This window comes from Haliotis rubra, unplaced genomic scaffold (assembly GCF_003918875.1).
Source record: "Haliotis rubra isolate DU_JTF1 unplaced genomic scaffold, ASM391887v1 Scf4, whole genome shotgun sequence".
NCBI lineage: Eukaryota > Metazoa > Mollusca > Gastropoda > Lepetellida > Haliotidae > Haliotis > Haliotis rubra.
Genome location: NW_025767079.1, coordinates 3,248,418 through 3,367,853, shown reverse-complemented (window position 1 = coordinate 3,367,853; position 119,436 = coordinate 3,248,418). Strand labels below are relative to the sequence as shown.

At 40.4% G+C, this 119,436-nt stretch overlaps 3 protein-coding genes and 1 long non-coding RNA gene across 4 annotated transcripts; 2 read left to right on the top strand and 2 right to left on the bottom strand.

Annotated features, from left to right (window-relative positions):
- Positions 1 to 2,114: 2,114 nt before the first annotated feature.
- On the top strand, positions 2,115 to 9,914 carry LOC124287262. Its single transcript, XR_006901239.1, has 3 exons — positions 2,115 to 2,240; positions 8,604 to 8,683; positions 9,661 to 9,914. It is a non-coding gene; the product is annotated as an uncharacterized LOC124287262 (long non-coding RNA).
- Positions 9,915 to 23,036: 13,122 nt separating this feature from the next.
- On the bottom strand, positions 23,037 to 79,962 carry LOC124287164 (kinesin-like protein KIF20B). Its single transcript, XM_046723648.1, is given in 37 exon segments — positions 23,037 to 26,654; positions 29,944 to 30,137; positions 31,584 to 31,689; positions 32,680 to 32,769; positions 34,030 to 34,203; positions 36,452 to 36,583; positions 37,142 to 37,315; positions 38,186 to 38,296; positions 38,576 to 38,680; positions 42,648 to 42,766; positions 43,182 to 43,400; positions 43,832 to 43,957; positions 44,466 to 44,646; positions 45,821 to 45,973; positions 46,636 to 48,741; positions 48,743 to 49,830; positions 57,282 to 57,411; positions 57,790 to 57,915; positions 58,910 to 59,002; positions 60,575 to 60,664; positions 61,483 to 61,572; positions 63,857 to 64,021; positions 64,684 to 64,855; positions 65,452 to 65,591; positions 67,850 to 67,944; positions 68,912 to 69,014; positions 69,436 to 69,601; positions 70,541 to 70,560; positions 70,562 to 70,688; positions 71,035 to 71,106; positions 72,074 to 72,185; positions 72,510 to 72,737; positions 73,305 to 73,416; positions 74,150 to 74,337; positions 76,961 to 77,219; positions 78,069 to 78,298; positions 79,881 to 79,962. Coding segments are annotated over 36 exon segments (7,878 nt in total). The 5' UTR covers positions 78,291 to 78,298; positions 79,881 to 79,962; the 3' UTR covers positions 23,037 to 26,564.
- A 4,873-nt stretch (positions 79,963 to 84,835) lies between these two features.
- Positions 84,836 to 92,858, bottom strand: LOC124287226 (ependymin-related protein 1-like). Its single transcript, XM_046723725.1, has 6 exons — positions 92,552 to 92,858; positions 91,023 to 91,133; positions 89,883 to 89,967; positions 89,025 to 89,198; positions 87,665 to 87,753; positions 84,836 to 84,985 (listed from the first exon to the last, which is right to left on the bottom strand). Exons 1-6 carry the CDS (start codon positions 92,705 to 92,707, stop codon positions 84,929 to 84,931), a joined length of 672 nt encoding a protein of 223 aa, XP_046579681.1. The 5' UTR covers positions 92,708 to 92,858; the 3' UTR covers positions 84,836 to 84,928.
- A 1,843-nt stretch (positions 92,859 to 94,701) lies between these two features.
- Positions 94,702 to 95,370, top strand: LOC124287094 (pre-mRNA-splicing factor cwc25-like). Its single transcript, XM_046723573.1, has one exon. It carries the CDS (start codon positions 94,702 to 94,704, stop codon positions 95,368 to 95,370), a length of 669 nt encoding a protein of 222 aa, XP_046579529.1.
- Positions 95,371 to 119,436: the final 24,066 nt, after the last annotated feature.

Genomic DNA, 119,436 nt, shown 5'->3' with positions numbered 1-119,436 from the left:
TGACTAATGTATTCATCTAACACGATGGCGGCCGAGTTTAAATCTCCACGTACAAGTTCTCACGGAGAAGCATTAATTTAAACAGCAAAATGATTAAATATTCAGGATATTTAAGCCGAGAAACTGTATGGATGACAACGTCTTTGTGACATTATGATGCAGTATAATGTCTTTAATATTATTTATCAGCTTCTAAAATGCAAATCAAAGAGAAATATTTAGAAGGTTTTAAAAAGGTTGTTAAACTCTTTTGCAACTCGTTTCCTTGGCCCATTAACAGGTGTTTCAACTGTGGTGAATAATAATGTCAAACCGCATCCTGTCTTAACACATGTGCCTGAGTTATGAGCCAGTTGAAGTTACAAACTGGGACGCTTACCATTTGTCCTGCTTCTGCAAACCATGCCCTACTAACAGGTTCTGTATGAGGACGTACTTTCAATTACGTAGGTACACGTTCCTATTATATTTAGTAAAGTACAGATTCTAGTACTTCTTTGGTCCCATCCGGGATTCGAACCCACAGTCAGGCACCTAATCGCCAGCACATACAGTCAGCCGCCAATATGTACTTTACTAAGAAAGTGTAATCCCAAATATAACGTATGTTACATTTGACCACTTTCTAAATGGCATTGTGTAATCATAGCTTTCGGTCGTGGGAGCCGTGCCAATTTACACTTATATAGGGGTACACAAAGTCCGCAGTCTTGACTACCAGTTGTCCGTCTTCCATTTTCGTGAAAGTCGCGGTGGCTGAGCGGGTTAGGCGGCTTTGTGTGCTGGCAATTAGGTGCCTGACTCTGAGGGTGTTGGTCCAAATCCCGGATGGGACTCAACCCCCAAACGTACTAGAATTTGTACTTTACTAAGGAAGTGTAATCCCAAATAAAACATATGTTGTTATTGTAGCCTTCACAGTTAATTGTTTTTAACAGCCCAAGGTTCTCAATCGCGGGTGGGATAGAGGACTGCAAGATTACAGTAAGACTACTACAGCCACGACTGGCTGGCTGACTGAGTTTGGTTTTACGCCGCTTTTAGCAATATTCCAGCAACATCACGGCGGGGGACACCAGAAATGGGCCTTACACATTGTACCCATGTGGGGATTCGAACCCGGGTCTTCGGCGTGACGCTTTAACCATTAGGCTACCCCACCGCCCCACTACAGCCACGAGGACTCGGGAAGATGAGTAATGTATCCGGTACAGATGACAGTCGGTATCGTGTCGAGACTTTGTATTTTCAGTTCGATGCATAATCAAACTCGTTATCTGAACTGTATCTACTTGTTGTGTGACCTTCCTGCATTTGGGTAGTTCCGACATTCACTATATGTCAGGTCCTTGTGATATGTTTTCACTGGACCTCGGACCGCCTCCGTGGTGTAGTGGTTAGAGCGTCCGCCCGGAGAGCAGAAGGTCGATGGTTCGATCCCCGACCGCGTCATACCAAAAGACGTTAAAATATGGTACTTGTTGGTCCCTGCCTGACGCTCGGCATTAATGAGTACAACAAGGACTGGTCGGCTCGGAGTCAGTATAATGTGTCTGAGTGGGGTATTCATGCTTCACTGCGGCATGGTATCTCAGTGGGCTAGCACTATACAACCAGCTTAAGTCTGGGCTAGTAAAAGCAGCCGCACATACACATACACACGCATGCACGTCGTCATATGAGCGAAATAATCTCAAGCACGACGTTATACCCAATTTCACCTCACCTCAGCTCATCTCCGAGCTCTGGTATTTATTTTGTCACAAAAACAACACAACAATATACGAGTGCTTCGGTGATATTAGTACCATTGGAATAAAAAATGAAATAGAGTTATCCTTCCTGTTAAAAGTAGTTTTGATGTTAATGCGCCAATATGAAATCCTCCCAGAGGGGCACGAGTCGCTATTCGGCTTGTTCCGGAATAACACGAGTTGGTCACGAATGCTGCAAGTTCTTGAAAGTATTAAATGCACACGAGGGGTTAACAAATGGCTTGACGGGCCCTTACTAAGTACACTGATTCTGGACATGCGCACTGCGCGCTACGTATTTCGAAACAATTTCACGTGCAAAACGTGCAAGTTTGTACCTGCAAGCTTCAGAAACTGTGAAATACACAAAAAGGGCCAAACAAATGGTTTCATAGGCCCTTAATTTGAACATTGAGTGTAGGCATGCGCACTACTCGTTTCAGCTTCTCTTTCTTGGCAGCTGTCCACGAGGAAAGATGCACCTCGGTGAGTGCTTCGAAGATTTTGTAACTGAAGTGCCCGATATTTTGTTGATCGATATAGGTTGATAGCTTAAATTTATCTCAACAATTTATATAGAGGTTTAAAGATCCTGTAAACAGAGAATGTGTACAGAAGTTGGTATTTGGGACTTGCGCTCGCAACACACGTGTATTTACATAAATGTATAGAGAAAAGGAAACGTTTTCATGGTTGTCTGTCAGAACGCAAACGTTGATTTAGTTGAATCAGTGCGAAAATTACAATGTAAACTACGAGTAAACTGTCAGATATGAGGTTTGTGTTTGTGTTTGGTATATATTTTCTGTCTAATACTCAAACAGACATGTACTGTGTTTAATGTGGTCCGTAAAAAAATATATAATTCTCACTTTCGCTGGAAAGTCCACATAACATCAAACGGGTTAAAAGTGTAACGTAGGTGTATGGGCCAGTTTACATGGCAACGAAGGTGTATGGGCCAGTTTACATGGCAACGAAGGTGTATCGGCCAGTCTACATGGCAACGGCCAGTCTTTTCGGCAACGTAGGTGTATCGGCCAGTCTACATTTCAACGAAGGTGTTTTGGCTAGTCTACATGGCAACCTAGTTGTATCTACCAGTCTTCTCGGCAACGTAGGCCAGTCTACATTTCAACGTAGGTATATTGGCCATTCTACATGGCAACATGGCAACGTGGATATTGGCCATTCTACATGGCAACGGCAAGTCCCAATGGCAGCGTAGGTGTATCGGCCAGTCTACATGGCAACGGGCAGTCTACATGGCAACGTAGGTGTATCGGCCAGTCTACATGGCAACGTAGGTGTATCGGCCAGTCTACATGGCAACGTAGGTGTATCGGCCAGTCTACATGGCAACGACCAGTCTACATGGCAACGTAGGTGTATTGGCTATTGTACATGGCAACGTAGGTGTATCGGTCATTCTACATGGCAACGTAGGTGTATCGGCCAGTCTTCATGGCAACGTAACCCGTGACCGTCCGGGTTAGAATATTGATCTTCAGTAACCCATGCTTGTGAGAGCCGACTTGGTTGACAAATGTCATCGGTATCCAATTGCGCAGATCAATGCTCATGCTGTTGATCACTTGATTGTGTGGTCCAGACTTGATTATTTACAGACCGCCGCCATATAGCTGGAATATTGAGTGCGGCGTAAAAGTAAACTCACTCACTCATGGCAACGTAGGTGTGTCGGCCAGTCTACATGACAACGTAGGTGTATCGACCAATCTGCATGGCAACGTAGGTGTATCGGCCAGTCTACATGGCAACGTAGGTGTATCGACCAGTCTACATGGCAACGTAGGTGTATCGACCAGTCTACATGGCAACGTAGGTGCATCGACCAGTCTACATGGCAACGTAGGTGTATCGACCAGTCTACATGGCAACGTAGGTGTATCGACCAGTCTACATGGCAACGTAGGTGTATCGACCAGTCTACATGGAAACGTAGGTGTATCGACAAGTCTACATGACAACGTAGGTGCATCGACCAGTCTTCATGGCAACGTAGGTGCATCGACCAGTCCTCATGGCAACGTAGGTGCATCGACCAGTCCTCATGGCAACGTAGGTGCATCGACCAGTCCTCATGGCAACGTAGGTGCATCGACCAGTCCTCATGGCAACGTAGGTGCATCGACCAGTCAACATGGCAACGTAGGTGCATCGACCTGTCAACATGGCAACAACGTAGGTGTATTGGCTATTGTACATGGCAACGTAGGTGTATCGGCCAGTCTACATTTCAACGTAGGTGTTTTGGCTAGTCTACATGACAACGGCCAGTCTACATGGCAACGTAGGTATATTGGCCATTCTACATGGCAAAGTAGGTGTATCGGCCAGTCTACATGGCAACAAGTCGCAATGGCAGCGTAGGTGTATCGGCCAGTCTACATGGCAGCGGGCAGTCTCAATGGCAACGTAGGTGTATCGGTCATTCTACATGGCAACGTAGGTGTATCGGCCAGTCTTCATGGCAACGTAACCCCGTGAGCGTCCGGGTTAGAATATTGATCTTCAGTAACCCATGCTTGTGAGAGCCGACTTGGTTGACAAATGTCATCGGTTTCCAATTGCGCAGATCAATGCTCATGCTGTTGATCACTTGATTGTGTGGTCCAGACTCGATTATTTACAGACCGCCGCTATATAGCTGGAATATTGAGTGCGGCGTAAAAGTAAACTCACTCACTCATGACAACGTAGGTGTATCGGCCAGTTTACATGGCAACATAGGTGTATCGGCCAGTCTACATTGCAACGTAGGTGTATCGACCAATCTGCATTGCAACGTAGGTGTATCGACCAGTCTACATGGCAACGTAGGTGCATCGACCAGTCTACATGGCAACGTAGGTGCATCGACCAGTCTACATGTCTACATGGACCAGTCTAATGGCAACGTAGGTGCATCGACCAGTCTACATGGCAACGTAGGTGCATCGACCAGTCTACATGGCAACGTAGGTGCATCGACCAGTCTACATGGCAACGTCAGGTGCATAGGTGCATCGACCCGTGTCTACATGGCAACGTAGGTGCATCGACCAGTCTACATGGCAACGTAGGTGCATCGACCAGTCTGTAGGCATCGACCAGTCTACATGGCAACGTAGGTGCATCGGTTTCCAATTGCAGATCAACGTAGGTGCATCGACCTGTCAACATGGCAACGTAGGTGTATCGACCTGTCAACATGGCAACAACGTAGGTGCATCGACCAGTCTACATGACAACGTAGGTGCATAGACCAGTCCTCATGGCAACGTAGGTGCATCGACCAGTCCTCATGGCAACGTAGGTGCATCGACCAGTCCTCTTGGCAACGTAGGTGCATCGACCAGTCCTCATGGCAACGTAGGTGCATCGACCTGTCAACATGGCAACAACGTAGGTGCATCGACCAGTCCTCATGGCAACGTAGGTGCATCGACCAGTCTACATGGCAACGTAGGTGCATCGACCAGTCCTCATGGCAACGTAGGTGCATCGACCAGTCCTCATGGCAACGTAGGTGTATCGGCCAGTCCTCATGGCAACGTAAGTGTATCGACCAGTCCTCATGGCAACGTAGGTGCATCGACCTGTCAACATGGCAACGTAGGTGTATTGGCTATTGCACATGGCAACGTAGGTGTATCGGCCAGTCTGAATGGCAACGTAGGTGTATTGGCCAACATGGCAACGTAGGTGTATTGGCCAACATGGGAACGTAGTTCAGTATATTTCAGTCATGTGACAGAAAAAATGTTTTCTTATTAATTAACTATACCTGAAGGCAAAAGTTATTGTGATTGTGTAGATATGTGAAGTAACAAGAGATATTTTAATGATTAGGCATTTTTAATATCGCAAGAAAATCATTCCACAATAGGTGTTCCGGTTTCAAGCATTCCAGTGGCTTTCATTTTCGGTTAGCCTTAGCATCGAGAAATGCATGCAGATTCTTCCAAATTTGTGTTTTGCGGACCCGTTGACGTCTAAACCACTGGTAGGGAACTTGGTTTCAGGGAGAGAGGAGTCTTTGTGATTTAAGCAACTGCAAGGCGGGTGGATATTTGAAATAAATGTCCTGTAGACGTCTAAAATCAACTTTATAAGGAAATTAATTCCACGTTGACCTCAATGCTATGTTCCTTTCAAAAAAGGATTGAATAAATTATTGTAACATGAAAAGTCAGCTTTCTGATTGGGTTCACCTCCCACTTTAAAGAAGCACGTGCTCTCTTATCAGCGAAAAGACGCATTTTTACAGTACAAGAAGAAATTATTGAGAATTTAAGATTGTAATTTATTTTATTTTTTTCACTCATTACTCACGTATTAAATGTAAATATTAGCAGAACATAACTCCAGAATCAAATCGGACCACCTCTTCTTTCATTTCAGCAATAGTTGTCAGATTTTTCTTATTGACACTTTCCTTCATAAGTCCCCAAACATTTTCTATTGGATTTGGGTCAGGGCTATAGCTTGGCCAATCTAATAATGTCATATTTGGGGTCCGAAACCAGGCCCCACACGTTTACTTTCGGACTGTACTTTGGGCGCTGGTACAAAGGTTTCTCAGTTTGTTTGGTTGGTCCAGAATTTCAGTGTATTAGGAAACAGCCACACAGAACTTTCATCTGAGAAAATCACATTGTCCCAGTTAAAATCTCTATGCTGTAAGCACCAGTTCAACCTTCCCTCTTTTTGTTCAGGTTTCATGATCGGTGATGGAATTCCTCGACATTTCTGCAGCTCAGTTGTCTCTCTTGAATAAAACCAAGCACTTGGTAGCTGGTCAAGGTTGTTTATACTAAAGTACTGTCGGAAATAGAAAAAAACTGTTTTTAGGCTGTTACTCTGGATCCCTAAAATTTACACAATTGCAAATAGCGTATGTCGAAATAACCCACTTCGGCCTAACTGGGCGTTCAGTGGGATGCGTAATAGGATATCCAGAAAAGCATGTTGACTCGTAAAATCGGGAAAAACTAAGAATAGTTGCTGAAAACAATAGATCAGACTATAGATGGCAATTAGGTCGCTCAGCCAGGTATGACGGCGGACCGTCGACTCACCTGGCATGAAATGCACGTGCTGCCTGCAGGCACAAGGGGTCATCTCAAAGATATTTTGTGCTTTTCAATGTGTGTTGACTGTCTTATCTATTGATTAACATCTTACGTGTCTTTCTTTCATATAGTTTATGTTGATATGTAAAAGAGTATGATACCTGAAAACCATAGAAACGCATCGTAGTATATAGGTGGTATGACCACCCGAAGATCGACTGGACTGGATATTATTTGTAAATTGTTATGACGTGCCGTGTACCTCCCCAGTATAATTGCCCTAAAGGATTATCTTATCTTAGCTGATATCTCTATCCCCAAGCCCGACCCCAGGTTTTGCTTTTGAGACAGCCCCTCCTATCTGTTTCTTTTTATAGTGACAGTGAGACTGCATGGTAGCTACATCCTTAATAGTTTCGGCATAAAAGTTATTATTTTTTACGTCAGCTATCGTTTATAACGAATCTACGTCTAATTTCAAATTGGGCATTTAAAAAGTGTCCTTTGTAATACAATATCGTCGCACACTAATTTGTATAAAGCTATGGTCTGTTCCAAATAAGTCTTTTTGGACGTAGAAAAAAACCGCATTGCTCATTTCTGCACTAATTTCCCCTCAGTAAAGTCCTTTTTCTTCACCACCGAGACTGTGGAGATAAATGAGAAAATACAGGTTTTTGTCTATTTCCGACAGTACTATAGGAATCCAATTAAACATATTCCTAAAATTCTCAATTTCTGGTCATACTATAAAAATGAAAGACTGAAATTGATGCAAGGGAAAGGTCACAGATAATTCACAATCACAAAAATGGAATTGACGGGACAATTTGTAAGCTCTTGTTCATGAATCGGAATTGGACGTTTCTATTGATGTATCAGTTGTGTCTAAAGATCATCTGAATGTTTGATATTGACTGAATATATAATGTTCACCTTTCGTCTCAAGTGTTCCATGTCAGGACAATGCTGACTAGAATTGGCCAATTTTCACTGATTTTAATTTACTGAACTCATGACTAATATTTTCAACGTTACGAATTTGTTTTACAATACACCAGTTCATGTGTAAACAGTACCTTTAAACATTATGGCATATGTTGCATTTTAGTTTAGAACAGTTGCCTGAAGTAAGTGGCTATATTTACACTAGTAAATAAATACTTGGACAAATTTAAGAAGTATATTTGTATGTGTTCCACATTGTGAGTTGCAATCACTTGCAGGTACTCATTAAACATGGTATATAGTCATGCTTTCAGAATGTAAAAACTGGAGAACTGTACATGATGCACACCAAATTTCCCTTGACATAATGAAGAAATCATCATGTCTTGTTCATGTGGGCGACTTAAAATTACCTGATGCCACACCATTTATTGGCCAAGTAAATGTTTAAATACAACAACAACTTTCTGCCTTCTCCTGAATGAACACACAATGATAGGAATTCTCCGTTACCATCAACTGTCAATCTCAAATTTTCAGTTGCCAGTGTTAAAGACTGACATTTTTGAAATATAATTTTAGTGAAATTGATGTTGAAATATTGATATAGCAAAGACTCTGTGACAAAGTTTATGTCGCAAAAGTCACAAGACTCCATTCTCACTGTAACCAAGTTCCCTTTCAGTGTAAACAGTGACTTGAGTGACAATGATTCGAGGTTTAGATGGTGTTTCGGCCCATATTTCAGGGAGAGGAATTCGTGAAATAATTGTATTAAATCGTAACAACGCACGCACTCAGCCCGTGTATTGTACTTTAACAGCGGCAAGTTCAAGATCTAGTGCACGGACAAACATCCATTATGGCGGATTCATGAGGACTGTACACTTGCCCTCATATAAAGTAAGGGAGTATTTTCTTTGTCGATGCAATCACAAGGTCAACTCTTTAAGCCGTGCGAGATACGTGAAGTAATGTGGTAATGCTCCACGGCATGAATCCGACACTCTTCTTTCTGACGTTTAGTGACCTCGTTCGTTCCTTTAATGCCCATTTACTTTTTTAATGGCTTTTTTCGTCCCATGAAAACTTAATATTATAAGCGTGATTTTCGAAACATCATACAATACCACTTGCTATTTAACTAACAATTATTCAGACGTTCAAAATGGCTAGAATATCAAATACATTAGGCCATTCTATACGATGGCAGATAATAGTGATTTTACGGGTACGTCGTTTTGTCCTCCACACGGATATTCTTGTACGTGATCGCGGGCATCTTCCCAAAGGAAGAGTGTCCTTCGCCTAATTGTCAGCACAAGGTGCCTTTATTGCGGCAATCGACCCGTGCAGGTTAGGGTTAGAACTGACATGTCATCGTATACCGATTGCGTAGATCGACGATGCTAATGATCACTGGATTGTCTGGTCCAGACCGACGGCACATGCTGAAATATAGCTGAGTGCTGCGTAAAACTGAAACAATTTATTTTTGCGGTAATCTGTCATTCTGTTGGGGATTTGTTTCGAAACTTAAGGAGCGTACGAAAGGACAAACTTGTTTTATGAAGGTCAGGAGATCTCTTAAGGAGTCAGAAAATGGACCGCGAACCTTACAAATCGGCAAGAGGTGAAGGTTGTTTTAAGGCTACTTTATCAATGACATGTTCAACCCAGTGTATTCAACTGTGAGGTCAGTCTTGTGTGTTTTTGTCCCCCGCCTTGATATATTAAATATCGTCTTCGGTTCCCAATTGCGCAGATTGATTACAGATCGCCGCAATATATCTGGAATCTGATCAATAATGAATTATATAGAATTGAAGGAAACGGGTTTCGTGTCGCTTTTTCATCGGAGTTTATTTTTTTCGTTTCAGGGGAATCTTACACCCCCAGTAACGCAAGTCGACCAGTCCAACACCAGATGTCGGCCGGTGTAACATTGGTTCAAGATCTAGTGCAGGCGTGACACTTTCTCAGACAAACATCCGTCATGGCTCATGTCACTCAGATCCAGAACTGGAAAGTAATAATAAAGCCTGATCCGAGAAATTAATGCTACCGGACAGAACCATCTCCAAGGTCACAAATTCCACTGTACTGGATCATTTCAATAAAAGCTGCGAACAGACCTGACTGTTTTTATTTCAGTAAAGCTGCAAAATTACAGAGCTGGCTCGTGTAGGTCGGCAAACCACACAATCAATACCTGAAAATGAGTCCCGTTACACTAGTGAGTATTTTGTATTTTGGAGGGAGCTAAAATAATATGAACTTTTCTACTGGAGATATGAATAATGGTAAATCTCCAGGTTTGGTCGAGCGAGTTTTATTTACTCCAAAACTATTTTAAATTAAACACGTTTCTGGGATCCTTACTTTGCTCCAACGAAACTTTAATGGATTGACCCCTACTGGGTGTATTTGGACCTGTTCAGGGTGACAGAGGCTGATATTGGGCCTTGTCTACAAGGAAGGTCAGTAAATATTCCAAAATTTGAATTCAAAATGTTCCTACATTTTCTCCAGTAACTACTGATGTTATGGTGTCAAATAGCAGAGATGCCAACCCCAAAGTGTTGCAAATAGTAGTTTCAAGGATCAAACTTAGTTGACTACTAATTTTATGGTCAAACTACTAAATAATTAAAATCATGATGGATTCTGAGGAAGATAATGACACTAATCAAGTGTGAAGATAATTTCACATACCTCCAAAAGCAGATTTCCAAACAGTCACTTGCGATGATTCCAGTTCAAATATGTCATTAAATTTGATGTACGGAAGGTAACTGAAGTCCAAAAATGTATTTAATCGACGACAATATGTTTTTGTTTATACACACAATACTGTCACTTTGGAAAGCACAACCCCTGCCCTTGCGATCGTTCAAAAAAATTAAACGGCTATTGAAACGCATAGCATGCCAAGGCTTACGTCTGCACAACGTCATGAGGCCATTGGTATGGTCCGTGGGGGAATGTCTCAACGACAAGTGACTGCACATTTCCACTGCCACCGGAACATCATTTCTGCACTGGTGTGAGGCTACCAGAACACAAATGACGTCATCGATCGGCCACGTTCTGGACCTCCACGTGTAACAACGCCAAGACAGGACAGATGGATAAGGGTGACCCATCTTCGCCACAGGTTTCAGACTGCAGCGATAACTGCCCGAACCATCCCAGGACTTCTTTATATGGCTAGTATATATAAATGAAACTGGCAGTGACGCAACAACACATAAAGGAGGGGTCACGTGCAGTCAATATCGTGTGTCCACCGTGCTTGCAGTCTCCGGGGCATTGAAAGACACAAATTTCTCAGGAACATCTGTGGGATGGTCTGCCAGTGATGTTTAAGGGCCTTGGTCAATTCCGCAACTGTCCTTGGTGGCACAAGTTGATTTCGAACTCGCGGTGCAAGTTCATCCCACACATGCTCGATTGGGTTCATGTCTGGGGACAATGAAAAACAGTCCATCACACGAACATTCTCATTCAAAAAGTCCCTTGTTACCCTGGCTGCATGGGGACATGCATTATGCTGAAACACAAAATGGTTACGACCGCCATGTTGAGTACAGCTGGACGAAGGATATTGTTTACATAACATTGAGCATTCAGATTGCCGATTGCCGTTAACCACTACCATATGGGATTGGAAGATGGCATTGACAGCACGCCAGATCATGACATGACATGACACCACCCCTACCGAAATGGTGATGTTGAAGGACACAGGTTGGCGCAAGTCATTCTCCTCGACGTCGATAAATCCGTTGACGTCCATCTGCAAAGGATACGTTAAACCTGGATTCATCTGAAAAAGGGACATCTTGCCACTGCCAGTTGCCACGATTGGCCCCATTAGTTGCCCATCGCTGTCTGGTAAATCTGTGGCGATGCAATAAGGTTGTCCCACGGTACGGGCGACGACACCGGATGTTGAACGCAGCAAGACGTCCTCGCACCGTTTGGGTGCTGACGTGACGTTGTGTTGTCCTATCAGCAGCTGTTTGGAACCGAGTTGTCCGAGTCGACGACCAGTTGATGGAATGCCTGGCAATCATCACATCTGAAGCACCTTAGCTGACCATACCGATAGCCTTATTCCTTTCGTCTTGTGTCAAGCGTGGTATTTTCACAACGGGCCAGAATAACCCTTTATCCCTACATCCTCTGCATTGCAGGAAAAAATCTTCCAATCGTTCCAGCACAACAAATACCAATTGCGTTCTCAATGGCTTGACAATCTTGCTCGTTGATCTATTATGCATACAAAATGAGAAATATAGAAATGGGTATTAAAATTCTAAAACATTGCAGTACAGCTATACATATATGTTACTGATATATTTCACTGTGGGTGTAAAATAATCTATGCAGGTAGACGGGTAAATGTTATGAATTTTTAAGAAATTGTTTCCTCTTTTCGTTCACGTTTTCATACATAGAAATATGTATATTAATATGTATATGGGCCTGTGGCCTTAGTACGATTTTGATGATATTCGTAAAGAGCGCTCCAAGGGATATAACTATGGGTCTCGCTTGAAATAACGTTCGGCCGGAAGAGGGCACTAAAGTCGATTTAATGCAACGTTGGATTATTTCATTCGAACTTATTTTACTACTGTAACCAGGGCTCCAGATAAGGGCCGTATCGGCGTATGTACGGATAAAAAATATGCACGATACGGTAGGAAATAATTTAGAAAACGTAGCAGATACGCACCACGTACAGCAATGATGTACGGTCTTAGAATCATTTACAGACGTATTTATCTGAAAAAAGTATTGTTTTATTCTTTACACAAGAGTAGCAATGTTGTGGTGCATATATGAAACGAAACACAAGATTACTGATAGACCATTAACTTCCATTCAGTACTCTACATGTACACTTAAGGTTTTCCAGTACTCCGTATTGAACAAATAAGGTATAATTACATGGTATAATATAAGGGTTGATTGTATTGAGAAATGCATAATGTATTTTAAGAGGACATTGTGCCTTTAATGTCTTAGCCTGTTTTACTGTGCGCTTATTACGTCCATAAACCACATTTACCCTATACATGGGACAAACATGTGAAGTTTCTTTTTTTTTGTTTTGCAAACTATTAGAAAAGATCTTTATCCTAGTAAATGTACACTACGGAAGCGCTATATTTCATCAGGTCCCTTCAGCGCTTCCGTAGTATACGTAAAAGGGTTGACATGAAATATTAATTGTTCGCAACTATTCAGTCAAATGTCGGGAAACTGGGGTTATTGATCAGAATGTTATGAATTTCTGAATATGAATGTTGGCAACTGGGCAAATGCTCAAAACATTATAAGCAGCACTGATATTTGCACAAACATTTGTTCAGCTTATACTTGGGTATTCTGTCGGAATCTTACCTCAAACTTTTCCAGTTTTGTCATGCAGGCGGGTTCGCCGACGTGAACAAGTATGGTTCTCCATCTTAAACTCGTAACATACCTATACATTACAATACAGATCTACCCAGCACTTGTCTTTACGAAGGAACACTTGTACCTTATTGAATGGATATAGTTAACATGACCACAAGTGTTTTTGTTTAAGTGCTTATTAAGTTCATTTCTGAACGAATTCGTCGAGGAAATAATCTGATGAACCAATGTTACACAAATACAACTGGTCGAGCTACATTTGCCCTTCTAAACTCAAAATAATTACACCAAGCTTTATAATTTATCCGAGACTTACAAATTGTTTGAATACTCAACTGCCACACAACAGCATTGACAGGTAGCCTCACTGCCTTTGGTTGAACGGAGTCTGGTGAACTGGCCCCACGTGAAGCACGATCCCTGTTTATCGTCAGGAAGACTCTGGTTTCTGATTGGCGGATTGTGTTGAGCTGCACGAGATTCCACGGTCCAAGTGGAAATCCGCCCCGTTCAAGCCATTGAACACGGACCTTGACGATCAGGCTTTTCACAAAACTGTCTGAAAGCCTCCACTTAAGCAAAAGAAAAGTTAATCGTCGCAAAAAATGTCAGCCTTATCATTATTTTCTACCGCTTGTCACTCACCTTTTCTATTCGTATACTATACTATATAAAATGAAAGCATGACATTTCAGAGATAAGGAATATTAATTACAATGATGACAAACTTGCAAAGTGCGTTTTTGGTGACAATATCAATATTACAATGCATAAACATTTTTATGAAATAAAACACGGGTCATAGCACAGGCCCTTTGTGTCAGTGCTTATTTTTTTTCAGGATCAGTGATTTGTCCTCACTTAAACTTGTAAAGCGCTGATATCAAGGTAAATGCTGCTCAAACGCGCTGTTGTGTCTGACCATGCTTGCCACAAAAGACGACTATGCTTGTCGTAAGAGGCGACTAACCGGATCGGGTGGTCAGGCTCGCTGACTTGGTTGACACATGTCTTCGGTTCCCAATTGCGCAGATCGATGCTCATGCTGTTGATCACTGGATTGTCTGGTGCAGTCTCGATTATTTACAGACCGCCGCCATATAGCTGGAATATTGCTGACTGTGGCGTACAACTAAACTCACTCATTCACATACTGTTGTGTCTGAGAAAACGCGATAGAGCTAAGTTGAAAAAGTTTTGATTTGAATCCAGTGTGCGTGTTCTGGGATTTGATATGGACTGGCAGTTCATTCCACAAGCATGGTCCGGCATATTCAAAGGGTCTTTCACCAAAGGTCTTTGTGCGTGATGTAGTTGAAGCCCCACTTTGGATCTGGGTGAGCGATGTGGCTGGTATCTGTGAATAAGACTGGACAGGTAGCACGTAGCTGATCCATTCAGGCACTTGAACACCAATGGAGGTATTGCAGGCTTCGTGGTCATACCTGAGGCGTGTTCAGAACCGCGAGCGCCCGCGCGATTGCCTCCCGCGAGCGTTCGCATCGGCCCTGAACGGACGCGAGCGCTTGGTTACAATAAACCATTCGTGACCAACTCGTGTTGTTCCGGAACAAGCCGAATAGCTTCTTTTATTATATTCTTACTGACTGAATGAGTTTGGTTTTACGCCGCTTTCAGCAATATTCCAGCAACATCACGGCGGGGGACACCAGAAACGGGCTTCACACATTGTACCCATGTGGGGATTTGAACCCGGGTCTTCGGCGTGACGACCCAACGCTTTAACCACTAGACTACCCCACCGCCCCTATTATATTCTTAAGGGTGAAATACTGTAAATATTGGTGAAAAGAAAAATGGTATTTTCATTTTCACCGAGTAGAATATCACTTTTGCCATTGAACTACGGAACGCAAACTACGAAATCGATGTCTCGATCATTTATAAACAATGATCAAAATATAATAAATAGAATATTTTGTTAATGTTGTCAATGGATACGCCACTCGTGAACATATCAACTTTGTCAGACCACTCGATGAAATATACATTTTATTTGACAACATTAACAAAATATCCTCCATGCCTTTTTTGGGGAGGTTACGGAAAGGGGCGAGTGGTGACGAATGACATTAAACATGATCACCTTCTTGGTTCGCTTGACGAGGCAGCTGTGAGAAAGGTTCGCGTGCGTGCGCGGGCGCTCGAACGGGCACAGGCGTTCAGGACCGAGCGCTCGCTAGCGTTCGCGGGCACTCGTGGTTCTGAACACGCCTCAGGTTTTGCTAACAACCCTATCAGCACATTCGTGACCAACTCGTGGTATTCCGTGACAAGCCGAATAGCGACTCGTGCCCCTCTGGAAGGATTTCATATTGGCGCACGAACATCACAACTACTTTAAACAGGAACGATAACTCTATTCCTGTTTGATTCCAATGGTACTTAATATCACCGAAGTAATCTTGCATTGCTGTTTATGTTTTTAAAGAATTAAACCTTTTTGATACAACTAAAAGAAAGAGAAAAACCTATTTATTACAGACTTATTCTGACGTAATTATTACCAGATGTTCACCTTATATTTCCAATTATATTTCTAAATAGGGTTTGATAATCACAAATGGGATTTGTTTTATTAAATATGTAAATAACATTTATTAAAGCTACATTAAATCCCAAAGCAGAAACTCAAAAATGACTTTAAAATATTTCTCAAACTGAACATTCGTGTAACCTTGCTTTCATACCCCAACTGGAATTTTGAATGAATTCGCTGAAAAATATATGAATGACCCCCCAAAAAAGAGTCAGACTAAAATATTCCCAAAGATGTGAAATATATGCCCAATGTTAAAGATTAAAGTTTATTAGTTACATGCAGATATATGTCTAATATTATTGTTTTGAAACTCGTAGCGATGTATAATTACATTTCCTAAAATTGTTGGAAGCGCACGTACAATCTCCATAGCAAGCCCGCAAGATCGTCAGAAATACCCTCAGTTGGAAACATGAGAGCCGTAATGTCAACAAACGCACGTGCGTGTATTTGAATCTCTCACCGTCAATCGCATGATTCTTATCGAAAACTTCATACCAGGCAGCAAAATCCTGTTAGCTAAGTTCTTTGTACTTTCAATATGACGATATATATTTTTCATGATTTTTTAAACAATGACATAATGCCATAAACGATTTAAGTACTTATTTTTACCAAAGCACCGCAGTCATTTACGCGCGTTCTGATTGGTTTGTCGTATTTTCGCAAATAACAAGCATCGAGAGGGGGACGAGTCTTCTTGGAGGTTACGGAAAGGGGCGAGTGGTGACGAATGCCTGTCAGCAGTGTTCTGGACATTTTGTAGTTTCTTCAGTTGTTGGTTTGTGATTCCAAAGAGAAGAGAATTACAATGGTCGAGGCGTGATGTTGCCAGTGCATAGGTCAGTGATGCAGTTGTGTGGTTGTTGATATATAAGTAAACTTAGGCTCAGTATTATTCGTTACACTGCTATACTGGGTCTAACAAACCTAAAAACTTTGTTTTAGTAGAAGGTCGCGTCAGCTAACCTTTGAGCGGCACATGACCGTCCAATCAAACGCGAAACGGCCGAACGGATTTATCCAATCAGACAACAGCTACTTGTTAGTGTTCGGCGGCATTTACATAATGGTTTTCGGATTTTCACTTTCCGGTCGCCGACGCGGATCTCTCAAGAAACGAAATCCGCATACAACACAGATATTTGACCTGCAGTATACATTGTATACGCTCAGGGATTTCTGATGACATCGTGCGGCAAATAGCATTCGGATTCGTCCGAGTTTTCGAGGTAAAGGTTCGAACAGTATGTGCGAATGATAACTTTCGCGATTTGGTAAGCTGTGTTCTGATTGGTCAGTCCAAAAGGTTAGCTGGCGCGACCTTCTACTAGGGTTTGTTAGACTCAGGATAACAGTGTAACGAATAATGCTGAGCTTAAGTTTACTTAGACTGTTGATATGGTGTCAGCCCGATCTGTCGACAAATGAAAAATAGGATGTTGCTAACCGTCGACAAAACAAAAAACCCGGAGTGTCGACATCGCGTGGTCATTAATGAAAGAGAATGTTTGCTTAGCGGTTTGCAAGTGGCTATGGCGGCTACAGCTATGCTCGTATCATGAGTAAATGAATTAAGTTGATTAAAAAGAATGTCTTTTTAACAATTTGCAAGAGAATTAAGGTTGCAAAAACAGACTATTGTTTTACGTTATACGAGTGGAAGGATTACCATTTTGGAGTTTAACATGCAACAACATCCGGAAAGAAACAGAGAGCTTACAAATTATTTTGTGATATTGGGAGTAGAAGGATTATCGAAATGCTGTTGTAAACATTTAGCATTTGGGTATATATAATAGATCATGATTATTTTGTTACCCATGTCAAAATGGCAAACGCTATGGTGCGCGTTACATTGATTGACAAAATTCATAGAGGTCAGAATCTTTACCACAATGGATTCAAGTACAGAGTCCAACAGACGCAGAGCTAAAAAAACATACTGGAGATGTACAGATGCAACCTGTCCATATATAAAGGAGTTTGGGCAAGAAGAAATAATTGGACTCATGTTTTATATATTTATTACTTATACACCTGCAGAAATCACTTGTTTATATAAAACACACACACACAAATATATTGTGTGAGCTTTATGAAATATATATACAAATATGTTATATTGTGTGACATATGATACATGCATGTTGTTATATTGACTGAATAACTATGTTGTCTACTATATATACCACACTCTGTTTTAATTGGTTTGTTAATTTCGATGACACTGGGAGTGAAGTCACTCATGTAGAACATCACCTCCCTTTTCCCGGACTGTCGACAAGTAATTTGGACGGATTATTTCTTGTTGTCGACAGTCCGGGCATAAACCGTTGATATTTAGTCCAAGGTTGCGCATGGTAGACTCGCTGGGAGATAAGGTTAAAATGTGTTAACATTGGTTGTTCGGCTGCACGTGCTGTCATCAAGCGATAAGGTCACACTGTGGGATTAATACGCGCTACAGTGTCACACTTGCAGTTACATGTCTATAACATTATGCAAAACAATGTGAAAACATCATCGAAATTGTTTGCAAGCAAGGGAAAAGTCCGTTCAAGTGACATACATGATAGCCAGTAGCAATCACTGCGACGGAGTATTCTGAACTCATATAAACACGATAAACGTTCCTTCCAGTTTGAGGACCCAAAATACGGCAGTTTTTACGGCCAGATATTCGTAACTACTCGCCTCTTTCCATTACCTACAAGAAGTCTCGTACCTGTATAGTACGCAATTATTGCCAAGAGTCGTGGCAAACCAATCAAATCGCTCTTAATGAATGTGGTGCTTTGATAAAAAATATTCCGGAGTAAATTAAATCGTTTATGGCATTATGTGATTGTTTAAAAAATCATAACAAATATGTATCGTCACATTGAAAGTAAAAAGAACGTAGCTAACTGAATCGTGTTGCCTCACCTGAAGTTTTTAATAAGGATAATGCCATGGACGGTGAGAGATTTAGATAAACGCACGGCCGTCACGGTTGCAATTGAGTGTATTTCTCACGGTCTTGTGGGCTTGTTTTTGGAGATTGTACGTGCGCTTTCCAACATTTTAGGAAATATAATCGTAAATCGCTACGAGTTTCAAAACAATCCTTTCAGTGAAAACTTCATCGGTATTATATGGTGTAAATAGCTTGCAATGCTATCTACTAAGTATGAGTTACGCGTTGATTCCGCAGTGTTTAACGCCGCACTCAGCAAGGTTTCGGGTACTTAACGGCGGTCTAAATAATCGAGTCTGGACCAGACAATCCAGTGATCAACATTATGAGCATCAGTCAGGAGAACAAAACAAGAAACAAAGTGATTTTATGTAATTGACAATTGTACTCTTAACTGTACTAGGTTTATACCTTAATACACATCACTACAAAGATATCATGTGGCAGAACAAATGCAGAGGCAATGCAATGCAAAAGTAGTGATTTTAGCAGTAAGACATCTATGATAATATTCGTTTCACTGCAAAAACGTTGAAGTTTCCCCCAAAATAGCCCAAGGCTGAATGTCCAGAGCAAGAATGATTGCAAGATTGCTGATCTTTCTGTAACTTGGGATGTAATGTAATGAGAGGAAAGAGGTAGCTCGGCTTTTTTACATTAGAAGGAGATTCCAGGAGATTCTCCAACTCCCTTTGTTAGAGCATAGAGGAATGGACTGGGGGAGGTTCATATACTTTTCATTATTTGTCCTGGCTAACCAAATGTAAACATTTGCGCGTGTTTGGATTAATATATCTTACGGTTCATTCTCAGGACGTGGACAACCTGAAATTTTGCATTCGCAGGACGTGGACAGACGGTGTACCTTTGATGTTGTCTGTTGTTTTTGTAAGGGATTAACTGATTGGGAAGTGTTAAAATGTGAACTGTTATCCGGAATTGCGAACGTTTCATGAAGTCTGAAGACGCTGAGTCCAGTGCCGAGTCTGTGTGACGAGGCTGTTGCATTCCTAAAACATGGCCCATGGACAATGGAGAACCGTTCCCTAGTCGCCTCCATGCCCACCTTCCACACCAAGAAAGACGTCTTGTACAGAGCCAGGCGAGCAACAGTCCCACCCCTGCCACCCCACAGACGAGATATTTACATCCCAGACCACTTCAAGCAGCTACCATGTGGAGAAGAATTCTTACTAATCGACGACGGCAGAGACAACATGACCCTCGGCTTCAGCACCACCTCCAATCTTGACCACCTCTGTGTAGTGCTGATATTGGCATACAACCTGCGATACGATACATCACGATACTAAAATTTTAGTCACGACGATATATAGTCACTGAAGCTGCGATACGATACGATACGAATCCCGATATAATGGTCGCGATACGATACGTATCACGATACTAACATCTCTCATTCTAACACCAACTGTAAAACACCTTAAGATCAAAACAAAACCATTTTAAAGTATGTCGTCAAATTCTGCCAGCCTTTTTTTAATGTTCGTTCGGAAACGAGATAATTAAGTTTAATCACGGACTTTGTGAATGTTAAAAACATGCGACCGCTATGTCTGACACAGTTCTTCACGCAAGAATTTCCGAGAAAACGTTTACTTATGAAGGGAAAATAGATATGCATATACTTTAATCATCAAACAAAAGTAAGTCTTTTTTCTCGACGGACATCGCGATTCGGCAATATAAACATCGATGTATCGTGGCCCATTTGAAGTATTGTATTGTTTTCGAGATGATCCTCTTCCTGGCAGAGGAGCAAGTGAAGACTGAATGCATCCTTTTCCAATATAAGGCCGACCACCGTCTTCCTCTCAAGAAGGCGAGATACTACAACATGCAAGAAAGATACGTGGCCCAAGTATTAATCTCCGTCCGTACGAATTGGAATATCTTAAGAACCGTTGACTAGATTCTTTCAAACATGATACCTAGGTTCATCACAGTATGCGAAAGGTCCCAGTCACGTTTGGTGACCTTGGCCTTCATTTCAAAGTCAGATTCGGCAGGGCCCAGTCGATTTGGGTGACTTCAACGTAATTTTCACGTAATTTTCATGGTCACAGCGACACTGAAGATTGCAGCATGTTATCCTGCATGTTAGGCTTATCAGCGAGATATCTCAGGAACCGTTCATTGGATTTTCATCATATTTGATACCAAGCTTCATATGGGGAAATGTGACCTTCACATCATTTTCAAGGTCACACCGACACTTTGAAGATTTCAGTATGTCAGCAAGATATCACAAGAACGGTTCACTGGATTTTTTTCATAGACTTTCAAGACTTCTCTGGAACGTTTTTTGATATGCAATTTCTTTATTACTATTTTTTGCATATTGCATACACCATGACATTCATGTCAAAGTCAAAGTCAGTCTTGAAAATATTACAGAACAAGATATCAAGAAATTTTGATTGGTCATGTTTTTGTTGACATTTAACTTCATCTTAAACTACCACCTTCACTTTCAATACTCTTTAAGTTGGATTTGATAATTTGAGGCGGGGGATTACGTCACCTTGGTGATAACTGCTTGCTAAAATTGTAAAAAATCCCCACTTGTTTCGTTTCCTTATAATTTCACAATCTAGTCTTGCAATCACACACTGTCTATTGTCTGGCGTTAATTAGTTCAGTAACCCATTTGCACGAAGTGGACACTTTTTCTGGACTTCGTTTTTACACGACACGGGGTGTCCACAGAATACCCGGCCATGTGCTTTTTATATCTTTAACGATCTTTATTTTAATGGCGAAATAACGATTCTAAAGTTCTCGTTTCCCCCTATGTGATAACCTATGACCACAACTACATGCGAATCTTTATTATCGATGAACCTCCTCTTGGTTAGCAGGTTTGGCCCACTTTTTAACGTCTTTCTGGCTACGGAAATTGGCCTGTGATGACGAATGGTCGAAGGTGCAGGTTACTTTATAAATTCAGGGGTAGGGATGGGGTTAAGGTTAACCTACAGTAGTTGGCCATAACTGAGTCATCATTAGCGAAATTTCCATAGACTTACATGTTAATTAACTGTTGCAAGAATAATTTTCATAACTTGAGTAGAAGTCATTTTATTTCGATATTTAATCTTTCCGCTGATTAGTTATCAAATGACACCTGATTAAGAACCATATATAAGTACAACTTTTAATCTATCCCATAGACAGCCATGTTAAACCTGATTGGTATGTCTAATAGATGTTGTTTAAATAGCTGGAGTTTTCTTAATATTCATCGGAAAATTGAATGGAAATTATGTGTATGTAGCTGAGGTGATTTCCCAGCTGGTAGATAAGTATTGAAAGTAATTCGAATTTCTGAAACTAAATTTATGAAAATTATTCTTGCAAGAGTAATTAACATGTTAGTCTATGGGAATTTCACTGATAACTCACTTGTCCAACTGCTGTAACTCTATGTCTGACAGCCGTACCAGGATCCGATGGAAGAGGCTTATCATCTGCGATTCATTCTAGTTAATGGGCCTTAGTATGTTATTAGTTTTCAGCAGTATCACAGAGTAGAATTTGGTAGCTTAATTTCAGGGGAATGCCCCATGTGATCAAAGTTAAACCTTTACTGCATAGACAAAAACAACCAGAGTCATACTGGAATCGAATCCAGGATCAAATGTTGATCCATCTGAGATACAAACTGCATCGCCTTCGACGCCACCCAATAACTGAATATGGGACTCCTTTCACGAAGCAACCTTTACTAAGGTTACCCTTAACTCCCATTCTTTAAGATTGTACTAAGGTAGTGACTTACGATCACCAGAAATGGCTTCAAACATTGTACCCATGTATCGAATTGAATCCAGGTCTTCCGCGTGACGAACGAACGCTTCAATCACCATGCTACCTCCGCGGCCCCAGTGATAACAAGAGGTGAGGTGAGGTGAAATTGGGTTTAACGTCGTGCTTGAGAATATTTCGCTCATATGACGACGTGCATGCGTGTGTATGTGTATGTGCGGCTGCTTGTACTAGCCCAGACTGAAGCTGGTTTTATAGTGCTAGCCCACTGAGATACCACGCCGCAGTGAAGCACGAATACCCCACTCAGACACATTATACTGACTCCGAGCCGAACAGTCCTTGTTGTACCCATTAATGCCGAGCGCCAGGCAGGGACCAACAAGTACCATATTTTAACGTCTTTTGGTATGACGCGGTCGAGGATCGAACCCGCGACCTTCCGCTCTCCGGGCGGACGCTCTAACCACTACACCACGGAGGCGGTCTTGTGATAAAAAGAAACATGAATTATGTAAATTTCCTTATTTATTTGTTTCTTGGTGATTTCAACACGGACATGATACAAACAACAGAAGTGAGTGATAGAAACAGGTAGAGTGTAACACTGATCAGCAGTTGTTGGGTAAATAGTTTATCAACTGTCGAAACAAACGAAAATAGTATATAGTAATGAAAGATATAATTCTTCCTCTTCGTTAAAGCAATCATAAGAAATACTTCTTAAAGCAATTGCTCAATTGAATGCATCCAAATACTTGACATTTCAACACGTTTAAGCATTTCTAATATTATATATAATATGCATGCATACATTCTTTGAGCAACCCAAAATCACAAACAGCAAATACTTTTTCGCCAGTCACCACTTGTCCGTTCCCATTCGACATATCACAGAACGACTGAACTGCTGCTGTCTAATTCACGAGCTACCAAGAACAATGTTTCACAAAACGACATGGTTTTACGTTTTACGAAACAAGTTCTGGATTAAGAAGAAGGAAGATGAAAGAAACTGAAATTCTACCATAAAATCAATAAATACTGTTCTTGGCACTGCATCAGTTAATAGTATATGAGTGAATTTAATTCAGTGACTGTTTTGCAGTGTTGCTCCAGTCACAGATGATTTCAACATACAGTGCCGATATTGAGAGCATGCCGGATTGGAGGGATGCCGGTTTTGGGGGCTTCCACTGTATTGATAAACAGATGCGCTGATCTATGATGGTCCCATAACAGTCACAACAGGGAAATTTTTGTTCCAGATATTGAGTGGCCCATGGGGGGCCAAGTCCATACTCAACAAAACTCGGTTGAGACAGACATCTATTTTCAGATTGCTTTTTGCTAAGGCTAAGACCGGTAACCCGGATACACGGTACGGGTAGGTAATGAGCTGGACCGGGTACCCGTCTCAATACCCGGACCCGTTATAATAATGTGACTAATAGATTAAGAGATGTAATATGTTATTGTATCATGATTAAAACGTTACATTGTCTTTGAAAATTTAGAAAACAATTACAGTTACGATATACTGCCATCTCTTACAAAATTGATGTCAGGAATTAACATAACGTGTAGGGTAGGGTAATAGGGGGTGGGGTACCCAGGTAGAAAATTTGGACCCGTCCTGTCCCTTCTTGTTGCCAAAGCTACTAGGATGTGAAATTTGGGGAAAGCCCCAATGTGCATGAAAAAATACTTGAGCTGTTTTGGCCAACCGTACATTCTGAGACACATGACAATGTTAGCAGAGAGAGACGAAGAGGAACATAATTTATAAAATGAAACAACCATTGTGTTCTTTGTTTTCCCAAAACTCCCACATACATACTTAAAAAACGTTGTAGGAGACTCTTTGCAAGTGGAGAGGCCATTATGGTCCCAACTCTATTGTAGTTTAAGGCAGCACGCAGCAATATTCCAACTTTCTCGCAGACTTTTTTTTTAAATAATCGAGTCTTGACCAGACAATCCAGTGAATGATGGAATCATTTCAAGCATGTGGGATACAATGACCTGTGTCAACCAAGACAGAGCCTGACCACCCGATCCCTCTTATGGCAAGCATGGGTTGCTGAAGACAATGATTGAGTTTTCTTATGTCGCAAAATGATGAAGAACAAATTGATAATGGTTACAACAATTGTTTAAAAGAAAACAAATAAAAATTAAAAAATAATCTGCTTTGTAAAAATACAATGCCAAATATACATGTAATGCCAAGTCACTAACACCGAAGATGAAAAAGAATTCACAAAAAATCCAAACTTGTACATTTTTACCTCAACTGATAATTGAGAGAGTCGTGTACAACAGCTGGGAACGGAGATAGGACAGATTTGAGCCGAAGAGAAATCCTCAGTGTCATGCAGCATAGGCCCTAGTCCAGCACAGTATATATGTATATGGAGGTGGAGAGGTTGAGCAGATAGAAGTATAGCTTTGAGCTCTTCAGATAGACACAAAACACAAAATACCAGTACACTATTTACAATGTGCTGTACACTATATACACACCTATATGCATACTCTACATTTAACATGGTCCAGTCAGACTATCTAGCACTGTCCAATCACAAGTCCTGCACTCTCTATTAAGAGTACTACATTTTGCAGAATTATTGTCAGAACAAATCAACACTCTATATTTATCTTACAAAATGGCATCATGCCTCTGAGGCTTGGAATAATGAATATCGCATTTTGCATGTGACTTCATGCAGGATTAATCATTTCCTTAATGCATAATATGTTTGTACCATACAATATCAGTTGCTGAAAAAGCTCAAAACAGTATTTTTCATACAGAATTGATTTTCACATTTCATTTGTCTATTTGTTGCTTTAAAACGCATTCAGCAATATTCCAGCTTTATTCCAGCTGATTTGAATACATCAAAACAATTAGGAAATTGATTAATCTACTACCACATTTCAAAATTTGAGAAAAACATCAAATGACACAACCTAACTCAAACCACAGCTGGTTTGATATTTTACCCGCAATTGTTATTTCTGACACTACACAAGAAAAAAACAACAACTTATTTCTGGTTGTCCCTCTGATGGACATATTATATTACTGGCAAAACTCCTAGTTTTATTGCTTCTGATAAAACTCCTCTTATGTTCTCATAACCTTGTTTTGACCATCTTGTAGCAGGTTTACAGGCAAACCAGTCAACATGTGGTAGGGCTGGTTACCTGGAACATCAGCTGGCTATTCCCACCAGTATCTCTATATGCATTCAAACTCACCCTACCGATCAGAATCAACCCCTATCTGTTTAAAGGTCTGACAAAGCTTCCTCTACAGTAGGTCAAGTCAGAAATCCCCAATATATATGGGGCTTCTAAATGGTATGGGTTGGAGGAACAGTCAAAGCATGACATTATATTTCTGTCTGACATATGTTCATGCTTATAAGGCAATTCAGAGTGGACAGAAGTGAAAACAATCTAAAACCCTGTTCTTTTCTACATACCCAACAAGTGCACAGTATTTGTTTTGAGGAAAAATTCCTTCAGAAAACGTCTCATTGACTTAAAACCCCCTTCATTCATTTGAGTCTAAAAGTTTGCTCTTAGATCATTAGTTGGGACCTCTATCAGGTTTGTCTGATCTTAACCCAGAGATACACAGAATCGGAGTAAAAGACCAAGCCCGTTCCACAAAGCAAGTTCACTGAAAAGATTATCACAACTCCCATACTTAACCCAGGATTACTGCAATATAGTCACACTGAGATCCATTTTTGGAAAGGTGCCTCATTTTGATGAGACAGCATTCCAAATCTCATCATGATCATCTTCAAATATTTCTTGTCAAGATACCACAGCTTGTATCAACCACATAATCAATTTGAATGATGCTTCCTGTGAAGAACAGCCTTTTGTTCCTGAAGGAGTCCATTTAGGTCTATGGCACTGTCATGGTTTCTTGTTAAACCTCCTGCTGCATATCCTAGTTATATCCCAACTGGAAGATACAGTCCCAGCTATGGTATACGATATGTACAGGCAGTATATACAGGTCAGCAGTCGGTTGAGTGGGACATCTTCCTCCGCCCTCGCAGCTGCCTCTGTACAACGTTGTGGACATCCACCTTCTCGGATATAGGCGGCTGTAATCACAAACACTAAATCAGACAACAGCTGGACAGATAAGAAAGTCACACCTCACAGAAACAGTCCAGGAATGGGTGCTGTTGTACAAAGTGACCTTAGCTTTAAGGTGACTGTAAGTGAGGTGAGGTGAAATTGGGTTTTACGTCGTGCTTGAGAATATTTCGCTCATATGACAACGTGCATGCATGTGTATGTGTATGTGCGACTGCTTGTACTAGCCCAGACTTAAGCTGGTTTTATAGTGCTAGCCCACTGAGATACCATGACGCAGTGAAGCATGAATACCCCACTCAGACACATTATACTGACTCCGAGCCGAACAGTCCTTGTTGTACCCGTTAATGCCGAACGCCAGACAGGGACCAACAAGTACCATATTTTAACGTCTTTTAGTATGATGCGGTCGGGGATCGAACCCGCGACCTTCCGCTCTCCGGGCAGACGCTCTAACCACTACACCACGGAGGCAGTCCTAAGGTGACCGTAACTCCCATCCCTTAACATAGACTCAAAGTAGCCTTAGGGCTAAGGTTGTTTTGTACAACACCCAGGTTGTTAATTTAGCAAGTTATTTCATTATATGTTAAGGTGTTTCAGATCTACAGGAGGAAATCCTGAAGAGATGCAGATCTTAGCTGTTTACCATGTGTTGTTATCAGTGAGTGGTATGTACGTTGCTGACAAACCTGGCAACATAGTAAGCCTGTATTGGTCACTTTAACCCATGATCATGTATTGTAATTTCTCAAATGCTGACAATTTCATTACATTACACATTAGAATGTCAACACATTCCATGAGCTACACAAGTACTCTGACAATAAACAAATGAACTAAAATTTAATCATGAACGTTAAACTTGTACATCACAGTACCTGCCAAAATGCAGTAAAATTAGACATTGAAAAAAGGCTGCCAGACAAAAGAAACCCCTTTAAATACCATTTTAATGAAAAGGATGTTAAAAACTTAAAAACTGGCCCTGGGCCCCATTTCACAAAGCTATCCTAGCTCTACGACTGTGGTAAGTCTATGCTACTGTATAGGAGGGGGCCCCTATTCTCGAAAGTGTCCCAGCTAAGACAGATCCTAAGTAGTTAAGACAGAAGTTAGGACATCCTACCGTTATGATAAGACCCATTCTCGAAACGATCCTATCCCTGTCCTAACTTGTGCTGCCTATCCTAGCTAGGATAGCGAGCTCTTCAGTAGGTGAGATAGAAAAACCCTCATTAAGTTGGGGATTCCCCTAAATATTACCCATGATTCATTTCATAAAAACACATAATATGAGGAAAATCAGCTTTTGATGGACTTAGTAGATCTAGAAGAAATTATTCGATATTTTCATCACATTATATAGTAGTTTTGAAGTTTTTGAAAATTCATTTTTTGACAAGGCGATAACATTTCTACTTCAGAGTTTGAAAGTCTGCCAAAAACAATAAGGATATTAAAGATATGTGCAAAAAATATTTTCATTGTATTTGTTTTTTATGAAAATCATCATTTGAACTCTCATTATGCATCATCTCACAAACTGAAAAATTCACCTAGGAAATAAACAGGATCAGAGTTACTTCCCCTATCAAGTTGGCCTTGACATTGACATTTCACGGCAATGTGACTGGAAAGAGCAATGTTGTGATTAAAAAGGCCGAGAATAGGTAAGAACTGAACAAATCTCTTTTGTAGATCTAAAGAATATGTGCATCGCAACAAGTGTGTCTATTCATTACCGATAAATTGATAATATAAACTCAAAAAAACTCTTCTTAACACATCAAAACTGTGTGCTCTTGTAAATTCAAATGTAATTCAGGCGAGTTATTTTGTTTGACAACGTCAAAATTGGTGAACAAACAAGAACCACACCATGTTGATTTCCACTAAGATAGACTTAGGACAAGTCAGAACCTATCCTAGTATTTGTCCTAAGTTAGGATATCCTAGCGCTAGGATACTTTTCGAGAATAAGGTAGGACACCTATCCTAGACCCTAGGATCAAAGTTAGGATATCCTAGGGCTAGGATCCTTTCGAGAATAGGGGCCCAGGTCAGATATGTGATCACTAGGGCTGGCTAACTTGATTGATAATTGGAAATATGATCGAAGGGAATAATTATTAATGATTATCGATGTGAAAATTGTGTAATCGATAATATCATAAATGAACCATTGAGATGAAATAATTATAAAATGTACTCACAAAATACACAAAGTTAGGTCTTAGTCATTGGCTGCTTCTAAAGCATGTCCATGATGGCATTTTGTTGGTAATCCAAACCTTAATACATCACCACTCACCACTGATGTGAAATATGTTGACGTCTTTCATATATCTTATTTATTATTTTTTTATTTATCATTGGATATTTATATAGGGCACATATCCACGCACTAGTGCATGCTCAAGGCGCTGGTATTTTTTCCCCTCGATCATTGGATGTCAGTCTCAACAGCACATCTTATCATCAATCTCAACTCCCTGAGGAGCATACAACTCTTGCTGCCACAAGGCGCACCGAGTTAGTGTGGCTTTCCCATCGTTACGAGGTACCCAACCACAGCTGGATGGACTGGGACACATAGTCACAGTACTTTGTCCAAGTTTTACTGCACGTTGCTGTACCCGCAACTAGGTGTTTGCACGTACTCATGTGGCCACCATCTGGTCATATACCAACGGATTCATGGGTTCTTTTAAGTGCACACGGTTGTGTACTGTACACTAGGGGTTGTGACAACACTGAAAGAGTGCACACAAAGTTGACTCCAAGGTTTTTACACCCGGTCACATGTGGGCTCGATCCCGGCACCTCATGCCCGCTGGGTCACTAGCCTGGCGCCTTAGCCAGCTCGCCCACCACGCCCCACTTCTCTGATACTTATTGATAATCGATTCATAACCAGTGCTAGTGGCCACAAGAACCCATCAGTTTACCGAAATACCAGCTATGATAGGTTGCTTAGTTTGTCGTTTAACACCGCACTCAGCAATATTCCAGCTATATGGCAGCGGTGTGTAAATAATCAAGTGTGGACCTGACAATCAAGTGATAAACATAATGGGCATCGTTTTACGCAAATGGTATCCAGTAAAATGCTTCAACCAATTCAGCGAGCCTGACCACCCGATCTTGTTAGTCGCCTCTTACGACAAGCTGAAGACCAATTCTAAACCCAGATCTTCACAGGTCACCAGCTATGATGATAAAGATGACATGATAGGGCACTCTGGCAGCTGAAGGACTGAAGTTTACTGATTTTCTTGGTCTACTCACAACAAAAGGCGCACAAGCAAAGGGTGCAGACACCTCCTCCTTGTACAGATTCCTCCTCCCTCGCTTCCCCTTCTTGTTGGATGACTCCGCCTCCAGCTCCATCGTATTCGGCTCCCCACCATCTCCCATCGTGCCTATGAATTTCTTAGCTGCAGCCAATGTTTTAGACGATAAGCGTGTTATTTTTTCCCAGTCTGTGATACACAATCACCATCACCAGAGAACAGGGAAAAAGCCAGGTGTTATAGTGCAAGACGGAGTAGTGAACCACGTAACGCGGGGTGTTGAACATCGATGTTAAGTCCACGATGGTCGACCAGCATCACAAGGACCATCAAATATGGAATCAGTCCATCGTTCACAGGTGTTACAGGTGTTGAACAGGTGTGCGCAGGTAGATTAGAGGCAGGTGGGGGTGGTTAGCAACATCAAAGGGGAAAAGGGAAAGAAGGGGAAAAAAAGAAACAAACAACTGTTAGAATTATTTAACAACATCAGATATCAACATCTATATGGTCTTATCATCAAGCTTTATTTTGTTTAACTGAAGATGAACAGATTGTTTACAGATAGGAGTGCTTTATCAACACACCTTAGTACCCTTTTCGCAGAAAGAAAGGACAAAGAAGGATAAGGGCCCATAAGTTGCTGAATATTACTAAAAAACTTCTCACATGTTCCAATGGCTGTCAACCAGCCTTGTTATCTTTTTCATCCTTAAATAAGTGGTAAAAAGTTGATATTTTGAACTTTCAGATTCAATCTAACTAACAGAGATTTTGTGACCCAAGGGGACTTTTTTGCCATATGTTTAATTTACTGTTTCTATTTTAATGTTATAATATAATGAGTCAGGATTAGGAAAAATATCAGCTTTGGTCAAACCTGCTCATGTTCAAAGATTAAAAAGTCACTTCCAACAGACCTCTAAAATAAGCCTTTTGGGGTTTCTTATGCAGATGCTGTTGTCATTAGTCCTAAACATGAGATTATGACCAGCCTTAGGAGTCTATTCTACCATAGGTGTATATGGCAGAAAATGTCATGGTAGAACATTCCAGAATTTGTCTCAAACGATTGTGAAGCTGAAGCACAAAAGCTGAAGCAATGTTTGCTTAATGTTTGTTTAATGTTTATTCTGCAGTAAGTACATTCCAGCTATATTGCAGCGGCCTGGAAAAGCCTATGCTAGACTAACCAGTGATTGATCAGATAATCAACCTCCAACGTCATCGGATTGCCACAGCATGCACTCAAACAAACCACAGAAACTGATCAGTCTACACTCACAATAAGCATTGCCAAGGAGGACATACTTAAAACCAGTTTTCCGTTGTGAGTAAGAATGGTTTAATAGTGAGTGAGTTTATGCCATTTTATGACATTGAGCGAGTGAGTCAGGTTTCATGCTGTTTTTAGCAATATTCCAGCAATATCACAGCGGGGAACACCAGAAATGGGCTTCACACATTGTACCCATGTGGGGAATTGAACCCGGATCTTCGGCGTGACGAGCGAATGCTTTAACCACTAGACTACCCCACCACCCTCAGATTTCTTGAATGAATGACTTTGATAAATGAAATTAACTGGAGTATGATGGATGTGAGTTATAGGATGAGGTAACTATGGTGACAAACCTGATCTGGTGACAGGAGAGTTGGCTATTGCCGTAACAATGTCTCCGATTTTTCCCTTTGCAACCTTCTTCGCTCGTCGGGATGGTCGACTGCTTTCCTCCTCCTCCTGAAAGTCAGAGGAAACAATTAGCATTAATGATAATCATAAATTGTATCGCTGACGAAAGGGAGAGAAAGTGTTATTGAACTCTTGTCTCAACTATAACAAAAAAACATTCCTGTGACAAACACTATTCTGCTCATACTAATGTATCAGAGCTATCATACTTTCCAGTTGATAATGATAATGACATTGATATAATGCACACTTCATTTTCTGTTATCCTCGATAATCTCCAGGGTACACGCACGTTACGATCACTCTCCACTATACCCTGGATGCATCCACGGCTTGGCCCGATAATTATATTACCCCCCTCTGCTGGCTCCGCATTCTCATAGTGGCCAATCAGCTAAGCCGCCGTTACATCCGACCTTGCAAGTGTCAACAAAGATAGCGGTCGCAGTCGCGAAGGTTTGTTCGCAGTGCCACTCAGATTTTTCGGGAAATTATTATTATTATTATTGTTATTATTATCAGCCAAGGGAGGTAATAAAATCCTCGGGCCAAACCGTGGATGCATCCAGGGTATAGTGGAGAGTGATCGTTACGTAATACCCTGGAGATTATCGAGGATGATTTTCTGTGTGCTCTTTAATCTGTAGTCTAAATTTGGCAGACAACAATTTCTTGACATGATTCATATAAATTTAATTGTGATGGTAGTGGTCATGGTGGTGGTAATGTAGTAGTAGTAGTAGTAGTTGCGGTAGTAGTTGTTGTTTGTTTTGTTACCACTCAGCAATGTTCCAGCTGGAGGACAGAGGTGTGAAAATGATCAAGTCGAAAAAGAGACAACACAGTAACTAATAACATAAGCACTGACTAAAGAGATTGGGAGGTGATGACATACGTCAACCAAGTCAGCTAGTCTGACCACCCTGACCTGTTAGGTGCCTCTTGTGACAAGCTTGGTTTACACTGGAAACCAATTCAAATCCGGATCTTCAATTTGGATTTAAAATGATTATGATCATTTCTACATGTTTGACTTACAGCTATTGCCATGAGATTCTCTGTTGGTGGAGCCTCTGCTTCTTTTTTAATTTGAGGAGGTCGACCTCGGCCCCGCTTTGACTTCGGCGTCTGGAACAGAGGCAGTGCAAATACTCTCAAAACAAGTACATGCTTCATAGGTTTGTATGCACTTTGTTTCTGCATAATATATATGATAGGGGTGACTATCGAGAGGGAAAAACTATTGCGATAGCGATAGTCTATTGCAACATACTATTGCGACCAGCTATTGCAATAGTTTTTCTCTCCTGTCTCATTTGAAGTCATTTCCCAAATGAATGTACAGTTTATATGAAATAAAAACAAGCTGAAGTACTTTCAGTCTCGTTTAATAACTGTCACGAAACTTGAAATCCAGATCAAGATTGTTTAAGAGGTAACTGGGCGGATAACTCTAAATCAAAGCGAACGAATCTGGTACTTCCTGTATTTTGCGCTTTGCATTTATCACCGGAGGTCAATTACTAAACTATCGATAGTCACACATACTATTGATGCATCGATAGTTTTTAGTTTCTACCATCGACTAATTGCTATCGGAGACTCAACAACTGCAATCCAACGATATTTCGATGCATCGTTACAGCCCTAATATATGACTGATTTATGGAATGTCACTGACATGTATCTCAGTCAGCTAATATAATAAGCCTGTGAGTATGTCCAAACTGTGGTGTAGAATTGCAATGTGTAGAACAGGCCAAATAATACCAAAATAATCTGGGCCCTCATTAGTCAAAGCCCTCACCAGTTTTCATCTCACTAGTGAGTGTGAGTGCCTTTAGTTTTACGCCGCTTTTAGCAATATTCAAGCTATATCACGGCGGGGGACAGCAGAAATGGGCTTCACATATTGTACCCATATGGGGAATCGAACCCGGGTCTTCGGCATGATGAACGAACACTTTAACCACTATGCTACCCTACCGCCCCTTCGTCACACGAGAACCACTCAGTGACAAGAATCGTTCAAAACAGAGACTACATCATTTAGTGTCTGTACATCAGGCGCCTTGAAATGGGTCTCAAGGCTGCTGTCAATGATTATTGCGCTTATATTGATGAAAATGCATCTGTGTTGCAAGTTGTACTAGTCTGGATATTCTGGTTTTATACTGCTAGCCCATTAAGATGGCATACCACAATTTTACCACCAGTGCCAGTTTTATCGTCAGGATCAGGATCGAACAACATGTTACTAGACCTCAGATACAGTCAGCAGCCACAGGTAAGCGCAGGTAGAAGAGCATGGTGTCTTTTCTAAATAGAACTCTCTCTGAACATGAGACACCTAAATCGGAGAAGTCAGCATCCTGTTTGCTGTTGTACCTGTTCTGGAGCGGGGGATTCTTCTTGTGCCGGCGCTCGTTTCCTCCCAGACTTCTTGATGGCCTTGGCAGCTATTGGGGGCGTGGCATCCATCTCCTGATGGCCGTGTGTAGGCTCATTGTCATTGATGAAGCTCGGGTCCATTCGTGGGGGCTTTGGGGGAGGGGGGACTCCCTGTAAGGCAAGTCAGTTATTAAAATCAGAGCTAACCAAGATGACTTGGTCAAAACAGAATTTATCAGTAAATAAGTTGATTTTTGGCTGTTAATACTGACTTAATTCTCACCAAAATAAGATACATGATTAAGGATACTGATCTATAGCTTGATCAGATTTTCTCTGCCCATACCAACTCTGGAAAAAACCTACTGTGTTAAAAAATTTAAGGAAGTCTGTTTAGATTGAACAGCAACAGCTTCTTTTTGAGGAAAATAAATAGTTAAATGATCTCATAAATACCTTCCACAGATACTCAATTATCATTTAAATTATTAAGGATAAAAAATCCAAAATGATCACATAAAATCACATAAATTTCTTCTGCAATATACACTCCATTCCCATAAAATGTGTACAGCTATTTTCTGAGATATATTTGAAGCTGAACTTCAGGAAAGGTCCAAAATGCAATATAAACAAGGCAAGAATGAAACCAAGCACAAATCTATCATGTATAGCACATACAGAAATACCTAATGAGTGAGTAAGTGTTGCTTTATGCACCATCAGCAGCATTGAAGCTATTCGTGGCTCAGAAATAACAAAGGACCACCATGAGCAAAGCAATTCCCATATCCAAATATCCATGCAAGAGTACAATAGTGACAGAAGACAGAGAAATCTAAGGGACCATTAATAAATTAAGGCTAGGGGGAGTGATGATGAATTTAATTTCCCCCAAAAAAAAAATAAAAATAATAATAATAATAATAAAAATAATATATATATAAATAAATAAAAAATAAATATAAATAAATTTAAAAAAATAAAATAAAAATAAATAAATAAATAATAAATAAATAAATTAAATTAATTTAAAAAACTAAAAAAATGAAAATAAAATCAAATATATAAATTTATATACAAAATAAGTGACACCCCCCACCCACATGCAATGTAAATAATCAATGAATCAATAGGGTATGCTAAAGGAAGCAGTAAACAGAGTCAAGTAAGCCACAACACAAAGTTAAGAAATATCACACACATTCTTCAAAAGTGCATCTTAGAATTCAAACAATTATGTGTTTGAAGCATATACAGTATTATTGTGCAGTTTAGCATGAGGCAGCAGAACACGTTTCCCTGTGCAACATGCAGCATCCACCACCACTAGCAACAACAAAATACATCATGCTTATTTTTAAAGGCCATGATACATCCTGGATTGCAAAGTATCCTTGACAGTCAATTTTAGGAAAATATATTATTCAGCTGAAACTTGTCAGTGCAATACAAGTCACCTGTACAAAGTCCTAACATAACTTATTGCTGTTTAACGTGAGTTCCAATTCCAATTTCACAATATTTTCTGTCTCACTGACTTGGTTGACATATGTCATTTATCTTAATTGCGTAGATCGATGCTCATGCTGTTGATCACTGGATTGTCTGGTCCAGACTTGATTGTTTACAGACCGCCGCCATAAAGCTGGAATATTGCTGAGTGTGGCGCAAAACTATACTCATTCACTCACTCGTAATATTTACTGACATTTGACATCACGCTGAGTATTGTCCAGATAAATTGTTGAAAGGACATTGTGCCCTGTGACATTGTACACAAGCTATATATTTAAAAGTAGGCGTCTCTGAATTTTACCATACATATTTTTTTAATAGACTAACTTCATAACTGATATCTTCCATTTCTCACTTTAAAAACAACAAACAACACAAACATTAATAATGCTGCATGCATACCTGTCAGATTGACGAATGCAAGGTTGAGAAAATATGGTCATTTGGTATTTTGTGTAAAAACACAGATATAATGAAAAGAATCCTCAGGAAGGCTCTAGCATAATTTAATGGACTGTTTTGTCACAATGTACTGTAGAAGTCTTCTGAGAAAATAAGATGACATTCAAAAACGTGAGAAAAATTCTGCTGTTCAATGACTCATGTAAATGATAAGACCAACAGTCAAACACAATCAAGCTTCCACAACGCAAAATTTGTGACCATTCTCAACCTAGCATGTCACCTGCTACTTCACTGTTACTCACACCCACGCATAAACGTCATGTGACAATGTAGACATCCGTGTGCTGTTATGAACATCATGTGACTCATGAACGACAAATCATCATCATGATAAAACGGCAAATTGTGTTGACAACGGAAAGAGTTGTGACAAGCTCCACACAAGCTGCAGTGCGTAACGTGTGAGTGGGTGTGGGTGTGGCCATGCCATGAGTACCTGCAGTGCTGCCACCTGTACCTGTAGGCGATTGTTGGAACACTTGAGGTCCGCCACTATCTGGTCGCTGGCCTTCTGCAGCAGCCGCATCTGTCTCTGTAGCTCCAGCTTGTCCTCACGCTCCTGCTCCAGCTGCAACATCGTCCACATCAATAGCAACATCGTCAGTATCATCCTCAATAACATAGACATCCTCTCAATCACTGACATCCTCACCATCTCAGGGCCGTATCGGCGTATGTACGGATAAAAAATATGCATGATACGGTAGGAAATAATTTAGAAAATGTAGCAGATACGCACCACAGCAATGGTGTACGTTCTTAGAATCATTTATAGACGTATTTATCTGAAAAAAGTATTGTTTTATTGTGTATTGACCTGTTTACACAAGAGTAGCAATGTTGTGGTGCATACATGAAACGAAACACAAGATTACTGATAGTCCATTAACTTCCATTTAGTACTCTAAATGTACACTTAAGGTTTTCCAGTACTCCGTATTGAACAAATAAGGAGTACGTACTCCTGATGTTGAAAAATTATCTGGAGCCCTGCCATCTCTTGCAACATTCAAAGATCAGCATAGTCAATATCAGTGACATCTTTAACATCACCGACAACATCCTTATCATCATCACTCACTCACTACATCTTCAACACATAGGTCTTATATTGATCTCATCGAACCTGTTTCCTGAGCAGCTCTAAGTCAGGGTGGGAGGCGACGGTCGACCTCTTGCGACCTCGGTTGCCACTGCTCTGTTTGTTCTGTGAGGTCATCATGTGCTCCAGATTGAGGAGCTTCTCCTCCAGCTCCACAATCTTCATCTCCTTCTCTTCCATCTGGGACAGAACCTCATCCTGGGGGACATTAACAGAGGGGATGCTGAGTGGGGACAGCCTTAGGGGACATACTGGAGAGGACAGGGACAGCCTTTGGGGGACATAAACAGAGGGGATGTTGAGTGGGGACAGCCTTTGGGGACATAGTGGAGAGGACAGGGACAGCCTTTGGGGGACATAAACAGAGGGGATGTTGTGTGGGGATAACCTAGGAGAGAACATCAATAGCCTTTGTGGGACATATAAGGGAGGACAGGGACAGCATCTTGGGGGACATAAACAGAGGGGATGCTGAGTGGGGACAGCCTTAAGGGAACATACAAGGGAGGACAAGGACAGCATCTTCGGGGGAATAACAAAGGAAGACAGGGACAGCATTTTTGAGGACATAAACAGAAGGGATGTTGAGTGGGGATAGCCTTTGGGGGACTTACTGGAGAGGACAGGGACAGCATCTTGGGTGACATGCAGGAGGAAGTGATTGGGGACAACCTCTTACGGGATATACAAATGGGAGATTGAGAGAGTGACTCTCAGACTGAGGTGACAAACACAAGAGAGAGTGAGTGTGGACTGCCCATCAGACATGGGAACATACAAGGGGCAGATGAGTGTAGACAGCATCTTGGCAACATACAAGGGAGGGTAGAGATGGGGACAGCATCTTAGGGACACACTGAGCAGGGTGGAGATGGGTACAGAATCTTGGAGACATACAATGGAAGCTGGAACCGGGGATAGTAGCTTTGGTGACAATCAAAGGAGGCTAGCATGGACGAAGAACGGGAGGGACAAGTATGTGTGGTACATCGGCATAAACACCAAATATCATTTCAACAGTTTTTATGCATTTCTCTTTAGTCATCCAAACATCACAAAGGTCAATACCTTGATGTTGACAGTTTGCTTTTCCTGCTTGAGTTGTTTGATCTCTGCTGCTTGTTGTTTCATGAGCGTCTCCAGACTGCCCACCAGCTTGTCGCGTTGTTCTCGCCAAGCCTGCTCATAACATATCATCCCTTGGTTAGACACAGACACTGATCCAGTAGTCTTGTCCACACTACTGTCTTTTCCCGTATGTAATCACGTCACATCCAATAATAACCCTAACCTGGATTTGTTTCACGGTTAAAAAATTGAGATTTATGACGTTGATTTTTTATAACCTTCAAATTGTATTTAGTAACTAAATGAACAGCTATATCCTTTAAAACAAAGCTATCACCTCCACAATGTATTTGAAATAGAACTGGCAGATGGTAAAGGGAGACAACTCACCTCCATTTCATGGTCCTTGTCGGTCACATTTTTCCTCATTTCTTTCAGTTGATCTTCATACTTCTGGATTTCTTTCTCAACCTTCCGTAAATCGCGGTCTTTTTCCTGAAAACAAAAAGGCACTTAGTTTCTCAAAAAAGAATTTAGTTTTACGCCGCACTCAGCAATAGTCGCACTATATGGTGGCAGTCTGTAAACAATCGAGTTTGGACCAGACAATCCATTGATCAACAGCATGAGCATCAATCTGCACAAATAGAACAAATGACATGTGTCAACCAAGTCAGCGAGCCTGACCACCCGATCCTGTTAGTCGCCTTTTACGACAAGCATGGGTTACTGAAGATCAATATTCTAACTCGGACCTTCACGGGTTGCATGCAAGATAGATTAGTGTTACGCCGCTCTTAGCAATATTCCAGCAATATCATGACAGGGGACACCAGAAATGGGCTTCACACATTGTACCCATGTGGGAAATCTATCTTGGGTCTTCAGCATCAAGCTACCCCATCGCCCCATTAAGCTACCCCATCGCCCCACTAAGCTACCCCATCGCCCCACTAAGCTACCCCATCAGCATTCCACTAAGCTACCCCATCATTCCTACTTATCAGCTACCTCCATCGCCCACTGCTACCCCATCGCCCCCACTAAGCTACCCCATCGCTCCTATCACTAAGCTACCCGCCTCACTAAGCTACCCCATCGCCCCCACCAAGCTCTAACCACCCATCATCGCCCCATCCACCAAGCTACTCCCATCCACCTAAGCTACTACAATCAAGCTACCCCATCACCTAACCAAGCTACCCACAGCACTCACTAAGCTACCCTTATCAGCTTCCCCACTAAGCTACCCCATTGCCCCACTAAGCTACCCCCATTCCCACTAAGCTACTCCCACCTCTACCTAAGCTACCTATCAGCTACCCCATCACCCACTAAGCTACCCACCCCATCCTTAATGCTACCACTAACTAAGCTACCCTATCAGCCTAACTAAGCTACCCTATCACCCCCTCCCACTAAGCTACCCCATCCCCCACTAAGCTACCCCATCACTCCCACTAAGCTTTTATCCTCCCACCGCCCAACCTAAGCTACTCCCATCGCCTCTAACTAAGCTACCCCATCGCTACCCCATTGCTACCCATCGCCCCACTAAGCTACCCTATCCCCTCCCTATCACCCAACTAAGCTACCTCCCATCTTCCCACTTAAGCTACCCATCGCCCAACTAAGCTACCCCATCATTACTCCCCATCAGCCTAACTTGCTAGCTACCCCACTTCCACTCAAGCTTCCCATCGCCCAACTAAGCTACCGCCCCATCTGTTACCCACCCCATCGCCTCTAACAATTCCCATCACCAACTAAGCTACCCCATCGCCCCCTAAGCTACCCCCACCGCCCCACTAAGCTACCCCCCACTATACCATCCCCCTAAGCTACCCCCATCAGCCCCCACTAAGCTACCCCATTCCTCCCATCACTAAGCTACCCCATCCCTACTCCCATCGCCTAACTAAGCTACTCCCACCGCCCCACTAAGCTTCCTTCCCTAAGTTATCGCTTCCTACCCCATCGCCAACCCCTACCTCCCACTACCCCACTAAGCTACCCCATCGCCCAACTAAGCTACTCCCATTCACTTCCTACCCCATCGCCTAACTAAGCTACCTCCTATCGCCCAACTAAGCTACCCCAATCAGCCAAACTTCCTACCCCATCGCCCAACTAAGCTACCCCATCAGCCCCACCAAGCTACCCCAATTCCCACTGCTACCCCATCGCCTAACCTAATACTCCTATCGCCACCTACCCCACTGCCCCACTAAGCCCCCACCCCACCACTTCCCCACTAAGCTACCCAAACCAAGCTACCCCATCGCCCCACTAAGCTACCCCATCACCAACTAAGCACCCCATTTCCCCAGCTAAGCCACTCCCCATCTGCCCCCACTAGCTACCCCATCACCCCTACTAAGCTACCCATCGCCCCACTAAGCTACCTCCCACCTCCCTTCCCCACTAAGCTACCCCCATCGCCCCACTAAGCTACCCCATCGCCCCACTAAGCTACCCCATTTCACCCCCGCCCCACTAAGCTACCCCCCCCACTAAGCTACCCCATCAGCCCCCTAAGCTACCCCATAACCCCACTCCCCATCCCACTAAGCTACCCCATCAGCCCCCACTCAGCTACCCCCCACCCCACTGCCCCCATCTTGCCCCCACTAAGCTACCCCCATCACCCCACCTAGCTACAATTCACTAAGCCCCATCTTCCCATCAGCTACCCCCACTAAGCTGCCCCATGGCCCCACTAAACCCATCGTGGATTGACCCCCATGACCCCACGCTACCCCATTGCATAACTCTGCAAAGCAAATTTCACAGGCCGCCATGCTGTTTGGAACACTGCTCCTATAAACTGACTGACAAATAACATTTACAAGTAAACAGTTCCAATGTCATCTCAAGGATGACAAAAACATACAGTAGTCTGTTAGTCAGTGACTATTGATAATCTGATGGGGCTAGTTTATGTCTCCCATGATCTAGTGATTTTTCATTTGTCAGAAATTAACTGCAGACTGGTTGGTCATTACCAAATGTGTTTAACATTCACTAGTCACACTGAAGACCCGGGTTCGATTCCCCACATGGGTACATATGTGAAGCCAATTTCTGGTGTCCCCCCCTGCTGGAATATTGCTAAAAGCGGTGTCAGGGTTGCCACAGATGACGAAAGTTTAAATTCCCTGACAATTTGATTTTTCACTGATCAATATTAGAAGAAAACAAATAAAATTTCGGCCCATTTTACTTAAGACAAAGTGAAATCTTAAGACAAAGTAATCAGACGTAATTTAACAAACACAGAGATCCATTTAACATCAAGATGAAGTGTATGACACAGAAATATTACCTCTGGCAAACTCTGACGTAAGAGTTTTGAATTTTTTTTATTTCAATGTTTTTATTGTCAGAAAGTCCCTGTTACAAGATTGAGGATCACCTCCAGAAAAATGGTGACTCTCATTTGTACAGTATGAAATCTTACTGGTAGAAATTATGACAATTTCTTACAAAAAACAAACTCATTCACTCTCACATTCATACTAATACTGTTGTGAGTTTAATAAATAAACTGCTAGCTTTTCACTGTGTCTGCTTTTCACTTATACTTTGGCTGGATTACTAGTAATTGAAAAGTGGATGATAGACTGCGAACTTTGTGTAAAATTTATCGAGATTATTTCCGCTTGAGAAACTAAATTTCTTCAAACCATCAATGTGTGATTTTACCCCTTGACATTTATACACAAAGAATATAGCCATTGGGTCAAAAACAGTATCTGTGACAGTATTTGAGTGACACCCAAATATAACAAGTTCAGCAGAGAGCTTGAGATTGAATATTTGGTCACATTTCTGTGTCAACCATCCATGGAAGTTATTCCAACATATGTCTACAAATGGACACTGCCAAAATAAGTGACTGAAAGTCCGTAATACCAATCTCTATACATAAAACCCCATTTAATACAGACATGGAACTCAAAATCATACAATCGTTGCCTCTGTGAAGTCTGAATAGAACTAGTTTTCCCTGACCAAAGGCAATTTTCCCTGACTTTTTTCCAAAACTTAAATTTTCACTGACTGGTAACAAATTTCCCTACTTTTCTCTGATCTTAAAAAAATAATTTCTTCCCTGACTTTTCCCTGACCTGTGGCAACCCTGGGTAGGAAACTAAACTCACTCACTCAAAGTTGTTTAACCCTAGATTTTACAATGAGTTCAATAGTATTGAAATCACTACATCAATCACAATGATCAATTATTATGGAGATGCAATTCACTTGATGATTATGACATTCATCATCATAATGATTTGGCTATCGCATCTGGCAAATGCACCATTCCAAAAAGAAATTTATAATAATCTATAGCAGATTTCAAACTACCAAAGTACCTATGCTGATACAAGATTAACCGACAACGACGTAATGTGTTCGCAACACAGCCTGCAGCACAAGGTGAAAGAGACATGTATCTCACCCTAAGTTTCAGCTTGAGGTCGTCTATCACAGCGCTAGTCTCGGCCTTCTTATCCTCCACATGTTTATGAACCTCCTTGTCTACAGAGCTCTTCAGATCCACATTCTCTTGTCGCTTCTCTGCAAAACACATGGAATATTGAAGAGATTGTTACAGTGGATATCTTAATCTAGATTATTTGAGTCAAGAAAACGTATGAAAAATCCTCAGCATCTGCACATGTACATGATATATTTTTGTGACAGACCAAACAAGGCTGGCACAAGATTCCACACAAAAATACAGATGAGACCTGGGTTCGATTCCCAATATGGGTACAACATGTGAAGCCCACTTCTGGTGTCCCCTGAAGTGATATTGCTAAAATATTGCTAAAAGTGGCTGAACACACTCTAAGGAAATTACAGTGTGTTCCGAGGTGAGAAGGCATGGCAAGAAGTGGTCACAACAGCGGAGGTATGACTCACCAAGCAAGTTGTTCACAGGGATCATGTCATCAAAGCTTTTCTCAGTGTCTTAAACAAAAGTTGTTACCTGCTAGAGAGCGTTCCAGGTCCTTTATCTCATGGTTGTTCTCTCTGATGACGATGTCCTTCTGATTCTTCTCAGACGTGAGCTTGTCCACCTGCCGCTTTATCTCATCTCTCTCCACCTCTGCCTTGGTCAGAGACTTCATTACGTCCCTCAACTCCCTACTCGAATCACCTCGCTGATCCAGCATCTGTCTGTACCGCTCCGTCATCTTGTTCAGCTCTGTGGGGAGAATATATGATAAACTAGAGCAAACTTGATGCAACAATGAAGTTGTGGTAAACCAAATGCACATTCCGGACAATTTAGAAATAATCTGAAAATGATTAGACCGGGAAAACTTCTTTTCATGATGCCATTCCTTCAGATCAACACAATGGAGTATTATAGGGATGGATGTATGTTTCAAAAGTGAAAACTAATCAGTTAGTTGCCTCTTACGACAAGTATGGGTTCCTGAATACCAATTCTAACCTGGATTTTCACGAGCCAACACTGCTTGGAACATTATTTCAGTTACACTATGGTATGTCAATGTTGGCAAAAAGCCTCACGTCATCCAGGTTTGCACTTGGGGAAAAATTTGGCCACTACTGACCCAACGGACAGACTTTTATCATATTGACTGAGACAACATGACAGTCTGAACACACCTTCTGTGAGCGTCTTGATCTCGTCATCCTTGTTATTGAGCACCTTGTCCTGGGCAACCATTGTCTCCTCCTGCTCTGTCAGAGCCACCTTCAGCTGCTCTATCACTTGCTCATTGGCCCGGGCATCTACAATAACAGTGGCAAGGTTTCCATGAATGCCCAGTGCCAAACACTTTGCCTCAAATTAATTATACTCTTGGGATCTGCCTCAAATATCTGCCAAGTTTTGTTGAAAGATAGAGAAAGGTTTTCGAGATTTGCTCCAGAAACGAATCCCACCCCTCCCTTTTGAGACTAAGTTTCCATAGAAATCTAGAAAATAATAATCCCAAAAATCTGTAAAAAAGCAAAAGGCACCGCTTTGGTATATGCCTCATATATTAGCAAGGTTAGATATTGAGTGATTTTTTAGCTATGCTCCGGAAACGAAAACAACCCCTTTGTGAGACAAAGTCTAAATTGTTTCCATGGAAATCCAGAAAAATACAAATGCCAAAAACCTGTAAACAGCAAAAGCACCACTTGATATACACACCATTTTGTGTTGAAAAATATTGAATGGTTTTGAGTTATGCTCCAACGAAATGAGTACGGACGGAAGGACTGCATTATATTCCAATGTCACAGTACAAACCTCGAAGCACCACATCAAACTTCTCTCGCTCTGCATCTTGGCCTCTCCTCAGGTCCTTCAAGGACAAACTTCTGACCTCAAGCTTCTCAGTCTTCCGTCCAAGGTCGACCTTCAGCTGCTTGATCTCCTCCCTGAGCTCATTTGATGTCGTCTGCTCTCGTGAAAGCTTCTCATGCTCTCTCTGAAATACAATTGTAGGATTGGTGTATTTTGTACAGCTGGACCATGGCTTGTGAATATTCATATTTTGGCCTGGTAAACATATAAAGGTTAATATTGAGTGAGTTTAGTTTTACACCACTTTTACCAATATTCCAGCAATATCACGGTGGGGACACCAGAAATGGGCTTTTCAAATTGTACCCATGTGATGAATCGAACCCGGGCCTTCAGCATGACGACTGACTGACTGACTGAGTTTTGTTTTATGCCGCTTTTAGCAATATTCCAGCAACATCACGGCGGGGGACACCAGAAATGGGCTTCACACATTGTACCCATGTGGGATTTGAACCCGGGTCTATGGCGTGACGAGCCAACGCTTTAACCACTAGGTTACCCCACAGCCTCTTCAGCGTGACGAGCAAACGCTATAACCACTAGGCTACCTGACCGGTCGGCCCCGATGGCGGATAGTATGTCACATATTATAATTGATCCTGTTTAGCTGGATCAAACAATACAAGAAAACATGAAGTACCTGAATTCCCTCCCTCCCTCCCCAGAAATTGCAAACACAGCCACATGGACAGAAATAAGACATCTGCTACATGGCGGCTATGGTTTGACCTTAAACAGAGGTACAGATAAGCTGCGTATCTGCTTAAATTACGCAAATATTTATGTGAAAACTCAGTTCATATTAAGTCTACAGGTACGCTTGAATTTTTGTAAATACTCAATAAATGTGATCTTACATGCGTACACTCAAAACTGTCAAATCTTAGCTTGTGTACAGGTGGATAGATAAATAACTGCAGTATATTGAGAGGTGCTATTTCAGGACATGAACTTGGCAACTTGCAGTCTGTCTTATCGTTTCTCATATTACAGATCAAATATAAATAACAAACACTAACATTTAAACTTTACTATATTTTTTAAATTAATGGAAAAATGGCAAAATACCCAATTGAGCTTCAGTGAGGTGAGTACAATATATTTGGTTTCCTCAAAGGAAAATTAGGATACCCAATTGAGATGAACATAAGCGAGTACATAACCCAATGGTCAAAAAAGTTATCTGTAGCTCTGCTTCAATTCAGGTGTCACAGACCACCCACCTTCAAAAGGAAGAAGGTCTGTGCCTCCAGAAAGAACAGCTTGGTTGATGTCAACTTTGACATAACACTCACCTTCATCATAGTGACTGTGTCCTGAGCCTCTAGAAGGGTCTGCTGGGTAGATGTCAACTGTTCCTCCAGCTCAGAGATCTTCTCAATGTTCTCCTTCATGGAATTGCTAGCCTGCTGCAACTGTTGGCGGAGATTTCTCTCTCGATCCTGGCTCTAAACACATTTACAAATAACCAAAGAAATACTTTAAATATGTGTTTTGGGGGTTAAAATATCATTTATGCTTATCAGAACTCATACTTTTTAAGTTTGCATACTTTGAAATAACTGTAAATAACAGTTGGAACATGAAGCAGCACTAATGTTACCCTGGAGGAATAAGACCAGGCCCCGATTTCTCGAAACAAACTTAAGTCTGAGTTTTGACTTAAGTCAGAGTTTTTACTCAAATTTGAGAAAACACAGGAAAATGCATTTCCCAGAATAAACTGAAATCAATATTAAACTCAAACTTAGTAGACAATTTGAGTTTGGTGGATAGATTACTTAAGTTGTTTGGGATTTTTTAATTTAAAAAATGCAGTCTTGTTAAAAATGCAGCTGTTTCAAATTGTCAAACTCAGTTTGTTTCGAGAAATCGGGGCCAGATCGATGTGCCAAACCCCAGCCTATTTGTTGCCATGTTCACTTATTCAATTTTCACATAAAAAGGGTTTCAGATCAGTACACTGAAAGAAGTCATCCAAACTGAAAGAAAGAATCCTCAAACTGACTATACTTTCAATACCTTAAATATATTTTGTTTTAGATCTCATTAATATTCAGGAAAAAGGGAATATTTGGTTGAAAGTTAGGAAAAATATATGAATCCTTACCCTTTGTAGTTCATCATGGACGAAGGAGTCGGTTGATGCTGTTGAAGAAGACGACGTCCTCTCCCGTGAACTGTTTTCCAGAGTTTTGCTAAGATTCTGAACATCTTGCTTTTTCTCAGCAAGTTCACATCTAATGTCCTTCATCTCTGCTTCAAGAGTCACAACCTTGGTTTGACCTTCACTCAACTCCTTCACACACTGTGCATGTTTATTTTGCAACGCTTCATACTTATTTTCAGAGTCCTCTAACCTCTTAACCAGATCTCTGTCTGTTGTTTTAGTTGGACTTAACACAATAGACCCTCCTTGACTCCGCTCAAGCTGTCTCTTCAACCGTTTGATCTCATACTTGGCATTCACAAGTGCGCATTCAACCTCAATCTTCTCCTTCCGGAGTCTGCGGGCACTTCCTGGGGCAAGGTCATCCTCTGTTTTCATGGATTCTACCAACTGCAGCATCTCTTGGTTCTTCTTGCGTTCTGCATCAAGTTCCATCAGGATATCAGAAGATGTTTGGTCGCTTGTTACAGTGTTTGAAAGCGAGTTCACTGAATCACATTTGTCCACAACTCGACTACTTAGTCTCTTAACTTCCTCCTCCAAACTGACCACCTTCTCCTGAACTGAAGCAAGCTCCATCGTCAACTGCTCACACTTCTCTGTAGCAGACTGTAACTCATTCTGCAGTTGCTCATTTCTCTCTTCTGTGCACTTCATTTTCTCTTCCAGAACGTTCTTCTCCAAACTAACTGCTGTCAGGTTTTTCTCACACATTTGAAGGGTTTCTTTCAGTTGGTCAAAGTCTTCCTTTTCCTTTTGACATCGTTCCTCAGCCATCTTCATCTCTTCATTCAGTGTCTGTTTCCCCTTCTGTGACTGTTTCACTTCATCCTGGAGTTGTTTCATGGCTCCCTCCATTTCCTTCTCCTTTTCCTCAGCATCCTTCAGAGCACTCTGAGTCTCCTTCAGGGCACTGTTTTTCCCTGTCAGGTCAGCTTGCACTTCCTTCAGGGCAGTCTCTGCTTCAGCTCTGGCTGTCTCTGCACCTTTCAGGTCATCTCGGTATTGCTGAAGGGTGGTTTCTATTTCAGCCCTTGTTTTCTCAGAAACTTTCAAGTCATCTTGACTCTGTTTCAAACGAGCTTTCATCTCTTTCTGTTCTTCCTCTGCATCATGCAGGTCATCCTTATACTTCTGGTGAAGAGTCTTCTCCATGTGTAAAGCTGACTTCAGTTCTGCAATGTCTATCGATGCCTCACTCAGCTGGGACAGTTTTGCATCATTTGACAGAATTTGCTCCTGCATATTTGTATAGGACTCCCGAACTAGCTGTAGCTCATTTTCTTTCGTGGATAGTTCAGCCTGAATATCAGATAATTTTGCTTTCATATCCTTAATCTCCTGTTTTGACTTTTCTTCATCACTCATCATTGTTTCTGACATGGAAAACATTTCCTGATCCTTCTGACTCAGAGCTGCCTTGGCATCCACTAGTCTCTTCTCCAGCTCTGATGTTTCAGCAGTCTTCTCATCCAGACACTTCTTTATACTTCTGATTTGCTCATTTTGAGCCTTCACAGCATCCTGTATGTCTAAAGTTTGGTGCTCCATTTCCTTCACAACCTTCTCTCTGTCCCCAAGCTGCTGCCGAGCATCATCTAACTCACTTCTCACTTGCAGCAGTGTTGCATTATTCTCAGCATCTTTTAACTCTTGTGATGACTTGAATCCTTGCAGGGATGACTGTAGCTCCTCATTTTCATTTGTCATCTTCTGCAGCTGTTCCTTTAATTCTGACACCTCTTTCTCTGAAGAGTCAGTCTTCCTTTTCAAATCCTCTATCACACTTTCTCTCGACTCCACTTCAGCTTTGAGGTTTACCATCATGCCCTCAACATTTTGACAACGAACACTTCTTTCAGTTGTGTCGTTCTTCAAAGCTTCGATTTCTGCAACAAGGTCACTTATTTGGTCCACTTTGCTTTTCAGTTCTAAATCCTTCTGTGACATGATTCCGCTCAACTCTTCCCTCTGAACTGCCAGCATCTCTTCAATTTTTTTAGCATCTTTCTCTTTCTGGGTGTTTAACTGATCAAGTTCTTTTTTTCAGGGCAGACAACTTGTCTTGCAATTGAGTGACCTCCTCATCTTTTTCCAGAATTTTCTGATCCAACTGTTTCCGTTGAGCAGCCAATTTATTCTGCATCTCGACATCCTTGTCTGACAACTTCTGCACAAGCATCTTCTCTTGCTGATCCGTAGAAGAGTTGAGCATTTGCTTTAGTTCAGAGTTCACCATTTCAAGTTCCTCAACAGATTGCTCCAACTTTTCAATCTCTTCTATTTTCTGCTTTAGTTCAGTCTCCAGTTCTTTGACTTTCTCAACCATAGATTCCTTCCCTTCCACATGGCTAACAATTATTGAGTCCTTTGCTGCAACAACTTCAAGTAGGTTGTCCTTCTCCAAAGATAGTGAGTCTTTCTGCTCCGTTATGGTTTGCAGTTTGGTTTTCAGTTCTTCCAGAGAGCTTGAAAGCTGTGTCACATTTTCATTCTTCTCTTTCATTTCCTCCACAAGTTCTTCTTTCTCCATCTTCACATTTACCGAGCTCTGAGTTAGTTCCCTCATCACATCTTCGTTCTCCTTCAGAGATGTTTTCAACTCCGCCTTCAGCTCCGTCACAATGATCTTTGTCTCCACATGATGACCACTCTCCACCTCCAGCTTCTTCTCAAGATCAGTCACGGATTCCCGAGCAATGTCCAGGGCCTGGGTCAGCTCACAAACGGCTGAGCTGTTTTTGTCCAGCTCATCCTGCAGGTCTTTGATCTGACGCAGAAGGTGGTTCTTGAAGCTCTGATCATCTTCTGTTTTCTTCTGTGGTGTCTTTTTGGGTGTCTTCCTGGGAGACTTTTGTGGTGATAATCCTCTGGATTCCCGGAGCTGCGCCTTCAGCTCTGTCACCTGAGCTTTGTATGAGGCTATTTCAGCATTGTAGCCATGGATTAGAGCTTGGTCACGTTTAGTAGCATCGTCTTCCTCCCTCTTCAGTCTTGCCTTCAGTGTGTCAATTTCTGCATCTTTCTTGGCCAGAAGTACACTGACATCTGACTCATTTCTATCTCCCTCGGAGGTGCTGGAGTCAAGTAGAGCCTGAAGTTCTTCAACTTTCCTCACAAGCTCATCATTCTCACCTGCAACATGAAGCGAGTCTGCCATTTGTAGCAACAACAATACATAATTTCACAACTTATGCTTAAAAATTCCTTGCAATTCTAACAAATTAAAATTCATCTGTTAATGTTTACAATGCAGAAATGTTAAACAAATTCATAAATTACTTCATCTGAATGATCCGGTGAAGACATGTAGCCTAATTTGTAAGATGGGTGAACTGAGGTTTTGGTTTCAAAGCAGATATAAATATATGATTGCTGGTTTTAAGTATGCGTCTGACATCGTGGCCATGTCCTGTCAGTCATCAATCCGAGATTCATTCAAGCTGCCAATTTAGTAGTCAAGAAGTGGCTCATTCTGTGGAGTAAACTTTTGGGTATTGCTCTTTGTCTGTCTCCTGAGACTTGACAGACTGGCATTACAATCGTCTGAAAAGATAGTGGTATTTAGTATCACAATACTTCTTACTTTTTTTTTATCCATTTCCGTTCTGATAGGAAGTATATATCAACTTCAGATGCTCCATGTAGGCTATCTTTATGCAGACTACAAACAAGGACATTCCCATTTCAAGTAGGCATCATATACACTCATTGTACATGTATTTGCTGTAGGTACAGTGAGTGAGTCTAGTTTTACACCACTTTTAGCAATATTCCAGCAATATCACGGCAGGTGACACTAGAAATGGGCTTCACACATTGTACCCATGTGGGGAATTGAACCTGGGTCTTCGGAGTGACAAGTGAACGCTTTAACCACTGACTACCTAACCACCTCGCTGTAGGTACAGTGGTCACTTGCAAGTATACAGAACCAGGTCTAATCCTGAAGTGAGATGGCCTTTACAAATATGTCAGCTCCAGCTGTGATTGGGTTGTGCCTTGTACAGGTAAAACATCTGTCACTACCTCCATTTATTAATATATTTGTGTTACAACTTCCATGTCAGCATCTTGAAATCAGATCAGATCACATGATTTTGACAGTGAGTGAGTGAGTTTAGTTTTACTCTGCTTTTAGCAACACTCCAGCAATATCACGGTGTGGGACACTGGAAACATGCTTCACACATTGTATCTTTGTGGTGAGTGAGTGAGTGAGTGAGTTGTTTCACGCTGCTTATTAGCAATATTCCAGTAACATCATGGTGGGGGACACCAGAAATGGGCTTCACACATTGTACCCATGTGGGTAATTGAACCCGGGTCTTCCCAGCCCTGTTGGGTGAGAACACATTTCTGAGTGGGACAATTAATCCCTTATACCCAGCAAAAAACTGCATATTGAATAGTGAATGAAAATCACCTAAATGTGTCCCCATTTAAAAAGCAAACGGTCATGTGCTGAATTCTTTTATCTGTAAAGCCATACATTCCTAAATTTATGTAAAAAAGCTTGGTAAGTTAAAAAAAATAGTAGATGGATGAATCAATATAAAAAAGTATTTGAAACAGTGTTCATCTAGAATAAAATCTTCCTTCCTATATTTTCAAATAGTACTTGGAAAGAGTGATCACATGTCGCGTTGATGTGTTCAGCCAATCCAATAAATTTTGCATTATAATCCAATACCATACATATGATGTCACAGAGCAGGAACTATTTTCATAAGCTTCATATATTGATGCAATGTCTGTTCACTCAAGAATTCGTTTCATATGCAGTTCCTAAATTCACTTCATGCAGGTATTTACAGGACGCGAATTCCTGCGTCCTATAGCATAAAAATTGAAAATGGATGCAACAAAATATATTAGCCCATCCACAGGGACTCAGAAAAAGTCTAAATACTTTTTGTAAAAATTCCAATCAAGTGACAATATGTTATCACTGAGTTTGCTACTAGCTGGGTTATGGTATTATTTGCAATTTAATTTCTGTAACAATGTGATGATCATGATACACAATGCAATAACAGTATCAATAATAATATTTAAGTGTTTGGGACCCCCATTTTGTTGTCCGGGACCCTTGAAAAATAAGAGTATGAGTCCCAGGGACACTCAAATACAGGAATCCATGTAAATCCCTGCTTCATGGGATTATGTGATTATTACACTTGTGTCTCTGAATTTTACATGTCATATGAGGAGTTGTCAATGTCATCACTAGGTTGTCATTTTCAGCTTTTGCAACAGGGGACTTTTTGAGTTGTGGCTGCAGTATTTCAGCAAGGATCCCTGGCTTTCACGATTCATTTTGATCTTTGTACTAGTAGTGGTCCGATTAATCGAACACAAACAATTCTAGTACACTTGTTTTCATTAACACTATATTTCACTAGGTTGGTTTTGTCTGTTACCTTTCATAAGCACTACAAGCTCGTTCCAAGTCATGATTGAATTTATCTTAAAGACTCTAAGAACTTTATGTTCCTCCATACTAGTCATCCTTTAAAGATGTGAAATTTTGCCACCCCCCCCCCCCAAAAGAACTACATGTTTTTTTCCTTATTTTTTTGTGCATTAACACATTTCATAAATGACGCTAACCAATTATTTTCGATGATTGATCGGTTGTAATGAACCAATCATCAATTATGACATTTTAACCAATTCCCAACACTACTTTGTACACAACCTACAATACTCCTCATACCCAGCAATATTCGATATGAAATCAATACGAAAACTGTGTTATCGATAATATTGTACATAAACTGTTGTGATAGAATATAAATCTAATTTACTCTCACAATACACACAGGACTATTCATGGGTTGCTTCTACATTATGTTCAGGAAGCTGTTTTGTTAGTAAACATGTCACTGCACACCACAGGTGTGAAATAATTTCATTTGTTTCAGACTTTTGGGGCTTTTTTTGCTCAAAGCTACTTCTCCGATATTTATTGATATTTATCGATAGACAGTCCCACTATGCTTTAACCACACAATCCATTTAGCTGGACGCAAATTCTAACCAGTAATCCTTATGAAGCATTCATCATATCTCTCTGCCCCCATGCTGAGATGGATCTTTTCCAGCAGTTTCATTTCATCTTACATTTGTACCCGCACCAACTGGTAAAAGATGATCTTATCCATTACTATGAGGTCTCCTTTTTCTTTCATTGATAAGTGAATGTTTAATGCTTCCTGCATTTCCTATAGCTTGTAAACAATCAAGTCTGGACCAGCAAAGCAGAAACTGAACATTAGCATCCCCAGTATCAAGTTTAGCTGAATGTGTGGTTCTGGGGTCCTTATAGCAATATTCCGGCTTTATCCTGATGGGGCTCAGCCAAACTGGACCTCATTGACTGGATCATTTGTGAAATTTAATCTGGCATAATAAGTGAACGTTTTAACCACTATGCTACAACCACCATATCATGGAACCAAGGCACAGATCCAATGTGATTACGAAAGATGGGACCCACTTAGATGGAAAGATGGAAAAGCCTTCGATAAATAAGTTTGAGCACAGATCTTAAAGCACAAATAGAATCGTGTGTATGCTTTGTCTTTTCATACATGATCTGACAGAGAAACATCCTGTTGCGAAATATTCATCTGATCCATTCAATTCCTATTCATAAAAATCAATGTGCAGAAATGACAGATCATGATTTGCATTTTGTTCTCAAAACTGTATTGCTACATGTCGTACAATTAGTGTCACCCTTGTGCATGAGACTTTGGAGAAAGGAACTATTTCCACAACTTATTATGGATAGTTGACAGTGATGTGGACTTCTGATGAAAATCTAAGGATCTTATAGTGTGATGACAGCCTACATACTGAGATTACTTGATGTTGCCAGTACTTGTGGGGTATAGTGTGAAAAAACCTGGGGAGTAGATGACACAAAAATAGCTATCAAAATAACTATCTCATTATCTTTCATCATTCAAAATATTGTTATTGCATCAAAGTTGGCTAGGTGTATCTTTTCAGTTGTGCTGTAAATATTTCAATTTTCTCTTGTGAACATGTAGCTGTTAATTTGGCAAAATTTTAAGATTTGATATTTTCCACTTATTGCATGAATTCAATGATGATGATGATTGATTGAGTGTCTTCTAACAGTAAAATGATGAGCTCTTGAATGTGTTTGAATCATGTGAATAGAATTGACTGAGATGAATGTTTTCTGTAAAACTATAACATCATGAATCTTGTATCAGCAGTTATCAGATTATCATAAGCAACAACTCTGATAATGGTACAACAGACAGATAGAAGCTGCAGTTGTCTCCCTTGCACGACAATTCACATCAACCTTGGAACTCCTTATAAACTGACAGACTTAGCCTTGAATAGAGTTAGGTCACTTCCAAACATGCTTAACTTTCAAACATGAATTATCATCACTCCATGTCAACAAGGGTATCATATGGAAATTTACAAAATTTCACTGAATATTGTCCACAGCTAATCAGATCATATTAATAATTATCAGATTTGTTAAAAATGTTTCCATATTTTGAGTACAAATATATTTCATGTTTAGAAAGTTGACCATGCTAAACAAGGCTGAGGAGTGTCCCGATTGGTGAATTACCTGCAATGGAAACAACCGTGGCCTCGGCCATTAGTTACAGCTTTCGTACTTAGTACTGTCTGCAGTCTGGAATAGAAAACAAACTCTCATCTTTAGTTCATCACATATGGAAGTGTTTATTTGAGAATCCATATATATATATCACACAAAATAATTTACAGTTGTAATTTTACTATTAATTACTCATCACTCATTAATCAATTACTGATAATACACTCATCAACTTTAAATCACATCTTACCAGATATACGCATTTGGGAGAGCTGTCCAGTCACAATAGAAGGGGAAGGCGAGACAATTCAGTTGGGAGAGAAGGAAGAGAGTGAAGTCTAGAGGAAGAGCAAGGGAAGAGGATTGAAAGAAAAGAAATAGTTAGCTTTTCACTATGTTTTTTATTCAGCACTGCAGTAAAAAGCAGTGCAGGATATGACATCAACCCTTTCATCTAAATTCATGCAACTGATATGTGCTGACTGCTGAAGCATGTGACTTCTTAGTTGATGAGTGGAATATTACTTTTTGGAATCAGAACAGAATAAAAACATGAACTGATACAAGAGTATGTGAATCCTGAATCATATTGTCAGGTGTAAGTCTGCAATACGTCAATGCACAAGTAAATCAAGACAGCCCTGCTATGGAATGTATTGCACTCAGGTTGCAAGGCTTTTTCAGCGTTGATAATTAACAAGATATTTGATAACAGACATAATTAACTATGTAGCTAGCATATGTATAAGTTACACAAAATAAGGGGGACATTCTTTGTATTTTAGTTCACCCTTCAAAAGCAGTATGCATACTGCATAAATGTGCTTATAGACCCATAATGTTAAATTGTGAAGTCAAACCAGGGAAAATATATTATGACAGTGTTACTCTATTTAGCAGCATCTACTTTTGCATATTGCGCAAACATTTCAGCAAATCACATTGGTTGGACAACCAGAATATTTGTTTTGGGTACATTTCCAAGTCATAAATTCAAAATAAACACGATAAATACAGCACTATCTTGAACTATCATGGCCAAAGTGATTCAATGAATTAAGACCCAGTCACATTATGCCTAGACAACACAAGGACCCTCAACACACCAATAATATCCACTGAGTATTCTTTGTATTCTAAAAGTGAATGTTTTCTACTTCAATATACACCAATATTGACAAACTCGAACAACTGCTTTAAAGACTCCACAAGATATTTAGCAAACTTGCCAAAATGTTCCAAACCATACAACCTGAGACATGTCTTTAGATAGATATGAAACCGTACTCTCAAGCTTCATGGGTAGTGTGAATCCATCAATGGGTAGCATGGACGACCTTGACAGTTTGCAACCTTTGACACTGCAATTGACTGACTGAGTTTGGTTTTACGCTGCTTTTAGCAATATTCCAGCAACACTGCAATTGAACTTGCGTCAAAAAGTTCTTTGTATCAAACTTTTTTTGAGAATGTTTTGCATCCAATACTGCAGGAGAAACGTTTCAAGACTAACTGTAATTATGACATTTACTGTATATTTGGCACCTTGACCATTTGATAAGTAGTATGGAATAGTATGGCATGTTACTACTTGGCAAATGGCCATGAAACTAAAAAAATACACTATATGCTACGAGCAGCATATAAGAAAACATTCATATTATTATTTGTTGACCTGTGAAAAGCCTGTTAACCAAGCTACTTTTTTTAAAATCTTCTTTATCTAATGTCACCAGCTTGGACATCTATGTTGATTTAACTGTAATGTAATTTACTTGAGGTAGGGAGTGCATAAGAATCTCCAGCCATTTCAAGGCTTAATATCAATTGTCATTACAGTATCAAGGCACAATCTCCCTTAATGCCTTTTGAAATGACCTTGAAATTCAAATTTCAAGGCTTGGACCAAGGCTGCACAAACTGATACCACAACACAATATACAGGCAGGCAAAAACAGGCTAAAACACTCCAGCATAAGTTATTGAGTACAAGTAAGTAAATATTGAAATATGCTGTTCAAAATACATCCACGCCTTATTTCCACAGTCCCAGTACCAGTGAAAATATATGGATATTTCATTTGGACAAGAATAAGGATTCTACAAACACCAATAAAGATCTTAGTTTGAACATATCTATCATGGATTTTGGTTTCAAGAGAAGAATCAGAAAAATATACCTTCTCTTACTCTTTTGAATCAAAGCATATGACCCATAATATCTTAAACTTGGGCCTTGTGGTAACTCATGTCATGGCATGGATATTCCAGAACCGGTTCCATAAGCATGATGCCCAGACGTGTAATGCCTGGTAGCTTGATTCAAATTGTGCTTAATGTTATACTGGTGCTTGACCAACACAAACTGGTCTTGTTGAACCTTAGTTCTTAGATTTCACAGATTTATTGGACACCAGGTAAAACCACATGTCCAATTGTCATGCTTCCATACAAAAAAATAGAAGCATCTTTCAATTTTTCACACCCACATCTGCCCTTGGACTAGAATTTTAACCTGGTTCTGAGATTGTATTTCTGTTTGCTACCTGCTCCCTGACCAGACTTTCTCCTCAGTTTGCTACCGAGACTCATTCGCTTCTTTGTGACCTTAACCTTCTCTTCCTTGACCTCCTTCACTTTCTCCTCCTTATCTTTCCTAAACTTTCTACGGAAAAATGAATTCTCTTTCTCCTTTTTCTTAACCACTACTGCCCCATTCTTCCGGGCCATCTTTGGTAGGAGTTGTCTTAAGTCGGAGGAGGCTAGTCTTAGTGTGACGCGCCATCAGTTTCTGGATGGGCGTCACCATGACCCTGAGGACGCGGTTCTGGTCCTGTTTGATGACATAGTCTGGTAGCATTGACCTAGACCTTGGGGACAGTGAACCCTCGGAGAAGTCGTCGAGGGAGTCTTCGTAACTGTATTGGGGGGTGGGGAGGAACAAGCTGTACTGGAGCCAGACTGCTACCTTGTATCTGACTGTGTTCATCCACCAGGGTGGTGATTCGCTCGTTCTTGCGCTGTAGTCGTAGCTCACTGTCTTCCATGGCCTGTTTGCTCTCTTCCAGAGCTTGCTGCAACTTCTCTATGATGTCAGCCTACAAACATGGATACAATGCTTTACAGTTCTGAAAAGATGTATTAACGGTATTAATAGAATGAATGTAAGAATTTTCTGTTAAAATACCCAGGTGTCTTCAAACAAATGAGTGAGTGAGAATGGTTTTATTTATGCAGCAATATCATGGCGGAGGACAATCCAACCCAAATCTTCAGCGTGATCAGTGGACATTTTAACTATCCAAAATATAGTTCCAACTGTCGGAGGAATTTGTAATGGACATAAAATACTACTAAGTACCCCAGGAGGACCTCATCTGAAAAAGAATAAGGCTTTTTGAAATATCTCATATCTGGACGAAATAACGTCAGGCACAGACAGTTTGAAATCCAACAGTCAACTATCATCTGGTCACCTGCTGACTAATCTTGTCCTCGTCCTCAGCCAGAGCCGTCTTCAGCTTGGCAATCTCAGCCTCCTTCTGCTGGAACGTCTCGCCAGCCTCTGTCAGCATCTCATTCAGCTCTGTGATCTCATGCTCCTGCAATGTACACAGTTGAAACTGAATTACAATGAACAACAAAGATATTACATGTTTTCTTCTTTGAAACTTTTGTCATCGAATAGTCTGTAAACACCTGCTTGTCTAATGTTTCTGGCAACTTTGTACAGTATGCGAAATTTATGCTGGTCCTGTGGTCCCTGGCTAGTAAAAATTCATCAGGACCACTAAATGATAAGACAGGACCACTAATTATTGTCCACTCACTGGTCCTGTCATCGTCGATAATCTCCAGGGTAAATGTTCTGATAAATCTCCACTATACCCTGGATGCATCTACAACTCGAGCTGATGAATTTATTACCTCCCTTTGCTGGCTCCGCAGAGGTAATAAAATCATCGACTCGAGCCATAGATGCATCCAGTGTATAGTGGAGCTTTATCGGAACGTATACCCTGGAGATTATCAAGGATGTGGACTTGTGGTGTAGTGGGAAATTTTGAATTTTTTTTTCTCAGCTTGTACTGACTGGCAAAAACAAAAGATACCTGTCAAAATTTCTTAGTACTAATTTCTATGAACTTTTTTACCCCACACAACACCTTAAGCATGTAAGTAAGAAAGAAACCACAAGCACTGTCTGCCTAAACATCCCCGCACCTGTCAATAAAGTGATAAAGCCAAGACAATCCAGTGATCAACAGCATGAGCATCGATCTACGCAATTGAGTGTGATGACATGTCAACCAAGTCAGCGATCCATTAGTTGCCTCTTACGACAAGCATGGGTTGCTGGGCCTAGATTTGAGGTTCTCTTAGCATTAAGATACTTGTAAGTTAATGTATGGCACTTACAACCACCTTAGCGCTAAGAGGGTTTTGGAAAATCTTGGCCGTGAAGACCAATTCTAACCCGGATCTTCACAGGTCTGAAATGCTTTGAATACAACCAGGCAGACATCGTTGAACAATTTGGGCCAAAAATATATTATTTGTGAGTTTACTGCCACAAGTTATTCCCTGCCACACTACCTGCTTCTTCTGGATCTCCTTTGCTGCCTGCAACTGTTGACTGAGAGTCTCCAGGAGAACTGATTGTCCAACATCCGAGCTTGATGCCAATGCCTGACAATACAAGTATTAGTGTTAGTGAGTTGGGTGAATGCTGTTCTTAGAGATACTCCAGCAACATATATGGGCTTCACTAGGGCTGGCTATCGATAGAGATTGATAATTCAGGGATGAGAATGAAGTTTTGAGAAAAACTAGCCGGGTCCAGGGCGGCGCCCGGTGGGGGGACACAAAGCTCCTGATATTTAGGCATTTTAGACCTTTAAAACTGGCTAAGAAATGACAATATCATGAACACAGCAACCCCATCCCTCCTAAAACTTTCTCAACGGATTTAGATGATTCACAAAAATTACCCTTGGCCTTATGAAATTCATGGAATTCTGCGGATGCGCGGAAAATTCTCATCCCTGATAATTGTTACTACATATTGACTGATTATCGATAAATATTAGAGACTTTGGACAGAAATGAAAAAAAAGAGAAAGAAATATATTTCACATCACTGGTGAGTGGTGACATGTTTAATGATGGATTCTTAACAAAACAGTGTCCTGAACATACCAGATGTGTTCATATGAATAATAAACAAGAGTCATCAGAAGATGACATATCCCCCCGGCCCCCACATCTTTGAAAGAACAAATCATCTGACAGTTACTTAAAGTCCAGCTTGATTTTAGACTAAGTGCAAATCGTTTCCATGGAAATCATGAAAAAAATAAATGACAAAAACTGCAAATAGCAAAAGGCACCACTTTGGGATCTGCCTCACATATATGCCAAGTTTTGCTGAAAGATATTGAAAAAGTTTTCGAGTTGTGCTCCAGAAACGAAACCCACCCCTCCTTTTGGGACTAAGTCCAAATCGTTTCCATGGAAACCGGAAAAAATAAAAATGCCAAAAATCAGCAAATAGCAAAAGGTACCACTTAAGGTTCTGTTTGATATATCCACCAAGTTTTGTTGAAATATATTGAACGGTTCTTGAGTTATGCTCCGGAAACGAAGCCCACCCTCCCTTTTGGGATTAAGTCCGAATCATTTCCATGAAAACCGGGAAAAATAAAAATGCCAAAAATCTGCAAATAGGAAAAGGCACAACTTTAGGATCTGTTTGATACATCTACCAAGTTTTGTTGAAAATTTTTATATGGTTTTTGAGTTGTGCTATGGAAACGAAAGCAATCCTTACTTTTTGAGACTAAGTCCAAAATGTTTCCATGGAACCGGGAAAAATAAAAATGCCAAAAATCTGCAAATAGCAAAAGGCACCACTTAAGGTTCTGTTTGATATATCTACTAATTTTTGTTGAAAAATATCGAACGGTCTTTGAGTTATGCTCCGGAAACAAAATGATTACGGACGGACGGACAGGGCGACAACATTACATGCCGGTGGGATAAAAATGATGAAAGCCTATGTCACTCATTTAACAACAGTGTGTTTGATACATCAGAAAATAAAATTGCTCGTGACAACATGTCTGGTATTCATACATGTCTGATAACATCCATTTCTGCAACGTTAAAATCTGAAAATAAAAGCTCTACAAAACATTTCAAGCTTGTTGTTGACAACTTTGCTTTCATTTCAGTTGTTAAAAGCCACCCTCCCTTTCCTACCTGTTTGAGTTGGTCCTGCAACTCATCAATGGTTCCCTTGGCAACATCCAAATCTTTCTGTAAAGAGTACTCCACGCTCTCACGCTTGCTCTGTAACATAAAACATGAGTGAGTGAGAATATCAGGGGGTGGGGTGGGAGTGTTTTGTTAGTATGTGAGAATTTATAAACATCAGTAAAGCAAAACCTGACCAGTTGATCTACAGACAATGATGCTAAGTGATGCAGTATTGTTCCATTGCGACATAAAATAATAAGGTGAGGTGAAATTGGGTTTTACGTCGTGCTTGAGAATATTTCGCTCATATGATGACGTGAATGCATGTGTATGTGTATGTGTGGCTGCTTGTACTAGCCCAGACTTAAGCTGGTTTTATAGTGCTAGTCCACTGAGATACCATGCCGCAGTGAAGCATGAATACCCCACTCAGACACATTATACTGACTCCGAGCCGACCAGTCCTTGTTGTACCCATTAATGCCAAGCAGGGACCAACAAGTACCATATTTTAACGTCTTTTTGGTATGACGCGGTCGGAGATCGAACCCGCGACCTTCCGCTCTCCGGGCGGACGCTCTAACCACTACACCACGGTCCATAAAATAATAAAGTCTTAAAAAGCTGTTGATCCCTTGCCTTTCATGAAGTTTCATTTACTTTTAACCTAAATCCCTTAATGATCCTACTTTTGATCACATAAATATGTTATGATTTGCTGTTTAACATCTCACTCAGCTGTTTTTGAGCTAGGTGACGGCAGTCTGTAAATGGTCTAGTTGGGACCAGACAATGGCATGATTGATACTGAGAAAAACAATCAGGTTCAATGACACGCTTCGTCACCCAAAGGATTTGGTTATCTCTCACTAACTAAACCCCCTGAAGTTTACAAACTCCAACCAAAGTACCTGTCTCAGCTGCTTCTGTAGTGCCGTGACAGTCTCCTTGGTGATATCTAACTCGTTCTGTACTGTCTGCAGTTGACTGACTGCCATTGTCTGGAAACAGAGCCGCTATCATCATCATCATCATCATCATCATCATCATCATCATCATCACCACATTTGTTATGCGCTATTTTCCATCCGTTGCGGTCGCTCAAAGTGCAAGCTCAATGACGCTGATTATTATTACCCTGGATAACCCAAGCTGCCTGTGAGGTGCTGGAAGGTTAATAGTCACATGACTGTCCCACCTGGTATCCACTTTCTGCTGGGTGGACAGAGGCAATTTTGAACAAACTCACTTGCCTAAGGTAAGACACAAGTATCACATGCTTCATCATCTTCGTTATCATTATTGCGAATGCGTAACAAAACTTTATACCAAAACGCATATGTTCACATGCATGATATTTGCACATGCTTTACAGTAATTTGATGCATGATCCTCGTGCAATTCATCTGCATAAGGTTTCCAGTTGGTTCCCCCAAGTTAGTGGAGACATACATCTTCGATGTAACCATACATATATACATAACATATAGTGAGTGCTTTAAACTGTCTAAACTTTTGATGGATAGCATATATACATATATGTATGTGTATATTTGTGCATATGTATATGTATGAATGTACATGTATGTATGTATGTATGTATGTATGTATGTATGTATGTATGTATGTATGTATGTATGTATGTATGTATGTGTGTGTGTATGTCTGTCTGTCTGTCTGTGTGTGTATGTGTGTGTGTATGTATGTACACGTATGTATGTGTGTATGCATGCATGCATGTATGTATATATATATATATATGTATATGTCTGATGCACTCTTAACTTATGAATGTTCAGAAAGGATGGAAAAATGTAACTTCAAAAGATGGAAATAAAAAAAATATAAAAAAATATTGCAAAAGTGAATGAGCATCAATCTAATCAAGAGTAATGCATTGTCACAGACAAGGAGAGTTGTGTTCACAACACTTTGTAGAGTGAAGTCAAAACAGTTGTGTCAAGGGATCTATGCAAATACTTCCATGTTATCCAAGGTACGACACAACCAAAAAGTAACTTCGAGTCAACCGCAAAATGATTAGTAAAATGACAAGACCAAGCTGTTACTTCTAGACAACATTCAATTCAACATGTCAAAGTTCAACACAGTGGACTGACTGAGTTTGGTTTTACGCCGCTTTTAGCAATATTCCAGCAACATCACGGCAGGGGAAACCAGAAATGGGCTTCACACATTGTACCCATGTGGGGATTCGAACCCGGGTCTTCGGCATGACGAGTCAACGCTTTAACCACTAGGCTACCCAACCGCCCCCTCAACACAGTGGAGATTGTATTTCATGAGTATCACATCATGACATCTCAACATGGCCAGACAGTTCGAAATTTTCCACTGTGGTTAGATCCACAAGCAGATCAGTGTTGCCAAACAAATGATGAAGATCAAGGTGAAGAGCCAGATGAGTACATGATCATTGACTAATCGGACTCCAAAAGCAACTCACATTTGGTCAGTTTAATCAACTGACTTGAGTGAGTTTTAACCTTATTTACTCCAAAACTATTTTAAATTAAAGACGTTTCTGGGATCCTTACTTTGCTCCAACGAAACTTTAATGGATAGACCCCTACTGGGTGTATTTGGACCTGTTCAGGGTGACAGAGGCTGATATTGGGCCTTGTCAACAAGGAAGGTCAGTAAATGTTCCAAAATTTGAATTCAAAATGTTCCTACATTTTCTCCAGTAACAACTGATGTTATCGTGTCGAATAACAGAGATGCCAACCCCAAAATACTGCAAATAGTAGTTTCAAGGATCAAAATTAGTAGTTTGACCATAAAATTAGTAGTCAACAAAATACTTAAAATCATGATGGATTCTGAGGAAGATAATATGACAATAATCAAGAGTGAAGCTTTAATTTCACATACCTCCAACAGCAGATTTCCAAACAGGTCACTTGCAATTATTCCAGTTCAAATATGTCATTAAATTTGATGTATGGAAGGTAAGTGAAGTCCACAAATGTATTTAATCAATGAAAATATGTTTTTGTTTATATATCCGAAGTTTCATGAATTTTCTTCAAATTTCGTAGAATTTCTAGTGCAATCGTATTGGCGTAGTTTAAGGCTAGAATTCGTAGCGACTACGATAAAATCATAGAGGTTGGCATCTCTACAATAGGTGACACTGAGCAATTTTATCAAAATAATTCTTTCCCAAATTGCCTTCCAAATACATGTAGATTTGAATCACGGATAAATCCCTGCCTTAATTGTACAACATTACTCTATGCCAAGGAGACCTTGATCACCTACCTTCTCTGCCTTGATGTCCTGGATGAGCCGAGTCTTGTCGGCCAAGGCAAACTCACAGGCAGTTCTTTCCTTCGTCACACCTTCCTGGGACTTGCTCACTTTCAGCACATCAGTCTTCAGGCGGTTTATCTCACTCTTCAGTTTTTTCACTTCTTCATCCTTCTCCTGTAAAATACAAATATTGACCAAAATACAAATATTGACCAAAATCTTTTTTCAGACTGTTGTTGTCATTAAAAGCCGTGCTCCACAAATCGATCTCAACTCTTCGGCTGTAATGACTCTAGTATTTTAACACAGGAATACAACAGTTGTAGTGCTACAATCACTTTGTGGAACTGGAACTAGCATTCAAAATGGCCACACCCAAGTTAAGCTGTGAGCTTGAGTGTCATCAATGAACGGTTTGATGGAGTGCAAAAACCGGTTTTGAATCCTTTGAGTTGGCCAGATTTATCACATTTTCCACTTAATGGATCATGGTGAGTGCTATTTCCATAACTTCATTCGTGCCACCATGGCACATTGAAAATATTTCATCCATGCACTATATTGATCCCAGTACTAAGATGTGCCAGTTCAACATACCATCTTGAACTCTAACACTGGTTTATATTCTGTGCCAAAAATAAAAGCCAAGGTGTGAGTTAATGTTAATGTATGGCACTTACAACCATCCACTAGGAGAGCTTCGGAAATCTTGGTCCAGACCCATCCTTTGATGATATATTGATTTAATGTGATCTAATTTTGATTAAATTATTGACTTCATGAAACACTTCTGTTATCCTGTGACAGTGAATGTTTGGTGATATTCAAAGACTGACCTTGACCTTGACCTGCTCTGCATGCAGTAACATACTGGAGACCCATTCATCCTCATCATCCATCATCTTGTCTTGTCGAGGCCGTTTACTCGGTGGCTGGTGCGCCATCAGGATCTTCACCCTCTGCTCAACCATCTCCTCAGCCATGATGTCTTTCTCCCGGATGCGTTCACTGCAAGGTCAAAATCAGGTTTCCATATCAGTGTTCATTTTCTTATCCTATCTCACGTTATGAACCTCCTTGTCAACTTTCAACAGTGGAGTGGAAACCACCTGAAACAGTTTCCAGCCTCTCTGAAACTGGAAGACTCGCCCAAACACACCCCTGCTCTAATTGCCGGCACTTGCTTTTCTATCCTCATCAATGATGAATATATTTGCCAACCTATTGTCCTGTTATATTAGTCATTAAGGACTAACCTCGTTGTCTACCTTTCCCCATAAAGCTTCTGCACTGGCTTGCTGTCTACCATTTGTCCCTTTTCTCCCCAGTTGCCTCTGTGATCACCTATAGTTTTTTTCACTTACAATGAGTCACCAATCAGCTTACCTATACCACCTTCTGCTTACATGCTGTTACACTCTTCTGCTTATCCTTTGTCATTCTATTCGGCTTTACTGTATTTATTCTTCCGGTATTTGTTCACTGACTACCTGAAGTCCTATTCTGATAACCTCTAGTCATTCTTTATCTGCCTACCCGTAGTCATTCTTTGTCTGCCTACCTGTAGTCATTAGGCAACCTGTAACCATTCACTATCTGCCTACCTGTAGTCATTCTCTATCTGCACTAGTTGAGTCATCATCTCCTTGCACACTTCCTCGCGTATCTTGGCCTCATGCCTGATCTTGTTGTTCTTCTCATTGTGCAGGTCCTGCTGCAGATGCTCTATGATGTTCAACAGTTCCTGGGGAGAGTAGGGAACACAAGGTTACCATTAGCCACAGGATGTTCCTTAAGACACAAATTTCTACAGCATTGGGGTCACAGTGCAAAATCTTGGTGTCACTTGTTGAGGTCAACTTATAAAACAGCAGAGATAAGAATCCCTACTTAAGGAATTTAGGAGTATACAGGATAAATGAGTCATTTCAACAATAAAATGTTTACCACCAAAAGTATCACTGGCTATATTCAAAGTCAAAGAAGAAATATATCAAGTGGTACCACCAAAATTCCTAAAATTACGCTAAGGAAAGCTTAGATTCATCAAAATAACAGTGACATCACCAGGAAATCAAAACCACTTGTGATGTTTTATGCGCATTCTGAACATATTTCATTTCAAACAGATTGGCAGAATTCATACAAAAATCATAAACAGCTAAATGCAGTTGGGGACAACGAAAAACGGATGGGTTCTGATTACCTCATTGTCAGTGAACGATCCTCATTGAAATATTTTTACCTCTAAACTTCAATACATTATGAGTTGGTTGGTTTGTTGTTTAAAGCCTCACTTAGCAATATTCCAGCTATATAGCGGCGGTCTGTAAATCATCGAGTCTGGATCAGACAATCCAGTGATCAACAGCATGAGCATAGATCTACACAAATGGGATACGATGACATGTGTCAACCAAGTCAGCAAGCCTGACCACCCGATCCCGTTAGTCGCCTCTTACGACAAGCATGGGTTACTGAAGACCAATTCTAACCCAGATCTTCACGGGTACAGTATATTATGATATAAGATGGAAACACCATATTGTTATTTAGTCCTCATCTCTGTGATAGTGATGGTCCTCAGTCCCAGTCTACATCTCACATGACGCGACCGGGAGGCCGGGGTTTTCTGCACGCTGAGACATGGTATCAGCTCTTTGTGAGCAAGGATGTATCATCATTGGGCATCACAGGTTATCAGAGATAACGACACAAACAATACCGCTATTTTACCAAGAGGCAGTTTTCCAATGATCAAATCAAGTTTCACAAGAAAAAGATTTGTACTTCATTACCTTTTGTTCCTCTTTGTGGAACATCTCATAGCAAAGTAACGACAGCTGTACAGTCACAAACAGACAATGACATCTATTTTCATGACAGAACTGATGTCTTGCTATGAACTATAATTACTTAATGGATGTCTATATATCATCAGCAATCCAGCATATTTCTTCATATTCTAACAACAATATCGTGTTAATGTCAAAGTAAGTCATCAGCAGTAAGTATGTATTTTATTTCAGTTGTGACACAATGCATGAGGTTCACAAGTTTTGTGTCCCAATAAGATGTGTGAGGTGAAGTGAAATTGGGTTTAACGTCGTGCCTTGAGAATATTTCGCTCATATGACAACGTGCATGTGCGTGTATGTGTATGTGCGGCTGCTTGTACTAGCCCAAACTGAAGCTGGTTTTATAGTGCTAGCCCACTGAGATACCATGCTGCAGCGAAGCATGAATACCCCACTCAGATACATTATTCTGACTCCAAACCAACCAGTCCTTGTTGTACCCATTAATGCCGAGCCCAGGCAGGGACCAACAAGTACCATATTTTAACGTCTTTTGGTATGGCACGGTCAATATGATGTGTAACATTATAGGGACACATGGTGTAAATAAAACATTGAGACATATCCTTCATCAGGGTCATTGAGTTATGTACTCGCTTGTGTTCATCAAAATTGGGTATCCTAATTTTCCTTTGAGTAACCAGATAAATTGTACCCACCTCACTCAAACTCAATTGGGTATTTTGTCATTTTTCATTATTTGTAAAAATATAATAAAGTTTAAACGTTATTTATATTGGATCTGTAATATGAGAAACGATAAGAAAGACTGCAAGTTGCCAAGTTCATGTGTTGGAATAGAATCTCTGAATATACCTCAGTTATTTTATCTGTGCACTGGTAGGCAAGGTATGATTCGACATTTTTGTGTGTACGCATGTAAGATCAAATTTATTGAGTATTTACAAAAAGTCAAGCGTACTTGTACGCAATAGACTTAATAAGTTTTCACATAAATATTTGCGTAATTTACGCAGATACGCAGCTTATCTGTACCTCTGCTTTATTTTCCTTTGCAGTGACCTCTTCATGCAACACACTTCCAGACCACTCAGTTCCTAATCAAAATGAGAGGTATCTAATCTGATCTACAGTGAGACAACCTCAAATATCAAACAGCGAAGGTTCATCTCGTGATACTTACATCGACTTGACTCATGCTGGTGTCCAGTTCCTCATCCTCATCCATGTCCTCTGTCACCTCCAGGGTGTTCAAGGAGCTGTACTTTAACACTGTGCCTGCACAGAACCATGTACACCTATACTGTCACAATACAGGGATTTGAAACCTAGACTTACAAGTCAAGTATGATGGCAGGCAAATTGGGATGAATGTTCACATTATATATTTCACTGTGAGTGAGTTTAGTTTTAAGCCGCTTTTAGCAATATTCCAGCAAAACGACGTCCGGGACACCAGAAATGTGCTTCAAACATTGTACCCATGTGGGGAATCGAAACCGGGTATTCGGCATGACGAGCAAACGCTTTAACCACTAGGCTACCCAACTGCCTCTCTTGATTTCAGGTGTTTTATGACATTGTAATTACTAACATTGTAGAAGGTGTTAATAAACATCCCTCTAACTTGGTCCTGTTATTGAAATATGATTGACTGAGCAAAACATCAGATCAATCTCTAACTATATATCATGACAATTGCTGCTGTTCTCTTCAATAAGGAGACAATTGATACTTGTAAATAATCATTTTTATCTGTTTTGCCTTTTACGCCACACTCAGCTATCTTCCAGCTATATGACATTCACTGAAAATAATCCAGTCTGGTTTGTTTGTTGTTTAATGCCGCACCAGTCAATATTCCCCTAGAAAGTGGCGGTCTGTAAATAATCGAGTCTGGACCAGACAGTCAACATCATGAGCATCGATCTATGCAATAGGGATACTATGACACGTCAGCCAATCTGACCAACCAATCCTTTTAGTTGCCTTTTACGACAGGCACATGTTGCTGAAGACCAATTTTAACCGAATATCATGGGTATATCAATTCGGGACCAGATAGTTATGAAAAATGATCCACACTGTCAGAGTACACTGACATGACATGCAGACAACCAGGTCTACAAGCACGACCAGTCACCATCCAACCCATAGCTCTTCCAACCACTTATCCACCAGAATCTCTACATGGCTTGTAAATTGGTTACTGGTTCTCTGAACACTTCATGCAAGATCTGTGTACCTGGTGACGCCCACTGGATGGACGGCCTCATGCCAGCTGGCTCCTTCTTTGCATGTACTCGTGGAACTTTAGGCTTTGGATCTGGCTTTTGTACAACAACAACCTGAAGTGAAACAATCAATACTCTCTGTTTAAAGACAGCACTGGTACCTTTTTTGTCTATCCATACATTTTGCAGTGATTGTATACAAAATCTAAACAAACAGTAAAGGTGTTAAAAAATTATAATCCCATTATGTCACCCAGTCGAATGAAAAATGGTCAGCCTCACAACTGAGGAACCTAAAAGGTGATTTTGTCTCCATGGAGAAGGAGAGACATTTTTTGGTTTTTAAACCATAATTTGTTTCAGAAAAATTTAAAACGAAAATAATTGTTTGCTGGATATTCCAAAACAAAATGAAAAGGGGGTTGCCGGAATCTGGAAGACAAAAAGGTCCAAACAGTTGTATTCTTTCTGAATCAAAAAACCTCAAAAGGCTTATGTTCCTAATTTCATATTTTCAGTGAATATACATACAAACCTGTTTGGCAATGGCAGAAAACTTGAACACGTTGAGAGTTTCATCAAACATGCTGGCTAACTGATTTACATTGACTATCATAGCAGCCTTGCCACGACCTGAGAAAAAGTTCTGAAAGAGTCTGGTGAGTTTACTGTCTCGGAATGGCACCATCCGCGGATTTTCTCTGGAACAACAAAAATCACAGTAAAGAATATCATTTACAAGGACTGCCATCCATACTGGGCCCATTCCACACTATACCCTGGTTGAATCTGAACCCTTTTTTCTGGAAGCATGTGAGTAACATTGAGTTAAACTGGGACAGGGTTCATACCAAATTTTGGTGGAAAATTGAAGGCCTTCCCAGCTTGAGACAAGGCATCCCCGACAAAATTCATTAATACATAATCATTATTAGTTATTTTAATCAACAAATTCTATATAAAGTCATGCATTAGTATAACGGACCAGAATTTTTAACTCATCTTATTTCATCCTGTTGAATAAAAACAATATACAAATAAAATAAATAAGAGATTCAAGGCAAGTTAAATTGCCCTATGTTTCAAGGGTGTCATTCATGTCCTGCACTGAAACATGTTACTTGTATTTCATTTAGCAAATGGCAGTTCATATTCTGCAGTCAACTCATAATGCAACTTGGCTCGTATACGCCGTTATATAAGTGCCTGTGTTCGAAATTTGTGTGCTCACTGATACCAAGGACCAGGATGAAAACAATGTAGCTCCATGAGTATGATATTGCGCCGCTTTTAGCAATATTCCAGCAATATCACGGTAGGCCACATCAATATCAAGGTAGGGCTTCACACATTGTACCCACTTGTGGAATAGAACCCGAGTCTTCGACGTGATGAGCAAACACTTTAACCACAAGGCTACTCCACCACTCCTGTAGCTCCATGACTAGACTAACGCTAAGTCCCTGAATAGATATAATTTTGATAGTAACAAATTAAAAACCCATTTAAATTAAAAAGGAGCCCCAGTGAGTTGGAAGATTCGGAACCTGGGGAAACCTAGATTTGCTTCATTTAGGGCTTTAGCATTACAAGGAGGGCTGGGCATTAGGGAAAATAATGTGGTTTGAAACAGTGCCTACTTGTGTGTCTGGTTGTATCGGGAGCAGCTCAATACATCTCCCGAGGGTCATGAGTGACGTGTTGATGTTGCCAGCTTCCTTCAGTCGGTCCCCTCCAGAGTGTGTCTTTGACTGTCTCTCGGACCCCGCGAGGTCACACAGAGAGAGCCTGGAAAATACAAAACCTTAAAACATCACAGGAAAGCAAGAACAACACTGAGTTGTCATCTACAGAAGAGTGAGTGGATGAGTGAGTGAGTGAGTTTATTGTTTTACGCCGCTTTTAGCAATATTCCAGCAATATCCCGATGGGGGCCACCAGAAATGGGCATCACTCATTATACCCATGTGGAGAATCAAACCCAGGTCTTCCGTGTGACTAGCGAAAGCTTAAACCACTAGGCTCTCCCACTGCCCCGAATGGTGAAAGAAATGTCACTAGCCCTTTCTGAAATTTACTTGCAGGAATGACATCTGAATTGTACAGTTTGGCATCTATGCAAAGACCAACTCACATGCTGACTCGTGCTACGTGAGGCTTCTTGGTGTCCACAACCCGCAGAATCTTGATGTTAAATATACAGTGACTGAAACAAATAATCTCAGAGTCAGAAACATGGATATAGCCAAAAAACACAAATTTTGAAGAACAATAAAGAAATCAAACAACTGTTCTGTCATGATAACGTTTCTGGAGACTCTAACATACACTATCAACTTGATGATGCAAATAGGACAATGCTATTTTTGAGTGGTTTGTTACACTTAGTGAGTTTAGTTTTATGCCGCACGCAGCAATATTCCAGCTTTATGGCAGCGGTCCATAAGTAATCGATTCTGGATCAGACTATCCAGTGATAACAACATGAGCATTGATCTACGGAATTGGGATACAATGACATGTCAACCATGTCAGCAAGCCTGACCACCTGATCCTATTAGTCGCCTCTTACAACTGAAGATCAATTCTAACCTGGATCTTCACAGGTGTTACGCTTAGTACTGTAACATTTTTTACATGCTTCATGAATCATGTTGGACAAAATGTAATTTTTTAAGTAAAATTGATATTTTATACTTATCCTGACTCATGATCTTTTGCTTATCTCCCTTTCCCTTTCGAATGGAACACTTGAATCCCTTGAAGTTCCCGAAGCGGACATATAAATACTCACCCACGAGTTACCTCCCTTGCCCTTTCCCTCGCAAACGTACCATGTGACGTGCCCATACTTGTCAATCTCTCCTTATTTTCCGCCCATTTCATGCTCATTTTTTCATTGATTTGAGCAGTGAGAATATTCAGGAAATACCAAATATTAACCTTGATTTCATAACATAAACCTGTGTCACAGTGTGACGTTGCTATAGTTATCACCATTATAACCATAACGCTGGGTTGAGTAACAACAAGTACCATCATTTAATGTCTTCTTAGGGGACACAGCCAGGTGCTCAAACAACTGACCATCAACCTTTCTACTACACGACAAACACTGTCAGTGGGTGGAGAAAATATCTTCGATACTAACTGATCTAAGAAAAGAATGATACCTTCTTGATGAATTATGATTAAGTTTGGTGCAAGCTGTTCTGAGATTCTTCTGACCAATGGTCAACAGCTTGTAGGCCTCATCAGCGTTGGTCACGTTGATCTCCTTCAAACCTGCAACAACATGCCAGTGTTAGACATAGCACTAGACTTATAGCGAGCCGGTCAAGACAGTAGAGTCAGTGTGTAAAATCTTATGTCAGTTAGAATATCTAGAACACTAATAAACACAGTTTTAGTATTGGCATTTTCAATTTAAAACAGTGTCAAATTCTGTGTCCGTGTTTTAATAATCTGATAATAGTAGAAACATGATTGAGTGAGTCTCATTAAGACAAAGATCAACTTCTGATAGCCCTCATTGGTCAGCAGCTAAATTCCATAAAAACAGTTCTATTTTATAGCGTTTATGTCTACACTGTCAGATTGATCACTTACCTTTAATGTAAGGACTTCCATTGCCATCCTCACTAAGCTTTAGCACCTGTCGTCTTGCATTTTTCTTCTTGGGAATTTGTTCGAGCAGATCAAAGATCTGTTCGTTGTAGATCTCAGCAAAACTGACCCACACCAGGAACTTGATCTGCCCCTGATCTTCCACGTTGATGGCTGCCTCTTCCCTCACGCGGTTCTCCAGCTCCGCAAACAGGTCACCATCTACAGAGTCTGTGAAGAGGGGAGAATGTTGACATTATCAAGATATTGTATTCATCTATTCTTAATGGCAACACTGTGCAACTGACAAAAACACATTAATAGTTTCATAAATGGCAGTTTACTTTGAAGGAAATCAGATAAACATGTCCATGTAGTGAGTGAGTGAGTTTAGTTTTACGCCACACTCAGCAAGATTCCAGCTATATGGCTGTGGTCTAAATAATCGAGTCTGGACTAGACAACCCAGTGATCAACAGCATGAGCATAGATCTGCGCAATTCTGAACCGATGACGTGTCAACCCAGTCAGCGAGCCTAACCACCCAATCCTGTTGGTCGCCTCTTACGACAAGCATGGGTTACAGAAAATCAATATTCTAACCCGGACCTTCACGGGTACATGACCAATGTAAGTGTGCAAACAAAACTTTTCTCTATTGAATGAAAAATGCCCTTTGACTATAAACAATAGTCATGATTATTTACATTTACCATTTGTCACAAAATCAAGTGATTGTGCATGAAAAATTGAATTGGCAATTTCACTCAAAATGATCAAAACATCAAATTATGTAACCTTTGTGGTGGTCTGCGGCTGCTGAAACATTGGAGCCCTCAGAGGCGGTTGTGGTGTTGCCCTGGGAGATGTCAGAGGCATCTTCTCCCAACAGAGTCATCACATTACAGTCCTGCAGTGGAAGATAAGATTAGATGAACAATTGCATTGTAACCATGGTAACACATCAAAACTTTTATCTCTCTTCTTCCAGTAAACTACTGTTGTGGCAAACTACTATCATCAAGAAGAAAGAGGAAGATTTTGGGGCTATACATGCTGCAAAATATAGCAAAGAAGTGCATGGTCTAACAGAGATCTCAAGTAATTAACATCTGTTGGTACAGTAAATCATATACACAAATGACTAACATAGAATAAGAATGCCACAATCAGTATCTCTTCTCCAAGACATCCAGGGTCTGGGATGCAAGAACCATGGTAACCATAAACATTTTACTTTTCATAATAGTGAAAACATAAAGCCCCTCAAATCTGGGATTGTTGATGGCTCTGGGATGCGTGTAACCATGGTAACCGTAAACATTTGACTTCTCATAATAGTGATAACATAAAGCCTCTCAAATCTGGGATTGTTGATAGCTCTGGGATGCTTGTAACCATGGTAACCGTAAACATTTGACTTCTCATAATAGTGATAACATAAAGCCTCTCAAATCTGGGATTGTTGATAGCTCTTGGGGCACCTTCAACATTTGACATAATAACTTTTGCCTGTGTTTAGTAATTACCCAATACATCTCTGTTTATAGCCAATTATATTGACTGAATTTTAAGCATTAACACTTGAACCTCTTACTGAGGCAATGGGAGTTTAAACTAATGTACAATACAAATGAGCTCACATCATCAGAAGACATGCTCAACGTCTTCTCTTTGATCCGTCGCTCCTTCTCTTCTTCCTCTGGGGTCAGTTTCCTCACGTCTGTGAACATCTTGGGCTTGAGGTCCATGCCCGGCCATTGTTTGCCACTGATGCTGTTAAAGAGCACGTCCAGCGCTCGTGGCAACAGTCCAGCATCATGAGGCTTGCCTTCAAACATACACAATCACGAAAAGTGAACACAGGGTTCAATATCACTCACTGACATTTAATACTCCAATACCGTACGAAACCTTCATAACACTAACAGGCCCCAGTTGACGCATGACAGCTGAATACGTAAATGTTTTAGTAATGACAGCCCAGTCGAACATGTTCTGAAGGAAGGATGTGTTGGTTCATGAGCATGTACAGCTAAACACATCAGCTTTCTGAAATAATTCTGCTTCATTGTCACCATTTCTTTTAATTTGAAAGCAGATACCACAGCACTGAGAAATGACAGGGTGCATCAAATATACACAATGGTTTAAATATTTACGTCTCCAACTGATCTTTTTTGCGAAGGTTTTTGGCTGATTAGAAATATCATGCAGAGAGGCATCATAAGAATACATCTTTATTGGCGACTATTCAGGGTTTCGGTCACAAGGAAATATTGACAGTAGAAACTGAATTTTACAACTGAATCTCAGATAACGCAGTGTTCTGTGGTCTTTGTGAATGTTGAAGTCTTCTTCAATTTTGTATTGAGAACTAGCGCCAGGAAGCTGGAGAAAGCTGCTTTCTGACAGTTCTTGTGAGTGATTTTACTGGTTGGTCAAAGTTGGGGAAAGATCATTGTGACGTGGTCTGTAATATGTCCTCATATCAGTGTTTAATATTCCCGCCTGCCCCACCGTCCGGAATGGTCCATTTTTATCTTGGACGGTCAAATTTCAAAGGTAGCCTGTCCGGTAGATATTTTTTACCCCTAACAGTAGATATTTAATAATATCAGAGAGGTTCTCTTCATGTCAGATAGAGGTGTTTAAGGTATTATGAAAATTATGTTAAACTACTTAAGATTGGACAGTTCATGTTACCTAAACTTAGTGCATTGCCTGTTAGTGCTATGTAGTTCATTGTAGAGTTGGGAATTGGTTGAAATCTCACAACTGATGATTGCTTCATTACCAACGAACAATCATCGAAAACAATTGGTTAGCGTCATTTTTCAGATTTTCCTATCCAGGTTGTTACTGCAGAAAAGTATAACATGATGCAACTTGTAACTTTAAAGTGATGACTAATATATCATGAACATAAACTTCCTGGAGTCTTAGAGAAATATTTAGTCATGACTTTTCAGTTAGTGAAGTGAGTTTTCTAAGAAATAAACATGTTTCCAGGCCCTGACAACTTCTAAGATATGTTCCATTGTCAAGTACAGTCAGCTCTCGTTAATCCGACAAAAAATTAGGGAACCATTTAAAACAGTGATAATTACTCTCGTTAATCCGACATTCTCGCATTCCGACTCTGACACACCAATCTAGCAACCGATCATTGTAAATACATTGTAAAAACATTCGTTAATCCGACAATCAACACAGCCGGTCGGATGATCCGACCGTATACAAACATCACACATGAAAGGTGATTAGCGCGTGCCTTACTGGCTGCTTAACACCCACGTCAGTGAACATCACACTTGTTAATTAGGAACACAGGATAATTAATTGATGCGATTTAATCAAGAAATAACAGTAGAGCGAGCTGTATAAAATGTTTACAACCGACATGAGTTTTCATCACAAGATGTCTGTCACGAAAGTACACCAGCTGCTAAGCGACCCCTTATAGAAGTCACGCCATTGATCAAGAAAGAAATCTCCTTTTGAAGAAAGACAAACCCCAGACAGCACAACAAGAAGTCATCACTTTTGCTGAGCAGAAGTTTGATGTGAAGATTGGACGATCAACCGTATCTGACATCCTGAAGCAGTCTGCTTAGTGGTTGAGCCGCCTCTACGACTGATTCCAATGCTTCAAGCTATCTGAGGCCAAAACATCGTTGAACACTTTGCAAACATTTCTGACACACCACTTAGAAGTGTTTGATGTTAATGACCATCAAAGACTTTTCAAGTTATAAATTATATATGTTATGATACACACCTGATTGTACATTAGACGTCCACATGTTATTATGGAATTAGTTGTATGGAAACTGTAACATATTCAACATCTGGGTCATAATGGCAGCTGATATGCGGTAAAAACAAACGTGAGTTTTGTGCCAATGTGGTCATGAAATAGATATGAAACTGTTCGCTTATGTGATTATATATGTATGTTATGCCATCTATGAATGTTAATAAATGAAAACAAGTATGTATTGTTAGTATTTCTTATTTCTGTGAATATTTTTACATACGATGAAGATAACTAGATCTACCATTTCTGATATGCATGCAACAGTATGACGATCATGACATTTAGTAAACATTGATATTTTCACACAAATACATTAATCCGACATTTTCGTTAACCCGACATTTTCGTTAACCCGACATATTTCTCTGCAACCACAAGTGTCGGATTAACGAGAGTTGACTGTATTCTAAAGACTAAAACAGTAGTTCCAAAATATCGTTTATGTTCGATTATGAGAAAATGTGAGCGATTGCTTGGTCGTTTGGTCACTGCGACCAATCTTCGATTATTTCAAATAATCAGAACACCACTAGTTCATTGCGATGCCTACAAACAGTAAAGTATTCAGAAACCTGATCTCTTCTTTCTTAATTTCAAACAATGTATGCAAGTGCTCTTATCAAATATATCCCACCTTGTATTGTGTATGTCTTGCCCGAACTGGTGACACCATAGGTGAAAACAAGGCAGTTCTGGCCATCAATAAAGTCCCTGGCAAGGCCAAGCATGGTCTCATCAAAGAATTCCTTCTGGGTTGTATCTTGGTTAAAGATCTTGGAAAAGGTGAACTTGTAATTGGTCTTCCCCAGCCCATGTGTATAGTTCTTGAAGGTGTGTGAATCTTTGGGCGCATATGCTACTACAGAATTGTCAGATTCCATCTTCAAACATTTCTGAAATATGAAACAAAATGTCAACCAATTTCTAATCTTTTAAAACCCAATTAAGAACTAAAATTTATAATATAATAACATTGAATAAGAACATCCACTAAACAAATGACAAAGCGTGACTTTCTACAATGTCTACAGCCCTAAACATACCAAAGATACTGTTAACCTACAGTAAACTGACTTTGGGTGAACATGTCACTTGTCAGTACCAGCTGCACTGCAGAAACCATCAGAAACCACCTCACCTCTTCAAAACCACGACATTAGTGATCATTGGCTACATTTAGTGCAGTCTTGGGAAATTTGTGCCAAGACTGATTGCAGACTTGGGTTCAAATATTTGCAAATTAGGACTGCGACGATTCACCCAGACCTCGATTTGAGTCGATTTTCAACACTGGACCGCCGATTCGATCATTTTCGATTCAGTTCTTCATACAAGTAAAAACACCAGATTTCATTAACTCTCAGAGTCGACTTTTTAAGCGTGAAATCCATCGTCAATTTGGCGATGTCTAATAACAACAATTCTCATTGGTTAATTAGCCCGGGTGTCAACCAATCACGTTTCAACTTATTTCAGCGCTCGAAACTGCTGGAGCTGGAGTCAAAATTTTGTTCTGGCTGTGTGGAAATAATCTAAATAGGTATTCAAATATCAAGTCAAAATAGTGATATTGGTTATCGAAAATCTAAACTAAGGTGTCGATTCGATTTTCGAAGAATCAAACAATCGTTTCAGCTCAATTGCAAATGCCTCTGAATAAATCCCTGATGTGGCCATTTACATATCTGTCATTAAGACTTAAGCAAAATATTTGTGAATGAACTGAAACCATCGTAACTCACCTGGTCTTCGTCTTTGTCTTTTTCTTCTTCTGAGAATGGACGGACACGTAAGTACACTTTCATGTGGTCTGATGCAGGGTCAGCAGACACTGTCTGACTTTTGGAAAAAGTATCCAACAGGTTCTTTTTGGCATCTTCAAATATGACGTCTGATTCTCTTGTGTCGCTAACATTTTCAGGAGGACCCATGATCTCCGAAAACAACCTCTTCTTCCCAGCCATCTTGGTGCCTTGAACAATGTATTTGTTTAGATATGATAAAATCCTACATAGCTGAAAACAACTTTACTTGTAAGCTATATACCATTATCATGAACATTAGCAACAAAAACAGTGATTAGAATCGGTTGTGTTGCTACTTTAGTCAGTAGCAGTTAGGTAAAGTCTTACTTTGCCTCAAGGATATGTGTGCAATTGTATTGCTGATCAACTGGCATTCAATCAAAATAATCTTTTCCATGTTTTTTTTTACAATTACGGTTCAAGGTTTCCAAATCCAACAAAATGAGAATTACCTAAAAGGTAACATGAATTAATTGTGGTCTACCATTTTATACTAAAGTTGAAATTTAAAACGTTTAGGTTAAACAAATGTTTCCTCTGCCAGTTCTGTAATCTATATGTATATGCATATGTCATGTCCAGGGATGGAAATTAGCATCAGTCTGCAGTCAGTGTGAAGGAGATCATAAGGACGAGACAAATTTCACACATTTTTAGCTTTTGCAATAAGTGGGGGCATGGTGGGCGAGCCGTCTAAGGTGCCAGGTTAGTTATCCAGCGAGCTTGAGGTGCCGGGATTGAGCCCACCTGTGACTGGGTGTAAAAACCTTGGAGTCAACTTAACTGTGCACTTAAAAGAACCCACGAATCGGTTGGTATATATGATCAGATGGTGGCCACAAGAATATGTGCAAACGCCTAGTTGCAGGTACAGCAACGTGTGCAGTAAACTTGGACAAAGTACTGTCACTATGTGTCTTACATTTATCTATGTAAAACAAAGCAATAGTAGCTTTTGAGAAGCTGTGTCAATTTAGACAGCGTTGAACAATTGATTCCAACAATACTTTCAAAACATCTTGTCATCAAACACTGTCAAAACACCCACCCATGAGCCAGCCTTATTGTTCCAGGATGTGCCCCATGTCATAATTTGTTACTTATACGTAACTTTGCTGTTAATCTCTGAGTATAAGTAATCTGGAGTTATCTTACCTATACAAATGTGATAACCATGTCCTTTGAAAATCGTTTTACCGATAAATGTACTTGCACCTGCACTAAAACGTATTGAATATGTTGAATGAAAGAAAAAAAATATGAAATGAAAAAGTCAACAAAGAAGGTCCCCAAAATGTGACAATATGACAGGATTTAATAAGTTTCATATTTAATGAAACCTTTTTAAATCTGGGTTTCATAATGTCTATAAATAAATACATTCAGAAAGTTGTTGAGGTGACTAAATTTGGACGAAGTGCTGTCAGCAGCTGCATCGACAGTGTTTTCACTTGGGGAATTGCAACAAAGGGGCCAACGTTACCGTATCGACAGACAAGATACAACTTGGGATCTTAAAGATAAAAAATAAGAATAGGCAGTGATTACGGTGCTGAAAGTTGTTGTACCCCGTCCATAACAAACAGAGGAAAACAGTCGAGTCGTACCTCGAATCATACACGTCACATGAATATATAACCACAAAGACTTTCTCGATCAACTGTTGACAAATTGGGTCGAAAAGCAGCTACTATTATACATTATCCCGTTGTTTCGTTTACTGAATCAAACTTGTCTTAGTAAACTTACCTCTTTTTAGAAATCCAACAGTCAAACTTGAGAAAACATGTTGGCTTGATCAGACACCAACTTCGCGCTTAGGCTTTTGAAATGGACCAATCACAGGATCAAAATAGTGCAAGGGAGGTAACTCTAAGAAAGCGCCCTGGAAGATAGCCGCTAAATGTGACATGGACAGTACAAGTTGTGCCTGATCAACCATCCAAACAACGCCCACTTCTGTTAAACATGGATGTAGTTCAAATTGTTTATTTAATTACTCTTAATGATAACAAGAAATTATAGAACAGATTGTTCAGAAAGGGGCGTGAGTAGAGTAGTTTGTTTCGCATCGGAGGTGGGCGAGACTGCGTGAGACCAACTTCGGGGGTTCCCGGGGGTACAATGGAGTCCCCCGTATGTCTAAAAGTACAGTACGAGGCGATTTGATGGATCGAGTTGTATTATTTATTTGCTTGCCACTGTACCCCGATCGCGTGCTGATCAATGCTGATATTTCATTGTTTGTTGTTTGACGACGGGCTCAGCTGTATTTCAGCTATATATGACAGCGGTCTATAGAAAAGCTGATCGGGACCAGACAATCCAGTGATCGATATCATGAAGACCTACCTCCGCAACTGGGATACGATGACACGCACTTATCAACTAAGTCAGTGAGCCTGACCAGTCAATCCCGTTATTCTCATTTTACTACAGAGCATGGGTTGATAAAGGCCAATTCTATCCTAACTCTCTGCTGCATGGCCTCCGTGCTTATATATGATATGAATCACTGGGTTGTCTGGTTTAAGACTCTGTTACTTTCAGACAGCTGTCGTACAGCCGAATATTGCGTTAAGCTACAATCTTAACAACATAAATTCGAAATATATAAGGATATGTAAATATTATTAATATATTAATATATAATTAGGAAATATATATATAAGTGAGTGTGATTAACTTTTCCATATGTAGTCTACATTAGGATTTGTGCTGGAATTTAAGGAGTGAGTGGGTGAATACGCCGCTTTTAGCAATATTCTAGCAATATAACGGCGGCAGACACCAGAAATAAGCTTCACACATTGCACCCACGAGTGAATGCTTTCACCACCAGGTTACCCTTAAGCCCTGGCGGGACGGTGGGGTAGCCTAGCGGTTAAACCGTTCGCTCGTCACGCCGAAGACCCGGGATCGATTCCCCACATGGGCAAAATGTGTGAATCCCATTTCTGGTGTCCACCGCCGTGATATTGCTGGAATATTGCTAAAAGCGGTGTAAAACCATACTCACTCACTCACTCACTTAAGCCCTGTCATAAAATGAATTGCTGTGTTAACCAGGTTGTTGTAGCGGAGGACTTCTAAGCGTCAGGGGCGGTGGTCTGGTTAAAGCGTTCGCTCATCACACACATATATAACAAGGCCAAGGTTCGAATCATTTCAAGGTTTAAAGAAAGGTGTGTTGCTGTAGATATTCAGTTTTTCTTTGACAGTATCTTAAGTTATTCTAAACTTCAGTTATATAAATCTATTAAAATGAAATAAATGTTAGGATTATTTATTGTTTGCTACTTGGCCAACTTATCGTATTGCACTTTGTAAGTTCCAATGTCCAAACCACCAATTGTTAATCGAGGAAGGACGAAAGACCGGCCTAGCACGGTGCGAAAGATTATGTCCATTTTGCATTGTACACATTGTTGAGTACTTCTGCATGGAATGTTACTTTTATAATAATCTTCGTCGGAACCTACTTCCTAAATATTTTCATTCTTCCCTAACTATTTGTAAATTTGTAAAACTTATGTCATCGCGTAATACTTGTCTTATTAATAGTGGAGCTAATTATGTATTTTTAGCCTTCAAGAAACGCTCAAAAAAGTGTCATTTTACGGCGCTTCATCGTTGATTCATGTCTCATGCTGTAAGTACCTGTATATAATTGGCCGGCGGCCCCCTTACTAAAATATGCACAGTTTCAGATAGCCTACATTGGCGCTAAATATATATTTTTTTAAAAACATTTCTTGCGTTCCCCAGTACCCAACAGAGATATTGGTGGGAGGTGAAAAATGAGTCGCAAAGTCAAAGGACTGACCGACTGAATATGGTTTTAGCAATATTCCAGCAACATCACGGCGGGGGACACCAGAAATGGGCTTCACAAATTGTACCCATGTGGGGATTCGAACCCGGGTCTTCGGCGAGCCAACGCTTTAACCACTGGGCTACCCCATCGCCCCACAAAGTCAAAGGAAAACACTTCAGTTTTTTAGGTTTGAAACCTGCTTTTTCAAACTTTAATATGTTTTTTAACACGGGTTACGATCATCACTGGTATGGGCACGTTTCACAAAGCGATATTAAGCACAAAATCCCAAACTTTAAACTGATCTCCGTTTATTCGCTGTGGAGCTGTGGGGTAGCCTAGTGGTTAAAGCGTTCGCTCGTCACGCCGAAGGCCCGGGTTCGATTCCCAACATGGGTACAATGTGTGAAGCCCTTTTCTGGTGTCCCCCGCCAATGTTGCTGGAATATTGCTAAAAGCGGCGTAAAACCATACTCACTCAATTATTCGCTGTGAATGTTTGTTACTTTTGTTTTCGGGGTTTTCTTTCCTTTTTTCATGTCATGGTTTTAAGCACTTTGACAAAACTGTCTAAAGAATGTGGGACAGATATTTCAGTCAATTTGTGAAATGACTGAAATCTCTAGAAGTATTCTTAAATGCCTTAGTGAATCATATTTAACGCAAGTCAACGATTTTTGGGGGTTGTTTGTTATTTTACGCCGCATTCAGCAATATTCCATCTATACGCAAGTCAACGAAAATGCTTGACCAAGAAAAATAGACTCTGAAAAACTTCCCAACCATACTGGAAATACAGTAGAATGGTTCAGTTCGGTGCAACAACAAATGACCGAAAGTAAAACGAGAATGTTAAAAATTACATCCGACAAAAGTTGTATACCTTGTTCGAGTGAGTGAGTGTGAATTTAGTTTTACGCAGCACTCACTAATATTCCAGCTATATGGCGGCGATCTGTAAATAATCGTGCCAGGACCAGACAGTCCAGTGATCAACAGCATGAGCATCGATCTACGCAATTGGGAAACGATGACATGTGTGACGCAAGTCAGCGTGGCTGACCACCCGATGTCGTTAGTCGCCTCTTACGACGACAAGCATGGGTTGCTGAAGACCAATTCTAACCCGGATCTTCACGGGTCACCTTGTTCGAGGGAGTGAGTGAGTGAGTAAGGTATTACACTGCTTTTAGCAATATTCCAGCAATATCACGGCGGGGTACACCAGAAATGGTCTTCACACATTGCACCCATATGGGAAATCGAACCCGGGCCTTCGGCGTGACGAGTGATCGCTTTAACCACAAGGCTACCCAGTAACCCCCACCGCTCCCCATGACACGCAGACGGTCACTTCTGTCATTGTGTGTGAGCGTGTGTGCATGCATCGTTACAGGAATACAAGCTATATATACAAGCGAAATATACGCTGGTCCTGTGGTCCCTGGCTAGTAGAAAGTCATCAGGGCCACTAAATGATAAGTTTGGTGTTGTCCTGGTACCCAGTGTATTTCGTATTGATAGTTAAGTAAATCTATACGAATGTTATTTGGAGCAATGAAGTACAGACAGGACCACTAAATATTGTCCACTCACTGGTCCTGTGGTCCAGTGGGAAATTGTTAAAGATTTCTTTCCCAGAAATAGCCCATAAACAATTGAGTTTGGACAACTCCGCCGGGCACATGCATTTCATAATCGAGATAAATTCGGGATTCTCGATCCCATTGTATCCCAAATTAAGCTGACTGACACAAGACATTATATTATGGGTTTGTGTGAAAAATGACACAAAAAATATTCTGCAAAAATATATTTATTGTTCATTGAGCTAATAGCATTTAGGCTGTCAAATAAGGCACAACTGGACACACAATGCAATTTAGGAGTGAACTTACAACCTATTTTTACATTTAGGCCTACTGGGGTCGAAATGAAGAGAAAGCTGCTGGATCCGAAAACGTCGCAGCCAACCGAGACACAATTAAGAGGCCAAATGTCTTATGACCATAATGCAAATACTGATAAATGCTTCAAGTTCTTCACATTGTCACTTTAAGTTTCCCTATTCAAATGATGGGGATTCAGTGACCCTGTCAAGATTGAGACAGTTTCATTAATGTAGATTTGAACACTAATCATCAGATAAATGCCAGAAATGGATTTTAGTGAGGAAGTACTGATATAGCGCTTTGAGCACCCACTTAGTGGTTGGATTTAGCGCTATATAAATTTTCATTATTATTATTATATATTTGTCTGGAAAATAATGTTAAAAATGTACTCACTGAAACAATATCTTTAGACATAGGTGTAGTCCTTAGCAAGTGTTGGGCAGTATAGCTCTAGGCCTTATCGAGAGGCAGCCAATGAGAATCTAAGCTACAGAATTCGATGTTAGACTAAATAAACTTGTACATTTACAACATGGAGCTAAGTAATGTAGCCGGTATGTCAGCAGGTATAACAAGTGTATGCTTCATATCGCAGTGCCTACTGGGGTGAAACAATATGTCCGCTCAAGGGTGCATGGTGAGATCTCACGCAATGATACAAAACACGATCCGTTAGTTTCTTTGTAGATACAAGACCTAACATTTAAAAAAATACATTATTTCATGCATTAACCACCCCACCCACCCCCAAATAAAACCCAAAAAATAAAATAAAATAAAATAAAAAAAACATAAAAAATTGAATGACTTACTGACGTTTTTGTCTGAGAAATATTGCCCAATGTGATATTAGCATTTGATGCTCATTAGAGAAATAACAGCTGTGTATGATGTCGTCAGTAGCTTTCCATTCTGAACCGGATCTGAAATATTTGTATTCAAGACTTTCAAGACCTAAATTCGCGTATTGCTACATGTATCGCATGGAATGTATCATGATACAAATCATATCGGAACTTGGTGCATCGTTTCACCTTCCGTATCTACTGCGACAGTATGCTTCCGGCTGGCTCAAGAAGCAGTGTTTATAGCCGCATGATGCTGAAGCCGACGTGGAGGAGATCAAGCATCTCAACGGGGCCCTGCAACAAGAGAAATCACATTCACAATATGACCGGGAACAAACATTCATTACTGTCACTGGGATATGACAGAATGACGTGATCCTTGACACGCCAAGACAGATTAACTACGGTAGTATGACAGAATGACGTGATCCTTGACACGCCAAGACAGATTAACTACGGTAGTATAACAGAATGGCGTGACCCTGGACATGCCAAGACAGATTAACTACGGTAGTATGACAGAATGACGTGATCCTTGACACGCCAAGACAGATTAACTACGGTAGTATGACAGAATGACGTGATCCTTGACACGCCAAGACAGATTAACTACGGTAGTATGACAGAATGACGTGATCCTTGACACGCCAAGACAGATTAACTACGGTAGTATGACAGAATGGCGTGATCCTTGACACGCCAAGACAGATTAACTACGGTAGTATGACAGAATGACGTGATCCTTGACACGCCAAGACAGATTAACTACGGTAGTATGGCAGAATGGCGTGATCCTTAACAAATCATGACAGATTAACTACGGTAGTATGACAGAATGGCGTGATCTTTAACATGCCAAGACAGATTAACTACGGTAGTATGACAGAATGACGTGATCCTTAACAAATCATGACAGATTAACTACGGTAGTACGACAGAATGGCGTGATCCTTAACAAATCATGACAGATTAACTTCGGTAGTATGACAAAATGGCGTGATCCTTGACATGCCAAGACAGATTAACTACGGTAGTATGACAGAATGACGTGATCCTTGACACGCCAAGAGAGATTAACTACGGTAGTATAACAGAATGGCGTGATCCTTAACAAATCATGACAGATTAACTACGGTAGTATGACAGAATGGCGTGATCTTTAACATGCCAAGACAGATTAACTACGGTAGTATGACAGAATGGCATGATCCTTAACAAATCATGACACATTAACTACGGTAGTACGACAGAATGGCGTGATCCTTAACAAATCATGACAGATTAACTTCGGTAGTATGACAAAATGGCGTGATCCTTGACATGCCAAGACAGATTAACTACGGTAGTATGGCAGAATGGCGTGATCCTTAACAAATCATGACAGATTAACTACGGTAGTATGACAGAATGGCGTGATCTTTAACATGCCAAGACAGATTAACTACGGTAGTATGACAGAATGGCATGATCCTTAACAAATCATGACACATTAACTACGGTAGTACGACAGAATGGCGTGATCCTTAACAAATCATGACAGATTAACTTCTGTAGTATGACAGAATGGCGTGATCCTTAACAAATCATGACAGATTAACTACGGTAGTATGACAGAATGGCGTGATCCTTAACAAATCATGACAGATTAACTTCGGTAGTATGACAGAATGGCGTGATCCTTAACAAATCATGACAGATTAACTACGGTAGTATGACAGAATGGCGTGATCCTTAACAAATCATGACAGATTAACTTCGGTAGTATGACAGAATGGCGTGATCCTTAACAAATCATGACAGATTAACTACGGTAGTATGACAGAATGGCGTGATCCTTAACAAATCATGACAGATTAACTACGGTAGTATGACAGAATGGCGTGATCCTTGACATGCCAAGACAGATTAACTACGGTAGTATGACAGAATGGCGTGATCCTTAACAAATCATGACAGATTAACTACGGTAGTATGACAGAATGGCATGATCCTTAACAAATCATGACAGATTAACTACGGTAGTACGACAGAATGGCGTGATCCTTAACAAATCATGACAGATTAACTTTGGTAGTATGACAGAATGGCGTGATCCTTAACAAATCATGACAGATTAACTACGGTAGTATGACAGAATGGCGTGATCCTTAACAAATCATGACAGATTAACTACGGTAGTATGACAGAATGGCGTGATCCTTAACACGCCAAGACAGATTAACTACGGTAGTATAACAGAATGGCGTGATCCTTAACACGCCAAGACAGATTAACTACGGTAGTATGACAGAATGGCGTGATCCTTAACAAATCATGACAGATTAACTACGGTAGTATGACAGAATGACGTGATCCTTAACAAATCATGACAGATTAACTACGGTAGTATGACAGAATGGCGTGATCCTTAACATGCCAAGACAGATTAACTACGGTAGTATGGCAGAATGGCGTGATCCTTAACAAATCATGACAGATTAACTACGGTAGTATGACAGAATGGCGTGATCCTTGACACGCCATGACAGATTAACTACGGTAGTATAACAGAATGGCGTGATCCCTAACAAATCATGACAGATTAACTTCGGTAGTATGACAGAATGGCGTGATCCTTGACACGCCATGACAGATTAACTACGGTAGAATGACAGAATCGCGTGATCCTTAACATACCAAGACAGATTAACTACGGTAGTATGACAAAATGGCGTGATCTTTAAGATGCCTTGACAGATTAACTACGGTAGTATGGCAGACTTGAGTGATTACTCTTCCTACAAATAATCTTTAAATCATATGTACATGAACGTCCAGAATACCTCATACACATTACTCTTACTGAAGGTACAATGTGTGAAGCCGATTTCTGGTGTAAAACCATACTCTCACTCACTCACTCACTCACTCACTCACTGAAGAGGTAAGAGATGGGAAGTAGGAGTTTGAAGCACGTCGTTATTGGGAACCTACCTCTTCACAATAATCTGGGGCCACGAAGACAGACGGATCCTTGATGCCACTCGTCAGGTCGTTGAAGCCCACATTTGAGAAGAAAGTGGCTACAGAGAAAAGATTGTTAGTTTTTAAAACCAAATTAGGCAAAATGTTTTTGTTTTTGCAGGTCCACAAACGTATTCTAATGAGATGGCCTCACAAAATACAACTAATTGATTGTTACTTTTTTCTTCATTTTGATTTCTGTTATCTGACAATTGTGATCTTATCGTATCTGTGGCTTACATTTTTAAGACCCTGAAACTTTGAAAAGTGCATGTCAATAAACTTGTTATATAGTCGCCACAGTACTGACTGACTGAGTTTGGTTTTACGCCGCTTTTAGCAATATTCCAGCAACATCACGGCGGGGGACACCAGAAATGGGCTTCACACATTGTACTCATGTGGGGATTCGAACCCGGGTCTTCGGCGTGACGAGCCAACGCTTTAGCCACCAGGCTACCCCACCGCCCCTCCACAGTATGGACCATGCTTATGGTGTAAAGGTCCACTCGTGAAGATCCGGGTTAGAATTGGTCTTCAGTAGCCCATGCTTGTCGTTAGAGGCGACTAACGGGATAGGGTGGTCAGGCTCGCTGACTTGATTGACACATGCCGCATCCCAGCAGTGTATATCGATGCTCATGCTGTTGAGCACTGTATTGCTGAGTGCGGCGTAAAATAACAAGCCAACAACCAATGTAAAGGTGACACCAAATGAGGTAACTGTTTTAAACATATATCGGTTGGACTTTAAATATACACAAAGAACTTACTTGAGCACCCGCTGACATATCTCAAGACTGAATGAGCCCCGATCTTAACCCTTTGGAGCATATCTGAGACACGACTGGTCGTCGTGTGCAACAAGGGGATCCTCCTGTACAGAACCCGGCCCAATGGAAGCTGATTTACACGACTGCCTCTTCAGAGGCTGACAGGGGGTATGAGGAGGTGGGTGCTGGTTGACATACAGTCACATGGAGGTTACACTCGGTATTGACCTTGAATCGTGTAAGACACCCAAAACGACATTTTGAATGCTCACATTCACCAGTAAATTCAAAAATTAAACATTCCAGGGCCATACTGGTGCAGCCGTGGTTTTGCATGAAAGTCAGTGTTGTTTTGTTTTTTTCACAAAATGAGTGATTATTACCATAAAATCAACATGGATTCCAATCATTTTGCCGTTTTTCATGAGTGAAAGGATCATACGGGACGTTTTATGTACCTTATTGAAAACCTATTGTTGCAAAAATACAGGGCGTGCTTAATTAAGTTCTTTGTGCATATGATAATTCGTGTCTGTTTTTATTCAAACTCGACTTACCTCCCCTGATTGTCCCATACACGTTCTCCGTCGTGGGAACACACCCGTCCTGGGTGACGCACACGATGGTAGTCACATCATCACCATTCTTCTTAGCCCTCACTTCGTACCCCTGCATAGCCAGCGAATTTTCACCGATACCGAAAGCATAAGGGCCCAGGTCGACAGCATTGTCTAAAACAAAATGAATGTTAGTACACATAAATTTGAAAGGAGTACTTCCATAAGGACTGGGCATTGCTGGCGTTTGAACCGACAGTCCAAAATTACAAGAAAATAGAATAAAACTGGGCTTCACACATTGTACCCATGTGGGGAATCGAAACCAGGCCTTCGGCGTGACGAGTGAACGGTTAAACCACTTGGCTACCCCAACGCCCCTTACTGCTCCTGAGAGATCCAGATTATTTTCTAATAATAATTTCTCTGAAAAATGTCCTAAATAGGTGAATGAGTGTAATTGGACCCGTTCAGTGAACATTTGGTTACACTGTTTTGATGATAAGTGATCATATTTAAGCAAACGAAGGTAGTCAGGCGGTTGTTGAACATGAGTCTCATTCCTTGGTCGTTCTTTTTCAAGGAACTCCGAGGTAAATACATGCACAATTCTGATCCTTGCGGCAAAAGTTTGAGTGGTTGCTGTTCATTGCCACAGACACTCACAGAAGACCTGGGGTTAGAATTGGTACTAGAGCAATGAGGAACTCGACTGGTGTTAATAAATATATGGACTTTTCTAGTATTTGACTAACACGGCGACATATCTTCCGTGTATTTCCCAGAGACCATTGGAACCAATGGTACCAAATCAAATGGCAATACACTATAGGTATACGCACATCACCTTACACTGACCTGGAATACATGCTGCTTGGAACTTGGTTGGCAATTGGAAGGCTGTGCAGATCTTCTCTTTTGGGAGGATGAAGTACCCCCGACCCTAGAAAAACACATGAAGGCGTGCAGATGAGAGTGAATGTGAGAGTCACTTGTTTATTACCACATGGGACTATTTTTCAGTCAGCTGATGTCGTGAGCTAAGTATGAGAAGGAAGCGGAACGTCTGTCTTTTGCAGCCGATGTTCCCAAGTACGATGTTAGCAAACAAATCATCTGAAAACCATTTTCATTTCACTTGATCCTGGCACAACTAAGGGACGTAAGTCGTTGGTTTGGTTGGTTTGTTGTTTAACCCCCGCACTGAGCAATATTCCAGCTGTATGGCGGCGGGTTGTAACTAATCGAGTCTGGACCAGACAATCAACAGCATGAGCATCGATCTTCACAATAGAGATATGATGACATGTGTCAACCAAGTCAGCGAGCCTGACCACACGGTCCTGTTTGTCGCCTCTTTCGACAAGCATGGGTTGCTGAAGGCCAATTCTAACCCTGATGTTCACGGGTCAGGACGTAAGTCGTCACACTACCGGGTCGTAGATGACTGTGTTGCACCCGCCCAGCAATAGATGAAAACTGATAGAATGTCTCATCAGGAAGACAGGTTTTCATATTTTAAGCAAACAAGGGTAGTCAGGCGGTTGTTGAACATGAGTCTCATTCCTTGGTCGTTCTTTTTCAAGGAACTCCGAGGTAAATACATGTACAATTCTGATCCTTGCGGCAAAAGTTTGAGTGGTTGCTGTTCACTGCCACAGACACTCACACAAGACCTGGGTGTCGTTGTACAGAACGACCTAAGTCTTTCGTAAAGCTACGTTGAAGTATGGGACTTACGATCACCTTAGAGCTAAGGTTGTTTTGTACAACGGCACCCTGGGGTTAGAATTGGTACTAGAACAATGAGGAACTCGACTGGTGTTAATAAATAAACAGGAAAACTCATCACACTGATCTTCATATGATCAGGATTTAGTTATCTCGGCACCAGACAGTTTATGAAGTTAGCGTGGTACGACATGAATTGTAGCAGGGTGTTATCTCCTATGCCTCGGTGAAGTTATCTCCCTTAGCACATCGAGTTATCTCCCTTACCGTTTGGTAGTCATTGATGGCCCTGAATAAGATGACCTGGCCGTTTCTGGTATAGTTCCCGTATGAGGCCACCTTCTGTTCGACGGCGTCATATGATACTTGGTAGCGGCCCTGCAAAGGTGGGATCTGGATGTTAGCGCTTGTACAATCAGGGGGCGTCTTATTTTTTAGCGCAAAAAATGTAAAGGACCAGACTAGGGCTGTGACTGGTCCAAATATTCTACCCGGGTACCCCACCCCCTATTACCCTACTCTACCCGGACACCCGTTGTGTTAATTCCTGACATCAAATTTGTAAGAAATGGCAATATGTTCTTCAGTTCGGAAGCTAAAATATCGAGTTTTTCAATGCCTTAACCATGTATTATATTCAGAAGAGATGGCTGTAATTATGTCTAAATCTTCAAAGACATTACAACCTTTTAATCATGAAAGAATAACATATTACATTGTTTAATCTATTAGTCACATGATCATAACGGGTCTGGGTGTTGAGACGGGTACCCGGGTCCAACTCATTACCCACCCGTCCGGGTATCCAGGTTACCCGTCCTAGCCCTTGACCAGACGAATGAATGGATTCGCAAGAGCACACAGGTATGGTCAGGTAATAAAAGTGACCACGTCAGATTTTTGACACCAGTTAGATTCAAATAGTTTTACACCGCTTTTAGCAATATTCCGGCAATATCACGACGGGGGACACCAGAAATGGGCTTCACACATTGTACCCATGTGGGGAATCGAACCCGGGTCCCGAGCTGGCAGATATGCTAAACTGTATTGAAATGAACAACACTGTCGCTGCCGTAGGAGCGAATCTATATAAGTATTTAAAACTTCATTATTCACGCCGAAAATTTTCAGATCAGCCCGGTCACGTGATAAGCCTACTTGTGTTTCCCAAAGACAGCTTCTAGCACCAAGAGAGAAAAAAGAGGCTTTTGATAGCGAGGTCCCTGGGCTGTAAGCCTCGGCCGGGTCCAGGGTGGAACCTGGTAGGGGGTTCAGGCGGACGAAGCCCTCTTGAAACTAATGCATAATTGCAAATTCCCTTCTCAGAAAAGTCACTGAAAACGATGGATTCAGACCAATTTGAGTGGTTTTAAGTGGTCAAAATGTGCACGGGGCGGTGTGGTAGCCTAATGGTTAAAGCGTCCGCTTGTTACGCTGAGGATCAGGGTTCGATTCTCAACATTGGTACAATGTGTGAAGCCCATTTCTGGTGTCCCCCAGGTCGTGATATTGCTATAATATTGCTAAAAGCGGCGTAAAACCCAACTCACTCAAATTGAAAACGTCAAGCTGTCGTGACAACTCTGTAGGTGCATGCTTTAGGTCAGACATGATTACATCAGTCCAAAAGTGAGTGAGTATAGTTTTACGCCGCTTTTAGCAATATTCCAGCAATATCACGGCGGGGGCACCAGAAATGGGCTTCACACATTGTACCCATGTGAGGGAATCGAACCCGGGTCTGCGGAGTGACGAGCGAACGCTTTAACCACTAGGAAAAATTAACAACTCACGGTTTTGATCACGGGTGGTCCAGCCACGAGCCGTCCTCTTTTCTGGACGAATTGCCCGTAAGTGAACTGATAGCCTTCCCATCGTTCTGGGGCACAGCAGATGTTACCGAGGGCGACGGTGGCAAAACAGGCCACTAAAACTGCTTGTAGAATCATGGCAAGAATTAACTTCTGACAAGGATGATGCTTCTGGTCTGAGCCGATCGAGAGTTGTGACGCTCCGAGCAAACGGGGGCCGGCTTTTATTGATCTTCCACCCGGGTGTGCTTGTTTCTGATCGGCAGTGTTTTTCCCAATTTTTTGGGACTGACGCCCTGAGCCGATCCACTGAACCCTCTATGTGGCTACCTAGCGTGGTGTCACATGGAGAGATATCAAAAGGGTATATCACTACAATGTTTAACAATAAGGTGTTTATGTAACTTAGATGGGGGGAGGGGGGGTGTTTATATAACTCAGTTGGGGTGGGGTGTGGGGAGGGGGGTGGGTGGGTGTTTGTCGGATTGGGTAAACAGGGTAGTGGTTGCGGGTGAGTAGAAGAGACAGCCCTTTGAATTTCAGCTGAGCACTGTCATGGGAAAATATGATGCATAATGTCAAACGTTCTTGTTTGAGGGCTAGAATATGTAACGGGTTCAGAAAAGGGGCCTCCAAAATTAACTTTTAATTGCGATGCCCACATTTAAAATCTAATAAACAGGTGCGCAAAGAAGCTAAACACCCTCCGCTAAACACCCTCCTTCGGCTGCGTAATCTAAAGGATTCGCTACATAATAACATAGCCATTTCAGGACAAACGGGGGTGGGGGATTGCACAGTTCGTTCTCATCCGTTTTCATGAGTTTCAATGGTCAATTCAGGACAGAGGGGTTGGGGGTGGGCACTTGCCCCTTGCACACACCACAAAAATTGGAGTCGAAATTAATAAATAAACAAACAAACCCAAACATCGCCCAAACCACACCACAAGCTGACATACATGATCACTTGACAACATTGGTGCCACATTTACACATTTACACCGACTATCCTTTGATCCAGGTACAAAACGCGCAGGTTTCGGCACCCACACATCGCAACCCTCTAGGCAAACTAAACCACGCTGACTCAAAAACAACCAATTAGTTCTTATGACAGAACTAATGGGTATAGTAACAGCCCTCCAGCCCTGATGCGCTCGTCAAACAATTAAGATTTTAACAGACTCACTTACAAACACCGAGAAAACCCATATAACCCAAACAAAACGAAGTGCTAAAAAAGCACTCAGGGTCTACAGGTACAGTTCATATGGATCCCTGTCCATGTCGGTGTGTTTGGCAACGAACACGCCGACCATCAGCCAGAGTGAGTGAGTGAGTATGTTTTTTATGCTGTTTTAGCAATATTCCAGCAATATCACGGCGAGGGACACCAGAAATGGCTTCACACATTGTACCCATGTGGGGAATCGAACCCGGGTCTTCCTCGCGACGGGCCACCGCTTTAACCACTAGGCTACCAACCGCACCCCATCAGCCAGTAGTTAACTTAAACATACCATTATCTGAAAAGCGAAATCAAAAGTCTATTAAAACAAAGCATTCTTCTTAACGTGAAAGTCAGTACATGTACCAAAATTCAAATTCTAAAGAAAAAAACTACTCCCAAAACCACACACAAACTAACAATCAACCATAAATCTAAAAATATTGACAGGGCGATAACCAAATTACAAATGGGAAACGCAAAATTAAATTCCCATACATAGAATAAAAAAACAACAACACTAAACGCGAAAATCACATAGCAACGAAACAGAAACAAACCCTCATAAAACAAACAGAAATATATAGTGAAGACACAGAAAGAAGGAAACTTATGGAAGGAAAGGAGCTGGAGGAATGGGTGAAAGAAAGAAAGAAGGAAATAATGGAAAAGAAGGAAAGTGGAGGAAATGGACACAGAAAGAAGGAAAAGACTGGAATGGAAGATAAGGAATAGGAAGGCAATGGAAGAAAGGAAATAGGTATGGACACATAAAGAAGGAAACTTATGGAAGGAATTAGAAAGGAAATGGAAGGTATGGAACCACAGTGGACAAACCAGAAGGAAAGGAATGGAATGGACGAATGGATGGAATGGAATGGAATGGAAGAAAGACGCCAACGATGGTCAAGAATCAGACCACACGGACGGAACATGATCGCCGGTACGACCAGTGGATCGCCGAAGATGAACCGAACCGAAGACGTCAAGACAACTGTGGACAAGGAAGACCAGGACTGCGGACCACGACCCAGGACAGGACCACAGACCACGGCACAAGGAAAGGAACATGGCACAGGGACGGCCACAAGACCAGGAACGCCGGAAGGATGGAAAGACCAAGGACAAACAAGATGGAACGAATCAATGGAAGACAACACAAGATGGAATCACACAAGACACACCAGGCAGTGAAGATGGAAGACCACACACAAGACAGCACAGACCCCAGGACACAGACAGACGACCCCAGGAGGACCGACCCAGGCCAAGACCAGGTAGACGGCCAGGAAGGAAGAACAGTGGAGGACCGCCCAGGACAAATACGGAGGAACAGGACAACACAAGGAAAAGGACAGGCATGTGGCAGGACCCCAGCACAAGGACCACGGAAAGGCACAAGGACCCAGGACCACACAAGGACCCAGGACAGGAAAGACCAGGACAAAAGACACAGTGGACCCAGACAAAAAGATGGAAAAAAGGACAGTGGCTGGACCCAGTGGCCAAGACCAGGGTGGACGGCATGGAAGGAAAAGGATCACAGGACCATGGACACAGAAGTAGTGTAGACGTCAGTACAAGATGGGTGCCAATCAGGGACGTCAGTACAAGTAGTAATAGACGTCAGTACAAGATGGGTGCCAATCAGGGGTAAGTAGTATAGACGTCAGTACAAGATGGGTGCCAATCAGGGCAAATTAGTATAGACGTCAGTGCAAGATGGAATGCCAATCACCGGAAAGTAGTATAGACGTCAGTACAAGATGGACGTCAGTACCAATCACGGGTAGTATAGGACGTCAAGTAGTAGTAGACGTCAGTACAAGATGGGTGCCAATCAGGGCAAGTAGTGTAGACGTCAGTACAAGATGGGTGCCAATCAGGGCAAAGTAGTATAGACGTCAGTACAAGATGGGTGCCAATCAGGGCCAAGTAGTATAGTGTAGACGTCAGTGCAAGATGGGTGCCAATCAGGGCAAGTAGTATAGACGTCAGTGCAAGATGGGTGCCAATCAGTGGAAGATGGGTGCCAATCAGGTAAGTAGTGAGACGTCAGTGCAAGATGGGTGCCAATCAGGGCAAGTAGTATAGACGTCAGTGCAAGATGGGTGCCAATCAGGGTAAGTAGTGTAGACGTCAGTACAAGATGGGTGCCAATCAGGGTAAGTAGTGTAGACGTCAGTACAAGATGGGTGCCAATCAGGGTAAGTAGTATAGACGTCAGTACAAGATGGGTGCCAATCAGGGTAAGTAGTAGTAGACGTCAGTACAAGATGGGTGCCAATCAGGGTAAGTAGTGTAGACGTCAGTGCAAGATGGGTGCCAATCAGGGCAAGTAGTGTAGACGTCAGTACAAGATGGGTGCCAATCAGGGTAAGTAGTAGTAGACGTCAGTACAAGATGGGTGCCAATCAGGGTAAGTAGTAGAGTGTAGACGTCAGTACAAGATGGGTGCCAATCAGGGCAAGTGCCAGACGTCAGTACAAGATGGGTGCCAGGGCCGTGCAGTGTAGACGTCAGTACAAGATGGGTGCCAATCAGGGTAAAGTAGTATAGACGTCAGTACAAGATGGGTGCCAATCAGGGCAAGGGCAAGTCAGTACAAGATAATGAGGTCAAGTAGCGTCAGTACAAGATGGGTGCCAATCAGGGTAAGTAGTGTAGACGTCAGTACAAGATGGGTGCCAATCAGGGCAAGTAGTATAGACGTCAGTACAAGATGGGTGCCAATCAGGGTAAGTAGTGTAGACGTCAGTGCAAGATGGGTGCCAATCAGGGCAAGTAGTATAGACGTCAGTGCAAGATGGGTGCCAATCAGGGTAAGTAGTATAGACGTCAGTACAAGATGGGTGCCAATCAGGGTAAGTAGTGTAGACGTCAGTACAAGATGGGTGCCAATCAGGGCAAGTAGTGTAGACGTCAGTACAAGATGGGTGCCAATCAGGGTAAAGTAGTATAGACGTCAGTACAAGATGGGTGCCAATCAGGGCAAGTAGTGTAGACGTCAGTACAAGATGGGTGCCAATCAGGGCAAGTAGTGTAGACGTCAGTACAAGATGGGTGCCAATCAGGGCAAGTAGTGTAGACGTCAGTACAAGATGGGTGCCAATCAGGGCAAGTAGTGACGTCAGTGATGGGTGCCAATCAGGGTAGTGTAGTAGTGGGTGCCAATAGACGTCAGTACAAGATGGGTGCCAATCAGGGTAAAGATAGTAATCAGACGTCAGTACAAGATGGGTGCCAATCAGGGTAAGTAGTGTAGACGTCAGTACAAGATGGGTGCCAATCAGGGCAAGTAGTGTAGACGTCAGTACAAGATGGGTGCCAATCAGGGTAAGTAGTATAGACGTCAGTACAAGATGGGTGCCAATCAGGGCAAGTAGTGTAGACGTCAGTACAAGATGGGTGCCAATCAGGGCTAAGTAGTATAGACGTCAGTGCAAGATGGGTGCCAATCAGGGTGAAGTAGTATAGACGTCAGTACAAGATGGGTGCCAATCAGGTGGGCAAGTAGTATAGACGTCAGTACAAGATGGGTGCCAATCAGGGTAAAGTAGTGTAGACGTCAGTGCAAGATGGGTGCCAATCAGGTGTAGACGTAGTACAGACGTCAGTGCCAATAAAGATGGGTGCCAATCAGGGCAAGATGTAGTAGTAGTATAGACGTCAGTGCAAGATGGGTGCCAATCAGGGTAAGTAGTGTAGACGTCAGTACAAGATGGGTGCCAATCAGGGCACAAGACCAGAATAAGGAAGACACAATCACCCAGGACCAGGTGGACGGCACAGAACAGACAAGGAATGGCCGACCACATAGAACACACCAGGAAGACCAGGACCACAGACTGCCAAAGATGGCACAAGATGCCAACCCCAGTGGACAGCCAGTGGATGGAAAGACCATGGACTGCCAGGTGGATGGAAAAGACCAATGGACGGCCAGTGGATGGAAAGACCATGTGGTGGTGGACAAGCCAGTGATGGACCAGGGTGGACAAACAGTGGATGGGAAAGACCAGGGGACAAGATGGTAGCAGACAAGATGGTGCCAACTTAGGGACACACAGGGTGGTGGACGGGAAGGGGTGGACCGTCAAGATCGGCGCCAATCATGGCCAAGTAGACCGAAGATAAGGACGATAGACCCAGGACGGACCAGACAAGATGGGCAACGGTGGACAAGGAGGACCAAGGACAAAGATGGCACCAGTGGAAGATGGTGACCCATCGTCAACCACGACCCAGGCAGACCACGACCAACACGACCAGACGGCCAGACAGCAACCAGGACCACCGATCGCCGACCACCGGCACAGACTGGCGGACAACGACCAGGACCACGACGAACGACCACGACCACGGCCAACCAGACCAACGATCGGACCCACGGAGGATCACACAAGATGGCACGAAGGACAAGATGGAAGCAATCAGGTGGAGACGCCACGGATGGTGCACCAGTGATCACAAAATAGTGGTGGACACAAGATGGAACACCAGGTGGACAAAGGCACCAGCACCAGGGTACGACCAGGATCGGCCAACACAAGACCCAGGACCGGCCACACGACCCCAGGAAGACCCAGGCCACAAGATGGCCAATCAGACACGAACAGACAAGATCGGACCACAGACAGCACCAAGACGCCAGGACCGGCCAACACGACCACAGACGGAATAACACAGACGACCAGGACCCAGTGACCAGATCACACAAGACCACAGGACAAGAATGGATACACCCTCCCCCAGACACAGACCGAGAGATAGAGAGACACGCACGCACGCACGCACGCACGCACACACACACACACACACATGCATGCATACAGACATACATATGCACGCACACACGCGCGCGCACACACACACACACACACACACACACATACACACATACATACATACATACATACATACATACATACATACATACATACATACATACATACATACATACATACATACATACATACATACATACATACATACATAACATGATATAACGCATGCCGTACTTCAGGTCAATAAATAGAGCAGGAGAGGGGTGGTGTGAGCTCATGCAGACGAAATGCCAGCTTGCAGATTTTTATAAGTCTTGCTCCAGATAAGGTATGTAGATAAGATCAAACTTAGCTTCCAAAAATATCTGGGAAATAATTCAAATTCACACAATTGGATGTTTAAGGAGCTCACATTGATGCATCGAGCCGTTACATATTTGGCCTTTTTTATGATTGGTTGGTTATTTTACCGTCTTAGGCAAGCCATTGTGCTACTGTGTGCTTTGATGAAACGTCAGCTCGGTTGCTCATACAAGATTATAAGGTTTCATAAACCCTATACACCTAATCTATGGATGCGTATCAGTGCCACAATTTATTATATCAAGCATATGCTGTGAAGATGTAAGCCGCATCATCTTCGCATTTGGTTAAATACTTTAGACAAATCCACTTCCATACAAGTCTCTTATCCGGGTGGCGTGATTGTTTAGTTATATTTATATGAGTGTTCTAAAGATACGAGAACAGCTGATCTAACACAGTAGAAAGTAATGAATCCTTCATAGAATGTAACACATGTTGTATTTGTGATTGCATTTTCTCGGGAAAAATCCTATTTCTGGAAAGAAACGTTTTTACTCAATTTTCAAACTGAGTTTGCGATTTGAAACAGCTGAGTTTCTAACTCAGTTGCATTTCTAAGACCAATAAGCCAGGCAAACTCGAGTAACAAATCTGCCAAGCTCAGATTGTCTACTAAGTCTAAGTTCAATATCATTTTCAGCTTATTCTGCGAAATGCATTTTTTCCTGTGTTTTCTTAAACTTAAATGAAAGCGCAGACTTAAAGTTTGTTTCGAGAAATCGGGGCCAGATTCTAGTACTTTTGATGGCTTGAGAACCATTCGATTTGAGTTCGATTCAGATTCGAACCCACACTTTCAGAGTCAGGCACCTAATCGCCAGCACAAAAAGTCAGCCATCTAACCCTCTCACCACCCGCGGCTTCATAGGTTGTTAAGCAACGACTATTGCGTACACCAACAACTCAGATAGTGTTGATAAAATGCTTGTCGCTTGGGGCGACTATTGGGTGGTCAGGCTCGCTGACTTGATTGACACATGTCATAGTGTTAAGGTTGGGTAGATCGATGCTCACGATGTTGATCACTTGATTGTATGGTCCAGACTCGGTTATTTACAGACCGCCGCCACATAGTTGGAATATTGCTGAGTGCAGCGTTAAGAAACAAACAAATCTTTGTACATTCGACTGGAGCACCGAATAGCATTAATTTGTGTCTTTACTGGAACCATTCTTCAAGAAATATCGACCGTGTCATCAACAGATATGTATCAACCGCCTTTAACATCACTGGCGTGTTTTCTCATACGTATTGTTATTCTCATATCGACACAACGTGAATGAGTGAGTTTAGTTTTACGCCGCTTTTATAAGCATTATTCAACCAATGTCACGGCGGGAGACAGAAATGGGCTTCACACATTATACCCATGTAGGGAATCGAACCCGGATATTCGGTATGCTTTAACAAGAAGGTTAAACCAACGCTCATCGACAAAACGAAAACAATACAAAACGCCAAGGCCAGAGAGTAACCAGTCTCCATTTTCTTCTGAAATAGAGTTCACTGAAACGAAAAAGATGAAAGTTATATGATCGGATCAGTAATAGCACCAAGCCTATAATTCCATATAATTTCAAACACGTAGGGTATGTTCAATAAACGGGTGTCACAAATATTGTGTTAATATGACGTTTTGTCAACAGTTGGGCGTCAACACGTGGATGTCGGTTAACTCCCTCTAACACCTGTCGCTCTGTGAAGTTCATCTCCGATTTGAAGGGGGTTTGACCACGGTTTCGTCACAGTCATTCTGATAAATTTGACAGTTGTCCTATGTGACCAAATCTACGTCTGACATCATCATTATTTGTCTGTCGATGTCGTGATAGTAATAACTGGCTGTGAAACGTTAACAGTGAGCGAGTGAGTTGGGTTTTACGCCGCTTTTAGCAAAATTCCTGCAATATCACGGCGAGGGACACAAGGAATGGGTTTCACCCATTGTACCCATGTAGGGAATCGAACCCGGGCCTTCTGCTTGACGAGCGAACGGTTTAACCTCTAGGCTACCCCACCGCCCCTGAAACATTAAGAGCTGATGCCACAATGCTCTGTCGTGTTTTAACTTCAAACATGAATTTCTGGTGTACCCCGCCTTGATATGGCTCGAATGCTAAAAGCGGCGTAAAAGCAAACTCACTCACTCCAACATGACATTTGCAGGTAGGAGTTTCTGAAATGACAGACATCACACAACGTGTGAGTTTAGAACAACATCAGAACAACTTTCTACGGAAGCGTCCTAGAGCCACAGTCTGAATTTATTATCTCCTAATTAGGAGATACTAAGTCCCCATAATTAGGAGATAAAAAAATTCAGACTGTGGAACTAGGACGCTTCCGTAACTTTCAGTGTTGTATTTATCACTGAAATGTACAACAGCACAAGGACACATTCCCTGTCAATTTCGAATTTTACCCCGAATATGTTTACATCCACATCATGAAAAACGTTTGCACGAAATCGGCGTATTTACTTGAAATTCATAACATGTTGTGAATGGAACAGTCGTTTTCTGAATCGTTATACAATCAGTGTGACAACTTTGTTCTCAAACAATATCACAGTAAAGTGCAATATCCCCTATATTTTGTAACAGTATAGATCATCAGTGAGTGAGTTTAGTTTTACGTCGATTTTAGCGATATTCCAGCAATATCACGGCGAGAGGACATCAGGAATGTTCTCCGCAATTAGTAACCATGTGACGAGCGAACGCTTTAATTGCAAGTAAACAAAGGGGGATAACTCTTCACAATAAATGAAAAAGGATTAACGGAGTTGTCTCCCTTGAATGAAACCAAGCACTTGATAGCTAGGTTGTTTATACTAGAAATCCAATTAAACATATTCCTAAAATTCTCAATAATTTCTGGTCATATACGGTTGTAAGGCTGGTGTTTTAGCGTCACACATGATATTGTTTTCATTGCTAAAGCGACTCTGAGATTAATGTTATACACAATTGTCTGTGTGCGTCAAATATAATTACTATATGTAATGTAGAGTCTAAAGTTGTATATTTACGGGTCGCTTCGGTTGCTGGAACAGTTGTTATACATTGTATTTACATGTCAAGTCGAGCAATATTCCAGCAATATTCCAGCTATATCACGGCGGGGTACACAATAAGTGGGCGTCACACATTGTACCCATGGGGGACATCGAACCAGGGACTTCGGCGTGAAGAGCGAACGTTTTAACCACTGGGCAACCCCACCGCCCATTTTTATTGACATGTCGAGATTTTGCATTAGACATTGTTCATTGTTGCATGTTCGACAAACAGAGCGCTGGGCCTGCCTACAACAAAATAGAAAGTTGTCTTTTTCGTCTGTTTGTTGTTTAACACACTCAGCAATATTCCAGTTATATGGCGGCGGTCTGTAAATAACCGAATCCGGACCAGACAATCCAGTGATCAATGAGCATCGATCTACACAGCTGGAATACGATGCCAATAGTGGTATGCAATAACAAAGTTGTATCACACGATAGTGTGGGTCATAATCGTTCCATGCGTTTCTTACTAGATGCTAGGGGCGGTGGGGTAGCCTAGTGGTTAAAGCGTTCGCTCGTCACGTCGAAGACCCGGGTTCGATTCCCCACATGGGTACAATGTGTGACGCCCGTTTCTGGTGTCCCCCGCCGAGATATTGCTGGAATATTGCTAAAAGCGGCGTAAAGCCATACTCACTCACTACTAGATGTTACCGGTAATATGGGGTGGTCTCCCACTGTTTTAAATCAGTGGGAAAAGTGTATCGAGATTTTATAGGCGCTTCTGTAATTTAGATCGTAAAAGAAGAACGGCTGTTTTATTTGGAGTAATTGCTTCAGCAACAAAGACAAAACGCAACTGCAAACACAAAGTTCATGTCAGACTTTGTGATCTTAAAATAGCCCATTTTAAAAACATACACTTTGATTATCATATCTCTTATGTTGCTATCATAAATTACAGATGTTTCTTTTATGATTATCTACATAAAGGAAAACAGGACTGTTCAGATAACGTCCTCGATGATTATGTACATAAAGGAAAACAGGACTGTTCAGATATTGTCCTCGATGATTATAATAATAATAATACTGGAAATTTATATAGCGCTAGATCCAACCACTAAGTGGGTGTTCAAAGCACTACAAAATAATAATAATGTTTGAACAGAGTTAATAGTGCAATGAAAATGAAAATGCAATGATTATGTCAATACAGGGAAACAGGACGGCATTGATATGTTTTTCCGATGATTTTGATAATGTATATGTTACAGTCAGATTGTGAAATCAGTCATTTCGTGAAATGACTAAACGTTTCAGTCATTTCGTGAAATAACTAAGACGATCAGCCATTTCGCTATTGGTTATATAAATAGGTTTGGACGTTTCCATCAAATAGAACTTCAAAATCATTTGTCCCATACAGCATAAAACTTCTAAATCTTCCTTCAAAATTGTAAAAGTGCAATCAATGATGTGGCGCGAGTGATTAGTATATATTATGTACTTTGATTATGATTCATCATTATATTGTGATTATCTTAACATTATGTATACACATACACATTTGTTGTTATATGCTTTGTATTGGCTCTTTGGATGAAAGACAAATTTCCCTTGCGGGACAATAAAGTTTATTTTATCTTATCTAACTAATTACCAGGAGCGTGACCACCGAAAACAAGCATGGTTTAACAACCCAACCATCATAGCAGTGTGCGAAATAGCCACTGGCCCGCTAGCCCGTGGCTAGTAAAATTCCAGGCGGACCAGTCACTGGTCCATAGTCACTGGCCCGACTGGCTAGTAAATTTTCATAGGGTCATTTTGTAAATATATCACTCTCTTCGACTTGTTAAGTTATAACACACTTTTAAATCATGCAAGGTTATAGCCTGATAAAAATGCTCATCGGACTACTATTTTTTTTGTAGTGAATTATTTTGTGGGCTAGTAACTTTCAGGCATAGCTATCCCGACTGGCTAGTAAAATTTGGAAACTATTTTGCACACTACATCATAGTGCTTCTCGCCCATGATACTCAAAGACAGGTCACATATCTGAAGAAAAGAGGTTTTTTTACTATCCGGGGATAGCTCATCTGATTTATATAGAACATGCTCAGTGTCACCCCATTTCAATTATCGCCAAGGGCACGTTCCATACTTGCCATTTGTATCAGTAAGTGACCCTTTAATTGCAATTTCGAGTATTTATTTTAGCAGATATCTGTCATTTCATTTTGACAACTTTTAGTTGTGAGAGAGATGTTTATTCAAGTCAAAGGCCACTGGCCCAAATGACATACATTTGCAATATATACAATAAATATACATTTGTAATATATACAGGATATATACAAAATAGTTTAAATTACAAGAATAGAAGCGTACAATATGAGAGAGTATAGCAGTAGATTAAACAAACAGCATGTAGATTATTGGTGAAGATAAGGATATAATTTGAAGGCAATGAATACATATTTACTTAAATTTAACAGTGTTTTAGGACATTTGGTGTTCATTAGATTAGCAAATGTTGTAACTGAGGGATTGTTGTGATACATCGAGTGAATATAGGAGTTTCGGAGTTGGGTGAAGGCTTTGCAGATTAATAAAAAATGATACTCGTTTTCAATTTGATGGATTCCATATCGGCTGCAGTGAGAGCATATTCTTAATTCTTCATCCATTCCGATTCTTCGGCCTAATTCAATCATTAGGTTGTGACATCCGCATCTAAATCTTGATAAAGCTTGTCTGTATATCCGTACATTTATGTGTGTTAAATATATTTCGACATTTAAGACAGATTTATAAGTTGAATAAGAAGACAATTTAGAGTTGTTACTGATATCGCTTTGCCATTCTTGAATGTCTACATCACTGATTCGTTGTTTTATTTCTGATAAGAAGCTTAATTTATCTCCAAACTTTTAGTTGCTGAAGTGAGAGAGAGTAATCTCGCTTGAACCACTGATAATTTGCGGTTTCGCCACAACGGCTGCTGCAACCACTATAGCCTGTCTCACAGTCCCCGAACCACATTATTTTCCTTTTCTGCAATGCTAAAGTCTAAATGAAGCAAGTCTAAATTTTCTCAGGCTCTGAATCTCCCGTCACTGCCATTGCCACTGCCACTGCTACTGCTGCTGCTACTGCTACTGCTACTGCTACAACTACTACTAACCCATGAAGAACCGGGTTAGAATTTGTCATCAGAAACCCAAGAGGCGACTGTCGATATCGGGTGGTCAGGCTCGCTGAGTGTCCAAAACGGCGTTAAACCAAACTCACTCGGGGACCCTCTCTAACGTGGTGTTATCGACACAAATAGCTCCCAATGTGCAGCCTTCTGTGCTATGCGACACAATATGAAGCGGTCCTAAAATCAAACCTTACTCACCATCTCACACAGAGTGACTTGAAATCAAACGGAAAACGCGGATGTCTTGAAGTTTCATTGTTTAAGATACTAGTAATAGGTTTCTGGTGTGCACAAGGGGCGATGTGGTGGCTTAATGGTAAAAGCGTTCGTTCGTCACGCCTAAGACCCGGGTTCCATTCCCGAATGTGTGAAGACCATTACCAGTGTCCCCGCCCGTAATACTGCTGGAAGATGCTAAAGGTGGCGTAAAACAATACTCACTCACTCTGGTGTGCACAAGGGCCACACTTCTGTACAGAGAATTGTGGCGCCACCCATCAGGTAAGAATGGGCCTGTTTAAAATATTATCTGGAGTTTCATGAGGCCCTAATATGAATCGGCTCGCCATATTTTGCTTTTGTCAAATAAAGCCATGACACTGGTCAACAGACGTTAAAATATGGTACTTCTTGTTACCCCACCTGGTAATGAAGAATTAAAACAAGGACTGTACCACTCGGAGATAAGCCAACGCAGTGTAATGTGTCTGAGTGCGATACCACGTGTCACTGTCATCAGCACAGACCACATGGGTACAATGAGTGAAGCCCATTTCTGGTGTCCCCCGCCGTGATATTGCTGGAATATTGCTAAAAGCGGCGTAATACCAAACTAAGTCAGTCAGCACAGATGTGTGGATATGTGTTCATGACATCAACCACTGTTTGACCTGCTCCTGGCACGATCTTTCACACGTTACAGTGGTATTAACTGAATTCTCGTTTACTGTGGCGTAAAACAATATTAGATGGATCACGTATCCAGGGTGAGTGAGTGAGTTTGGTTTTACGCCGCTGTTAACAATATTCCAGCAATTATATATTCACGGCTGGGGACACCAGAAATGGGCTTCACACATTGTACTCATGTGGGGAATCGAACCCGGGTGTTCCGCGTGATGGGCGAACGCTTTAACAACGAGGCTACCCCACCGCCCCTCTCGTATCCAGAGAATATCTTCATTTATGATAATATTGTATATAGGAGGCAACTGCTAATAAATGCACATGATCACAAATCAGCTTTTAATTCTCACTCTCCATCTGGGCTCATACTTTTATATGCATCATGTTATCAATCACCGGTTGTGAGATGTTGATCAATGGATTGCCTGGTCCAGACTCGATTGTTTACAGACCGCCATATAGCTAGAATATTGGTGAGTGCAACAACTAAACAAATGTTAATGTCACAACACAATGTGCATATACGCCGCTCATCACTTGGTTGGAGTCACTTTTAGCTAGATAATGGTGTAAGAATCTACACCGAAAGGTCACTCTGTGTAATAAATATTAAATATAACGTTGTTATCCATAATCTTCCTTATTGACTTCCCAACTTCTAAAATGCTGATCGGTAATATTTACAACAACACAAGCGCCCCAGACGGCGAAACCCCCGAACACAAGCATGGTTATGTCTATGACCTTCATATCAAACGTAATCCGGAGGACTCACGCGATTACAGGTGGTCGGCTGGTCTAAGGGACGCAACTCTGTACAGCCGCTGTACTATTCGGTTATGACGGCCTTCGTCCCCATTCGTTCCTTTCCGTAACCTGCAAGATGACTTCATCGCCTATTGTTTTAGTAGTGAGTGAGTGTGTTTAGTTTTACGCCGCAATCAGCAATATTCCAGCTATATGGCGGCGGTCTGTAAATAATCCAGTCTGGAATACACAATCCAGTGATCAACAGCATGAGCATCGATCAACGCAATTGGGATATGATGACATGTGTTAACCAAGTCAGCGAGACTGACCACCCGATCCCGTTAGTCGCCTCTTATGACAAGCATGGGTTACTGAAGATCAATTCTAACCCGGATCTTCACGGGTTTTTTGCTCGGGAGACATCAGAAAGGGACAACTGAAACAACCTGTGAAGTCGTTGGTTTAAACGACGGGGATCAATACAAAATATCTATTTCTTGATAACCCCTGAAGCCTATTAGTTCTCTTCTTGTACCGCCACCTACTGTGGTTGTAACGACTACCTAGTGTATAGAACATGGACACCTGCACTTGTCCTGTAAGCTTTGGGCGTGAACGTTGAAAAAAAGTCAGTTAAATGGAGCCTAGAATTCCCTGAATTTCCACGATCTGTTTGTTGACTCGTGTCAGACAAATTTATGATACACATTCAATTCATAAAGTCGGTTTAATCAAATTAAAAAAAGCATTACAGGAAAAAGGCACTTGAATTCGAAACTATTCGAGGATTCAAAATGTGCAAATTATGTATTATAATCTCGACTGGGTTGACTTGTGCTTGACGCAATTTTCGCTGCGCACTTCGCGAACTGACCCCGAGGATCGAGGAATGAGAAACCGGTGATGTGTCTTTCACCGGCATGCATTGTTGCACCATGATATATGCATTCATATATACTTATTTATATGCATTTATATTGATGTAGCTTGCATGCATCCTGAATGAAATATGCATCCGTACGATTGTTTAATACATTTTAATACAATATATATATTGGTGTACCATTGTGTTTATATATGTTTGAGTCCGGATATTTCTTGTCAAAACTCCTTTAACTGCACAAGATCTTCACCGTGTGTGTGTATATATATATACCAAACTAACTTTGCGGCTATATAACCACCGGTATTTGTCCCCAATTCGTCAAACACAGTACAGTTATCCCCAAATTATACCAGTAGCAAGGCAAGATTTATACCACACACTGATACAACATGAACGAATAATGAATGTTGACATATTGTGAATCAAATATGTACATTATATCAACAGATATCTTACTCTAAAGAGGTAAACACTGGCGGATCTATTTTAAAGTACTTTTATCCCAATGATTACCTGCACAATACCAATTGTTTGGTTGTGCAATAATATTGTACATCAAGGATGCAGCCTGCTAGAGTAAACTTTAGTAAGTGTGTATACGTTGACGCCGCTTAAACAATATTCTTCGGATGCAATATCTATTGCAGATCTACCCTCTATGCTAGATCCTTTATACCAGATGTAATCAGACAATGGAACGATCTGCCACAATCAACAAGCTCTGTTAATAATCACTCTGATTTCAAACGTTTAATATCTACTCGTAAAGGTGCCTCGTTCTTCTTTGATATCAATATTGGTAATAGACAATGTCAAATAATCCATGCACGCCTCAGGCTCGGGTGTAGTGATTTAAATTCTCATAAGTTCGATAGACACATCTCTCAAAACCGGGCCTGCTCTTGCGGTCACCCGAGAGAAGATAATATTCACTACTTCTTCACCTGTCCGTTGTATAATGACTTAGGTATTTCAATGTACTTTTATCAACATGGATACCACATACATTCGGTATTATATGATAATGTTAATGTAGACTCTGAAACTAACAAAATGTTCATCTTCTCTGTTTACCATTTCATCCAGTTTTCAAAAAGATTTAACATGACTTAAGAAATTACTAATAAAGATCAACAATTAAAAAACTTATTTTACTCAACGAGCAAACGTGTGGTACTAATACATTCTATTATTTTATGGGCAATTGATTTTCTGTAAATAGCATATGTACATGTTCGGGAGAGGCATTTGTATAAGCTCACTGAGCTTGTTTGCCAATCCCTTTTCTTTCTCTTGAAATAAAAATATGTTTAAAACAAACAATATTCTTGCGAAATCACGGCAGGCTGGGCAGGGGACACCGGGAATGTACTTTACGTATTGTACCCACGTCGGTGATCGACCCCAGGCCGCCTCGGCGTAGTGGATAGGGAATAAGCTGAAACATGACCCCTGAGATAAAAAACAAACTTGACAGGTGGGTGTCTGGAAAGAGGTCGTTACACCTTCATGTCTGTGCGTGGTTACGCAAGAAAATATAACACTAAAAACAAAGATTTACCAAACGCCCTAGACATTTTTTACGTATAAAATGGCGACAAAATGACATATAGTTATGGAGACTGACAGGAAATGGCGGTGACCCTGGAGATAGCTAGCACCCTTCTACTACAACTGAACACCGACATAAATATATCCTGGACAAAGATGTGGGACACATCATTCATGAGGTGAGGTGAGGTGAAATTGGGTTTTACGTCGTACTTGAGAATATTTCGCTCATATGACGACGTGCATGCGTGTGTATGTGTATGTGCGGCTGCTTGTACTAGCCCAGACTTAAGCTAGTTTTATAGTGCTAGCCCACTGAGATACCAGACACACAGATTATTTATTAAAGTCTCACCCCTGTTATACATCAACCACGTGTTAGTTTATATTTACATAAGGGCCTTCTCCCGATTATATGACCTAAACTTAGACACATGGATGTTTAACATACAACGCCCGGCCTTATACTGACTACGTGCAACAAATGAACACGGATTATGCAGAAGCATCGACTCAGACACAACGTCAGCCGACCAGTTGTACACATTAATGCCGAGCGTCAGGCAGGGACCAACAAGTACCATATTTTAACGTCTTTTGGTATGACTCGGCGTGGGATCGAACCCGCGACCTTCCGCTGTCCGGGCGGAGGCTCTAACCACTACACCACGGAGGCGGTCGCATCATTCATGGATGTCACATTGGAAAGAGATGCTACGAAGTCTTATCCTGACAAATATAAAGTACTAAGACTTTGTTACTGTTTACCTACGTGTCAAACAATATTTCCAATGTCTAACCACCTATTTATAATAGTCAAGCGTTATATTATAAATTGTCATAACAATAAGATTATTCCCATATTTACGCAATTAGTACCTCTAATAACACTTAATCACAACATAGAAAAAATCATTTCATGAGACTATACAAAATTTAGAGAAAAGTGCCCCCCCCCCCCCTACAATTGTAGATTGATGCAAACTAAACCAATGTTTGATCAATTCTCCACTTATTTACTTTCCTATGTTCCTATATATTTTCGTCACGATATGGCTGAAATATTGCCGATGTGTCGTTAAATGATAACTCACTCGCTCACTCCTATATATTTATCTTTGTACTTTATTCATACAACCATTAAACTTGTGCTCTCCCTTATCTACATGAGTTTCAAATCTTGATTATATGTGTGTTCTGTAATATCCAGGGGCGGTGGGGTAGCCTAATGGTTAAAGCGTTGGCTCGTCACGCCGAAGACCAGGGTTCCAATCCCCACATGGGCACTATGTGTGAAGCCCATTTCTGGTGTCCCCCGCCGTGATATTGCTGCGGCGTAAAAATAAAACTCACTCACTAAGTGTATCTCTCAGTCAGAAGTTCACTTTTTGCCGTCACAATTTAACAGAATATATTTATTTTATAATAAGTTAGACTGACAAGAAGAGCTTTTCTTAATGCCCGCCCACGACACATATAACCAGCAGATTTTGAGTAGATTTATGAAAGTATGAGACTAATTAATGATTAAATCCTCCAGAGTTTAAGATAACTATGCGTTCAGATTAATTCTTCCTGTTTTACACAAACACTTATAGAGACGTGATGTTTCATGTTTACAATGGGGACATTAATTTGTAAATTAATATTTTCACAAAAATATTCGGACATAAACTTTCAACTTTCACTTCCAAATACTAACTTCAACTAACCACAAATGAAATTGTGCATTGTTAAAAATCATTCTAAAATTGTTCATGTTAACGGTTATAGGTGGATAATCAGATCACAAGAAGAGGGCACAACAGCGTGTTAATTATCCATGACATTGGCGTTCATAACTCCCACTTCACTTACACAGTCAGATATTAACTTATATTTCATTACACATTCAGGCATTAACAGACATATTTCACTCTTACTTTGAGACATCAGCTTCATATGTAACATTTACTTGCAGATATTGATTGACATATTTCAATTTACATAAAATATAACTTCAAATATACTTTCACATGAGTACACTAACAAACATAATTCACTTCACATATAGACATTAACATACATAATACACTTTCACATACAGACATTAACATACATAATTCACTTTCACATACAGACATTAACATACATAATTCACTTTCACATACAGACATTAACATACATAATTCACTTTCACATATAGACATTAACATACATAATACACTTTCACATATAGACATTAACATACATAATACACTTTCACATATAGACATTAACATACATAATTCACTTTCACATACAGACATTAACATACATAATTCACTTTCACATACAGACATTAACATACATAATTCACTTTCACATACAGACATTAACATACATAATTCACTTTCACATACAGACATTAACATACATAATTCACTTTCACATACAGACATTAACATACATAATACACTTCACATATAGACATTAACATACATAAATACACTTTCACATACAGACATTAACATACATAATACACTTTCACATACAGACATTAACATACATAATTCACTTTCACATACAGACATTAACATACATAATTCACTTTCACATACAGACATTAACATACATTCACTTTAACATACAGACATTAACATACATAATTCACTTTCACATACAGACATTAACATACATAATTCACTTTCACATACAGACATTAACATACATAATTCACTTTCACATATAGACATTAACATACATAATACACTTTCACATACAGACATTAACATACATAAATTCACTTTCACATACAGACATTAACAAACATAATTCACTTTCACATACAGACATTAACCATACATAATTCACTTTCACATGAACAATTCACTTTCATATTAACATACATTTCACTTTAACACATTAACATACATAATTCACTTTCACATTAACATACATAATTAACATACATACATTAACATACACTTTCACATTACAGACATTAACATGCATAATTCACTTTCATACATATTAACATCTACAGACATTAATACAGACATTAACATACATAATTCACTTTCACATACAGACATTAACATACATAATTCACTTTCACATACAGACATTAACATACATAATACTTTCACTTTCACATACAGACATTAACATGCATAATTAATTCACTTTCATAACATACAGACATTAACATACATAATTCACTTTCACATACAGACATTAACATACATAATTCACTTTCACACATACACAGACATTAACATACATAATAACACTTTCACATACAGACATTAACATACATAATTCACTTTCACATACAGACATTAACATACATAATTCACTTTCACATACAGACATTAACATACATAATTCACTTTCACATACAGACATTAACATACATAATTCACTTTCACATACAGATTATTAACATTTCACATAATTCACTTTCACATACAGACATTAACATACATAATACACTTTCACATGCATATTAAGACATACATTTCACATACATAATTAATTACTTTCACATACAGACATTAACATACATAATTCACTTTCACATACAGACATTAACATACATAATTCACTTTCACATACAGACATTAACATACATAATTCACTTTCACATACAGACATTAACATACATAATTCACTTTCACATACAGACATTAACATACATAATTCACTTTCACATACAGACATTAACATACATAATTCACTTTCACATACAGACATTAACATACATAATTCACTTTCACATACAGACATTAACATACATAATTCACTTTCACATACAGACATTAACATACATAATTCACTTTCACATACAGACATTAACATACATAATTCACTTTCACATACAGACATTAACATACATAATTCATTTCACAACATTAACATAATTCACTTTCACATACAGACATTAACATACATAATTCACTTTCACATATGCACAGACATTAACATACATAATTCACTTTCACATACAGACATTAACATACATAATTCACTTTCACATACAGACATACAGACATTAACATACATAATTCACTTTCACATACAGACATTAACATACATAATTCACTTTCACATATACAGACATTAACATACATAATTCACTTTCATACAGACATTACAGACATTAACATACATAATTCACTTTCACATACAGACATTAACATTAACATACATAATTCACTTTCACATACAGACATTAACATACATAATTCACTTTCACATACAGACATTAACATACATAATTCACTTTCACATACAGACATTAACATACATAATTCACTTTCACATACAGACATTAACATACATAATTCACTTTCACATACAGACATTAACATACATAATAATTCACTTTCACATATGCACAGACATTAACATACATAATTCACTTTCACATATATAGACATTAACATACATAATTCACTTTCACATACAGACATTAACATACATAATTCACTTTCACATACAGACATTAACATACATAATTCACTTTCACATACAGACATTAACATACATAATTCACTTTCACATACAGACATTAACATACATAATTCACTTTCACAGACATTAACATACGTGTGCATACAGACATTAACATACATAATTCACTTTCACATACAGACATTAACATACATAATTCACTTTCACATACACAGATATTAACATACATAATTCACTTTCACATACAGACATTAACATACATAATTCACTTTCACATACAGACATTAACATACATAATTCACTTTCACATACAGACATTAACATACATAATTCACTTTCACATACAGACATTAACATACATAATACACTTTCACATACAGACATTAACATACATAATTCACTTTAACATACAGACATTAACATACATAATTCACTTTCACATACAGACATTAACATACATAATTCACTTTCACATACAGACATTAACATACATAATTCACTTTCACATACAGACATTAACATACATAATTCACTTTCACATACAGACATTAACATACATAATTCACTTTCACATACAGACATTAACATACATAATTCACTTTCACATACAGACATTAACATACATAATTCACTTTCACATACAGACATTAACATACATAATTCACTTTCACATACAGACATTAACATACATAATTCACTTTCACATACAGACATTAACATACATAATTCACTTTCACATACAGACATTAACATACATAATTCACTTTCACATACAGACATTAACATACATAATTCACTTTCACATACAGACATTAACATACATAATTCACTTTCACATACAGACATTAACATACATAATTCACTTTCACATACAGACATTAACATACATAATTCACTTTCACATATTACAGACATTAACATACATAATTCACTTTCACATACAGACATTAACAAACATAATTCACTTTCACATAACATACACTTTCACATATTAACATAACATAATTCATTTCACATTCAGACACAGACATTAACATACATAATTCACTTTCATGTAGACATTAACATATACATACATAACAGACATATACAACACATACATAATTCACTTTCACATACAGACATTAACACAGACATTAACATACATAATTCACTTTCACATACAGACATTAACATACATAATTCACTTTCACATACAGACATTAACATACATAACATACAGACATTTAATACATTCACTTTCACATACAGACATTAACATACATAATTCACTTTCACATACAGACATTAACATACATAATTCACTTTCACATACAGACATTAACATACATAATTCACTTTCACATACAGACACACATACATTAACATACATAATTCACTTTCACATACAGACATTAACATACATAATTCACTTTCACATACAGACATTAACATACATAATTCACTTTCACATACAGACATTAACATACATAATACACTTTCACATACAGACATTAACATACATAATTCACTTTCACATACAGACATTAACATACATAATTCACTTTCACATACAGACATTAACATACATAATTCACTTTCACGTGTGCACAGACATTAACATACATAATTCACTTTCAACATACAGACATTAACATACATAATTCACTTTCACATACAGACATTAACATACATAATTCACTTTCACATACACAGACATTAACATACATAATTCACTTTCACATACAGACATTAACATACATAATTCACTTTCATACATTGCAGACATTAACATACATAATTCACTTTCACATACAGACATTAACATACATAATTCACTTTCACATACATACAGACATTAACATACATAATTCACTTTCACATACAGACATTAACATACATAATTCACTTTCACATACATTAACATTAACATACATAATTCACTTTCACGTGTGCACAGACATTAACATACATAATTCACTTTCACATGTGCACAGACATTAACATACATAATTCACTTTCACATACAGACATTAACATACATAATTCACTTTCACATACAGACATTAACATACATAATTCACTTTCACATACAGACATTAACATACATAATTCACTTTCACATACAGACATTAACATACATAATTCACTTTCACGTGTGCAGACATTAACATACATAATATTTCACACTTTCATATACATAATTTTAACACAGACATTAACATACATAATTCACTTTAACATACAGACATTAACATACATAATTCACTTTCACATACAGACATTAACATACATAATACACTTTCACATACAGACATTAACATACATAATTCACTTTCACATACAGACATTAACATACATAATTCACTTTCACACATACAAACATTAACATACATAATACACTTTAACATACATAATACACTTTAACATACATACATTCACATTTCACATAACAGACGTTCACATACATAATTCATTAATATACATTAACATACACATACAGACATTAACATACATAATACACTTTCACTTGTTACATACAGACATTAACATACATAATTCACTTTCACATACAGACATTAACATACATAATTCACTTTCACATATAGACATTAACATACATAATTCACTTTCACATACAGACATTAACATACATAATTCACTTTCACATACAGACATTAACATACATAATTCACTTTCACATACAGACATTAACATACATAATTCACTTTCACATACAGACATTAACATACATAATTCACTTTCACATACAGATTAACATACATAATTCACTTTCACATACAGACATTAACATACATAATTCACTTTCACATACAGACATTAACATACATAATTCACTTTCACATACAGACATTAACATACATAATTCACTTTTTCACATACAGACATTAACATACATAATTTACTTTCACATGGAGACGTTAACATACATAATTTACACAGACATACATGCTCACATTTAGAAATTAACTCACATATGTTACATTACATACTGACAGTAACATACATAAAGCTGGAATATTGCAATGTGGCAGTTTTGTAAATAGTAAAAGTGCTTGGAGAGAGCATTTACCATCTATTAAACACCGTTTTTCCGATACACGCCGGGTCATAGGCTCTGTCACAGAGGCAGTGGGGGTAGCCGCATGGATAACGCGTTCACTTTGACCTGAGTACGTTCCTACATGGGAAGGGGCGGTGGGGTAGCCTAATGGTTAAAGCGTTGGCTCGTCACGCCGAAGACCTGGTTCGAATCCCCTCATGGGCACTATGTGTGAAGCCCATTTCTGGTGTCCCCGCCGTGATGTTGCTGGAATATTGCTAAAAGCGGCGTAAAACCAAACTCAGTCAGTCAGTCCTACATGGGAAACCAATTCCTGGTGTTCCTTCCCGGACCCGTTATGATCATGTGACTAATAGATTAAACAATGTTATATGTTGTTCTTTCATGGTTAAAAGGTTGTATTGTCTTTGAAGATTTATACATAATTTACAGTTACCTGTTTTGAATACATTGTATAATACATGGTTAAGATATTGAAATTTTAGCCCCAAAGCCGAAGCTTTTTCTTACAAAATTGATGTCAGGAATTAATGGTCACATGTAACCAAAAATCAAACATAATTAAAACACAATTATCACTTATTCATGACATATAATATACATTGCTGGTTATGAAAAAACATATAAACAAAATTATAAGCGTACAATCGCAAATCAAAAGTGCAATATTGTGTACTTGGGTTTACTTCCCTCGAAACGAAGCAGCCGGGATACCGAACCCAGTCAGAGCGGGTGGGTGTGCACTCAAGTGTAACGGCTGGTTCATTTGCAGATGCCGCCCTCACGGCTCATTGTGTGTGTATATATAGAGATGTTGGGTTTTGTAAATACATGCTCATTTTTGTGTATAACATTTTGCAATCAACAGACATCATAACATGTCATGTGTACAAGTATCACACCTGCCTGTCTGTGTAATTACATAATGTGACAGAGACCGAACTCGGGCCATAAATCAATGCGTTTTGTTAATGGTGTATAGCCTGATAGGTGTTAAATTCAAATTGCATGTGGTCAGTGATTGAAATTGTGTATTGAATATTGTCATTAGCAGACAGGCAGACACATAGGTGCCAATAAAACAGACATTGAGTTTTGTTCAGACAACGACATATCTATATCACAGTTAGAAATTCTGTCGACCCTAAATAATGACATTGCTTTTAAGCATCGAACTGAGAAAATGACTCGGTAAGAAGAACGTGGGGTGAAATAGACAAATGAAATTATATAAACAGTTAAATCGGTAATCTACTGTAATAACATATAAAAGCTCGCGCCTGTGAAATATCAACAAAACATTAGAAAAATAGCTCACACCAAAGCCTTCACCGAATATTCACCAAACAACCCGCTTCCAAGATCCGCGAACCTATTTCACTACGCATGTGCTATGAGCGCAGCCCAGCTGTTGAAACCACTTCAATTCCCCAAGCGCTGGGGAAAGTTAGTGAATCGTTTGAACTACGATTTCGCGCGGTTTTTCATCGCGTTATTTTTCAACTTTATAAGTTGAATTTGCATTTTGATGATTTGTTTCGGCAAGTCCATACCGAAAGGTATAAGAATCTGCAAAGTTGTGTTTTACGTTACATGTGACCTTTTAACATAACGGGTATCAGTGTAGGGTAGGGTAATAGGGGGTGGGGTACCCGAGTAGAAATATTGGACTCGTCCCGGCCCTATTCTGAAAGGACACAGAAATTGGGAATTAGTGGTTTGCCGCATTTCCAGCAACAGAACCAACGCCTCTCTCGGCGTCAACGGCTTGTGATTAATAGAGGCCTTGCGTTTAATGAGAACATACGGTTAAAAAAGGCTCAATGAATACAATTTAATATGAGACCATCCGCTACATTTTGACATGATGGTGGCGTGTTGATTCACCGGTTGATGTGACCCATTCCGTCATTGTCATGTAACTGAAGGGCAAAAGACCTGTTTGTCTGAATTCCAGGTCTTAAAAGTTGGGTTATTTGAACGTATACGTCTCAGAAGTTGATGCTTCAGGCGAAATGTCTTCAATGACAAGTCCATCCGCTGGTGCTAAACCTTTTATTGTGAGCTTTCACGAGGAGCTTAGTGCTCGGCTCCCCGTTTCTAACTGCCACCTCGCACTGGTTTACTTGAAAATATTCTAACTACAAAGAATGTTGTTCTTATTCCTAAAATAGGTAATCTGGTAAGACCTGTAGTGCAGTGGTTGTCCGGATGATCTTTGTTTTGTCCTTATGAGGCAACATCATAAAGATGCAATCCAAGAACTAGTGAGTGAGAATGGTTTTACGCCTCTTTTAGCAAGATTCCAGCAATTTCACGACGGGGGGACAGCAGAAATGGGCTTCACACATTTTACCCATGTGGGGAATCGAACCCAGGTCTTCGACGTGACGAGCAGACGCTTTAAATATTTGGCTATCCCACCGCCCCAATCCCAGAACTAAAAGAGTATGTGTGACCTCCCGTACAGCCAATGACCAAACAGCTGACCAGTACACGCCTGACCTGTAACCTAGTGACATCCCCATGAGGTGTTTGCTAAAGGGAGAGATAGAGGATATATAGTATGACCAGAAATTATTGAGAATTCTAGGAATATGTTTAATTGGATTTCTAGTATAAACAACCTTGACCAGCTATCAAGTGCTTGGTTGCATTCAAGAGAGACAACTCCGTT

Bases quoted from the DNA above. Each gene is read 5' to 3' on its own strand.
- LOC124287226 (XM_046723725.1), bottom strand. From the start codon at position 92,707: ATGATTCTACAAGCAGTTTTAGTGGCCTGTTTTGCCACCGTCGCCCTC. The intron at 87,754-89,024 runs GTAAGTCGAGTT...TTTTCTCTGTAG, and splicing joins GTATGGGACAATCAGGGGAG to CCACTTTCTTCTCAAATGTG. The intron at 84,986-87,664 runs GTAGGTTCCCAA...CTCTTGTTGCAG, and splicing joins CCCCAGATTATTGTGAAGAG to GGCCCCGTTGAGATGCTTGA.
- LOC124287094 (XM_046723573.1), top strand. From the start codon at position 94,702: ATGGTCAAGAATCAGACCACACGGACGGAACATGATCGCCGGTACGAC.